At 41.4% G+C, this 121,896-nt stretch overlaps 5 protein-coding genes and 3 long non-coding RNA genes across 24 annotated transcripts in view; 3 read left to right on the top strand and 5 right to left on the bottom strand.

Annotated features, from left to right (window-relative positions):
* Positions 1-232: 232 nt before the first annotated feature.
* Positions 233-34,740, bottom strand: LOC148401704 (R3H domain-containing protein 1-like). Of its 9 annotated transcripts, none has more exons than XM_088357973.1 (28): positions 34,607-34,740; positions 28,159-28,312; positions 26,077-26,268; positions 22,367-22,384; positions 21,895-21,984; positions 18,057-18,180; positions 17,445-17,523; positions 17,283-17,342; positions 16,864-17,004; positions 16,611-16,719; positions 16,349-16,444; positions 16,054-16,079; positions 15,753-15,806; positions 15,287-15,519; positions 13,839-14,108; positions 12,278-12,432; positions 11,037-11,141; positions 10,215-10,550; positions 10,019-10,148; positions 8,222-8,376; positions 7,636-7,766; positions 6,486-6,574; positions 3,983-4,164; positions 2,703-2,838; positions 2,127-2,209; positions 1,922-2,006; positions 1,679-1,706; positions 1,005-1,228 (listed from the first exon to the last, which is right to left on the bottom strand). In XM_088357973.1, the coding sequence occupies exons 3-28, from the start codon at positions 26,227-26,229 to the stop codon at positions 1,153-1,155; spliced, it is 3,144 nt and encodes a 1,047-aa protein (XP_088214099.1). In that variant the 5' UTR covers positions 26,230-26,268; positions 28,159-28,312; positions 34,607-34,740; the 3' UTR covers positions 1,005-1,152. The 9 variants fall into 9 exon arrangements, 8 of the variants coding, with proteins under 8 accessions (XP_088214083.1, XP_088214092.1, XP_088214099.1 ...); XM_088357982.1 differs by having other exon boundaries at positions 1,005-1,225; XM_088358000.1 differs by having other exon boundaries at positions 1,078-1,225; positions 1,679-1,701.
* On the top strand, positions 34,231-90,296 carry zranb3 (zinc finger, RAN-binding domain containing 3). Of its 9 annotated transcripts, none has more exons than XR_015853403.1 (23): positions 34,231-34,335; positions 35,642-35,814; positions 42,307-42,325; positions 42,562-42,740; positions 44,220-44,451; positions 46,584-46,669; positions 48,119-48,290; positions 50,712-50,846; positions 55,476-55,595; positions 57,577-57,696; positions 57,786-57,965; positions 60,645-60,815; positions 60,967-61,417; positions 64,843-65,133; positions 70,376-70,485; positions 73,570-73,674; positions 75,581-75,723; positions 80,599-80,739; positions 84,469-84,609; positions 84,851-85,043; positions 87,551-87,682; positions 88,409-88,828; positions 88,972-90,295. XR_015853403.1 is itself a non-coding variant. In XM_088357923.1 (22 exons), the coding sequence occupies exons 1-22, from the start codon at positions 35,081-35,083 to the stop codon at positions 88,505-88,507; spliced, it is 3,411 nt and encodes a 1,136-aa protein (XP_088214049.1). In that variant the 5' UTR covers positions 35,066-35,080; the 3' UTR covers positions 88,508-88,938. The 9 variants fall into 9 exon arrangements, 1 of the variants encoding a protein (XP_088214049.1); XR_015853402.1 differs by lacking the exon at positions 34,231-34,335 and adding an exon at positions 34,482-34,781 and having other exon boundaries at positions 88,972-90,296; XR_015853401.1 differs by lacking the exon at positions 34,231-34,335 and adding an exon at positions 34,482-34,674.
* Positions 46,692-47,968, top strand: LOC148401703 (uncharacterized). Its single transcript, XR_015853413.1, has 3 exons — positions 46,692-47,238; positions 47,540-47,635; positions 47,711-47,968. It is a non-coding gene; the product is annotated as an uncharacterized LOC148401703 (long non-coding RNA).
* A 127-nt stretch (positions 90,297-90,423) lies between the features above and the next one.
* Positions 90,424-91,384, bottom strand: LOC148401701 (uncharacterized). Its single transcript, XR_015853414.1, has 2 exons — positions 91,221-91,384; positions 90,424-91,138 (listed from the first exon to the last, which is right to left on the bottom strand). It is a non-coding gene; the product is annotated as an uncharacterized LOC148401701 (long non-coding RNA).
* Positions 91,385-101,902: 10,518 nt separating this feature from the next.
* On the bottom strand, positions 101,903-109,375 carry LOC148401700 (cyclin-T2-like). The gene is made up of 9 exons (XM_088369349.1): positions 109,147-109,375; positions 108,606-108,687; positions 108,396-108,524; positions 107,437-107,497; positions 106,714-106,776; positions 105,902-105,947; positions 103,925-104,088; positions 103,781-103,851; positions 101,903-103,710 (listed from the first exon to the last, which is right to left on the bottom strand). The coding sequence occupies exons 1-9, from the start codon at positions 109,302-109,304 to the stop codon at positions 102,706-102,708; spliced, it is 1,779 nt and encodes a 592-aa protein (XP_088225475.1). The 5' UTR covers positions 109,305-109,375; the 3' UTR covers positions 101,903-102,705.
* A 774-nt stretch (positions 109,376-110,149) lies between these two features.
* LOC148401698 (transmembrane protein 163a) lies at positions 110,150-117,950 on the top strand. The gene is made up of 8 exons (XM_088364648.1): positions 110,150-110,738; positions 111,965-112,084; positions 115,157-115,200; positions 115,275-115,366; positions 115,522-115,618; positions 116,657-116,768; positions 116,850-116,991; positions 117,066-117,950. The coding sequence occupies exons 1-8, from the start codon at positions 110,546-110,548 to the stop codon at positions 117,124-117,126; spliced, it is 861 nt and encodes a 286-aa protein (XP_088220774.1). The 5' UTR covers positions 110,150-110,545; the 3' UTR covers positions 117,127-117,950.
* On the bottom strand, positions 112,315-114,482 carry LOC148401699 (uncharacterized). The gene is made up of 2 exons (XR_015854863.1): positions 114,055-114,482; positions 112,315-113,735 (listed from the first exon to the last, which is right to left on the bottom strand). It is a non-coding gene; the product is annotated as an uncharacterized LOC148401699 (long non-coding RNA).
* A 1,313-nt stretch (positions 117,951-119,263) lies between the features above and the next one.
* mgat5 (alpha-1,6-mannosylglycoprotein 6-beta-N-acetylglucosaminyltransferase) overlaps positions 119,264-121,896 on the bottom strand; it is a 30,260-nt gene continuing 27,627 nt past the window's right edge. Inside the window, exons 13-17 of the mRNA XM_088364625.1 lie at positions 121,725-121,871; positions 121,516-121,632; positions 120,899-120,973; positions 120,638-120,795; positions 119,264-120,537 (exon numbers count right to left, since the gene is read on the bottom strand). Of these exons, the coding sequence (XP_088220751.1) occupies positions 120,339-120,537; positions 120,638-120,795; positions 120,899-120,973; positions 121,516-121,632; positions 121,725-121,871 (696 nt within the window). The 3' untranslated portion in view covers positions 119,264-120,338. The remainder of the gene's footprint in view (positions 120,538-120,637; positions 120,796-120,898; positions 120,974-121,515; positions 121,633-121,724; positions 121,872-121,896) is intronic.

Here is a 121,896-nt window from a genome sequence, read left to right as displayed (position 1 = left end):
ACAGTATAAAAGGGAACTGTTTGGAAAACAGATGGAATTTTTTTCCACAGAGGACTTTAATGGATGCAAAAGTATTTGCTTTGAAAGGCATCTGAGCATTATCTTTCAAATGGGTAACAGTTATTTAAAATGTTCATACAAAACGTTTCTGTAAACATTAGCAAGTGCAGTCATTCTTCATTACCATTAAAGCTTCCATGCGTTCGTCAAATATTAAAAATAGAGTCTCAACTTGTGGAGTGAAAACGTTTATTATTTTAAACAACCACAAAAAACACAACAGTGAGTGAACTAAACAAGAATTCCCCTCACTCTTCCAAAAAAGCCACGTACCTTAACGCTTGCATTTTTCGTGTGCATATAATAATTTGAATTTAAAACAATCAAACTGTGCTGGTTGAGTGCAATAAAGGTCATCCTTAAAATATAAATCTAGGTTACAGGCATTCAACACCAATCAGATCTTCAGTGCAAATGCAACACTGACTTGAAGTAGACATACACTCGGGTGTTGAATGTTTGGGCTCAAATGGATAATTGCTCCAATCACGAGTGTTAAAGCTTACTTTTTACAAGTTGCTTAATTTGGCTTGACCTGCTCATTTAAAAAAAGCACTGCAAACTTTCAAAATGGTGGATAAAGCTCTACATTCTTCACAAAAATGTACAATTGTGAACAGCAACAGTGAATACCTGATGATTTACCTTGTGAATAAGGTTGTGAATTGAGATAGTGTCAAAATGTGATTTACAAAGAACACACTGTAACCTGCACAGACCTGTTGGCTGGATTGTGGGGGGGTGGGTTGGGGGGGGTGAAGTAACACAAGAAAACATTCACTGTTCAAACCATTATACTGATGTAGGTTTGGGAGATGTTGAAACAGTCCAAAGTGAGGCAGCAGAGGCTGGAGGTTCAACAACATGGTGGCTCTAATGATGCACCAAAAACTAAGCAGCTCCGAGCTGTTTTGATCACACAGCTCCCCCTGAAGTCTGGGTGAGTAACTTCTGGGTTAAAAATGGGCCCGCGGGCTGCTGTGGTAACGCAAAGTGTCAGGTTGTGCCACGGCACAGGTAGAGAAGAGCGAGGCTGGCTTTAGGCCGGGGGCGTCTCTGCCACAGCACAGCCAGGGCTGACGCTGCGTCAATTCACCCTTTTTGCAGACTTGTGCCAGGAGATTTTGAAAGTCTGTCTCTCTGGTTTCCTCCTGAGGACCGCTCACTGCTGACAAACACACAACAGAATCAGCAACACGGCTAGAAAAGAAAACAACTGTCATGGATAGAGAGAAGCAGTCGACATGCACCAGGGGAGGCTTCAATAAACTGCCGCTGTCAGCTTCAAATGCGTGCAGAATGAGCAATCGCAGCAGTACTTGATTACGTATTCAAAAAGTGCACAAATGAAAATCTGAAAAAAAGCATCTGCACCGCTCTAAGCATGAACGTGCAGCCCACTGGGCCACAAGCAGGCAGCCTCCTTGATTGCATTAGCAAAAGTTTTGACAAGCACACCTGAAAAGAGTACAAAATATATTGGGGAGTGAAAAAAAAAAAAAATTACATGCCATTTGAAATGATCAGCACAACTTCATTTGGTGCAAATATGTAAGGGGCTGCTGGTTACATTGCAATTTTGTTCAGGTTGTCTATTTGACTGCTTACGTGCACATACCTTTTCAACAAGTATACAGGGAGCTGCTCTGGACACAATTTTGAAGAAGAAAAAAAAATGAGGGGGAGCATTTCAATACTGTCTGTTTATTTGCTAATGACTATTTTGATGTCCTTGACATTATGTTTCATTCTTATTTAACAAACTAACAAACGTTTCAGTGAGGTAAGATGAGGTCAACTATCTGCAAGGAATAATTGCAGTGTTAAATCAATTGAAGCCTCCCTCTGGATTTCAGATTACCTGCTTCACCTACACTGTGATCTGAAGGTAAAGATTTTCTGCCCGCCTTCCTTCCATGCCCACTGCGCCAAACTCCCATTGGACCCTGGCGAGAAAGGGGTTATTGTTATCAGATATTAGCGGGAGGCAAGTGTTGGACTACACGAAAACATCTGTCTGACGATCAGTACGGCTCAGACAGTTAAACAAGAGTCAATTAGTATACCTGATGTTTGGCCATCATATGTGCGGTGTGGATGAGCGGCTTGTACTGCAGAGGCTGGCCCAAGAGAGAGTAGTGGGCTTCACCTAGACGTGCCCACAACAATTAGACATCTACAATATTCTTCATTTGGGCCCTCTTTTCAATTGCCGTGTACAATAGACCATTGTTATTTATTTAACTGCAGGGCTGAACTGTTTATTACATGTAGGGCTTTATTTGTACACATGTATTTTAGAGTAATCATTTTATACATTTGTTAAATGGTTACAGAATTGCAAAATAGTTTGTAGGGTGGGCACAGTGGTGCTTGTGGCCAGCAAGTTTACGTTTCAGTCGGTCTAGGCTTGAGTATTTAACTTCAACTCAAAATCACTCCCTTTCCACTCTATCAAGCCCTATTTGATAGATTGAGGTCACCATTCCGTAGTGCTTATGTGATTATCTATGCATAATAAATGTGATCATGTTTATTGAAGTACAAATTCATTTGTTGCTTCTGTTATAAAAAAAAAAAAATGTTGAAAAATATAATCTCAATATTAAATGGCAATTTATTATCTTGGTGAATTTACCGACCTGGTCCACTGTGATAGAAGTCTGTAGGGAGCTGCAGTTGTTGCTGGTGAGCCATGACGGGGATGGACGAGATGCCTTTCATGTTGGGCGATGGTCCCGATGAGGACGCGAGCATCGGGGATGAGGGCAGGCTGCTCTACACGCAATAGACCAGTGGTGCAGTCAGGAACAATAGGGAAAAACACAAACACTTTTATTCAAAAACAAACAAATGCCTTTCTGCATCCGCCGCTCTACACCACTAATGTACCATTACTCTTTAATGCTTTTATTATGTCTTATTATCTTATTATGTCTCCCGGCTGGCCTGGCAATGCGCCTTGGGATTGCTCGAGCTGAAAGAAGTGGCTGGGGAGAGGGAAGTATGGGGTTTTCTGCTAAAGCTAAAGACCCGAATCCGGATAAGCCGTCGAGAATTAATGGCTGGATGGAATATTATTTGCCGGATGCCATCAGAAACCAAGTGCTTGCATCAACCAAGCATGCACGCACACACGCCGTTTCTTTTTTTTTTTTTAAACCAGATTTTATATTCACCTGCCTTCATGAATCCTCAGAGTGGAACAACATTTTTCCGTCCTCTCATTGGTTCAGCTTTGTTTATCCCCTGACTGGTCCAGCTTAAAATGCACACCAAAAATTGATTTTACAGGGGACGACAGTGTTGGATATGATTAAAAATTCATTTTCAAGGCGGACGTTTCAAGGAAAGAAAAAAGGTTTTATCAGGCTAGATTAACCAACATTGTTGCTGGCTGATTATTTCAACACAAATGGACTTTTGGGCCACTTTCAGAGCAGTATGTATGAGGGAACAGTTAGCTTACATTGACAGGCAGGTGCAAAGAAAAGTGGTCTGCTGCATCTAAATATTTTTATATTAATATTTATTATAAACTTCCATGATGGAGTGCATAGGTTTTGGAGTTGATATAGTTTCGCTTTTTTATTAATGGTATTTATCTACAAATACACAAAATGCTTCTTTCTCTTTAATGCCACGCATTGTTAATTTGTATATTTTTTTGTGATAGTAATGTGATAGTGTTAAGATGTGGATTAGGTCACTTAAGTCTTCATGTTCACTGTTAGCACTGCAAAATATTTTGCAAATACTACCTTAAAACATAATTATTATCCGGAGTAGTTTACAAACACAAGGTAAAGTCTGGGTCATTAAGCAAAATTCAATTTGGATCATGCCATTTTTTTACGAATATGTATTTTTCTACAAGGATGTGTATTTTCCTGCTACTGATGCACTCACACAGCATCTGTACCTGCATGTTGTCAGACGGCAGCGGGTGATCAGTCGCTCGGCGGCTACGGTGGTGCTCGGGGCCCAGGTGTTTGTGACTGGGTTGCTTTTGTTGGCAGGGGGAGGACGCCTGGGGCTGCTGGCAGGGGGGAGCTGCCATTTGCAGCATCATCATACTGCTGCCGGGGGCCGGAGGCATCAACCCTGCACACGATTAAAAGCAACGCAAAAAAACAGGCGGTTGGTACAAATTTGTGCTGGGAAGAAAAATGCAAATCAGCTCATACAGTCATGATACAATTTAATTCGGTGTGGCTGGTAAGCAGATTGTCAGCACGTTTACCATTTTTTATTAACGCGGCTCATCACACAACCTCATTAATGCATTTAGACTTAGTGTATTTGTTTGTGCAAATGCGTGTTTGCTCAAAAGCTCTTTTCCAGCAGTTTGGTTCACCTACACACCCCATCCGTGAAAACAACACTATTAGCTGCTTGGCAATTAGATTTTAAGTGCCTCGATTATAAAGGCACATCCATAGGGGCTATAATTGAGTCGTTCTCTTCCTGCTAAATCTTCTGTGATGATCCGGAAGATCCAATTACCTAATTAGTTTGAGCTGCGTGAATGTGACTGATGGGAATGGAGGGGGGGGGGGGGGCAATTAAAATAAGGGGAGGCTCCTTCTGCTGCGCCGACATCAAAAACACTTCATCCTTCAATTCAGTACTTTAAAAATTATGTTGACACATGGTTTAACAACAGGTAAAAATCCAATTTCAGAAGCCAATGTTTATATCAATTAATCAAATCAACAAAAAAGGGACAAGAGAGATTACAGACGTAAAGCAGTCAACCCAAGATGTTTACGCTTCCTGTTAAATTGAAAATCTGCATATTTACTTAATAGTGTTTTTTAAACTTTAGTCGACCATGTATTTATTATAGAAAAAATAAAAAACATGGCATTTACTCATCATTGTAGATCGACTCAACAAATAAGAAAGCTGTTAAAACTATGTTCCCATTTCAATGTTTCTTAATTTCTATTTTTAATTTTTTAAAATCTTTTATTAATAATGTTTGTCTTATTTGGGTGTGTATCTTCTTTTTTCTATCTGCAATTTCAAACATGTAAGCTGTGTCTTTATGATATTATAATGTAATTGGAAATCATATTAGTAAAATAAAAAGAAAAACTTTCATTAATTCTCTGTAACGCCCGTGTACTACAGTACTCAGTGTGTGAGTTGAGAGCAAGTATGCCTTTCTCCCATTTATTTCCAAGTACCCTATCTTATTGTGAACACACAAGTTAGGGTGTTTGAGTGCGCACACACCGGCTCTCCATTTTTGCTGCATTCTGAATTTCCCAAATTTGAGTAACTCATAGAATTTCCAAACGGCCGTGCTCCGAGCATATTTTCTGACCGCACCATTAATTTGGTCATGTAAAAACAGAACGGTCATTTTTAATATGGCGCTGTCCTTAGATTGATAAATTATTATGTTGAACTCTTTTCCTGAAAATGTAATGTTAAGCAGAATACCAGGTTTTTACTCTTGCTATAGTGTATTCTTTTTAAAAAAAATCCTTTGAGTTGACATCCGCTTTAAAATTCAGATTATTCCCATGCCTGAAGGAGCCAATTAAGAGTTTTTACTAGAGATGCTTGAGGTGAGGCTGCCACATGACCTTCATCTGACCCCATTCCTGTTGGATTGAAATAATAGCTCCCACCACTCAACATTCACACATGAATAATAAAGGGCATTTGAGAGGAAACAAACACTTCTTTCAATGAGCTTCATCATGTCTTCATAATAATATTAAAAGATTCTTTTGTTCAGACGACAACAAAAACAAAATAATCTGTTTATAGGAAACAAACATACCTGAGCCTCTGCGGGCCACATGGATAAACCTTTATATTAATCTTATTTGTCTGACTTACAATATGCACATTTATCATGAAATCATTGTTTTTCTTGTCTGCAATGTAGTATTTTATTACAAACATAATACAGAGTATGTAAGAAATACATTTGTTGTTGAATTTATGGTGTCAATGTAACAGATTTACTGGGGGCTTCTTTACTTTTTGTTACAGCATCATTGTCATTAACGCAAAAAACAACACTCCATTTTTCATGTGTAATATGTGGTGTTAAATTGAGTCTTGTGTCAGGTACGCATCCATTATACAAACTCGTTTGAGATAATTTTATTATTGGCGTCTAGATTATGGCTGTGAAGAAAAACTGCGGTTGATCAGAGAAAATTGAGCGCAGTGGGAGGGGGGGCTCTGCACAGAGGCAGATATAAACAGTAAATAGAACTTATTTTCCTGCCTATTGGTAAGACATTTCTTCCTTTGTGATACATCAATGCGATGAAATGTATGTAATGTGCACTATTCACAACTCATGCCAAAGAGATCATAACACATACACTCATATTCAGACTTGACTTTGTCATTTGGCGTAATGCAACTAACGACTGCTTTTAGATAGAAGTACTGACCTGTGTTCTGCTGGGCAACACAGGAAGATGAGTTCTGAGGGAAATTGAGCTGCTCCATCATTGGGGAGGGCAGAAAACTCACAGTGGAACTGCAAAGAAAGGTACTTTCAGGCAAATATCTTCAGCACCATCATTTAAAACTGAACTGAAATCTATGTTGAGGACATGTCATATTTGTGCGGAAGGGGGCGATATTTACATGAAATATATGCCCCTTCATCAATTCAAAAATGTCTTACAGAGTTGATCTCAACACGTAAATATGTTGAAGCAACCTGGCACCCATAAGGAGGAGTTGTGGGAGCTCAACATTACAGCTGGTGTATTAAATTTGAAAGTGAACGTAAATCTCTCAGCAAAGCAGGCGCTCGGCTCTGTAAGTAGCCTGCCTGTGGGGACTTGTGTACAGCTGGCGAAACACAGACTGCAGGTGGACAGGCAGCCCTTGTGGGAGAAGCGGCGAAGCGCTTCCGATGCTACCGCATAAATCATTCCAGCACGGTCTGTCCAGCGAAAAAACTGTCTAATTTCACACCTGAAACAATGACAATGTGACCTATCCGAGAACGCCGGGGCTTTCTTTGCTTCGGTCCCTCGCTGTCTTTGGTTTGCCACAGATACTGTACAGCCTCGTGTAATGGTCCCAGAGGCACTACAATCACCAATTTCCAGACTGATTGGATCCGTAGAGGCAGAAACTAATTACGTGGTTTGCGTTCTGTGAACTAGTTCTATCAATCTGTTATAACGAGAGCCTGGCGCACCGCACCGCACCGCACGACTCCACGAAAGCGCAGCCAAGACGAAAAATGGCCAAAAAGCAATTAATTGCAAAAGGTCTCTCAGTCGACAATTATCAGTTGCACAAAGGCGCAGCACACAGAGTATTGCGGTAATACCATCTTGAAGACCTGTGCTCACATGGTGCTTTGGGGATTCATCAAATAAGAAGACCTTCAAAAACAAGGCGCAGCAAAAAACTTTTGAAATCATGACAAATCAAAGCACAAAAATTGACCTATTAAAAGATCAACTCGAACATGCATTAATTATTTCTAAATTAGTATTTTGGATTGAACTGGATTTACATTGTACATTAGGGCAATTGCTTCAAAAAGAAAGTGCATGTGCATGAGTACTTAGATGCTACCTCATGGTAGTATGCTGGTTCGGAGCAGGGAGAAGGCTGTAGCAAGGCTGGACACCAGCGACTGCTACCGCACTTTGTCCTGGCGGGCATGACGAAACCAACATTGGCCCCGTATGCTGTGGCAAGGACACCTGCGATGGACCAATGAAATAGCAGCTAAGGCTATACAATATATTGAAAAAATATAAATATCACCATCTTGGCCCATGCAATATGCATATTGCACATTGAAAGAAAAATAATTCTTTTATTAGATTAATACAAATTTAATTTCTTTAGGTACATCACAAAATTGATACAGCTAAATTCAACAATCATATTTTTAGCTCCTCACTTTCTGTGCATTTACCAGTAAATCCATTTTAATTTAATTCATTTTCATTTTTTAGTTTAGCTCCAAACAATGCATCTACACAGACAGGCCACAATATTATATTGGCAGAGAGTCAAAATATTCGATTAAAAGACTCCGACAGTATGAATCAACTGAACATCAGTATCTTTGTAGAGGCAGAATTTTTTTGTTTACCCCTTGCATTTTATGTCATTTTCTAAGCAGCCATATAATGTGGCTGACCATGCATACCTGATAAGACTGCATTGGAGAGTACTGGACCATCATGCCTTGCATCTGACTGCTAATGCTGCTTTGCTGGACACCAGTGAGAGCAATGTTGAGTGTTGGCTGCATGCCCACTATCGTCTGGTAAGATGCTGGGCTTGACATCACAGGCTGGTGCACTGACAAAAGAAAAGCAAAGCACTCAGGCCACACCACAACAAGTGGACAGAGCAGTGGAGTCAAATTGGGGATTGAAATGGTTGGCCACAAAGACCGGACTCCGGTTAATAGGGTCTTTTTGGGATATACAACCACCAACAAGAAACATGCAGTGCATCAGCAGGGAGAAAAAAAAACAGACGGGCACTTGAGCTGTGCGGTGAGTTGAGCTGTTACAGCAGAGCAAGGTGGAGGCACTTGGGGTAAATGAGAAAGTCGATATATCTGATTTAGCCCGCAGGGGCCTGAAACAGCAACATGAGTGACCAAATGAATGTTGCGAGGAAAAAACCCCAAACAAACATCAATTTCTTATTAATGCCAAAAACACCGAGGCGATCAGACTAGCAGGGCCATATTCCCAAACGGCATGAAATGGTGGCGCTGGCTCCTGGCTGGAGGGGCACACTGTCAAGGTGACAAGGCAAGACATTTGAAAATCCAGTCCCTAGTGACACACGTGAGGTGCTGCGAGCGACAAAAGAGAGGGCATGCTTTTGTGAAGGTGTCTGCAGTAGGCCTCCTGGGAGAAAGACACAATGAAACAATGAAAGCACCCCATGGAGCTAGCTATTTTTGTCCATCCACCTCTCCCACTTTCCCTCACAAACCGAGCATGAAATGACCGCAATCTTAAATGCACCAGATTTATTCCATTTCAGCAGGCAGCAGATGATTGTGATTCCTCAGACGCAGATAATGACTGACTTTCTCCTCACTGTTTTTGATTGACGCCAGTTTGTCGGGATTAAATCCTACCAACTAATCTGAGCATAAAATTGATTTTGCCCTTCCATTGTCTATTTATGACAAACCATCAACGGCTTTGGCCTGCAGGTGAAAACTGAGGGGCTGAAAAAGAGACCGGTTCACTGTGAGATTCATAGAGGCCTCTCAGACAGCGTCCCGGCCCCGCATCCCGCCTCTCATCAGTATTCCTCTTTGATCTGATAATGAGGCTGAGAAAGGAAGTAAAGAGTAGATTTTAAACAAATGCTAAGATATTCAAGGAGATTCTACTCTCGCAGTTACGTGTTCTGTGCCTGCTTCAGCACCTACAATTTGCAGTGCACGCTTTTCCTTTAAGTAATTAGGGACAGTGGGGGACACACGTTATTATTCACTTAGAAATAATTTATGTCCTTTGCTGTGGTATGGCATCTAAATTTGTCCAACTGCTGAACCCGACTAGGGAAACACTGCAGGAGACATATACAGACTGCAAGAGTGCACATTTGGTTTTATGTTTGAGGTAGCGGCAGTGAGGTGACAAGAGAAGAAGCAAACAAGTAAGACCCTGCTGAGTAATTTGGACTCAAAAATACACAGAGGGTGGGAGGATGGAGCAACCCTGTGCCCTTTCCCAAGGTGAACTGTGGCATGTGGATGATCTTGCTTTTGTATGAAAAACATTGAAAAAGCTAGAAGAGACTCTTCAACAGCATGCCTTTGCTTTTCGCAGCATGACACCAAAGCAATCAAGGTAAGCGCTGTTGCTTCACATCAAAACCTGCAGACTTGCTTCATTTTGTGTTCATGTGTATCAAAGCAAGCTCAACAAGAATGTCAAGGGCAATAAACCATTAATTGTGAGAGTTGTACCTTGCTGCTGGGCCAAGGTTTGACTGTGAGGGTTATTATGCGGCGAATGGTTTACAGGCGGACGGTAATGCTGCTGCTGCTGGCTGGAGCAGTGAGGATGCTGGGTGGATGAGCAGTAGCATGTGGATATCTGCAGAAGCACAAAACAAATTCAAACATCAAAAGGAAAGAACAAGTGGAATTGAGCGATGCACACCTGCTGAGCTACCTGCTGGACTGGTTGATGAATGAAGGTCTGCTGCTGGTTCAGAGTGGACCCAGGACAAGCTGCATAACCAGTCATGCTGCTGGGGTAGCTGTGGTGGGGTCCTGGAAACGGTACGGGCTGGCCTTGGAGCATCCCTGGGTGCCCCCCAGTGGGTCCTGCGACCATGTAGTTTGAAACTTGCTGGTGTGCTCCATGCAACACTACAGGGGCGGGATGGTGGTACACTGCTGTATAATGGCGGGGGTCTGCGGCCGGCGCTCCACCGTTGCTGGGGGACTGCTGTGCCAGAGTCATGTGACTGAATTGGGTGTTGAGCATTTCAGGCTGGAGAAGAGATTTCATATAGCTTACTTTGATGTGGTCAATACAGCTTTACCAATTAAGACTTTAATTTAAGCTAACCGCTAAAGCCAGAAGGGTAAAATAGTTTTGGATGTAGTTTAAATATAACCTCCTGTCCGCAGACAAAAGGAGCCAAAAAGTCAATTTCATCAATCCATACCAATACCACAACTTAAAGTCTTTTCCGACATGTTGTTGTAAAAGTAATGTTTTCCGTCATGTATTATTCAACACTAACATCTGGTGATGAATTAAATATTAATGGAGATTTCGACAGGCATAATTAGTTGCGGAAGCCACAGAGTTAACTAAAACCAGGTCACAAATCAGGCCATCAGTTTTCCCAATTTACTTTCCACTTACAGTGATCTTCAAAAATGTTCAGTGACTTACAATATTAAATAGGTTGTATAGCCAAAAATGACTGATTTGTAATCAGCAGAGAAAAGAATGAATGACGTTATGTACCACAGTGTATTGTTGGTTAGCTGGTGGGAACTGAGGAGGAAGATGGTAAGAGACTGTTGGGTTGTGAACAGGCTCTGAAGACGGCTGGAATGGATGACACATCGGCTGAGGAGACAAGGAAAGAAGAAAACAATTGAGATGAGGAGAAAGGATGTCTAATGTCTTGAGCACTTAGCTAAGCCCTGCCGACCATCAAGCACTCCATTGTAAAATGACAAATGGAGTTCACGACCATAGTAGCAGACTATGACACAACTCATGCATTTTTTAAATAAAGTGAAACATTTCCCAGGTGTCAAAATACCAAGGATGAAGAATTGCAGGACATGACGTCATGACATCACTTTAACGAGTATGTTTTGAGGGGGCTGTCCTATCTCATGAAAATGTGCCTCTACTATTACTGCTTGCAGCTTAATTTATAAAATTCAGAAAAGCTTGGTTATTTAATTTCAAATTTGAAGTGTGGACAGTCTATTTAGAGACACAACTACTTGTATAAAGGGAATTAAAGCGGAAGTCTTTACAATGGTATAAACTATTGGGACAGCATAGAACAAAGAGTATGACTCCCTGTGCAATTGTGATGTTATTTTCAATAGACAGCAAGAGTGACAAAATAACCACCCCGAGAGATGGATAAAAATGGGTGGATTTTGGATTAAGCAGTCTCCTTATCTTGGTGGAGGGGCTTGTGTGTTTCTGTGATCCTCAGAGCAAAGTTGTTGGGGACTTAATGCAGGGTCATGCAGGGAAATAGGTACTAGGCGAGGTACCAGACAGGGCGTGGCTGAAATGACTTCTTATGACAGAAAAAAATCACTGCTGCTCATTTTCACCACGTTCAGACGTAGGTCACCAAAACCTTTTGGAACCAGGCTTGAAGGTGTTTTTTTTTGGGCAAGTTCCTGGTGGGGTGGCCTGGACCAGTCAGGCACAACCCAAAAAGCTAAAGTGGATTGTGAGCTGGACAGCAGGAATAGCTATACTTATTGCTCCCAGTCCGACGCCTATGAATCCACTTATTCTGGCCATGTCCTGGTGTGATGACTGTTAGATGGGCTTATGCACCAAACAGCAGCTCAGCAACTGAGATTATACACATGTTGGAATTGCTTGGAAGGTGTGCTTTGTTACAGCGACAACTGTTGTGAAAGGATTTCATAAATACTGTATGTAGTGTATTGTATTGATACATTGAACAAAAAAACAAACAATAACATTGATATATTTTTGCTGACCTGGGAGTGGAGGACATTGATGTGCTGTTGCTGACTTGCAGCAGAGGTTGGCTGCTGTAGCATCTTCCCTTGGTGGGGGCCCCTGCCGGCAGGAGCTGCGACACTGGCCGGACTATAAGCTACAGCAGTGCTATTAGAATGAACGATTGGTTTTCCTGCCGTGAGAAATTCAAAAGAGAAAACAAATGGGTGAAAGAACCCACATGAGCCTGTATGATGCAAAGTAAACAAAAAAACATTGCGCCTGTGACAGTCAAAGAGCACACACCATTAGTGTACCAGCAAATCAAGCGGAGTGAACAAAAAATAGTTCTAACATTTAATCATGCCTGGCAAGTCAGACCAATGCTCTGCATGTGATTGGTTTGGTGGGCATTTCTGAGGGGAGGAAAACCTAAGAAGATAGTCTGAATAACCAATCAACGAAGAGAAGACGTGACGTCAAGGGAAAAAAAACACGTTTTATTTTTAAGAAAATGCTTCCACTGCCATTGGTTGCTGGGGTTTTAATGACTATGTATGTGTGTCTAGTTATTTAAAATTGAATTTAATGAATTTAAAACTCCAGACTCTTGGGCAACATTTTGTGACAGTGCGCATAAAGGATACGTCAGAGCGAGTAAGTCCATTTGATTTATTGATTCCTTTTGAGCCTTTTGGGTCTGGCTTGCAAGGACTACATTTATATCAGCGAGCTCTTCATGAACAAACTTGAGTTGCAAAAATCAACCAATAAAAATCCATAATTAAAGATGTTGTCAACTAATTTTATTATTGATTCGCTGTGTTGCACAATTACAACCCCAGTCAGCCTGTGGTGTCCCCGTTCCTTGGCCTCTTAAGGGTAGTGTGTTGTATGCATGCAGATTAGTTGCCATTTAATTGCTTTAATAGCAGTTAAATAACTTTTTCACAGAATAGGGACGGAGACGTAGGGTTGTAATTTCACAAAACAGTTCTGAACAAAAATGATGTCGCGCCTAGAATTTGACATAATTGGACATAATAACATGTTGAACCAACGTGTGCCCTCTAATTAGCATCACGTTTTTTTTCTTCCAACCTGTAATGAGTCAGTTGGTCTGTTTCAATGCTAGTTATTTGCACTTATCGCAACCCTTGAATGCCAGCGATTTTAGAGAATTTTGATGGATTTTTCAAGACCCACACAATATTGTGGTTTGTTTATTTTTATATCACTCCACATTTGTTTCTACCCTTTTCCACTCCCTCGTAATCCGCAGGAGAATATAGATTAATTGGGCAATGTATTTAAAAAATCATAATGAATAGCGGGGGTCAACTAAATACATATATTGTTTAAAAAAAAAATAGCTTCCTTTCTTGTTCCCAGCATGCATTGCATGGAGAAAACATTTAATTAATTAGGTTATAATGACATTTCATACGTGTGCTTATCTTACCAATAATAGTTGAACATAATTTATATTTTTGAAAACAGATGTAAAACAGATGTAAAGGTAAACAGAATCGAATTGCATCATTGAACAAATTTCAATGTTTAACCACTATATGCAATACAATAAATGAGCATAGATACCTGTGTGCGGATTCACCAGAATGCTGCCAGGTGGTATCCCCGAAGCCTCCAGTGACATCACGTAATAATTTGTTGCATCAGCAGAAGGCGTAGGTTGTAACGGGACACTCTTGATCATGTCAGGGAGTGCTGAGCCTTTGGTGTCTGCAGCTTGGTGGATTAAAGGCGTGCCAGAGATTTTGGGCCGTAACGAGACTGACACGGTGAAAGGACGGTGTGGATGGGAGATCGAACTGGATGAAGAACCAATGCTACTGCATGATTCTGAACCTGGAATGACCAAACAAAGAGTGATACACAATCTTAAAATTAGATTTCATCTTTATTATCCAAGCAGCATCATGACTTGAGAATTAATTATCAATGGGGGTGATAAAGAATAGATGGTGATAATTAAGCAGTGGAGCTTATTCACAGCTTAATAACAGCAGCGGTTGGATGGACTCTTGAGGGACGCGTTGAAGAAGGAATTGGTAGTTCTGCACCATCTGTGCTTGATTTGTCCCTGTGTAATTACAAAATGCTGAGCAAAATAGAAACCAGGCAGCTTCAGATCGGCCATTGGCATTCTGTGAGGTTGAACATGGTCTAGCTTGCACTGGATTTGTATCTAATTTTGTATCCTCCAACTGGGTATTGAAACAGTAGACAGTAACATTTAGATTTGACTTAAAATATACAAGAAAAAAAAAAGAAGTTGTGTTTTTTATACATTGAATTTGCCTCACTGTTCCAACAATTTTGAAGATGAGCGCAAGTGTCTTTCAAACGATTACTGTATGTGAAGATATAAGGATGAGGATATTATTTACGAGGCAGGAAATTGTTTCCTTGACTAAAAATAAGGACAAGGTTCATAAACGCCACTTTATAGAATTTCACCTTCATGTTTTTATGGGTACCTATTTTATGTGGAGATTGCATGCGTATTTTTGCATGGGACAGTAGTTTGAGGGCAGAAAGAGAAAATGAGATGTCTTCTTGACTGACTGCGTTAAATCCTCATACATCTTTCTCCCCTATATGGAACAAAATAAGAAAACACTACATAGTGCAGGAAAATGTAACAGTACCTAGATCAGTTAGTTTCCTAATAACCTCAATGAAGGAAGCAGGAACAGTTTCCAAACTGCTCACCAACTGCTTTTGTCAGGGAGCCCCTTTAATCCGAGAGTTTGAGATGTTTTCTAAATTTGACAACTTCCCAACAATATGGGAGGCCCACAGACTTCAATAGAGGTTGGACAACTGTCGCAATGTGGGGTAGAATTTCTTTCTCCAAAGTATAAGATGCTGCTAAAAAAGGATTTCCCATTTATCTCTGTTTAGTGAAATATATTTTTGTCTTTCTATTCAATGAAGCAATATCGATTCATTTGTTATGATTTGCTTTTCTTAAGAGGTTGAAGCTATTTGAAGAACAATGGCTTGTGCGTCTTCTTTCTTGCCTGTTTTGGAAAGCCTCCCGGTGCTCTTACTGCTGGCGGTGCTATCTCCTCGTGCCAGGCCGGGGGAGATGCTGCTGAAGCTGCTGGCCTTGGTGATGGCAGGCCGTGGGACGAGGCGGTTAGAGCTGTCCGAGCTGTCAGTGCTGCTCCAGGGTCGGGGTTCGCCGTTTCGTAGCAGCGTCTCTGTCTCAGAGCTGCTCTGCCAGCTGGCGCCTGACGGTCCGGCCCATGACCTGGTCAGAGTTAGTCATTCTTTCAGTCAGAATTAAGAATCATGAACACACATTTAATCATGTAGACTTTCAAATCTCCTTGGCTCGTCAAGAATAATGTTAGTACCAAGATTTTACCATGGTGTTGGAATCAAATGGATGACTCCCTTCTTTAGTTACTTTTCTATTTCATTGCAATGGCGTCTTGTGAAGTGTGTGTGTTTCGGGGGGGGGGGGGGGGGGGTTGACCTTACCTAAAAATTTGCCGCCTATGCTGGGTACGTGTACATGTGTCTTCATCCTGAGCACTAAGAGGGAGGGGTAGGAGGAATTAGTAGCAGAACGCTGACAAATGATCTGCACCGATCAAGACCAACGGCTGCTCTGACAATAAAAGCACAATTCGGCACACTTCAAAATAGAAATGGGCTCCATCCTCATTATAGATGAGTTGTATTTACATATTAAAGGATGCACTGACTGTGAAAATTATTCTCGTGAGACTCGACAAGCAAAGACATTGATAATGATCATGATGTATATTATGCATCTTACCTTTGATCCAGTATGAAGTGATCGCCCTATGAGTGAAAATTAAATTAGAACATTGATAAACATATTGCAATTTACTCAGTAGTATTAATTAGCTTGTTCATGTTTACATGTGGTGTCATTGGTTGCAGGTCTTTTCAAAATATCAAATCAATTCCATTCTTGGAAAATTCTAAACACTTAATCCAACACTGTAATTGCTGGTTAAAAATGAGCTGAATTTGCACACGAATAGATTTGTGTTAGATTTGTGCAGCATGGCCCCTTCCCCCATCCCGCCCACACAAGGAGAGCTCACATCATGTGCAAATATCCTTTCTCTGGCTCGCTGGTACTCCTCCTCTCGCTCCTCCATCGATTTGCTTTTCTTGTCTGCTTTCAAACGCATCCGAATCTGGCAAGGACACAGCAAACGCACGTACGCACCCCCACACACACCCACACCCACACACACGGCTTTTTAGCAGCTTTACCAGGGATGCCAGATTGTCCCACTCGTAGCGACATATCAGAAATAAAAAGTGACAGCTTGGTGGTGGCAGCAGGGTTGGGACACCTACCGTGCTGTCGTCGCGATCAAAGCTGGAGTTGTCTCGTTTAAGAATGTAGCGTTTCTGGAAATCGTCTGCCCTGTCATCTTTGATGTGCTCGGAGAATTTCTGATCGGGGCTGTCAGTGGGGAATTTTTAACGGTTAAGGAGGCGAGCTTCATTTCAGGCAGATGTTGACAGCAACATATGTTAATCAACTGGAGGGCGAAAAAAAGGCCCGCATGTTGGCGACATGTGTAACAATTTGCAGAAAGATGCTCACATTCTTGTGTTGGTCGTTTTGTTGATCACAACTGACTTTCCAGTGAGGTCCACATTGTGTTCCATGCCAAAGTAGGCAGCCACACGGTGTAACAACATCCTGTGGTAGGACGTCATGGGCGGGAACGTTCTCTTTTGACTTCTAAAAGGAGACAGAGAGGAGTGGGTCAAAAGTAAAGCTCATCTTTTACATCAATTTACTAGATAAAACAGAAATCCGAGCACAAATGTACAAGTTAGGAGCGGAACTGAACTCAAAATGCTACAAAAACAATTTTATTAATTATCATCAAAATTAAGCACCATCAAGGATCAGAAAGTGAAAATATTCTTCTGTGTTGTAGTTCTCAAATGCTAAACCTATTACTAAATTGGACTTGAAGAGGGATGAAATTCAATGAAACCAGAAACAGGACTCACTCATTATTGTCGATGAAATCCAAGATGTCTTGCTCAAGCTTCAGCAGCATAATTCGGTCCCTAAGAAAATAATACAAAGACTTTCCATATAACGCGCTTTCGGGGTTAACGCGATTCCCAAATTCAGAACCCCAAAGTCCGCGTAAAATTGAGTGTACTAACCTGGGGTTGCTCTTTAACGTGTTCACTAAAAACTGATGAAGATCTATTCCTGTTGAATCAGTGTAGTCTTGACTGGAATCTAAAAAAAAAAAAAAAAAAAAAAAAAAAATCACAAGTCCTGTGAGAACTTCTTCGTAAAAGCCAATAAAAAGGGAGGTGGGCGGAAAAATTGATATTGTTTCCCAATTTCCATATTAATTTTTTAAATTGAATTATAATTGTGCAACTGTATCAGCAAGGGTTCAAAAGTGAAAACCCACTCAGCAAACAATAGTATGGTGGTGACCGAGAAAGCGTCTGGGACCTATAATTGGGGCCTTGCCTCATCAGTGGTATTCCCTCCACCAAAGGGTGGCAACTTCAGCCTTGTGGGAATCCGTGTAATTGCTTTACACTTTTCAGCCCACCGCAATTAACTGAATCACACTCATTATCTGCCCATCACAAGATATAATTGAAAATAGAGAAGCACTTTTGGACAAACGGGAGGATAACTTGGGCCTATCCACACAGGCACAAAACAAGAAAATATGAAATGCGTTGGTTGTGAAATGGTTGTGAGCAATCTGCACCAAGCAAAGCCCTCACTGGAGGCTGTTTGCGTTTTCTCACCTCTGCACAGCATTTTCCTCTGCGTTCTGTCAGCTTTGTTCACCTTGTCGCAGACGACTTCTTTCTGAGCCTGGTTTTGTGCGGCTCCATCATCCTTTTCCAACATCCGAAGGAGGTTTTCATCCTTAAGTGGGCAAAAACAAAGACGGAACTGTTGTCATTCTATATTAACGAGGTGTTGATTTAGTCACTGAATCTTCAAGCGGAGCACACAAAAAGCTTGATTGCTTGCTATTGACATTTTTGTGGAGGAGGGTCAATATCAAACAAGCGTAATAATCATTTTAGAAGGTAAATTAAGCTTTCAATTTTCCTTTCATCTTACCAGAAGTTCAAGGTTAATTCAAGTGCATCATGCACAATGAAGGCAAATGTTGAAAACACTTCAAAAAGCCTCATGGTTCATCATCCAAACATTTTTCCTTGATGGTAACGATGCATCTGCATCCATGAATTTCAATGACGATAGCAATTAATCATCAAGATTAGCTTGTTTTTATTAAACCATCTGAATAATACATGAATTCCGTCCCTAAGTTAAACAACACAGCACATTTCATTACTTAAAATTCAGGAGTGGGAAGAGTTAGAGAAGTTCTAACGCCAACTGCTGCAATCTGACTGCAAGCCTTAGGAGGGTGTTTTTTTTGTTTTGTTTGCTTCCTTTGTGGAAATGAATAAAAGGCAGCCTTGGTTAACCCAAGCAGATCTTTTTTTCCACAGACCTGTAGAGTAATGGTAGAATCTGATTTGCTTTTCAAGCAGTTCCGCATGTCTTCATTGACTTACAAGTGCCAACAATTCATGCGACATTTGGTTTTAAAATGCGAGTGGTCATAAAAAAAAAGTTAGCTGATCTCTCAAACTGAAGATAATAGAATGCTTCAATTTCAGGTGGTGTAAAATCTGTAAAATGTAATGAGCTAATGAGAGCTGCTACAAGCAAATTCCCAAGTGGGATTTTGAAACGACGTCAACATGTCAGGTTTGAGTGCCGCTTGAGCGACAGCACGTTCCTGTCAAAGTAACAATAATGAGAAAAATTCTGGCAAGAAGCAGTGGCGGTTGTTGCCTAATGCCACCTTCTGTATCGCATGGAACCCGCCCGGTTGATGTGCAGCTCTTGTGAATTGCCTCATTTGTTTACTGACACCCATTTATTTCACAAAAAAAGGGAAAACAGCAGGAAAATGATGGCCCCCTGAATGTGTAATGAACATGCTGTCAATCTAAAACAAAAAGTACAGCGTGCATTCAAAGGCCCTTGACTATAAGGCATTTGATTTGAATTGACAGCCAGTCATAAACAACGTCAGGGCAGATTTTTTTTTTTCTTCCAGATTTGGACAGCCTATGGATTTATACAGCCTTTTGTTAACGTGTGCAATTTGACAGTGAGGGAGTGACAGTGATGTCTAATAGGAACAATGGTCAACTTTATCATCATGAGCTACAGTTTCACATGTTCGGATGAAAAATTTTGCTTCAAGTGTGCTTCTTATATATCATGGGACTCCAAAGTTGAATTAATATGTCGATTTAAAGCTAAGATTGATCTTATTCGGGTATTGAAAGACTCGCACAGTTGAGCTCAAACATGCACCAATTCAAATTTGGCTCAGCAAAAAGTCATATACAGTACGGACTTCATATTTCAGATGACCTCATTTTGTATGTCTGGGAATTTTGTCATCAAGACATGCGCCAAGCTTTATTAGATTCGTCCTCGGCTCATCTCTCCACAGGCAGTGGAAACCAGCTGAGCAGTTTTTCAACGTAATTCTGCCAACCCACAAACTGCAATAACACCATAGCCTAATTTGGTGGATGAATTAAAAATTATTCAAGTACTAGTTTAATAGTGTACGTGTACAAATCCTTCATAATGCATGCGAGTTTACAATGGAGTGCACAACAGAAAGGTTTATTCCAAACCAATGTTCATTTTCTGATTATGAATTAAATATGTAAATAGTGTTTTGTCCAGAATGACAATTTCTGCTTTTAGAAATATGCATTGCCACACACTTAAAAAATAAATAAAAATTCACCCCTCTGGTAATGAAAGAGTAACCCAAGTGTAATTGTAATCAGTGATAAATAAAAATGTAATGAATACTCCAATGAAAATCAGACATTACTTTTGAATTGTGTTTCAACCGTATTATTTTAAAAAGCAAAGCAACCAAAGAAATAGAACAAGTCTTTTGTTGTACAATGTTTTGATGCAACATTTGCACCTATCAGTAGACATTTTGGCCCACTCCGTATGAGCAAACTGCTACAGTAGTCTCAGGCAGTAGGGTGCTTTCTACAAATGGCACTTTTCATCTCCAAGCGCAGATGTTCAATAGGATTTAGCTTTAGCTCTGAGCTATCCCTGAGGCTTTTTTTTTTTTTTTTTTTTATCTGTGTTTTGGGTCATTGTCCTGCTGCAAGAGCTATGACCTGCAACTGAGATCAAGCTTTCTGACACAGTATATTTCACCCTAGAATATCATGATCGCCTCAAGATCTTATTTTACCTTTCACAGATCAAAGACACCCTATGCCAGATACAGAAATATAGCACCAGAATATAAAAGAGCCTTCATGTTTCACAGTAAGGAGAATGTTTGTGCTGTTCTCAACAGTGGTATACACCTTAGTTGTCTCCCATGAGGTCCACTTTACCTCAAACAATAAAAGATGTTGCAATCTGATAGTGATGTACATTGACCTTGGAGTTAACCTTTAATTTCTTTGAGGGATGTTCTGGAGTCTTTTGTTACCATTCCCATTAACCCTCTCTTCAATTTGTCATCAATTTTCTTCTTGGGATCGCACCAAAATGTCTGAATAATGTGTGTAGTTCCTGGAATATCAGCATTTTGGAAATGGTCTTTACTTTTGACATGCTTGTGTTTCGTCTGTTTTCTAATCTCCTGAGACGGCTTTCATTTTTCTAGTCCATGTTTAGTGTGCTACACACTACGTTATTAAACAGCACACTTGTCACCCTTTAAACAGGCTCAAGTTTTTTTTTTTTTTAATAATTCTGTTTAACCACAATTCCACTGGCTCACTGTCATGAAATTACAACGGTATGGCTCCGCCTAACTAATGTTTTGCTTCATTCCCTATTGTACTAGCCCTCCCCTCCAGGGTAGCTTGCCAAAAACAGTCCCGCTCAGAGGCATCTCTACCAATAACTGCGGCGGGGGAAATATCAGGAGTATTCAATTAGGGCACTACAGAGCAGTCGGTAGGTGATGTGCGGAAATTGCAATTTCCTCAACATGATTGATGGCGGTAATACAAGACGTCGTGGGAGTGCAGGCAATGAGAGAGCGCGGTGGGAATAACATTGCCCTCTGGTTATGGGGCACGGTGCTGACTGGCTAAATCGTAGGACGAATTCACCTGTGTGTGTGTGTGTGTGTGTGTGTGTGTGTGTGTGTGTGTGTGTGCAGCCGCATAAATATATCATTAGCAGAGCAGAGTGGCATTTAATGGAGTTTAAGTTTGATCTGGCGGTGTGGGCGGGGCTGAGGGGGGGCTGGGGACTCTTTGTCTGGATGCTGTAAAATAGTTGAATTAACAAATTATAGTTCTGCTTGCTGTTTGTGTTTTGATGATGTGATGCTTTCGCCAGGCTGCAATGGTCAGGTATTCCATCACAGCTGTCAGAGGAAGGCCGCTAATAGTTCGCTAGAGGTCCTCCATCTCAATTTTAATGAGCCGAATGGAAGAACTCATCCACGGTCAGCACTTCTAATAGAGTTACCGTATGTGTGTCCAGCTGATGGGATGACGAATGGATTCAAAGAGGTATTAGATACGCTCAGGGAGTTTTTACCTGAGGTGAAGCTGAAGGCTCAAGAATTGGACAAGGGAAGGACTCCTCACATATTGCCAGGCTCCGAACAAGCTTTAGCCTGGTCTTAGGCTGTCGAGGAGGGGTGTAGGAGGAGACAGTTAAAACCATACATACAGATAAAAAGCAGCCAAAGACACCCACAAGTAGAAAAAACAGGTTGCAAGCAAATTTTGTCTGTCTAGTGACTGAGGTTTTTTTTTTTTTTCATCCCATGATGCTTCCGTTATCTGTCCCTGGAGGGGCATGACAGCAAAGCAGCAAACAAACCACCACAGCCTCCAATGTGTGCATAGGCAAACTGACGCTTCACAACACAAATTGCAAATAAGTCATCTACACAGATGAGATTTGACAATATTCCTGACAGTAAACACAGGTGCAGCTTCAAATGTATTCCAAGGAAACAATTCACATGCTTCATTTCAAAACATGCGAGTCAAGTGATCCATACCTTCAAGTACTTCACAGGCTGCACCATGTAAGCAGGTGTTTAGTTGGAGGGAAGTTATGCGGAGGAAGAATACAGGAAGTTAAGATCGTCAAAAAAACCACTGAACTTTGGAAATTAAGACTGTTGCCTAAAAGATCTTAAATTAAACATGGATGGCCAACAATTTGGACTTCTGTCAAGATATCTGCAGAAAAAGGATGATATAACCCTGCATATCCAAAACACCATAAAAGAGATAAACAATTTTTAAGGTAAAGATTCAGAATTTATTTGGAACCTTTTTTGCAGAGCGTATACATTTGTCACTGTCCAACAACAACCATGTCGAGTTCATTTTCTGACAATAATGTCTTTAAATGAACTTGCCAGCGCTCACTCTAGTCATTCAGACAAGTCATTAGAAAAATGAACATGTTATGAAGGTTGTGAAAAGACAGTGCAAATTATTTCCAAGGCATAAGTCTTACATAATGTGCTCTTCTGTGACAATCACTTGAGTTGAATTCCTTTTGGCCATCATGTGAATCAGACTCGGGAGCGGGAGGGAGATGGGGCGTATGACAGTAAAAGCTAAGGTTCAGTGCTTCTCCTTTTGAAGCACTAGAGCACGACACTAATACATGTTAGAAAGTTTCATCGTAGAACGCGTTGAGGACACAAGGTGGCGAAGGTAGCAGGTGACCTAGCAGGAGTCGTTCCAGTATAAATTGTACCCGTGCCCTGTACTGTGCCTGCTAATCCCAGCATGAATATCCGTCCTTCTTGTCTGTCCTCTAAAAAAATCAAGAGGACAACCACCAAGCAACCCTTTTCTCTCACTGAGCTTGAGGGCCTTAAGTTGCATACAAATTGAAATGGGACGCTGCCTGTGACCTACAGCACCCCTTTCTATATCAGGTAATACGGAAAGGGAGGGGTGGTGGGTAAGGTGGGAGAGGGCTGCGACTGCGTGTGCACCGCTACACCAGCTAATTGAGCAGCATGGGGCCAGTGGGGAATGAACAATACCAGCAGGAGATAAAGGAATGGAAATGGGAAAGAGGGAAAGGGCTGAAGTCAGCAAAAGTAGGGCGGCCACCAACAGAGGATGGAGCTGCAGAGCTGGAGGCAGATGGTGGCAAAGTCACACAGTACTGCCTTTCACTGAGAGTACACACACTAGCAGATATGCACGCGTGCACGCACACATGTATACGCGCGCTCTTGCACACGCAATCCCAGTCTACCGTAATTTTTGCCTCCATCACAATCTGTCTCCACCATTTGAAACTCCAAATTTTAGGGGACAGAATTAACTATCACATTGACATCACAGAATAGGTTTTTTTTCTAATAATCATTTTTTTCTAATTTGAATAATTTATGAATTTACCATACATTTGATGCTAATTTCAGGATGAGTATATAATGAAAGCTGGCTGGTAAGTAGGAACAAGAAAGGACAGAGCAAAAATGTCAATCATATAATCAAATGTTCGATCATACAGCATATTTAGCATTTTGTTCAGGAAGAAGGCATCTAAGTAGGTGAACAATGTGTTATGGATCTAAAATGGAGGGCAGGGGGGTTTGCGCTTCAAATGTAGAAAATATGTTGGTTAGAGTAAAAATCTGAATAACACGAATGTAATGTCGTCATCTGTCCCTTGCACCCACCACCTGCTATTCAGCGATCACTTGCCTACGGCTGTAGAGCAATTTTTTTTCTCTTTTCTCTAATTGTGAGGTGATGCTAATAAGTTGCCGTGAGGGAAAAAAAAAAAAGCAACAAGAAAGCCATGCCTGCTTTCTCATTTGGGATTGAGACATTAGTTAGATTTATTTATATATTTATTAATATAAGTATCTATGTATTTATCTAATTATTTATTCATTTGTGTGTGTGTGTGTATATGTATATTCAATATTTATTTTCATTTTTATGTTTTTTGTCTTAAATTCAAAGTTACATTAAAGGCAACATTTATTCTTGTTTAATTTGAGTTGAAATATGCTCGAGCATTAAATGTTCAAAAGAGACAAAATAGAAGGATTATCATTTAATGAATCAGTTGTGTTACATAGTACTGGAAAATCATCCAGACGCACGAGTGAAGGGGTATTTGTGGTACGAAAAAAAGGTTTGGAGGCACGCAAGAGAAAAAAGGTTGGGAATCACTGCATTCCTCTAACATAAACCATCTGCCTCACTCTCACAAATATATAAAATGTGGAGAATAAAATCTCATACAGTATGTCATACAAGTCACTCACTTTTGTCTTGGTACACAACTCCCTTTTGCAGCTACCGAAGTCAGTCAACTAAATCATGTGATTCAAAAATCTAAACTTGCTCAAGTGGGAAATATAAATTAGCAAGTTTGTTCTGTCTGTGGCTCGAAGGAACGTGGCAACCTCCCATGCGATAATGATTTCCTTTGTTTAGCTATAAGGCGATTCAAAAAACAATTTCTCATTTACAATGCAATGTCAGAAGGGACGTCAGCGCGCTGCAACATGCAGACAGCATAAAACTGAATAGATCACGTCGTTATGAATGACAGTGATGTGTGAAAAAAGGATAAGAACCAATTTCATTTTGTAATGAGATACATTCTAATTCATACATGCTTCATTTTTGAAAGTAAAAGAAAATCTATCAGTAATTTATTTAGATCAGACATTCTGAATACTGTTTCAATGATTTTTAAGTACTCATTAGATGTTACAGCGTTACTAACGCCGTTATAGATTTCCACTAATGAATAAGATACTCGATTACTATGTTAATTGTTATAACGCTACTAACAGTGAAATGTGGCGGCTTGGGACGCGTCGACGCGAAAGGCAAAAACGCTTTCGCCTCTCTGCGGACTAACTTTTGACTCGCTACGCATCACTCGCGTCAGCCAATCAGCTTCGGGAATGTGTCATTTGACAAAAACAGAACAATGATCATGGTCGCCGTCCGTGCTCATCTCGAGCTGTACAATACTTCTATCTTATGTAACTGTATTGACACATGCTCAAAATATCTGAATTATTTTACATCATTAAATTATCTGCAAAGGTGATGCAGTAATTACTTTCCCTAGTAACTAATTACATTTATGAAGGAGTAATTCAATTCCTTTTTTAGAAAGGTAACTAGTAACTATATACATTTTGGATTTTTGGATAATTTGCCCAACACTGCTCATACTGGCAGAAAAGAAGAAATGGAGAGAAATTGAAGCAGCAGTGATTCTCTTTAATTGAATTAAATTGAAGCCCTGTGAGTCACAATGGGGGAAGTTGCGAGATTGCCTCCGCAATTCACAACCGACAATACTTCCTTCATTGATTTAGATATTCACTGTGGTCAGCAGAAAAAAAGAGCCAAGCCCCGTCCAGTCAGGAATAATGACATTTTTCAGAATATATTGTTTTGTGACCTGAAACACCAACTTGGGAATCACCCAAATGTCGCAGGTAGCAGTACGTGTAAATCCCCTTAGGCAGTTTGTGTGTTGGACGTTGACTGTTACAGAGTCACATGCGGAGAAAAGTGGGGGAAAATATTCCCTATGAAATGCATTCAACCCACTCAGTTTGCTGGGCTGCCGTCCAAAGCTCACTTTTCCACTTATAGCTTTTCAGATGTGTCTTAAGCACACCTCCTATCATGCTGTGTTATTAAGACAATCCAGAAGAAGCACTATGTCAGTGGAAAGCAACTACTCCTCATTTACCTTGGCTTCCATTGTGGTGATGTTGCCAGCATTTTCTTTGCTGCCTTCATCAGAAACTTCCGAATGGGTGGCGTCATCTTTTGAAAACGCCTCAGCGTTGGCAGTTTCAGACACCTTCGTTGTTTCAAAGTCTACTTTATCAGACATTCTCATGGCAAAGTCTTACTGGCAATGTTGGCAAAGTGTGAGGACCTGAAAGAAATGTTCGAAGAAAAAAATGCAAACTGTGAGGCGCAGCCGCTTTCTTCTTTTGGGGGAAAAAAGCAAAGCATTTGCAGGTGGTTTAGCTGTTCTCAACACATTATTCATGAAAATCAAAATGTATTTAAATTAAAAAACAACAAAACGCAAACATTGCTAGGGAGGCTAAACAAATCATCAAATTCAAATCAATTTATGGAGTCGAACACAATTTTCAAATACCAAACACAAATTTTTTTAAAGTAATGCTTCATGCGGGTCATTTAATTTATTTATTTTTCTCCAGATCTATATTTTAGTTACTTATATGATGTCTGAATACATTTTGCGCTTCAGAAATAGGGCTGCACAAAATCTCGAAAAAAATGCAATATGCATATCGCGTAGACTTGCAATGCAAGTTTCTACTTAGATTAGGTCATAAAAATGACATTTCTGGAGGTGCAGTGGAGCTTTCAAGGTGGGGCTTTGAGGAAGGTCAACCAATGTGATGAGGAGTGATCACTGCCATTTTTTATCTGATGGCGGTGCAGCTATGCATGTAACTGACTGTTTATGCTAAAAGCACTAAAAAAGTGACAGTCAATTCGTCCACGTCAAAGTCATTGACTTGTAGCTCGCTCCCACAGTGTTTTTCCAGAGAGCAAACGCTGTGCTGGGCCGAGAGGCACGCAAAAACACAGCTGGCATCTGCAGAGTTTGTTGCGGAATTTCAATGACCTGTCAGTTGTTTGACAAAAGCATCGCTTGCTGCTGCTTTACATTATTTTTACATTCTGAGGGAAAACAGCTTAATACTCTAGAGTGTTGCACATTCCTTTGAATATTTAGTATCTTTTACTGACATTTTGATGGGTGAAATCTCTCGAGTTGCCCTGTTCAAAGATTTGCATTACTGGACAGATATTTTCGAGAGCCAGTAAATCAGTATTCTGTCCCTCTCAGCATCATTCATTCCACTCGACACATTTTGCCTTGGGACAGGAATGTCAGAATTTTTGGGGTTTCTGACTTTAATATATTTTCATGTTGATGCGTTATTTCCTAGAATGACTTCAGTATGCCAGTTTTGTTTTATGGATCATCACATGATGCTTAGTTTTCCATTAAGGAAATATTCTTGAATTTGATTGGCGTAAAATCTGTGGAAACTCATGTAGGCGATAGCAAAAGAAAAAAAATGCTATTACCGTAATTTCCGGACTATAAGCCGCGACTTTTTTCCAAAATTTTGAACCCTGCGGCTTATAGTCAGGTGCGGCTTATATAAGATTTTTTTCCTGATTTTTGTGATGACTTGATCACTTTTATACGCTCGTAAAAAGGCTGTGGACCACTGTTGTGCGGTATCTTGAAGAAAAAAACAACAAAAATACTATTTTGAAACACTACTATGGCTGCTGCTTATTCTGGCTGTGTTGCTTGTGACTATTATGAGCTTTAGCAGGAATGCACGCTAGGTGACCTGCGTCAAAGGGCTCTAAACCCTTTCTCTTACTCTGCCGTGTGACTCAGAGATTACACAAAGCAGTGGCGCTGTTTGGACCATCTGCATTGTATTAAAACCCAATCAATCAGCATTTGAATTCAATTCTTCTGACATTTTCCTCACCAAAAACAAGTTGTAATGAATGTGAACTTTTAATGCATTTTATTCAGAAGGTTACTTTGAACCCTGAGGCTTAAATGGCGGCGCGGCGTATTTATGGATTTTTACGGCTTTCTTTGTAAAAAACTCATGTGCACGTGCGGCTTATAGTCCGGTGCGGCTTATGTAAGAAAAAAACTAAAATATCCCTGAATTTTAGCTGGTGCGGCTTATAGTCCGGTGCGGCTTATAGTCCGGAAATTACGGTAATTCACATCAAACAAAAGACATACTTGCGTAGCCAGCGGTGAAGGTCACGGCAAAGGATGAGCTGTTGGGGGAAGTCAACAAGGCCTACCGATCCTGCCGGAGACTTCTTGTCCATGCCTGCTTCAGTCGCTCTGCATGGCAACCGGGGGCCCCGACACCCTCATGACCCCTGCTGACCTGGCACAAAGACAGGCACTTGAGTTAGCGCTGTGGTGTGTTACAGGTCAGGGGTTACGATTGGCAGCAGTGACAGTAGATTCAGCAGGTTTTAGTGAGCAGCATGGTGGTGAGTGTGTATTTTGGGTCCCATTCGTGCCGGTGCGCCATAAATAATGAATGAATGTGGAGATGGGAATGCAGCTAAGGCAACAGCAACATTAGCTATTCAGAAAGAAGCAAGGAAAGAGCATTTCTGTGCTGAGAAAGCCTTTGCCATTTGGTGGCACACGCTTATCAAAACGCCTGCCGTGTGCTACACGCTGAGAAAGGATGATGTCTAAAAGAACGCAGACCAAATCAATGACTGACAATACCACAGGAAAAAAAAGTTACTCGTGCTGTAAAATGCTTTAATATCAAATTTGTATTTTTCTTTCTCACGCAACACATTTCCATTTGACTAATGTCCCAGAATGCTCATGTTAAATGGCTGTTCAGTTCTCAAATGAGGCAGATAAACGTCAAACGCAAGACATTTCTCATTGCCTCCCAAAATATCTTTTACTTTCTCTAATCTCTATCGCATTGAATGGGTGTGGCGCGGTGCCGAGGCTGGCGTCCAACAGTGCCAAGGGCTGGCTGCTGCTTATAATACGGTCTTTTGTTTCCCCCTCCCCCTTCTAGAGCCCCAAAAGGTCAAGTGGCATCCCTGCTAACTCTATAATCTTCCTTCACATGATGCCATCGGCATCAGCAGCGTGAAGCGATAATGGGTGGCAACTGAGAATCAAACGGTTTACGCTTTACCAGTCAAGTGGTAAAATTGCTATTATTTTTCTTTCAATTTTGAATTTCATTACCGTTTAGTTTCTCTGAGGAGTAATTCAGGTCTTGGGTTGTCCCAAAAAGTGTGCACCACTACGGCGAACAATCAAAAATGATGCAAATAATCGGACGAAAAGATGAAAACGGCAAAGAAGACGGCTACGACACAATGCAAATGGTAGGGTGGGAGGCAACATGGCAAAAAACGGCCCCGCAAAATGTTTTCATGAGCAGAAGTTTTTATATGACTGGAAATTTTTTTTCAAGATACTTAATGTGTATAGAGAGAATGAAAGTAAAGACACTGCAGGGGGACATTGAGGACAGCCTTTAAAATCTTTTAAAGTAATTTTTTGTTCCTGCCATTTCTAATTTCTAATGTGATTATGGGCAGTCACTGCAGTGTGTTAGTAAATTGAAACACACACACACACACACACGTATTATGCACATTAATCTGTCGTAGTTTTGGTTGACATTTCAATATATTCCAAAGCGTTATAATCCTGCCATGAATTTAGACATTATAATGTGATGGAAAATAGCATGTCATCTATAGTGGCAGCAACATGCTACAAGGCCCTTTGATACAGTCATTTACACAAAACACAGCTTTTGTTATTCAAGAGAATGTGTTCTGAGAAACTACAGCTGTTGCTGAAAATTAGACATGACATGTACGACAAACGCTGCTATAACATCAATGCAGCTCAGCCAGGCTGTGGGCGCTCCAGGAGGGCGGACACATTACAGCCGCAGCGGAAGATACCGTTACCGCCTCAAACTGAGACATTCAAACATGAACAAATGGTGCCCGTTTTGATTGGTATCCCACAGCTTACATGCCGCATTGAAATTGCATTTCATTTTTTGAAATTCATCCATTCGTGCATCCTCGGGGCAACGTGCCGTCACTGACAGGGAGTGGTTCGCTGATATTAAAAATCACAATAGAGCACAACAATCCTAAAGTGGGTCCCTCCGGCGTCGTTCAGAGTCACCTCGCCAATTCACGACACATAAAATGGCCATCATAGCAACCTCACACAAAGCAGAAGACAAATTATAAGAGTTCATAGCTCATTTCAGGTTCATAGCAATCAAATCTAAATAATAAATAATTAAAGACATACGGATCATATCTTTTTTTGGACTGAACTCATTATGCAGCCATGTCATTTTTTTCTCCCTATAAAGAAATTGTTAAAAGAGGTTACCAGAACAATTTCATAAGGGTGGCTGAGTTAATCACACTCCTCTTAGCGGACAACACTCACAGACAATTATGGAGATGGCAGGCTAATGAAAAATTTCTGAGGAACATAAGAGGCGACAAGTGATGACACGCGCGGGAGCTTGGTGGTGCAGGTGTAGATGAATGTCGTGACATCGAGACAGTTATTTCCCTTCCGCTTCACATGAGCACACACCTAAATCTCTGACAAATTCAGACTTTTCCCTTCAACACCTCCACTCGGTTCCGCGTGGGTCGGACCAATTGCCTGGGCCAAAAGCAGCTCGAGTGGAGCAGAAGAACCCTCAATTCCATTCTCCAGGTTCAACTCTGCCTTCAGCTCAAATGTGGGGAGAGGGTGACGACGAGTCAAATACCGAGCAAACAAAAAAAAGATGAATTCTCCCGGTGAGGGTGGGGGGAAAAAAATTACATTTGTTAATGATGAATTTATTTCAACAAGGGTGGAGGAACATAAGCAGAGAGCTGTGGCTGTCCACAAAAGAAACAAAAGCACCAACACAAAGAGGACTATGCACTGTGGGTGAAAACTTGACATCAGCTTTCTATTTTTTTTTTTTTAAAACCGGCAAAAAGATACCACAAAGGAGACATTTTCTTTCTAAGAAAGAAATCCAACACAACTAATTAGCCACATATTGTGGCGCTACAATTAAACGATTTGCACACGGCATGCCAAAAAGCCACTTTCTATTTGGCACAGCACACACAACCCGACTAATGAAATAAAACACCCAATAAACAGCTAATTAGATACTAATGCGGCTATACACTCACGGCACGGCAACAAAATAGATTTTTGTGTTTCGCTCAGCTGAGTAACTAATCTACCATTTCCTAGCTATTTCTCCTAATTGCAAAGCCAGGAAAGCATTGACAGGGGAGCTGGAAAGCCATTAGTGTAAAGCCAATGAGATGATGGCACTTTCATCCCCTGCTTCCCTTAATTTCAGGGCAAGGAAGCCCGTGTCATCTGAAGGAACTGCCAGCAAACGGACGGTTAAATTAACTGCAAAAGCATGAACGAGCCCCTAATTGCGTGCCGTGCGCTGCCTCTGGGTCGCATATGGTGATGCGAGCTCAGGACGCTGCGGTAGAGGCGCAGGCAGCCAGCATTAATAAATTACATTTGCAGCAGAGCATGTAGATAATCCATTACCGGTCCCAGAGGTGAACTTCTTGGGAATATCAATCTGGGCAATTAAAGGAGACACAATAAAAGTGAGAAAACCCACATGCAAGTCTTGCAATGCTGCCTGGTGAGAACCCAAGTTCAAAAGTCTACCTCAGCCATTAAAAGTCGATTTACTCAAAGGACGAGTCAAACCTCTTACTGGCTCATCTCAGGTAATAACGCCGCCGTGAAAACCCGAGCCCGGGCAACTCTTGAGGAGATTGGCGGCACTAACTGAGCAATACGGTCTTGATGTAACGTAGCAAATCTCACACGAACAAGCCCAAGGGAAAGATTGCACACTTTCTCGGCGATCTACAGCACAGCCATCATGAAACCACAAAAAATATATACATCTTTTTCTGAGTTTGATTTGCATCTGAATTAATTAACCGAGTTTAAAGTCATTAAGGACAAACTCTTCAATCAAATCAACACATCTAATTAATTGCATTAAATGACAGAGGAAAACAGACATGGAAAAAAAGAAGCACGTTGGCAAAAAGGATCAATTGAAGAAGCGCAAGACAATATTGAGAGACGGGAAGCTTGCAGGACCTACCTGCCCTCCATCCCCAAAGCAACTCAGCTCTTTAGCTTCCATTGTGTACAGGAGGCAATAATTTTTGCTGGCTGAAGAGACTGGAGTCGCCTCCCAGCTCGCACCTCCAGCAGCTGCCGGCCGGCTGCCTCCTGCACACTCACGCAAAAGAGTGAGCGTGCGAGATGGGGAGAAGGGGCTCTAAAAGAAGAGGGTGAAGGCGAGTGGGTGTCACAAAGAGGGAGGGGAGGATGCTGCGCAAGCACAAGTCTACCTGCCACAACCCATCAAGCCAGCCAGCCTTGGAGACAGCGCCAAATCAACAGCTGGCTCCCGTGTGATGTCAGAGCCCAAACAGCCAGTCGCAGCAGCCGAGGCCGGCCGACCGGCGCTACGGAGGGCTGTATGAACCAAAGTCGGCGCCTAAATGGGTCTCTTCATTAGCTACTCTGCTCTTCGGATGGAGGCGGGGGGAGGCGGAGAAGGAGGAAAGGGCATGCAGGGACATGGAACAGAATGAGATGGAAGGAGGGAGGAAGGAAGGCGGCATAGACAGAGAGTGAGAGCGCAAAAGGGGAAGAGGGAGGAGGAGGAGGGGGAAGCAGGGATGCAAACCTACATCGAAGGGGAGAAGGAAGTTGGCAAGCACAGACGAGAAGAGGAGAGCGGACGGTAACGAAACGACTGCGGCCTGCTAGGTGCTCAAACACCAGGTGGAGAGTCGATGGGGAGGCGCTGGCCGCTGAGAGGCCGAGCTGTTCACTGGGCGAGTGTCCCAATAAAGCTGGCACCCCGCTTCTCACACAAGTCCACGAGGCTACAGCTAATCCTACTTGACTCAGAGAACCTGAAATACCGCCCAGAGCACAGACTGAAAGAAGCCCTGTACGAAAGCAATCTACTTGAAGCAAATTACAAGCTTAATGGATCTGCTGGAAACAATTTTCTGCCTGTACATAATGAGAGCAGAGCACTGACCACTTCCATTTCATCTAAATGTGCCTTTAATCACTTTGGAGTATTTGATTGGGAAAATAATTAGAGATCATGACATGCCTAGAAGTGTTAATTTCATTAAAATATCTAATATTGTGAGAAGATGGGGAGGTCAAGGTTTAAGCCATCCTCACTCACTAAGATGTGCACTGCGCAGTGTCTAGACTGCCATTTTGTGATAGTTTCTGAACGTTTCTCAGACATTCAATAGAAAACACAGTGGGCGGTGAAGTTCCCACTGTCACTTAGCAACTAGCATCAGGCTGTGACAACCATTCCTTCTTTCGAGACTTCAGCAACAAATGTATTATTGTGCTTCTTTTATCCTATGAAAAGGTCACTGATTAAACAGAAACAATTTATGGATTGACAGTTGAATTATTTAAGAGCCTGCTGGACCAAATAACACAGGAAAGGAAGATTTCCCCTTGGAAGGTGATTAATTATTTAGCCACCGAGCCACATCTTTTTTGAGCGAAAGACACAATATCCTCAACCTCAATATTGGACATCAGCTTCAAATCAACCCTTGATCTGTGCAGGTAACAGTGAATTAGGGCATAACCACTCAATGATTGATAATACATATTTTACCATTTCCTACCCGGGATGATGGACGAAACACAATAAAATGTCGTAGGAGGGAATACTTAATGCCCATGTTTATTTTTTTTTTTTACTGTGGAATAAGAAAAAGTATCTGCCAATCTATCTGCACCAAGCTATAGTGCTTGCTTCATGAAAATGACGCCACTGTATTGGTATGCTCAGTCATCCATGCAGTAACTTTAATCTCTGTACATTTTGATCATGAGGCAATAATTGCCTATGTTGATACATCAAAATGACCGGGCCACTGATTAGACAAGCCCGATGAATTATTCGCAATTTCACGTGACAAGCAAATCAAAATGAATGTTTTGCCACATTACACATGTCTTGCTGACGACAATAAATGGTAAACTTCTCTAATTGCATTAATATTCCCCACGCCAAACGTGCAATATGGGGAAAACAGATTTGAGGAACTGCAATTTCAGCAGGAATATTTACGATGCTATTTTGCTTGGATGTTTTTGCTCAAGCAAACACGACGCACATGCAACTTTAAAACCACTTCCTAAACATCAAAACAAACGGGAAATGAAAATGGCTAGCAATTAACATGTGTTGGCAATGCATGCAAACCTTGCAACACAAACAGGCCGAAAAGTTACTTAAGATCAGCGTGGTGACTCTTGCAGGAACAGGTACATACCAGCAGCTAATGTGATTGCTTTGCTTGCGTATTTAAGTTTCCTTTCGGGCCATACTCTTTACAGTAAATAAAAAGACGCAATATCAGAATTGACGGCGATTCGGGGCTAAGCTGTCAGTGTTGAGAGCTAACACCGGCCGGGCCAGCTGGGAGCTGTCACACACTCGCGAGACTGCTGTTTACAGCTGCTAGCTACAAAGTGCGACACGCCTCGCTTCCATAAGGCAACATAACTTCTGTGAGGGGATCAAGTGTTCCCTTACCGATCGGCTTCACAAATTCTGCAAATTGTATAGGAACAGCCTCGAGTTGTTGTGAGTGACGACGTGAGGTAACGGACACAAGCAAGCCGATCGAAAGCGGTGGCTCCTCGGCTACTTACGCTCGACGTGAGGGCGTTGGAAAATATGTCACGGCTTGCCGGCGTCCGGTGTTAGTGTGTGTATTCATACAGTCATTTTCGCTCTAAACTTCCTCGATAACATACGTTTAAATGATTGCTGGTGTTATTGTTTGATCCATGAGTGTATTTTGTGCGTGTGGCTGCTGTGAATTACTTGTAATAGAAAGTTGATCGACTTGTTAACGTGATGCTGAGGGTCGCAAGGGACGTAAACCGAGTGCACCTCCATATTTTGCCGGGATCTTCGCTTCCCATGATACAGTTCAAGCTGCTCTTTCCAAAACAAGTTTGTTTTTTTACGTTCTACTTTCATAGATGGTAGGTGGAAACGCATATGCTTACGCAAATCAAGGTGACGACAGCGATCTTACCTAGTTATACTGACCAAACTATGACGTATGCCATGCGATCAGTCGCACATCGTGCAATGATTAAAAGCTATGGTGCATTTTGCCTGTCATACTTTTGTCGGGGCTGAGATTAACTGTACATTATTTAATGCATACTGCACAATTGTGCTGGCCTGTTGTCATTTGATTGAATTTGAGTGTGAGTGTGAATGTACACACATACACGCGCGCGCGCACACACGCACGCACATCATAATTCCATATTTATATTTTGGCCAATTTAAATCCAATGATAATGGTTGAACAAATGTGACAAATTTGAGGTCTCATGGTAAATGATGAAATATGAGGATTCTGCCTGATGCCAGTAATATGTCTTATAAGCCTAATACATTGATAAGTAATTGTTATGCACCCGTTTATAAACAAGTCAAAAGAATTTGCCTGCTTGTGCCTTCTTTCTGGGCGCAGCATTGTCTTTATTGTAATTTTGAGTGATTTCAAGTGTTTACAGGTCAATGTTTTTGTTTCCATCTTAAATTCAGATCCAAGCCACTGGTGAGGACATAATGCCCGTGGATGATAGTGGCCCGCCGCAGCCCTCTCACTGTGACACAAGATGGTCACAGCAGATGTCAGGCCTCCCTCACAAGCTCCTGCAGCGCTTGATGCCTTTCCAACGGGAAGGAGTGCATTTTGCCCTATCTAAGAATGGAAGGTAAGCAACACCCTCAGTGAGATCATCCCAGTTCTGTTATTTGTTGAAAATATACTGTAAGTCAGGGCAATCTTTTATCTCATTTGACCACTATCACATGCACAGTTATGCACACATGATGTGCTAAATACTGGTGCCAGCAAACAACCACAAAAGAGGCTATGACAATGTTTTTAGCCTCACAGTGCCATTGTAATGTATTGTATTTACAGTGTAGTGAAACAAAACGTGTCTAAGTGTGTGCTCGATGCGTTATCATTATTCACTTGAATTTATTCATGAATGTGACTGTCTCGCGGGTGTTTTATTTTCAATTTAAGTGTATCAACAATGGGGTCTTCTGCAAACAAGCATTTATGACACACTTTGAGCCAGGAGCACGGTTGTAAACAACATTGCATATTATAATGGCTTATAAAGTACTATATTTTATTAGTTTTACTACCAGATACTTTGAACAGTATATTTCCTCTGAATAATCCTTTACTTTATCTTAAATAACATTTCAAAAAGGACTAAAGACCCACCTTTTAACTCTGGCCTAAATATTTGTTTTATTGCTTTTATATTTTTACTAGTCTCTTGTTTTAAAGTGTTACTTGCACTGTAGCACTTTGAGATTTGGTGCCAAATACAAAGTGCATTATGAATTAAATTTATTATTATTATTGTTATTATTATTATTATTATTATTATTATTATTATATATTGGTTTTTTTCTTATCTTAAATTGGTACAAATAATTCATATATTGACTGATATGAAACATTGATATTGTGATACACTTTTCAGTCATATCCTCCAGCTCTGTTTGGAAGGTAATTTAGTCAAGGTGGATCTTTTTTAACTGTCTCCCAAAGGAAGTTTCTTAGCAAGTATTGGAATTCGGCAGCATAAGTATACCAGGATCTGACTGTAGTCTAACTTATCCAGTTGATGCATGCTCGAGTTCTCAGGGAGGTCAGCACTGGGGCAGCCAATCTGAGTAGCTTCGCTGTGATGCGGTGGCCCTATTGATTCAGGAACACGAAAAGGCGCTGCTTATGTGCACGGGCAGCTCAGAAGTCAATTGACTTTTGTTGCATTACATGAACAGCGCTGTCAAATGGCATCAGTGTAACAGGGAGAACTGTTTGGTTTTTGTGTCGTCTGAAAGACAAGCAGAAGTGATTTTGGCGCGTCTGTGGCACAACGTTGGTCATCCAGTACCCGAAAGGTCCGCTGTTAGATTCCCGCTCTGCCCGAGTCATGTTTTTGTGTGCTTTGGCAAGACATTTCACCCACCTTTCCTCCGATGTCCCTCCTACTGGTGTATGACTGGGTGTGAATGTTTGGTGTTAGGAGGTGCACACTCAGGGAAGCTGTGGCCACAGAATGTAGTTTGCCACCACCAGAGTGAGAATATGTGAATACATGAATAATAGTATCCACCGTGAAGCGTCTGAGTGTCCAAAACAATCTACTAGGGCTGCTCAATTAATCGAATTTTAATCATGATTACGATTTTGGCTTCAGACGAGAAAAAATGATTATTTGGTGTTTCCGTTCTAAGACATGCATGCGCAACTCAACCCCGCGTATGTGGAGAGTTCAGCTTGAGGCCATATTTAACAGGCAGTGTTCTACCTGAATGCGTTCAATGAACGAAAGTTCATGAACTCGTTCATATTTTAGATGAACGTGAACTGAATTTTTGCTTCGTGAACGTTTTTGTGAACGCGCTCATTTTGGGACCAACGAATGGTTTTGAATGGCAGTTTACTTTCGTTCAAGGATGCCCCAGGTTTTTAACCTTTCACTTCTTAGACACCAAGTCAAGTTTATTTATATAGCCCTAAATCACAGGCAACGGACTTCATAATAGAACCCTGCTAAACACAATGCAGGGGTAAAGGGATTTGGCAACCCCGGCCACCAACAGTCGCACGGCGCGTGCCTTATTAAAATGCGACGAAAACACGATGACAGATGCTCCATTCGATGAAAACACGTCATGCGACGAGCATCCCCACTCGCCCTTCCTTGTCAGACAGCAATGATAAGATCTCATCCTGTGAGAACATTCATGAATTTTAGGAGAAGGTTTAGTGCTCTCAATGGCGTTGAACCACAATTTACTCATAATGAGATTGTTTCTCTTGTTGTAGTAATTTATTTGGGCTTTGCACCTTTACCTTTGTAATTTTATGTCCCAAATTTTTCTGTCTAGCCCAAAGCAAACCCATGACCCCAATGGCTACAGAGAAAACGGATAAATTAAATAAACCTAACATGGATAATTTTTGGAATGTGGGAGGAAGTCTGATTATGCAGGAAAAAAAACACTCATTGAATGAGTTTGACGATGATATAAGCTTGTCAAATCTGCCTATCCATGCTACATTTTCATTGGTTTGATGAGATACTGTAGCTACTGACTTTCATTGTGAGAGATTGTAGAATTTTGAGAATGGAATCATTTGAAGAATCCAGCAAACAACAGATTCTGGTGTAACCTCCTTGTTGGAGGACAGTTTTCAAATCTTAAGTTGTTCTATCAAAAGCTCCAGAAATGAAATTCATTGGTCGGATATTCTATGTCATCTTAGAAGTATTTTTTTTCCTACAAATTTGAACGCATTTGCTGACTTGTTGGATTTCTCAGAATCCCAACAATTCCATCTCAGAAATTTAGGGTTTCACTGTCAGTGTAAGTAAAATAGATGAGAAGAATGTTAAGGTGTAAAAATAAAAAAGGAAGAAATAGCAGCCCTTTATTACCTCTGAGAAGACGCTGAACATCATTGATGTCAGCGTGTGGGAGGATTCGTATGCAGATTTTCATTTGAAATCTCACGTCTTTTCACATTCCAAGCATCAGGAATACCAAACGAAAACACCAAATCTTGCTGTAATTCATATGCTGATGCAGCATACGGAGGAGGACGAGAGGAATTTTATGGGTTTAGATGACAGATATTGTGGGGAAGTTATGGCACAGTACAACAATAAAATGCCATCGAATGTGGTTAGATGTGTTGTTTGCAAAGCGGGCCTGCAATCAGTTATGCTGAAACACATTTTGCCCAGAATGCACTTGGTCAGCACTTGAGTGTGGCTACTTCAATATAGGAGGGAAAACATGTCAATTTGAAGTAAAACTGCATCCATGAAGAACTCTTTGTCACTTCCATTAAGATTCTGACAGTGATGTTGCATGTGCTAGCCTTTCCCGGTGTGAGCTGTCCAAAATATTACTTGAACTGACAGCCTGAGCTTTTATTGAATGAGGTCTGCTGCACTCATGCAAGAGGGGATCAATAAACAGACTTTATTGTTCCTTCATAACTCTGTGCTGGTTACATTATATTACTTAGTTTGCTGTGTACGTGTTTCCATCTTAAAAGTCTTCATTCAATAATTTTTACGACTTTTTTTCCCCATACAGATACCAGTATGAGTATTTAACTCTATAGTTCTCACCAATACTGATACCAAGTAGCCGATACCACTATTAACGTCTGATACAAAAAATCATATTATTCCTATGACAGCTCATATTAAAGAGGGACTTTTATGCATTTCAAAGATAAAAACGCCCTGTTAGCCTTGTAGAAGTTTAGTCAACCAAGAAATATATTTTGGTAACAGCACACAAACCACGCAATATAAGCATTCATATAAGCAATCTAAACATACATATACTTCTAGATATCACATCCTATTCGGATTATAAGAGGATGGATGGAATTGGAAAGACAATAGCAGCCAGTGGAAATGAAGTTAAAAAATAAACACACATTTTAGTAAAATCACCCGAGTAATGCATTTTAAGCACAACTATAAATTGAATGTTACGTGGCATATGAAAGGATTGACGTGGATAGTAGGAGCACTGGAAAAATATTATGTTCAATGTTTGTACCTGAATTTTAATTGATTAATTTAATATTTAAATTCAGCAGTTTTTTTTTTTACCATTTTACTGAGAAATACTAATGTTTTAAATTGACATTTTACTGTGCGAGTTTTGGCACAGCATGAACCCATTAATAACTACAAATGTAAATCAGCACATTTCAGATGCTGTGCATGTTTGTTGTTATTGACAAGAGAATTCGTAGATGATTTAAATTGTTTGCCTGACTAAGAGCCAATCCCAATCCCAAAGGTGCGTCTGTTCAGTTCCCACTCAAAGACTGTCAATGTGAGAATGTACTGTTGTCTACTTTATATGTATGCTCTGCCACTGCTACTGACTGGGGACCAGTCCAGGATTTGTCTCCTTTGGCACACGAGGTTAATGTGGAGAAAAAAAGGCACTGAACATCCTTGTGGCTATTGTTCCTTGTTAGAGTTATGCAGGGTCTGCCAATTAACCCTTTTGCGTTGGTGGCCCTGTTATTAGAACAATACTGGCCCCATATGTTTTTTTTTTTTTAAATATAGTTTAAGTGATTATTTATTTACCAGCTTTATACCATTCCTTTGCACTTATGGCTGACTTCAAAGAATGAATAAAAAACTCTTAACATATTTGCAGTATACTGACATTCCAACCATCCACAAGCACAATGTAATTTTTCTTTTACTTAATAGCAGCAGCCCCCAAACAATACTATAGACATTGCAACGGCATTGAAACAATTTCAAAATATCACTCACCACTTCAATGTTGTATGCCGTATTCTGAGTGAAGTGTTTACGAAGGTGATGACACAGTTCCGTATAGTTTCTTGATGTGCTTTTCAAGCATGGCTGAAAAATAATGTCTTACTCTTTGACCAGAACTCAAAATTCCCCTGACTATTGTATCTTCATAATTACAATTCTTCAGTAGCTATTCTCTACAAATGAAAAGAAACAAAACCTTTTAGACATACTCGAATGTCAAATTCAACACATGGTTACTCTCTTCAATACATTTTGCTCTTCTCACCTCCACTGTGAAATACAATATATCCTTAAATGAGCTTAGACGTGCTTTATTAAATGGGGATTTTGTCTTGTTGTCCACTCTGTATTGAAACGCTTGAGGTAAATGTCTTGCTGTCAGTCTTTGCCGGATACAGTATTTTTTTTTACTTTGTTTTGATATCCACTTATAGCTCAGTTTGCAGTAATTTTACACTTTGAACCATGTGGGAGCCCACGATGTCAATCTTTAGCATCCTACGAGTCGGCCATTTGCGCAGTGTCCAGCCGCCGATCAGCTTTTCACTTAACGAAATGCGGCGCACATTCAGAACCTTAACACTGCTGAAAGATTGGGGTTAGCCACAAGGCCATGTGACACATCACTGTGCTGAGGTCAAAGCCATCAAATGGTTGCAAACGCCCTGGAAGGCAAGGCGGGCCATTTCCTGACACTTTGGGGCTTGTGGGTTCCTGAGATAACATTATAAAGATGCAGCGACGGGGATCGTGCTGTCGTCAGGCAACAGCGGTGCAGCATCCTCGTGGTCTCAAACCGTCAAGACGACACTCGGGTTATTTAAAGGAGGATGATTAATGCGTTGAGAAATGGCAAACACCTGCCCCAGCCACGCGCCTTCCCCACTGAGTGTGTGTGTGTGTGTGTGTGTGGTATGTGCACGAGCACACAAAATATGTTCATTTAAATCTTTTCACACTTTTGTGCACACCTCCTGTTCCTGATCGCATGCGTGTGCGAATGTGTGTTTGCACGTGTGGACAATGCGCTGACTGAGCCGGTGTGCTGGCAATTAGAAAAACCACCAGTGGCAAGGTGCACATTAATCATGTTCCGCAGCTGAAAGAGAGAAATGGGGCGGAGATAGCGAGAAGGGGGAGAAGTGAAGGGGAGGGAAGAAGAATAATGAGAGAGCATGTCTGAGGAACTCAGCTGTTCTGTTGCTCTGTTTGGGCTGACAGAAAATTGGGAGGCATTCATGAATACGGCGGGTTATTACAATAGAACCAAACCGCTTGGGCATAGTCGATCTGCTCGCACTATAGAATGTGCTGAAATGTTCATTGTTTCATTGAGGTGCTTTTTTTCTATATGTTATTTAAAGTTTGCTTCTAGCACAACAAAGCCATGTCATGGATGGGGCATGTTTTGCTTTACTCTGCAACGGTTACATTTAACGTGACGCTGACCAAAGTGTCACCTCCCTGAAAAAAATATGGAGGTGGCTGCCACTTTGCATTTTAGACAATTTTCACTTCAAAAGCAGATTCGTGAGGTGAGAAGTCACAGATGGGGGGATGAGAGAGCCATGCACACAATCTCTATTCTTATTCATATCAGTGATGTTTGATGAGGGTCTTAAAATGTTCTACTTGAAACTCGCCCTGTGAAAGTTTCCCATTCGGGACCAAATCCATGCATTCATTATTTGTTGAATTGTTTCAGTTAATGCCGGTCCAAGAGCCAGGTGTCCCCTTTTTTTTATATCTATATAGCGTACATATTTGTTATTCCAGATGTTTAAGCAAAAGAGCAGAATTTCAGCTTCTTAACAAGTTCTGTTTTGTTTTGTTTCACAGATGTATGATTGCCGATGAGGTAAGCACACTCAAACCTGGCTAAGGAAATCTATTTTTCTGACCTTCCAAATGAATTTGTCATCTTAGTGCTGCATTGCTACTTGCCTAATCATATTTGACAGAGAACTCATTCTTGGACCTTATTAGACTTGGGCTTCATATCAGCTCAGCCGTCATGTTCAATTTGCCGAATTGCTGGTGCACAGTTGACTTGTTTTTCTCCCCTTTCACCGGGTGCTGATTTGGCTGGCCCAGATGGGTCTTGGCAAAACGGTGCAGGCCATTGCAGTGGCATACGCTTTCAGGGAGGAGTGGCCTCTCCTTGTGGTGGTGCCGTCATCCCTCAAGTACCCCTGGATTGAGGAGCTGGAGCGCTGGATCCCCGAGCTGCAGCCTGGTGACATCAACCTGGTGGAGAACAAGAGCGATACCATGTAGGTCATCGTAACCCCCCCCCCCACACACACAAAATAGCATGTGGTTTATAGTTGGAATCACTGTGTAATTTTGGGCCATCTGGCAGCATCAGGCAAAGCCATAAACCGATCAATGAAAATACCGCGGCACAAAGGATGTAATTGCCATAATGTGGATAATATTCTGTTATCTGTCTTTGAATTTGACAAGTTAATGACTGACCTGGCAGGAATGGAGCGACACACAAATCTGTGTTTAGTGTAACAAAGTGTGAAATTATTTTGACCCTTTTTAATTCAGCATATAGAGTAAATTATCACTCAAATATTTTTCTAGTATGAAATTATTCTGACCCTCTTTAATTCAGCATATAGAGTAAATTATCACTCAAATATTTTTCTTCTCGAAAACCCAGTGTTCCCCAGTGGCCAAACCAAAGCGGAATAAAATGTTTTAGTAAAATATAAACTGAAAATATTTGTTTAGGTGCTTAGCACTTGCTGTTCCTTTTGTCGTGATCACCATTGAGATGCATTTATTACAGCACTGTTTAATTTGAGTCAACTCCAATTATATTGAAATCTACAGACATTATTTAAAATTGCCTTTGTTTGGCCTTGCAGCTGACAAAGAATATCGGCAAAAATTCAGCAATGAGTTCAAATAAAATGCCATAGGAGTTAAAATATTGTGTCAAAGCACAAGGATACAACTTTTCAGGAAAAAAATTCGGATGTACTTTAAATGGAAGAGGTTTATAGAGCTGTACTCTCTGGCCAAACTGAGCAATCGGACAAGAGTGATCAAGGTGACCAAGAACTTGATTATATCTTTGGCTGAGCTCTATGAATGCAGTTTTGAGAGAGGTGAAACATCCAGAAGCCAAGGTGTTGTGAAGGTGATGAATGTCCGGGTTTCCTCAACATACTAATGGCTTTTGGAATTGTGGACAAGAGCCCCAAGACCCCAAAAAAAACCTGGTGTAGGTGTTTAGGGTTCATATCTCTCGCAAAAAGCTCTTTTCTGATTGCTCACACTGCTCACTGTAGGAAGAGGTCATCACAAACTTCCGCCAGAAAGACCCTTTAGCTATGAAACCATTAACTGTAGCTGAATGTTTTTCTAGCCTTGCAGTTTCGTTGACCTTATGGCTTGTTTATGCCGTGATATGCTTTTTCACTTGTGAGGCCTTGTAGGCAGTGGACAGGTTTTTAGGTGTTTGCCCCTTTTGACAGTTTTTTTTTCTTGCTTATTCTCATTGAAAATTAATTTCATAAACCACAATGTGTATTTACCTCACCTACACGATCCTCATCAAGTCCACACTAGCTTAAGAGTTCTGATGACATACCTCAAGCACACAAACGCTGGGTAAATGTTTCCGCTTTGTGATGAATGATGATTTGTTGACTTTTCTTCTTTTGTTTTTGTATTAAAACATGTCAGTCAGACATTGGCATTGCCTACGTCATGCTTATTTTTCCGTGTCCTTGCAGGGGGATTAACAACAGTAAGGTGACCGTGTTGGGGTACGGCCTCCTCACTACAGATGCTCGCTCTCTGATGGAGGCGTTAACCAGGCGGAGCTTCTCAGTGGTTGTGGTGGATGAATCACACTACCTCAAATCCAGGAATGCTGCTCGAACCAAGCTTCTGGTGCCTCTCATTCAGAGCGCTAAGCGAGCCATCCTCCTTACTGGGACACCTGCGCTGGGCCGCCCGGAAGAGGTGACGCGGATAGTTTCTAATTGATTTTTAATGATGTCCACTGGGGCCCATTTTGGTGAAATTCTAAAAAACAATTTAGAGATGAATTTTGCAAGTTTCTCATGCAAAACTCCTTGTTCGGATGAAGGTAACTCCAACAGATTAGGATGTTGGACATTCAGATTTTAGCAGGCCACAAAATAAATTCTACTGTTGCCCCCTGGAACTTGCCCAAGTGCCCCAAAATACTAATTAATTCATTCCAGCATCTCGCGATCGTGTATATTCCAATAACCTTTGTAACAAAAACATCATTTGCAAAGTTCAATATAGAGAGATGAATGCAGTGCAATAAATGAGACAAGTAATAACAAAGCACACAGGGACAGAAACTATTGAATTTAGAGGCAATAAGAAGGGCTCTTCACAGGCCAATGTTGTTTGCTGAGCCACACAGTCATAGTCCTATTTCATAATGATTTATGATATTTTCATGTGTTATATTGAGATACAAGCCTAGATTGTAGACATATTCTATTGCGTCAGCTTCCAAATATTTCCAGTAAGTCTCATTATGGCACAATGGATTTTGCTAAAAACTAGTCAGCTCATTGTAGGCTAATCATGACACATTTTCATCTCTTTTGGCTTTTACACATTTGCATGGTTTTTATTGTCATTTGAATTATTTTGTCAATGTAATTCAACCTGGCCATTACATTTCTAAGCATTTTTTTGAAAGGAAGACTTTCTTGTTATTGTTTGTTTTGAAATTACCATTTGCACATTTCCCAAATCAGAACAACTTGATTTCAGAATTATTCATCTCCTGAAATGCTTCACTTATGTTGCAGTTCACAATTCAAAGAAATTGCTCAATGATATATTTTTTTATATACATATATATTTTTTTTCTTTCTGAATAATATTTACTTGTTTTCTGCAAGTGATCTGAAAAATTGTCAGCAAATGAAATGAAAAAAGCAGAAGCAGCAATTGTTCTCCTCATTAGATCAGAGATGAAGCGGGCCTGTCATTGAGCTCTCACATTTTGACTGCTGTGGTGAGGTTAGATTTAAGATAAGATCTCTCTCTCTCTCTCTCTCTCTCTCTCTCTCTCTCTCTCTCTCTCTCTCTCTCTCTCTCTCTCTCTCTCTCTCTCTCTCTCCTGCTAGAATCTGAAACGGCATATAACATTTTATCATCCGTAGTATAAATCTGATAAGCTCGGTCCCTTTCCTCTCTGCCAGTCTTCATTGCCCTGCCATCATTACTCACTGTGGCTGACATGAGGTTAGTGCACAGCTCAGGGCATGCTGCACCGTTTGTGATGTGCCCCCATTCCACCCACCTATTATATCAACAGCGTGAAGAAGGATTGGGAGGTGGAAGGATGTCTGTAAAGCCTATGATGAACAAGTGCTGAATTCTGAATAGAGCTCTCGCAGTGCTGCTGATTACCTACCATTAGCTCAGATGCAAATACAAAGAAATTGACGTAGAGTGTGTGTGTGTGTGTGTGTGCGTGTGTGTGTGTGTGTGTGTGTGTGTGTGTGTGTGTGTGTGTGTGTGTGTGTGTGTGTGCGTGTGCGTGTGTGTGTGTGTGTGTGCGTGTGTGTGCGTGTGCGTGTCTGCATGCATGCATGTGTGTATTCACACACTTAAGTATTCATCTTCAACTTAATAAGCATGATTGGTGGGAATTTATTTTAAAGCATCTTAAAATATTTGAGACAACAATATTAAATAAGAAATATTTAAATTTTAATCATGATATTACATATATAAGCAGCTTGATCCATCATTTGAAATTGCCTGTCCTTATTTGAGCCACACAACTCTAAAATGTTTGACTGTTTGTGACATGTGTATTTGTCACCCGGAGTGTAGAAATGGAGTGCGATTCAATGCTTACTTTTTAACGTTACTTTTTTCAGTAATGAATCCAAATAAAGTCCAACTTCAAAATGAAATGTGTTCACTCCATTACTAAAAAAAAAAAAGAAAAAAAAAAAAAAGGAACGCATCAAGGAATACTGTTGATGCCACAGTGCTGAATTTGCCACATTGTGACTGATTGAACATTATATTACGGCATCAAGCTGTCAGCAGATTTGCAAATTGTTGATGTTTGTTTCTTGTGTGTTTTACAGCTTTTCATGCAAATTGATGCACTTTACCCCAAAATGTTTGGAACCTGGACTGATTACGCCAAGAAATACTGCAATGCCCATTATAGGTGAGAGTGAGTCAGACACAAATTAACATAAAAACATTTACGGCGGAGCCCTGCATAGTGGCATTTTGGCACCCCCTGATACACATATTCTCAATTTTTTAATTTTTTTCAACATTGTTCAAATTTGCACAACATAGGAATAATTTAATATGCAATATGATTGTCAATTTTATTGTGATAAATTTGGTATTTCTATTTTTCATTATTTTTATTATCTAATGAACAAATTGAATGTTTTTTCACGTGGCAAAATAGGCACGCTCACTGTATTCTTAGCTAATTAATTGTAATTACCTAAAATAATGTTCACCTCTTGGATAGCGATGCCAAGAGTTTATTGTTAAACTGAACAAGTAATTTTGCACATTGCACAAGATACACTACCACTCAATTTGTAAGCACAGCTAAAACAATGGAGTTTGGACTTCTTCAATGTTAATTGTTTTGCAAAAGGGTGGGAAAATTGTGTCAATCCAATGAGAATGTGTTAACACATTTGCATGAGGTGTCTTCTGCTCTGCTGAAATGGTGATGGTGAAGACTAAGAGGTTCCTAGTTTCTTCAAACAGGTTAAAGCAATCAATAAAAACTAAGTCCCTGAATACGTATTTTACGTATTTCCCCCTTCGTGTTTGTGTTCTTAAGACCCCCTTCATATATATTTATTTTTTTGATTGTTTCATGACCAGGGACATGTTTTGTTTTATTCATTGATTTATTTTAATTTTGGTCAAAATGAAAATAACTTTTAGATTGCACTCATGCCCTTTGGAATTAAAATGACTCTTTGAATTTTACATAATATAATCTGACCAACTTCTTTGAATAGACGTTTGTACTGAGTGAAAAATGTATTTTTGCCCATTTAAGATTTGACTTACCCTGAACTAGAAAACCAATTGTAGGTGAGGTCTTCATGTCAATGATCTCATATTCATAAAGTGAAGAGGAATGAAATAACTACGGGTAAACGTATGTAAAAGTGCCAATAAACTTTATAAAAATAAATAATAATAAATAAAATATCTTCCCTTTCCTCAGCAATATAAAGTCCAAAAACACTCAAGAGTAAAGCTGCAGATTTTGGCACCCCATTGTTCATTTTGTCCAGCCAACATGGATGGCAGATAACCAGCCTTTGTCTACAAGGCCACTTTTATTCTAAAACCCCATTTGGCTGATGAGTTGTGAAAGTTTGCCATGGCCTCGAGACAAATTTCTTTGCTGCTCTGCAAATTGCCCTGACGCAAAAATGCGGATCCCCAACTGTGTGAGTCGAGCTTTTTTCGCTGTTCACAATGCAAGACTGTTCCAGTGCCAGGCAGCTCCCAGGTGGGAATTTTTAAAAGTGTTTAACTACTCCTCCAGGGCACTTCTGTAAATAAGTATATTTAAGGAAGTTTGCTTCAGCTTGTAATGGGGTTTTAACTCTTAATTCCTCTCCTGCAGGTTCTTTGGAACCCGCAGGCAGTGGGATTGTAGAGGGGCATCCAACCTAGAGGAGCTGCACCAGCGGCTGAGCCAGATCATGATCCGTCGCCTTAAAGCTGAGGTGCTTAGTCAGCTTCCCCCCAAAATCCGCCAGCGCATCCCGTTCGACCTTCCAAAGGAGGCTGCAAAGGTAAATTTACATTTGATATTCCAGCGCTGCTTTGCCTCAAGGGATGTTCATCTGTACATTTTTTCAGATGTCCAGCGCCCGCCACTAATATTTCAATATTAGGGATTAAGAATAGCTTGGAAGAATCACAATCATTTTAAAATGAAATGAACTTCCATTGTGTGTGCGTATGGGGGGGTGATTTTTCAATGTTGATTGATTTTAGAAATCCACAATCAATTTCAATAATATGCAAATATTATCAGATCTTTTTTTTTTCCATATAATCGAAGGTCTAGTCGATTGTCAACTGGTTAGCACGTCCACCTCATAGTTCAGAGATTACTGGTTTGATTGTGGTCCAGCATTTCTGTGTGGAGTTTTCATATTCTCCTTTGTGTCCTTTGTGATGATAATTTGTTTGCACCTCTGCTGAAGTAATTGGTATTAGAAATTGTGTTCACTCTGACACCGTAGTCTTATTATTTTTTTTTTTTTATAATAATAATAATAGTCTACTTGCTTCAAAATGCACGCGCTTTGACTTTTTAATATATTCTAAGATGACAAAATATTTTCATTATGAACTAAGGGATAAATCACAAACCCTGACTGAATACAATATAATAATTTGAGCCATATCAATTTTGAATATTTTTATTGTAGACCAGAGATCGGCTTCTAGTGACCAGCGCCAGCGTATTTTATTTTTTCACATCAGCAGCTGCAGGAGTTTACAGAGACACAAAATGAGTGCTTTCGATGCTAATTATGCCCTCAACCCCATTTCTTGGAGTGACACAACAATAAGCAAGACCCCCATGAAAGTGACTACGCTGCAATTTTATCCCTGAATTTCCCTGAATGCTTTATTTTCCAGCTAAATGTGGTCAATGCTTCTCCATAGAGGTGCCAATTAGATACAGACTGAACCGTTGGAAAACCTATTGTGTTTTGTAGCTTTCCTTGAGCAGCTCCCTTATCTAAAGTTGGCTGATGCAGATAATTCGTCTCAGGTGGATGCAGTGGCTACAGCCCCCCAGCCCCCACCCCCCCACCCCCTTAGTTATTAGATGAGAGTGTTTTTCAATACTTAAATGATTATGGAGTATCTTGCAGCTAATGATGGGAAAGGCGGACATACTGTGTGCATAATAAGCCCAGCATAATAAAAAAAAGAAATATCCACCCAACATCCCCAAAACCCCTTAAAATGTGTACTCCAGGACCACTCACTAGCTAGGCCCTGGCCCTTCTATCTCATTTTACTCCCTAATGATGGCTTTTATCTTCCACTGCCAGACACATTTTATGCCCCGCCTGCCCTTTACATTTTTAGTCCTGCCCTTTTTGTCTGTGGTGGTCAAGTGACTATCATCATGGGCGTAGTGTTTAGCCACTCATTTTTTTTCAACAGCAGGTTGTTACGCTTGAATGTAGCATTCATAATTAGAATCAAAACTCATTTCCAGTCTGTCAAACCCTTGTTTATGCAGGTGCTGCTGAGTGGAACATCTGAGCAACAAAACATAAATGGAACAGAGCTTTGTTCTCCTGCAACATGATCTCATTTATTCATTCAGACGTCCTTGACTTTGACGAAATTCTACTGAAATGCTAATCTTTTCGCTAAATGGAAACGCTTTCATGTTCCAAACCAAAACTTGTTTATTATCTTGAACGCAAAGTGGCACCAATGAAACTCACAGGATGTGCACATTAATACGTTTCTGGTGCGTCCCCCCCCTTCATTTCTTCTTCCCCCTCGAGGAGCTCGCCATATGGTTCTGATGCGACACTTTAGGACGGCATTCAAAGTTTTGCATGATCTTTGCGATTCAAGTGAGACTTGCAAACAAAAGCCCCAGCATATACCACGCTGCATAGAAATGTAATCAAATTGCAGTGATTCACTACAGCATGCACATTTTTTGTCAGGCTTTTACATCATGTGGCGCATTATAACCCAAAATAGTGTAACAATGTAGGACACCCTGCTGTTAACCAAGCACGTATTGCCCTGTTTTTTATGATAAACAGTGCCTGTTTATGAATAGCAGGTCACATATGCTGCTGGCAGCAGCTCCCACTGCAACGCTCTTCACGCTTGCTTTAAATACTCCTCGCCAATCACCTTGAGAGCACACGAGGCATCTTTGATTTATTGTAGCGGCCTGGCTGCTTCTCCATCTTCGACCCCGGCTTGTCACAAGGCGGCTATAATTGGGAGATGCTCCTGACCCACCTAACACAGAAGCCCAGTCGGAGGGGGTGGCATCCTTGGGAATTCTCTCCCTCTTTTCCCCCTCCGTTTTTCTCTTGCCTTCCAGGAAAACTAGGACATCCAGCAGCACCATTAATTGTTTTGCCCTTTATCTCGCCAAAAGTGTTGAGATAGAAAGAGAAAGATGTTGAAGAACTCGCCCTCTCCTTGCTTTGCAGGAGGCCACAGACAGCTTCGCCGAGTGGGAGAGATTGATGAAGGGATGTGGGTCAGAGGTTGCCGCGACCAGCAACTCCTTCACTGAGGTCATGAGCCTGATCACGCAGATGTACAAGCAAACAGCAATTGCCAAGGTAACAGGGGACCAGTTTTTTTTTTTTTTCATGTCTATGAACTCGACTCTTTTTTCCCCCTGAACACTTTGTTCCTGTTTTTCATATATTGTATTTGCACTCAAATCAGGCTAAACTGTAGAAAAGTATAACTTGTGGCTTCAAATGCAGGAACATAATGTGAAATTTGCACCATTAGTGCCATCTGATACCAGTCACAACACTTTTTGAACTAGATCAAGCTAAATGTGCCTTCTAACATTGTTCACCTATACGACACATCTGAAAGCCAAGACATTGCAAAGAATAGCACTTTAAACGAGTGGAATAATATCGTCTTAAAGAAAAAGGGTGACTTGATGTTCCGTCTCGGTGAGATCTCATGGCAGAGCATTGCCATGGAAACAGAACTTAATGATTGCGGGTGAAAAGCACTTAGACAAAGCCAGGGATCTAACTATAGTATTATTTAGTCACATCCAACCTGGCATGATTACACCCTGCACCAACACCATCACACCTCTGTAATTGTGTTGCTATGGAAACAATGGCTTTCAGTTTGAAGTGAGAAGGAAATAAAGCAATGAAAGAGGGCGGCAGCATACGTGCAGCGTTCCATTCCTGTACTCTGGGTTTGGAGTGCAGCTTGATCCTCTTGCTATGGCAGCCTGTCTGCATCCCATATTGCCAAGTAAACATTGCACCAAGTATAGCCATCTGCCATATGCGAGAGTGGTGTTTCTCTTAATTAGCTCGTTGACCCGAGCCGCGAGCAGCGCTGCCCCAAGTTTTGCAAACTCCGGAGATAACCGCCGAATGCAATCACCGTCGCTACTTGACAAGCCCTGAGTTTGTATCTTGTTTTGGACTCCATGTTGTTTGCTGATTGGATTCTGCTCAATTTAGCTCAGTGCTGGCACTCTATTACATGACAACAGCCATCTTCTCTGTTTCAAGGCAGATGTTTGTTTGTCAGTGGACAGGATGACTTAAAACTGAAAATTTCCATAAGGGTAAAGGCCAGAATTTTTGGGGGGGAATTCCTTTATTTAGCTGTGAATTGATGCCTGTGCAGAAGGTGGGTGTCTATGAAAGTGTACTGTTTGATTCCGAGCCACATCCGGATTGTTAGCTTTGGCAGCGGCCTGTGCTTGACCGGGTGCCATCCTGGTGTCCTCTATTGCTTTTAGTGGGTGACACACTTTCTATACTTTGGGGAATTTTTTTGATCGGTGAGAGTGAAAAATTGCATTTATGTCACTTTGACGAGCAACAAGACTGCCTGCCCGCCTGCCCGCCTGCCTGCCTGCCCGCCAGTCGGCCCAGCGATGATGGTGCCAAAAAAGTCTTTGGGGGTATTTTTATTGCTTTACCCGCCAAGCATCTGCTCCCAATTACCCAGAGAGGACAGCTCTGATGCCGGACTTAAAAGCTAGCTAACGGCCCGCTTCAGACAGTTGAGAAGTTTGTGCACTAATTAAACTCAGCGGAAAGGAGCCAGCAGAAGCAAGCTGTCAGTAATGAGAACCCCCCCGATCAGAAAAGGGTCAGCAGACCTGGTGAAGTGAGTTATGATTTGGAGCACCGACTAATTATATCAGCAAGTCAAAGCATAGGTGCTCCTGCCAGAGCAGGTGTCATGGCTGCTGAGGTTGTCAGGTGGTATCTAGATTACAGAGGTGAGATTTCACACCACCAAAAATATTCTCTGAATTGTCCAGCATTGGTTTTGTTTGACTCAAATATAAACCTTAATATTCCTTGGCACTATCCTTAGTTGCCTCCTTCCCTGCAACGGTGAAATGAGCTGAGCCCAGATGCCGGACGATACACATGCACTGCACTTCCATATTCCAGCCACAGCCTCAGTCATCAGCGGGGGTGATGGCTGGGCAGCAATACACGGTGAAATGATACGAGATACCTGCAGGCTACAGTTAACTCAGCATTACATGTTTTCTTAGCACTATAAGCTTCAAGCTGTCAGTCAAGGTCACAGGTTGAGCAGTGGCAAGCAGGATGCTGTGTTTAAGTTGTTGTTTGGACTGTCATCATTTGTACTGCGTGTACTTTGTTTTTTCATCGGAACCTAATTCACTTCTGGTTTGCGTTTTGTGTTGTTTTTTCTCGTTATTATCTTTGTTTTACAGTCTTGACTCTCATCCTTCATCTGCCTTGCAAGTAATGTCTTCAACCAATCCGAGTTCTTTCTATGTGGGCCTTGTTATGTCGGTAGTCTGTGTTCCTGGATGTGTTTTGTCTAATCTGGTTGTTGTCATTTGTGTCCCTGTGTCCGTTTTGCTGGTGTTTTTCGATTTGGGGAATTTGCACGCTGGCGCTCAGGTGCTTCTGTATTGTAAATACTAAACTATGTTTGTGTTTCATGCACGGCTTAGGGCCTTGTTCTCCCATGTGCTCAAACACTTTTCTAGCTGTGCACTTTCTCTTGTCAACTTGTCTGTCATTTATGCACCTTCATGATGCATCCACTTTGGGAAATTTTCGGCTTATGCGCTCCAGGGACTTTATAAAGTCCAGTTTTGGTAAACTATCATCTGGAAATTAGAATTGTATTATAACATACACCACCACACGTTAGGAGGGATTTCTAGAAAGAGATCAAATGAATGTGAAGAAACTGAAAAAGTCCGATTTTATCACGGAGATCAAAGAGGCACTGCGAGTCAGTTAGTACTGTGTTTTAGTCGTGATATTAATTGGCGCTAGCTGACTTTATTTCACCTACAACTGCGAGGAGAGACTCTTGTTAAAACATGGGGTCTGTTTTGCATTCAAAGACAAGCCATGGGAGTTTTGGGAAATTGCAGGTCTCCCTCTAGCTCCCACTGTTACAAAAACTTCAGTGATGGCACCATAGTTAGTTACATATTCAGTCATTGTTTTTGATTTGCTTTTATGCCAAAATATGTCCGACTCTCTCGGTCCATGGTGCAAGGAAGGTTGAGCATTGCCAATCAGTGATGCCAGTAACTCATTACTCAGTAGTGAGTTACTTTAACTCGTTACATTTTCCACACAAGCCGTCAGACTATACAATTACTTTTGTAACAGCTAACATTTTCTTAAACACAGGCATTTTTAGATAAAAAACAATGAGCAATGTATTATTTAAAATCCTGATTCTTTTTTTAACTTAAGTCAAAAAGGTTGTTTTATTTTATTTTTATGAAAACTACCTTTATTCTTTCATGTCTGTAGTAGCTGATGTAATATTAATTAATATTATATATTATAACTCACTTTATTTTAAAGCAAGTAATCAGTTACTTACATTAGTTAAGTTAGTTACTTTTTCAAGGCAACTGTGGAAACATAACTGCTGATCTACTTTTTTTTTAATGGACCTCCAAACATGCAAAAAAAATCATAACAAGCACAATATTATCATCACATTAGTTTTAGTGGATTTATGTGAGAAGCCGTTTTAAAAAACATGTTCTTCTTCAAAGTGTTAATATAAGCAGTCCCCGCGTCCTGACTGCCCGACGACACGCTCTGCAAGGTATATTCATATTCAAAGGGTGCTACATTTTTCTCTGGGATTTCAATATTTACAAGTTACAGGAAAACTCCCTTGCTCATTGACTTATAGCCAGCTTCAGAATTCAATGAATATCCTTTTTGGTGTTTGCGCACACATTCTCATCTTGTGTGTGTCGGAACTCTGGATGGGGGAATTTGCGTAGATAAAAAATGACTAAGGCCGAATGGAAAAATATAACCCTTACTGCAAATACCGTGCCATGCACACGTACCCTCCTCCAGTTCTTATTTTATTGCAAAGTTTCCCCACATTCATGGTAAAGATGATCAAATAAATATTAATACCAGACAGATATGCAGTAACCCAACTAAACATAAAATGCCCTTTTAATGCAATTTGAAGGAGATAGAAGGCCATCAATTTTCCAAACCGCATATCCTCACGAGGGTCACGGGTGTGCTGGAGCCTAGAGTCTGAAGATTTAGTAAATAAAGATTAATAAAATTCAATAAGGTATGTTATGTCATATGAAATCTAAATTGCTGGATTAGTTCATAATACCCGTCTAACATTTCATCACCGCATGCACATAGCCAAGTTACATGACATTTGACGGCATGTTTTCCCATTTAAAAAGATGCAAGTTTATGTGGATTCCAAATTTTAATTGGAACGGAAACTCTTCTTGAGTTCATGACTGCATTTCAAATGTAAACTTTTTGTAATGTGTTCAATCCAAGACTCACGCAAGTCAAGAAGCCCTGAAGTTTAATTTTCTCTTCCGTAATCTCAGTGTAAAGCACCAATCATATCTCTGAGTTGGAAGGTATTGATTTGGAGTTGCTTTGTGTTCTCACTCTCTTTTTAAGTCCAGATCTGTTGGCGTTCAATGAAGAATTGATCACACCGAGAGAAGGCCGCTGTGATTAATTGACTTCCTGACTGATCGAGCCAATTCCTTCCTGTGCGGTCCACAGGTGGATTGATAGATTCAGTGGCTTCCTTTAATCTGTGTCTATTTTTGTGCGTGTGTGTGTGTGTGTGTGTGTGTGTGTGTGTGTGTGTGTGTGTGTGTGTGTGTGTGTGTGTGTGTGTGTGTGTGTGTGTGGGTGTGTGTGTGTGTGTGTGTGTGTGTGCGATGCTAGGCTGGAGCAGTGAAAGACTACATCAAAATGATGCTCGAGGCAGAACAACTCAAGTTTCTTGTTTTTGCCCACCACCTCACAATGCTGCAGGCTTGCACCGAGGCCGTGGTTGAGGCCAAGGTAAGGGCAACATCACCCATCTATTCACCATTATCCGTCTTCCCGTCACTTTTCAATTGCTTTGAATCGTAAAAAGAATCAGCGAAGAAGTACTTTTCCTCACTCAGAAAGTAAACTTTTACTTCTGCGGCTTCTCACCGACGACGTAATTCACAAGTTGTCACAAGCAAACGGCATCTCTTTGCTCAGCGTGGGAAACTAGCAGGAGGGTTCAAGAGTGTGTGTGTACGGCTTAGGTCGAGGAGGTGTTGGATGTATGTAATGCTTCACGACAATGTGCAATAACACCTTCGGATGTGAGACGCTCATTCCGCCGCGTTCGCACTTTCCAATTAATTCAGTGGGTCTAAAAAAAGGACTAATCTGTGAAGGATTGTGATGAGCAGCAGAGGCGGCTGTTTCTTGTGTCTAATAACACAGCACAAATAGCACCTTGCTGCTGCAGGCCTTTTCCCTGTGGCACAACAGTTGAGGTTGTGTTTGAACTTTCTAAGTTCTTTTTTGTTGAGAACCCAAATGCCAGAGAAAAGCTCAGCTGTTAGAACAGCGGGCTATTTTCTCTGTGTCTCATGGCCTTGAGATGATGCTAAAAACAGACGGATCCTTGTTTGTGACGTTTAGAACTCAAACTGGCCTTGTATTTGTATTTTCCTAGTGAGCCACCTCTAAATATTTGTGATGCTGTACTTCAATTGATGTGCATGTTGGAGCTGCACAGTGTGAACATGGAGCAGCTCTGCATGACCCAAGGATCCAAACAAAAGAAGAGCCATCACCATGATGCATTAACAACTCAGCCAAGTTGTGCTTGAGTGGACCTTCAGCTGCTGCTCTCTTTGTTTGGCAGAACAAAATACTTTTTACTGCCGTTAATTCATCCCAGCCCTTCCACTCAGCTTTGTTCATTTGCACGTCTGTCACAGAAATGTCCCTAATACGAAGTACATGTTAATAATAAACTGCCCTTTGTTTGCAGTGTCCAGCACGAACCACTTTTCCTTTGCAATTGTAAAAGCTTTTTTTCAAATCAAGTACCATATGGGTGAACACAATTCGCACACCTGACCTCTTTCCAATTGTGTGAGCGTATTTTTCCCTGAGATAGACATGCATTAGTGGAGAAGAGCCACACTATTACTTGTGCACTGCATGCTCGTGTTTTAAATGACATAAACACCATAACAAATGAAAGAAGTGGTGTTTGAATAAATATAAATTCTTTTAAAATTAACATTTCTCTGGCATACTGGATGATGGATGGATGGATGGATGGATGGATGGATGGATGGATGGATGGATGGATGGATGGATGGATGGATGGATGGATGGATGGATGGATGGATGGATGGATGGATGGATGGATGGATGGATGGATGGATGGATGGATGGATGGATGGATGGATGGATGGATGGATGGATGGATGGATGGATGGATGGATGGATGGATGGGGTTGGGTGGATGGATGGGTGGATGGATGGGTGGATGAGTGCATACTTTATTGATCCAAAGAAAATGTATGCATCTAGCAGCAGCATGCAAATATATCTTGAATATACATTCGAATTAACTGTAACACAGTAACCATACATTGCAACTTGCCTGAGATAAATGTGAATTAAAATGTGTTCAGAAATTAAGAACATTGAATTTGTAGCAAACTTAAACATCTGCAGAGATTGAAATTTGTATCCTATAAAATGCTTTTATAAATAACTGGGCCAAATAACATTTGTCAATGTACTCACACATTTAATGTTGCGATTTTACAAAACTTTGTCCACAACAATCAAAGTATAGTATCACGAATCTTGATCTTCAACAGAGCGTAATCATCATTATAAACGTATGAAAATTGAGAAGCGGATAAAATCTCATTTGGGTGAACTAATTTGTTAAGCTATGTATAAACGACTCGATAAATGGAGATCTACAGCTGCTTTGGGAAACAAGCAGTGAACATTGTTTGCTTTTGTTACACAGGCAGGTTATATTCGTATCGATGGCAGCGTCCCGTCCTCTGAGAGAATCCAGTTAGTTCACAAGTTTCAGAATGACCCAGACACAAGAGTGGCCATCCTCAGCATCCAGGCAGCTGGTCAGGTACTGTACGCAAGCATGCACGCGCACTGCACACAACATTTGGCACACACACCACTCACGTCAGTGAGCAATTTTTGGCTCCTCATCAGGGTTTGACCTTCACCGCTGCCAGCCACGTGGTGTTTGCTGAGCTCTACTGGAACCCGGGACAGATTAAGCAGGCTGAGGATCGCGCTCATCGTATCGGGCAAACGTCATCTGTCAACGTACACTATCTCATCGCCAAGGGTACCTTCGACAGCGCCATGTGGTCCATGCTCAACAAGAAGGTATTTTATTATCTTAAGAAACTCCCGATTCAAATTCAGTTCTTCAAGTTACAATTCAATTTGACTCCTCAGGTTAAAAATACACCAATAGGAGTACATTTAGACAATTTAGAACTGTTATGTAAACAAGTGGCATGTCACCTCCATTTTTTTGCAATAAAACATTTGAAAATAAAAAAAAAACCACAACTTATTTGTGCAAATGAAGTATAAAAGTAAACATGAAAATTGTGTATAACACAAAAAGCAAAGTGCACACAATTTTAAACATTTATTCCTTTTTGGAGATTGTAATAAAAAAAATGCACAGTAATAAATTAGTAAAAATACGCAATCCTAGGTGGCGGCGCAGTGGCGCACTTTCCACTCAATGAAATAAAAAGTGCTAACTACGTAGTTATCACTTTTACGTACTTTTACGTACTTTTACGTACTTTTACGTACTTTTACGTACTTTTAGGTTTTACGACCTTTTAGTATTATTGCACCCAAGAAAGGCACTAACATTGAAGGAACAGTTAGGCGTGAACAAAAGTGACATTGGAATAAAAATAATCATAACACACATGACAGCAATTGCCCGTGATTTTGGAAACAAGGGCACAGCGCTAACACTCACGAATCCCGGCTATCTGCTCATGCTAAACAAAAACCAAGATGATGATGATGAGTAGGACACAAACTGATGCAGTGCATACAAAAGAAGAGGTTTGGGGACTGACTGTGCACATTAATTCCCAGCCAGTCACCTTGTAAAGGCAACAGAATCTTTTTTTAAGCAACGGTGGCAATCAGGACGGCTGGTGGCACTCCTGGAATCCATTTGCTTATCAGGCCTCTCTCCCTGGAACCGATTGGTGAGCTGAGTCAAGGACAAGGGCCACCAATCAGGGATGGAGCAGTTGGAGACCGCTGTTAAAACATCAGCACACAATGTTGAACATACACAACACAATGACAAGAGTTTGATGGTCATAAAATATTGTGTGCTGTATGACTAGGGGTCATTCGCTCTGGAAGTCAAACTGTTGCATGCACTTTCTCTGTCGACGTCAACAACTCCAAAGCCGCTATCTTCAGTATTATGTCGAATTGTGAATGAGTGTTTGTATCACAATCTTAAATGTCTCTTTTCATGACACTGTCCTGGCATGTGAACGCAGCAGGAGACTCAGATATCTTGGCGGCCGTTTGCAGGCAACTTTGTAGAGAATCCAAATCGACCCTAAAGTTCATATTTAAAAAATAGAAGGGACAGAAGTTCCTTTCAACATAAGCGTTCACACAGTCTCAAATACTCACGCGCCGACTCACCCACATCATATGCAGAATTTTCCAGAAATGTTATTCTTGCAATTTTACCCATTTTGGAAATAAGTTTTGTTTTTACTTGGGTTGTCTTTTTTAGATGTTAAAATTGCCTTGTGGATGCAAAGCAATTAATTGTGAGGATGGACGGATGGATAGATGGTGGAGCCTTTGGTGCGTACTTTGCCGAGGCTTTAATGGCAGCAGTCATTACAGGCTCAAGTTTCCTTTTTTTTTTTTTTTTTTAATTTGTCATAACCTTGGCACACCTACCTTTGGGCAATTTCATCCATTGCCCTTGACAGCCCCTCTCGAGCTCTATCAGGTTGAATGGGAAGCATCTGTGTTCAGATTTTCAGATATCTTCAGAGTTATTCAAAGTGATTCAAGTTTAGGATCTGGCTGGGCCACTCAAGGACATTCACCAGAGTTGTCCTGAAGTTGTCTTTTGATAGCTTGGCTATGTGGCACCTGCTGAAATGTAAACCGTTTCCACAACCTGATGACAAAAAAGGAGTAGATTTTTGTGCAGGATGCCTGCAATTTGCTGCATTCATCTTTCCCCCAATGTTGATAAGTCTCTCAGTTCCTGCTTGCTGAAAACATTATTAAACATTTTTTATTATAATGGGATGAACACCTTGAGATGCAACTCATCTCATTTGCGAGGAGTCCCAAAACATTGCCACAACATTATGCTGCCGCCACAATACTTCACTGTAAAAATGTTTTTGGCAAGGTGTTGAGCAGTGCCTGGTTTCCTTCAAACATGATATCTGGCAGTCAAGCAATAGATCTCTATCTTTGCACCATCAGACCAGAGAATTTTGTCTCTCATGCTCTGACAGTCCTTCAGATGCCTTTGACTACAGGCTAGCTGCCATGTGCCTATTGATAACATGAAAGAGTAGCTTCCGTCTGTTCACTCTACTTTACAGACTATGAAGAAGGTTCTCTGTTAATAGAGGAACCATGGCGCTCTGACAGACAATGATCACGTTTTTGGTCATCTCCTGCCTAAGACTTTTCTCTGCTAATTGCTCAGCTCTATGAAAAGTCCTGATGTTTCAAAATCTTCTATTTACTGTTTATGGAGGCGACTGTGCTCATTTCTTTCGATTCAGATCTGTGCCTCAAGACAACCCTGTCACCTAAGGCAATTCATTTGACTGAATGCTTGGTTTATTCTCTGACATGCACTCTTTTATATTTTGTTAAGATGCTACTCATTTATAAATATCTGTAAAGAGAGTTTTTTTTATGCATTTATGAAACTTCCTGTTGTTTTATGATAAAGTATTTAGGATTCTAAATGTACTCAATTTACATCAGTAGAGTTTTGCAAAGCTCAGGAAAATTTGTCTTTGAAAGGAAACCGTGACAGGCAGCACTCTTAACGGAAGGAAGGAGTACCTGAAGGCTGAGGAGGGGGACAAAGACAAGTGGGACTTCCTCAACTTTGCCAATGCGTGGACACCTAGCGAGCTTCCTTTGGAGAAGAATACTGGACTTGACGCAGATGGGGAGGTGTTCTTCACTCATGTGAGATGGTGAAATTGTTTCTTTTAAGCAGATAATGAAAAATGGGAGCAAAAACCAGTCTTGTGTTTTCATCGTCTTGATTAGGATATTAACAAATAAGAGGAAATTTCATGAGCCAAATGGATTGATGTGTTTTTTTTCCCCCCCATAGTTTGAAAAGGAGAATCAACATGATATTCGTAACTTCTTCTCTCCGGATAGCAGCAAGAAGAAGAAGAGGAAACGACTGCAAGATGAAGATGAGTCTTCTTCCGCCTCCCCAGAACCCAACAATTCTGCAGCTTGCGGGGGAAGACATTCTGAAATTAAGACAAAAAAGAAAGAAGAGACCTGCTCTCAAATGTCCATCGCAGACGACAGTGACTTTTCCCCACAGACGAAGAGGATCCGAGAGGTGAAGTCCAGCCCAAGCCAAAGGTCCACATCCCGGGGCAAGCGAAGGTTGACGCAGGAGGCGAGCACGTCGGCCCAACATGAGTCTTTGGAGTCAAACTCTTCCAGTAAAGCATGGGCCTGCGGAGCGTGTACTTACTCAAATAGCAATTTGTTGCCTTACTGCGAGATGTGTGAATGGCCACGCTCTTCTTCAGCTTTACCATCAGGTAAGAATGGCCAACACTTTTCTGTCTTCACTTTTCTCACCGTCATGTCAGGCTGTTGCCACCAGGGTTATAACAGTTTTGGAATTTTGATTAGAGTTAGTTTTTGTATTGTGTTTGTTTTTTAAATTTAGTTAGTTCCAATTAATTGTCAGGGTAGCTTTATTAGTTTTTATAAGTTTTAGTTATTTTTAGTATTAGTATTATTCTTTTAATGGATTTTGTTTGTTGGCAAGATTAAAATAAACCTGGTAAGGATTGTGTAATTAAAAATTCAACAGAAAACCTTACTTTAAAACATTTGGATCAAGCAGGGTTAAGTTTTAAACTAATTGCAAAGATGAAAACAAATGACTTTTGAGCACCATTGCAGACTAAGATGTGCGACTGGAGGCAGGATTGCCAGATTTTGAAATAGCTCGGCTGCAAGAATATTGGGTGACTCCTTTTCCCTCTCTCTGCTGATGACAAGTTTTCAGCATAATTCTCACCTGTCAAGTCGAGAGCTCGAGAGAAGGCTGCAAACGTTTGGCGCAAAAGTTGGGAAAAAAAATGTGCTGGCTCTTGCCGATATCTGTCAGCCTGTGACTGAGTAACATCTGTGCACACCTCAGAAAAAGTTCTGGTCTGTCTCATCAGCTGTAACATCTGAGCTGCACAATGCCTCATGTATTTCATTGCAGTCTTGTTATTACTAGTAAGACACACACACACACATACAGGCAGAGTATTAATTTATGAATTTGTTCAAGCTATCTACTTATCCTCTGAATGCCACCTGTAAAGTGTAACAAAGCTCAATTTTGCAGCTGACTGGAGAAATGTACGTGATTCCAGATGGCAACAACAGCAGCTTTCATTAATTGAACACAAATTGAACACTGTTATGCGATATTGTTGCTAATGGAGTTTTGCTTTTAATTAAACTGTCATGCATTACTGACCACTTTGGGTGCCAGAACGTGATGTCTCATGCAGGTAGGTGAGAACAAGACATGCAATTGATGTACCACCAATAAATCTGGTTGAGGAAGATTAGGACAGCTTTGATATATACTACAATGATATCATGTTTAATCAGAGTAGAGCTCATCTTCTGTCCTTTAACAGGTAATATATCTCTCAGCAGCTGCTGCCAAAATAGTCCACAGGAAGAAGTTTCCTCCTGGTTCTTGTGCTGCCTCTGTCCTGTTTTTAACTCATTTCTAGCATTTAATGACACCGCCCCGGTCGCAATGTATCTTTGAATGTTTGATATTATGCATCATGTGGGCTTCCCGAACTGTTATCATTTTTTCATCCCACAGTTGTTTTGGCTCCCTGCAGACAGGAGACCAAAAGATTTTCATCTTTATTTCACACGCATCCTAATAGCACACATGTTTTTGTCCAGTGTTTTTTTTGTTTTGTTTGGATGATTTGTGACTCAAATATGAAACCTTATCAAGGCTCTAATGGGGGTCGTCATTTGCCGACTGAGTAAAGAATTTGATAAGGAAAGTCATGTTAAAGCCATGCAAGATTTCATTGTTAACATCTTCCTCGGTGGGGACAGCGCAACACAAATTGAGCCTTCTCGCTTGGCGGTCTCGCTCAGCTTGTTAGCAAAGGCGGACAGTGGCGAGGCCAGGTGCCCAGAGAATTGTGTGACATTTGAGCAACTCGTTTGTGGGCTGGCCTTTTGAAGAAACAAGTCACAGAGAGGAAGGATCACTAATTAACCCTCCTCTGCATTTCTGAATTTCATAACTTCTTAGATTTCACACCTCAACTTTACATATTACGTAAGACGATGTGATTTCAATTGAACATGTGATGGAAGAATAAAAATTGTGCACATTAGTACATATATTCCACCTGTGAGATGAACTAAAACACGGATTGTTGAAGTCCCAATGATTGTCACACACACAACTGGGTGCGGTGAAATTTGTCTCTGCATTTAACCCATCCCCGAAGGGAGCAGTGGGCAGTGAGCTATGGGTGACCTCTGACCTCTCACAAAGTCCCCTGGATCCTTTGAAAAGAAGTGGAGCGTTTTCTAAAGATGAAGCCGTTACAAAAGAGGCTTGTAATTTTCCATTTTCACTATACATTAATAACAAATTTGTAAGAAAACAATAAGTTTTCTGAGATTTGCCTAAACATTTACAGTTTTCTATAATGTTGCCTAAATGAATTCCTCGCATGAAAGTTCTGCAAAGATTTCCGATTGAAAATAAGTAAATTCACAAACATTAAAACTTTGAAAACATTGGGGCGTCAAATCATTTTTTACAGATTCAAGCCCCCAAAACGCCGCCACAGTCTAAACCAAAGGCACGTCCAAATATTTTGCCCTCATAACCCCACAAGCGTACTTGTATAAACGGGCCCTTAGAAATGGATATCAAAGTATTCGTCAAAGGGTGTGTACTCATTTAAGATGAGCAGTGGATCGGCTGACATGCTTTTGTGAATGTATTTGTATACCTTTGAATAGCTATAGCATAATCCTTGCATTCATTAACATTTCTAGAGTCTTAAAATCCCACCCACTCTTATTTCCGTCTGTGACGAGTGAAATTACACCGCAGTACAACTTTGGTATTTCAAGGGAGGTTGAAATGAGCTCCCCGAGCTTGCCGTGATCACCTGGGTAGAGAGTTGCACAGATGCAGCAATTACTGGGATTGTTATGTTAATGCTGATTGCACACACAGCAATGCAGGAGAGCAATTAGGAGAACAATGTGGGATAATGATCATTCACCCTCTTTGAAAATAGCACCCAACACTTGTTGTAGAAACGAGCGAGAAACTGTCAAAGGCATGGCAGTTCGAGAAGATTGGAGCTGACCACCATGCTATTTCACAGATCTGCACCTCAATTAACCCAACATGTTCCCTCTTGTTTACCGCTGATCAGATGAACATTCTGATTGTCTGATTACTTTATTAGTGTTTCTTTGGAAGGAGGGTCAGGGTTAGCACATTTGCGGCGCAGTTCGTAGTTCAAATTGCGGCTCGAGCATTCTTTTGAGGAGTATGTTGGTGCTCAGGTGTAACACCTTCTGTTTCAATTACCGTAGCAGCTCACCTGTTTGGGGAATACCCCGTCTCTTGCCCCATGTTAGCTTGGCGAGCCCACAGCTCCCACAAGAACCTAATAACGACAAGTGCTTTGAAATTTTGGATGGATAGATGTAAATGTACTCAACTAATTTGTCTTCATCCATGCATATCTTTAACACATCTGTTAAAACTGATCTGCGGTCACACAATAATTAATATGCCATATTGAGATGACTTACATCCAGACTCTTGGCCACACTTTGGTAATTCTTGAATGATGGATCCAAGGACTGAAGCTCTGTAATGTGTAATTAAACTCTACAACTCAGCCTGAAAAGATGATCTTAATCATTCTCCTTATGTCTCTGCTCTCAGAGCCCACCAGGCCTCAGCTACTTCCTTCAGCCGAGAAGGAACGGGTGTGTCATATCCCGTCCAGCTCTGACCAAGAACCCAAGCCCAGTTGGCAGGAATCCCATGCTGCCAATACGTGCAAAAGCAAACAGAGTGAGGAGGAGGAGGACGTGCCTACAAAAGACAAACAGCAAGCCGGAGATGCAGAGGAAGGGGACACGCAGCAGCTCAAAGGCAAACAATCAGCGGGAAAGCGAGGTGGCGGCGGCGGCACCTGTGGTGGCAGCTGCGTCCTCCCTGACCACACTCACGGTAATCCCACCTGCAATCTCCTTTTCATATCTTGGAAAATTGGCCTGCGCTACCCAAATAATGCTCTTTAATTTCATCGCTGCAAACCAATAAGGGACTATATCTCTTTCCATATGGGGCCGGGTGTTATTCTTCATATTATTATGCATATCCTCTTTGGGATATTGCCTAGTTCTGCTCAGTGGAAGCGAATGGGAGATATTGAATAAAGTCCCACTAATCTCTTGAGTAAATCTTGTCAAAGCACACAATCTGCTCCTCGTGAAAAGTGCATGCAAAGTTTGAGGAGCAGTCAGTGACCATCAGTGAACCAGTAAAAAAAAAAAAAAAGCAGTGCTACTACTACTACTAGTAACGCTAGTTCACAGCTCACAGTGAATTTTTTAAATGGTAAAACCTGAGCTGTCTTGCATTCACACTGCATATAAGTGAATGATGACAGATGTTAGATACATAAGTAGTGTGATATCAAAGCAAGGTCACACATATTGCCCCTGAATTTAACAAATGTAGGAATGTGACAGTACGGCGTAGTATGATGGTGTTAGGCATTCTAGACGAATGGAAACAACAAAGATGGCTGATTGTGATAAATTGTGTTTTGTGTGCTCCTCAAAACACGCTTTGACCTCTGTGTCTACTTAACGTCGAATATGGCTGTCACTATTGAATATTTTTAGATTCGATGATTCTATCGATTACTTCATTGAAGCTGCAGTGGCATGTCAACTCTTTTTAATCATAAGCAAACGCGTTACTCAGCATCTCCTAAATCCTCTCACGTTTAAATTTTTAACAGTTTACATCTGTTCCGCTCAATCCAAAGTCTTTTCCAGTGAGCTGGCATCAAACATGGATGTAAATAACATTGTACGGAGTATTCTGCAAGATGGTTAATCATTTCAAGCACCACCCACTAGAGTGCACGAAGAAGATTCTTCGATCAACACACCGATTTCAGTTGTGGTGCAAGTTTAACAAAACATTTTTTTTCCTCATGTCTAATGTGTAATCCGGTGCCTGTGTTGACGAGAGCATTATAAGACATTGCACCAATGGAACCACTAAAATTTCTTACTTGCACACGCTAAAAACATGCATATGCAATCAAATCAAGCCCTGAACGGCACCAGCTCCTTTAAAGGGGAACAGGAAGAGCACTTGCAGAGCCCTACTAATTGGCCTTCAGCAGGCCACTCGTGTACATTTCTGTCGGGGTGGCATACAGGCCAGAAGTCAACAAGTGGGCCCATGTTCACGCCATGTCGCCATTCAGCCTGATTTGCCAGAGAACAGCATAATTGTCAGAGTTGCCATTGGCATCCTGTTTTCTTCATAAATGATCAAATGTTCGCACTGAGCACATTTGACAGACGCTGTGGAGAATGTTCTTCTGCCTACAGCATTGTTGTTGAATGACTGGCCTAGCTGTTCCCTGGACTTGAATCCAATCGGGCACCTCTGACACATCATCACAGCATTTTTGCATCTACCACCACAAAGCCTCAAAAAATCTTTGGGAGTTGGATCATGTACTGATCCATATGTGGGCATCTTCCCAAACTCATGGGTAGGGCATCCAGGCTATAGGCACTTCCCAGCCACCTTTGCTGAAATTTGGAAATTGCAGCCCTTTATTAAAGAAAACAAATCACAATCCCCAGAGTGTTAATAGTTTGAGTTTATATTGAATTATTTTGTTCCCAATGAATGAATCAAAGATTGTCATACTGGGTTCAGTCTGTTCATACATCAAGTCCTGGGATGTATAGTGATTTTTGTTAAGGTGTTAGCATGTTAGCATTGCTGGTATTTGTACTGCAGCCTTTGTTGCTCTCTACATCTCAGCTTCATAACGCAGGATTTTTATGTTGAAGAATATTTTGATCTGTTGTCATCTGTTTTGAGCACCATCATTTCTGAGAAGGAATGCCTACTTTACTTAGTGTCCTTCACAGGTGCATTTTGCACAGCCTGGTTGTCAAAGACGCTGCCCAATTATGTAAAAGACTTCTTTCATTGCGGTACCATCAAGTGTGATTATTTTTTTGGATGTTTTTTTATTTTTCTCCACGGGCAGTAAAGCCTTGAGATATAATTCCGTCACCAGAAAACTAATGTTAAATGTGAGCAAAGAGCACCATTTAAGACATCTGGCGAAGTAAAAAACATCCATTTTTAAAATGGTAGAGGCACTCTTGCAACATTGCCTTGGACATTTCCTCCTCACAACTGCTAATCATCCATCTATCATGCATTGAGTTTGTTTGTTACATGCTGCTGTAAGTCTGTTTCTGGCAGCACAAGTTTAATATGGAACACAGAGGTTGTCCAATAAAGGTGACCTTTGGGGTCAGGCGCGTCGGCTAATGATTTCTCTCTACCTGCCCGGGGTTTTCGGAAGCGAGCCACAGAGCTGTCAGATGCTCCTGCCTCTTGATTGCTCCGAGATTACTTTCCTCATGGCACGCACAAGCAATCACTCCTCCCCCATCTCACCGCCTCACACGCTCTGCTGCCTGTCGCCCGGGCGATCTGCATGAGTCCAGCGTTTATCCGCGGATTCATGTTTTCCGGATGTTAGTTCAAACGTTGCAGCAAGCTCAGCTCCACCGAAGTTCTGCATTCTTGAAGTTATAGTTGATTTTTTTTCTCTCATCTTTTGTTTCAGTCCTGCAGAAGATGAGATGACTCAGTCCAATTAGGCGTTGTTTTCTTTCCCTTGCAGTAAAATAACAGATAAATCCCAAGGCGTGTGATTTGAAGGCACTGTTCATACTGTGCAAGTGACAGTCTAATAAGACGGCTTTGTAAGATGAATTGCCCCCATCAAATAAATGGCCCACTTAATGCAGCTTGCCTGTTCAGCCACTGCAAAGAGCCAATTCGGGAGGAAAAAAAATGCTTACAACAAAAATCAGGTGCACATAGTGGAGCTGTTAGGTTTCATTATGGATATTGAAAGACAGTGGGAGTTTTATTTTGAAAGGCCAAATATGTTCACAATGCTTTTATTTTCAACATTGGGGTGACCTACTAACAAAGGTGATAGGAAACACCAGCATCTACGAGGGAAGCGGCAACACAAAAATAAAACTAAATGATCAATAAAACAATGAGCGCCTGAAGTAGAATAGACAAGATACTAAACATCAACTAATTCACAACTTGCCTCGACATACAGCAAACGCCTTTTTAAACCTAATTAAGCAAAGCCCATGTCTTATAAAAGTATTTTAGCTGAAGCAACCAAGTTGGCTGATCATAGAGGTATTAGCGACATCAGCCAGTGTGCAAGTCAATTGAACACTTAGTACACACACACACACACACACACACACACACACACACACACACACACACACAAGGCAGACAAAGGGCCACATGAAGTGATTTAAAGCAAGTATTATCAGCGTCTTATAGGTCATTGTCTAAATGAAGCGTGGTGGAGCAGCGGCAGTCTCATTTCCACCACCTGACCTTTTCTTGTTCGATGCTGGCAGGATGAGCAAGTTACATTGCTGACAGTAATGACCTGCTCTCTGTCCTCCCTCTCCCTCCTCACTGCTCTTCCACTCATTTTATCACTCACACTCACTCTCCCTTTCTGTGTTGTTGGTTGTGTGAACTTGTCAAACATAAATTGGAAGCGCTCTTTCCAACTAATGGGCCTTCTGTGACTGCATAGGATTACACAACTGATGAACAATGAAAATGAAATTCCAGGTAAAGTGTTGTTTTTTTCCGGGACTCGAAATGGGACTTCATTTTCAAGTTCATCAGAGATGTCTTTAGTTTATCGCTGCCTTCCAAGAAAGCTAAGAAACGGGCTCAACACAACTAAAACACTTGATTCAGAAATACAACACAGTACAATACAATGCAACTTTATTTACATAGCGCATTTTATAACCGCTGCAGCTGCGAAGGGGTGAAAACAGATCTTAAAATGCAGTCTAAAATATATAGTGAGCCAGTGGAACGAGGCCGGAATTGGGGTCTGTGCTCCCTTTTACGAGCTCCAGTTAGGAGGCAAGCGGCAGCCTTCTGGACTAACTGATTACGCTTGAGGGAGGACTGGCTGATTCCAATATAAATTATATTACAGTAGTCTAGCCGAGATGTAACAAAAGCATGGATTTGTGTTGTTGAGAAAGGAAGGCCTTTACCTTAGAAGAATCTGGATTTAACAACAGCACTGATTTGGCTTTAGACTGTCAGGGAGTGAGACAGGGCGACCAAATGCAGCACGATCCTTTATTGAAAAGGGATAAAAGGAAGTGGGACGCTGGACTCGCGATCTGGTGGTCGGGGCGAGCAAGTAGTCGGGGCAGGCGGCGATCGGAGCGGGGTCAAGGACGGGCCCGGCGGCGATCGAGGCGTGGTTGGTCAGTTTACCGAAACGATTGGCAACAGAGAAAAGGCACAGGCTGATAGGCTTAACGCACAGGGAGCAACGGGTAGCATACAGGAACGAACTGGCAAGGGAGTGACTGGATGACAGGGTTTAAATAGAAAGCCTGACAGGTATGGGTGAGCCAGCCGATTGGGGCGTGGCCGAGCGGCAGGTGACGCCGGACCGTGACATAGACAAGATGCCAAGTGGGCCCCAGTCAACAGTGTAGGATGTATAGGGACCACTGGGACCGAAATCCATAACATCCGTTTTCTTCTCATTGAAATTTATAAAATTCAGTTACATCCAGACTTTGATATCCTCTAGGCAGGACATGAGTGGACTTAATGGGAAGGCATCGTCTTTGCTCAGCATGACGTACGTAGTAGATCTGACTGTCATTTACATAGTAGTGGAAAGAAAAGCCACGTGTTTGTAGTATGGAACCTAAGGGCAGCAAAAACAATGAAAACAGCAAGGGCCCCAAGAAAGATCCCTGTGGAACACCATACGACAGAAGGGCAGATCGGGACTCTAAGCGACCAGAGAAGTCAGCTCGGGTTAGCGAGCGTAACCAAAATCCATATTCGAGCTGCAAAAAAATGTCAAAGCTCCATTTGACCTTTTTAGTAACATTTTTATTTTAGCAAGGCTTATTCCTTGCTTTAATTGGTTCGACCCTAAGAGATGTATATCACCGCAGCCAAGAACTGGGGCAATTTGTCTGGTTTCAATTCAAATTCGTTTCCATAGACAATAAACGATGGGATTCATCACAGAATGCCCTGTGTTCTGAGCATGTCTGAAATGTTCATACGTCATATGAACGTATTCTTCTTTCTCCAGACCTGGAAGCTACGAAAGCTAATGACTGTGAGGAAGGTGATCATCCAGCATATCAGGGCCTGCAGTTCTGTGCCAGCCAATTCACAGACCGAATATATATCTACGATAAGGTACATATGTGCTTCTTTGGTCTATTAAACATTTGGGCAATCGATAAACTTATTCTGTATTTATCTTTCTTGGTACAGGTGTACATATCTACTCAGGCGCTTGGGTTGAGTATTAAAGTTCTGGGCTCTGCTAGTCACTGAAAATGTATAGTACGGGTCGCAGGTGTGCTACCAAGCACAAGCTTTATGCACACATTAATATACTAAAAATAATAAGTTACAATTACTCAGTATTATGATGATGATGATGATGATGATGATGACAGAACTTTATTTATCCCACAGTGGGGAAATTTACTTGTCTCAGCAGCGTACAAGAGTGCAAGAATACACGAGAATGATTGTGTTGTTTTCATTAGCTTCTGTGAGTTAATAAAAACTTTTTAATGTGCCCCATGTTTTCCATTTTAAGGCAAAATAGCAGACAGCTGAGCAATCATAATGATTGGCAGTGAATGGGGCTTATTGTGAAACCACACACATATACAAAAGTCATACCTCTTTTTTTTCCCTCGCTTTTGTGCCAAATGTGATGGGTTCATTTTCCGTTCATGTGCCATCCCTCCAGTTTCACAGAAATCGCAAATATTATGTAGTTTTATTAATCCTGCTAACAAATAAATCACACTATTTCCGCAGCGTGCGCCCGAAATGCGCTTATGGCCTAGCGAGGAAATCTTTGACTGGACAAAAGAAGTGTCAGTTGAATCTTATGGGCTGTATTCACTAACGGTGTGTACACACCAATTTGTGCCTAACTGGTAATTTTTTGCAGGCAATTGAAACTTGAAGCAACTTAGAATATTTTATTATTGTTATTATTTTTATTATTATTATTATTATCATCATCATCATCATTATTAATATTGTTGTTATTTTATTATTATTATGTTTATGATGATGATTATTATTATTATTATTATTATTTAAACCCCTAAAAACTTAGATAAGATAAAACAGAGACCTTTCCTGTCAAAATGTCCTTCCACAATTCATTGTGTTCAACTTTAACCGGATGCACCTCAACTTTCTGTAAATTACACTGTTAGCAGAACTTCATGACTCCTTTTGAAGACAAACTATTGTTTAACCCGAGTGTGACTCTGATTACACTCCAGTGCATTCCTAATACACATCGTGAGTGTCACCAACCAACAGAGCCAACTATTGATCGCTTTGTGATTACTCAACCCTTTTGTTTCATTCATGAGGGATCAAACTCTAACATGGATGAGAGACACGAGGATTTTACCTAAAGGGGACCAATGTGTGTTGAACTGAATCCACAATGCTATATTAGTATGACAGCAATAGAGAAGTGTCATGTATGCATGGCTGAAACGATAAGCCACAGAGATAAATGTCCCTCGCTGTCATTTAAATGATAAACTGGAGGAGTTCTGCCTGGAAAGCTGTCACATTGGGATAATCCTGAAGCAGGAGTAGAATTCACATGGGGGGGCAGCTCAGTTCACAATCAGAGGACAATTTACTGCCAGATTTAAACTGAGAAATACTGTATTAAGAATATGAGGAAATTGATGTGGAGGTTCGAGACGTCATTGTTATTTTAGCCACTGCTCCTGTTATCAGGTGACTGGTGTGTCAGATGGCAGCGACTTGCCACCTACGAATAGATAATAAGACTTGGTTTTCAGCTTATTCACAGTGGATGCATAAAATGGAGCGAAAGTAACAATATGTAGTAAGGGTTGAGTTTTGGCTTGTATTTATGAGCGTAATGTTACATACCACACACGATCACTCTCATAGAATTACAACTTTATTACTTTCATTTAGTCTTTGTATTCAAGTCTTTTGTAACATCCATAGTGCTTTCCCTGTTCTTGACTTTGAGAGTCCCAGTCATTTTAAATCAAATCATATTTCATAATTTGACCTTCTGTAACCCACAATGCATTTTTTCATATTATGTATATTTTCTTTTGATACTTTGTTGAGGATGTTGTTACTTTAGGAATTAATGATCCAAAAAATGCAAAAAGATTCAGGTTTGGAATTGGACCACTTCAGTTGTGTTGAACTTTAAAGGTTCCACTGCATAGTAAATGATTGTCTTTATTTCACCTCCCCCAAATCGTGATGCCCCACCTCTGCTGATGAGACGAGCTGTAATGTTGTTGACATTGTAGCAGCTTTCTCTAGCAAGAATATTGTAATGCTAAGTGTGGGAATTGGGAGGATAGTGTGCATTTTCTATCCACTAAAAGTCTAATCCTTTGCCATGCTGCTGCAGCACAATCCGTTCCCTGCCTCTCTGCCATTTATGTGACCATAATCTAAATAAACACACAAGCCACTGCACATTGGTGATACTAAGGAAAACATCCCAGTGCTGATTTGGACCCGAGTTCCATACAGTGTGTTATTAACCTTTTCACTTTATCTCTTCTCCTGCCTGTCGCTCTCCTTGCTCCACCATCTTCACGTCGGAACTGAAGTGTCTCTTGCCCCTTAACTCCACTTTGCATTCTCTGTTTTGTAAAATGCTCATGATGCTTGACAGTAGTCCTCCTTCCTGAACCCGCTCTCAAGCTCGGTTCACAATGAGGGTGCACTGAATCTTCGCCTAGCAAGCGTGAGCACTCCAAAAGTGGGAATTAAGTGTGAAATGAATGAAAAAACAATAGTAATTCAGGGGTTGTTGATGGTGTTACTTTTTACATCGTCGCGCAGTTACTAGCAGATCATTATCACGGTGAGTATGCGGCTATGCACCAACCTTCTCGAGTCATTAGTTTTAATGCGTGCGCACTGTCACAAGAGAAGTATTTTCTTCAAAGCAGTCTACATCTATGTATTTGAATTAAAGAAGTGAGGAAACTGATGAGAATTACTGTGGCAACCAGCAAAGAGTGGCAACTCTTCACTCATATGGGGTGCTTATTCGTCATTGTTAATAAAACAAGTAAGATTGTGTTAAGGTGTCAACAAGCACGCACCACATATAGCAGTGACTTTGTCTTTAGTAATAAGAATAGCGAGAGATAGAGTATTAATACTTATTGGAACAAATCCTCTCGCTTGAGGCTAACTCTTGGTCTCCATCGTCTCATCTGTTAGGACGGCGCTCCGTTGAACTTGAGCTTCATGCCCCTGGACATCAAACTAACCAACTGGGACGACCTGCCTGAGGATTTCAGCCGGCACAGAGAAAATCAAATACAGGTCTACCCTTTGTGTGTGCCCGTGTGTGTGCGTGTGTGTGTGCATGCGCAAGAATGTCCATGCATGTGTGTGCTTGCTGTAATTTATATACCTTGCTATTCTGTAACAGAACCTTTAAAGAGGAGTTTGTAGTGTTACATATGTTAGCAATAACAACATGACAAGATTTCCCAAAAATGACCATCTGTCAAAATGCTGAATCAGGTCGGGACGTCTACTTCAACTAGATTCGAAGACATCTGTGGGTCAAAATTATGTAGTTTAAGACACAGACCCTTGTCGTAAAACCTCATTTTAACTCCAGTACCAAGAAATGGAAGATTGTTCAGGAGAGCAGTGTCTGCAGTAGAATAATTCATGTACTTCAGCAGTCAATTCTAGGATTTTCAAATTATTGTATTCTGTTTTTCCCCAATCCCCTAACTTCATTGTAATTGGGGTTTGTAGAATAATTATAGTTTATTTTGCAGATGGAAATTTCAACCACTTACTGAGATACTCGGAAATTCACAATTCTGACCACAACGTTATTGTTTAGTTTTGTTTTTTTTCCTCTTTGTTTTTTTACATTTATGTATCATAATTTTTCTTGCTGGCTAGAGTAAATTTCGTGTTTTTGCTGCCTTGTCTTCAGGCTTGTGGCATCCATTTAAACTTTGAAGCTACAGGCTGACCTTTATTTTGCAGTATGATAAGATGTAATCGTTAACCAGGCCTTAGTAAAGACGAGGCACAGCGTTATCAAATCTAACTTATACCTGACACCACCGCCGGCAATCATGAGCAAATAGCACAACATTATGGCTCAGTATGGACACCAGTTTCCATCCCTGCGGGGTCTAGAGGGAGAAAAGCTGGAGGAATTGCCAGGAAGGGGGTTGAAGATGGAAAGAAAGCGAGGGAGGATGAGCCAGTGTCAAGAGACAGGCAAGGGAGCGAATGCAGTTTTATGAGGATCATTACAGGCAGACGGATCATCGCCTCAAACGACCCCGCGTGCACCAAACAGCTCGTACGGAATCCAGCAACCTGCCTTTGCCGCTGACACAGTCCCCATCAGTCACGTTTATGTCCATTCTTAAAGGCAAGGCGTGAGCTGCAACCATTATTTACATCCTGCTTTGCTCCACTTATCCACTTTTTTTTTTTTTTACATAGGATCAGATAGGTTTGGATATTTTTCTGCTTTATTAAAATCACGTCAAAACTACATTATGTATTTGATTTGGTAGTCTTTGTAAGATGTCAAATTGACTTGATGGTCCAAAACGTTCAAGAGGGATAAATATGCAAAAGAAATCACAAATTAAGAAGGGGACAAATCCTTTTTAACAGCACTGGCTGTGTTACAAAAACATGATATAGCACATTCAGGGTTATTTCAATGATTTATATTGTTAAAATAGTATACTGTACCTCTGACAATGTTCATCAAATGTGATCATTTTCTTTAGATTTTAATTATCAATAAGTCAAAGTGACTCTGTCTATTGATTCAATGTATTCTGGCTACTATGCATAGATTTTACCATCAGACAGCCAGCACCCAGTGTTTTGATAGATTTGAATGATGCAAGCTTCTCAATACTATCTTTTTTGCAAACAGTAAATACCCATCCAAAGTGTAATATTATTATCCATTAAATTTTATGTGGGCTACCTGTTATTTTTCTTTTGGATTTTCTTTGAAAGCCTCACCTGTTCTAAAGCATATCTATAACTGTGTCTCAGTTTGATTGGTTTTATTTGACTGGCTGGAAAGTCATCTTCATGTGTATGCCTTTTGCTGATTGTTTTTGAATAGCTCATCCGTGCTTTAGATATAAAAAAAAAAACCTATACATTCTTTTCTTGTCACCTTTCACCCCCAACTTCAATACGAAAGATTTCAACGTCTGCCTTGCAGGTGCTGCGCTTCGTTCAGGGATGGAGCAGCCTGGCAGCCATGAAGCAGAAGCTGCTCCGACGTAGCCGTCTCCTCTACCACAGCCCCGCGCTTGGCTTGCAGCAGCTGGCCAACACCCAGCGACCTCACACCAGCACCAAGAGGTCAGGCTCCTGTTGAAAATGTAATATGGAAAGAGAAACTCAGCTATGACTCTAACTTTGACAACCTTTAATAAAAGATTCTTCATGATGGCAAGGTTGGAGTTACAATTGACTAAACTTTTGGTCAGAATTCAATTCCGTTCATCCATCCATTATTATCAATGTAGTGATAAAAATAGCTCTCTTTTGTTCACAATAAAATGGTTAATTTTGTTAATGGTTGAACAAAATGCCTTTTTATGGTCTTCTGAAAAGTGAGTCATGGACCAGCAGAAAAATATGCAATTATTTCTTGGCCCATGCCGTCACAATTACTTTTTTGTGGAAAAGGTTGAGACCGTTTTTGTGTAATCCTGACACAAAGAGGGTGAGAGAAGTGCAACTTCTGTTCCACCAATTATGCTAACGACAGTATGAAGTCAAAATTTGTGCACTCATCTGTTTCAATGAGTAGCCTCCAGCTTTTCACCTTATCATGCACATTAATAGCATATTGTAACATTGGCAGTGGTGGAAACACAAACACCACTAAGTCACAATCCAGTAGGCGACGTGAGATATCACAAGAAAACAATCTCATCAATACATGACTAAAGGCAGAAAATAAGTTTTGCGTGTGGGCGTTTCAAAGGGAGTCAACTGAGGCAAGAGAGAGGACAGGATTACTGTTGTGCATGCGAATTCATATTTTTATGGACAAGGGACACGCAATTGTAGGTGTTGTGGACATGATATGTATGTGCAAGGACTTTTCAAGTGGAGAAACATGTCTGGGTGCATGAACCTAATCAAGTTGTAAGTAGGAGGCAATTGGCCCAGCTTGATTTGATAGTTGTTTGATGTATTCACTAATCAGAACCAATCAGCCTCCGGCTCAGACGCAGCGGGGCGATCGCATCTCACCTTTTGCACCACTGAGACGTTCCACTTTCAACAACTAAAAATCTAATGCATTTTGCCTAGGTTGCCAACAATGATCATACTTTCATCACATGCAACTCATGAAGAGTCATTGGGATTTTGAGAGGAGTGAAGAGGATTTAAATTGAGTTTATATTCAGTTGGAGTACACCACATGCTGAAATTACTGCAAATGTTGTCCCGAGATGGTTCATTACCACTGGATCATTTTCTGATTACTTTGTATACAGTACATATTTGGAATCTCAAACACAATGTATTTTGGGAAGCTGATCAACTTCAAAGTTGTTTGATCTTACCGAAAGTTTTTCTCATTTCAAAGTAAAAAAAAAAAAAATCTGCAGCCCTGCTTGTTGTTTAACTTCGCCTATTTTGACTTCTGTCCAAAACTGCAGATAAATGTGCGAATGGTTGTTTGTCTGTGTACCCTGAGTGGTGTTAGGATGTTAGAATGAATTTCTAAACGCACCTTCTGTTCATAGCAGCAAGCTAGTTTTGGATGTTTTCAAAGCTTGTGCTTTTAACAATGGAAAAGTTTTTCTTTCCAAATTAAAGTGGCTTTCCTAGAATCCCACGACACATTATTGCCAAAGGTAGAATCCTAGTTATTGCACCTTTTGGTGCTGTAAATCCTTGTTGTGTCGTAAGGAAGCTGCATGTTAAACTAGCAATAGGTCACACATCCGTTGGCATGACTACTACTTCATCTTTCATTTTGCGGTTGGCAAATATTTTTGTTCTCTCACTGAAGCAGATGTGAATCATGACCTTTAAACCAGGATACATACAGAGCTGTGATTTTCAGCATACCATCCCATCCTTAGCTATCTTACTATATATTTATGTGGTTTCACTTTTGGAACTGTGCATGAGGTGTACAACAAAAACAATGTAAAATTAATTTACCTTCAGGGATCATAATGAGTTTAAAACATAAAAAAAAAACAATATTCAGTTGTACTTTGTTTCTTCTATATGGCAGAAGTTACTCAAGATCATGAAGGAAATACTAATGGGGTCACTTCTACTATATTTTCTTCAAATGTGCTTCTCAGGCTTTAAGTTGGAAGGTATTATGGCTTTAAAGTCACCATCAGTCTGCAGGAGGATGGTTCCTTCTGGAACCTTGAGACCTCTCTGTATTCGCCACTGGTCATCTGATGCCTGATACTTTAATTTTCCTCGAAAACAGCTTGAGCTTCATGACAGCTGACCTCGGGTGGTGTGAAGCTGTGGCAGCCCCACGCCAGAGAGCAGCAAAGTCGTGTTAAACAGGTGACGGACTGGTGAAGCAGCTCATTAGCTAGCTTTGACACACTTGAGTCAGTGCTGACTAGAATGAATAGGGGTGGGGGGGATACCCCCACTAAAATAATTTTGTCAGTTGTAATTATAACAGCTTCTACTCTTTTGGAAATGGAGACCAAGGAAACTTTGTCTTCTCTTCGTTTAATCAGCATTTGAATCCAAAAGGATCACCTGACTGTGTTGTCTTTGCACATAGCGATATGAAAGGAAACAGAACCTCCTGAAGCACACACCCCCGACCTCTCTTCGCAGAAGTCACCTGGGCCTATTTTGCTTGTGCGGGCTTCATGCGGTTTGCTTCGACTGTTTGAAGCAAAAAAAGATCATCTGTTTGATGACGATACACCATCAGCCCTTACTTTTTCATAGAAACCTCTCCCCTTGGATGTTTCCTTCCTCTATGTTCTGCCCCCAATGTCCATTTTGATCAATATTTTTCATATCTTCAACATTCTTCCTTTTGCTGCTCTCATATTGACCCAGTCATAGATCAGGTGGAAACACGTAGAGATCACAAATACAGTCTTAGCATGTGTTCTTTTAAGATTCCTTCCAATCTGCATGTACTCGTCGTCACTGGACGTAAGCGTTTTAGCTCTTCTGGGATTTATTTCCCGAGGTGTCAGTCCAAGCAATAATATTGATCAAACATGGCTGTCAAAACAAATGTTTGTAGAGTACAACATCAATTATTGATTCATGCCACTGCTTCATCCCTGGTGAAATAAGTACACAACCCTACGGATAATCCTTTTTATTTTCTTATTTTTGTTGTCTGTGCACCACAGATATCTTGTAAGCACTAGGCACAACGTATTTGAATCACACACTTATTTCTTTAAATTAAATCTCCAATATCTTTTCAAATTGTTTGACATTATACCTCAAAAGGGTCAGGGTCATTTAATAGCTATTTAATTTTTTGTTGTAGGTGGCAGGAATCTGCACCCTGTGAGAAAGCTCAGAGCAGGATTTCTTGAACACCAAATGACAGCAACTGAAATGTATGGACAGATGGCTTTATTTCATAAATATCACTTGCAATAGATCATATTGGAAAATGACAGGAACCCATACCATAGAACCGTTGACGCTCCGCTCTGGTAGCTGGAGTTTTCTCATTCAAGTGAATGGGACTGTTGGGACCCAGTGTGTAAAGGCAGCCACTTCTTCCCAACTCTGGTGTAAAAATTAAAGTGTTTGGCTTCTTTGGGAAGGACCCCGTCGTTTTCTTAGATTGCGAGGGCCTGTTGCTTGGAGATGAGAAATTAGCAGGAATGCTCCAAATGGGTGAATAAAAGAAATCACTATTTTGGGGGTGTTTTTGATGAGGAATTAGTATTTAATTATGGCTAAAAGCTCAAAAATTTGATTTAGCATGTACCCTTTAACTAAGGAGCACCTTCCCTTGTAACTGTAGGTCGGTTTTGAAAATGTCAAATGATTGCTTCAGTTCTACCGTCAGTGGTTTTAAAAACTGATGACATCAAGTTTTTCTTTCACGATATTGTTTGGCACCTTTTTCATTCACTTTAGCAGCCTCTCTGCTGTACGTATATTCTGTCAACTCCGGCATGACGAGGTCATTTTAATTCTTGTCCAGATTGACATAAAGCGTTGAGTGCAGTTTTCAACTTGCACACCTTTGCACTAGGATAACAAATTTGGCTGTGGAAAGCAACTGCGAGTGAGATGGAGTAGATTACATGATTGACGGTCCCTGTGGGGAAATAAGCTTGCTGCACTGACAAAATGGGCACAATTCAGGAGAGGAGAGAGCAGAAATAGAGTAGGCACAAATGGAGCAATGAAAATCATCGTTTTGAGGAGCGATGTTGTACAGTAGTTTCTTCAATTACTGAAGTGAGCATTCGTTGTTGACCTGTCAGTGGACTGTAATGTGTGTCCAGTTCCACCCTAGCCGGTGCCGCAGTCCACATATCAACTATATAATTTTTTACTTTTTTTTTTTTTTTTACATTATTTTAGTACATTATTTGAAATATGAATGCCCCAAGTGAATGGAATTAAACAGGCTTCATGTTCAAATTCAAATTCCGTCAACACATTCAAACTAACAGTTTTTCAAATGTTCAAGAAGTGTAACTCTCAGTGTTGTGATGTTTTTGCATTCCTCAATTTTTGTACCATATGCCTTAAGGTCTACTTGACTATCGCATACCAAACAGAATCTGTTGTTTTGTGGACAAGATATTTAAAGAATGCACCCCACCGGGCCTGATTAACTGAAAGTTCAAATTGTGGGTGCTGAATAGAATGTATTCTGTTATTTTTTGTTTCCAGCATTTCAAAAATGTTTACATACACTTAACAATGCTGTTTTCACCTACCATTGCAAAACCAGTGATGGCAATTTCTCTTTTTGCAAATTCTATTGCGCTTGCTAAATTCACCTATTTGCGCAAAAAAATAGAATGTGCATTTAGAATGTGCATGCGCAATAATTTTGGCAAACACTATCCTGGTGCGGCAAGTTTGTAGCTCAGGTTCCACACCTATTCGCGTGACCAATCAAGTTTGCACCCATTTTGCATTCATTAATCAGGCCCTAATTGAGCCCCCGCCACAAAACCACACTAGTTATGTAATTATTGCTCATTGATCGCAATGTTCTAATTACTGTAGGTACCTCAGTCGGGATGAAGTGGCTGAGGCCTCACTGAGCAAGGCTCAACAGGAAGGAGGCAGCGTGCGGCTGGTCACCAAAGAGAACTTCTTCAGCAAGAGAAGATCGACCTCATCACTAAATTCACCCACCTCAGACAGGTATGATTAATACCTGTATATAATAATGTATAAAAACAAAAATGCTGGCGCTATTAATTGACAATGTGTCTTGAACCTAGAAGCACATCTCTGTTGCTTCTGCTGCCATCGACACAAACTTTATGTACCCGAGGCCTTGTCGCCATCATGTACTCTAATCTTCTGTATTAAGACTACTCGTGATCCATTCACTGTCTAGTAGCACATTCGTTTAGTGTATATACTTGATACTTTGGTAAATGATCAGAGGTGGCAATAGTGATGATCTTACTATATCCAGCGTTGGGACTGCTCGTGGCTGGGCTTTGCCGCTAAATTGAGCTTAGCGTAGCTTGCTTCCTGCAAACAAATTGACATGTTTGTTATCAACGCACTGCAGGAATTTAGTGTGAGTGATGTGATTAAAGTGGGAAAATATTATGAGAAATAAATAGGCCAGCGGGCCGGGGGCTTACTCGCAGCCACCTGAGATGCGTCCTTTGTGGGCAGGCACCGCTCATTTGCTTTTCCAAAGGTTTTTGTACCAATTAAATTACTTGAAAATATTTACCATAACGTGACCTTAAGTAACAACGTTTTGCAATGATGTATGTTGCTGACTGGCCTGCAACAAACTAATGAATGTATATTTTTTTGTTTTTTCTTTTTGTTTTGTTCTTGGGTGGCAGGTTTAACCCAGTGCCAGCAAGCACAATTTTCACCCAATTTTAAATCTTTCAAGGAATATTGTTCAATAAGCCCTTAAAAATGAGTGTTCATCATCTTCCCATTAAGGTGATATGTGCTCCTTCCTCTTAGCAAATCAATTCGTTTCCCCATCCCTTTGCTGTCTCCATGGAGACGTGCATCCGCCTTCTGTGCAAGGCACAAAGGCCCGCTGTGCATGTTCGTTCAGTAAATTTAGACCATAATGCAATATATTGGCAGAGACTCAACACCCGACCCAGAAGCGAGCCACCGCGGGTAAACGAGCAAACACACAAACTACACGCACTCATCAATGTTTGTGCAAGATGTTTCCCTGTGAGGTTGCCACTCAGTATTTGTGCTTAGTTTTACTGCTGGAGGAAGCACAATGCCAGACAGCTCTGGATTGTGTGATTATGGCTGCAAGGCGTGACCGTGCAAAGAGTCCACCGGTCAATTGCAACAGAAAAATATTTACAGTGCAGACTTGACTTATGAGGCGTATTCAGTCGGTAACTCAAATCACTCGTATTTTTTGTGATAAATAGTCCTTGCGGCAAACGCTGGATGCTTTCATGCTACTTCTTGGGAGCTAGTTGTCATTTCACAACCCGGGCTGTAATGCAGGCTCTATGTTAGTTTTAGGTTGGAGTAAATTTATTTAATCTCCATGATTCCTCGCCATACACCGGCCAACAGCAGATCCCAGGGTGGTCATAACCATTGATCCATTTCCTAAACTGGTTCTTGTTTTGGTCCAATTTCAAATCCATCCGCTCTTGTCGTTCTATTTGCCAGTTAGTACAAAGCTAACTGGAGATTGTGTCCCTGGCCGACTCCAGCGGCAACAAGTCATCAAATTCCCTTTGACGTTACTGCGTGAAAGGCTCATCCTCCTCCTTGCTGCGTTAATTGCCATTTCCCTCACAAGCTGGTCTGTAACTGTCAGGGGACTAACAACAAAACGGCATTTCCCATGATGCCACACTATATCATTCAAGTTGGCAAATTTATAAATCAATCATTGATATGCCACGCCCAATTAAACAAATTCATGCTAATGCATTATATTCTGAAACATATGTATGTGGCATGTCAATTATCAATTTATGATTTTATGGACTCGGATGAGATGTTGTGATGTCACTGGAACTGCCATTTTCGGAGCCTGCCTGCAGTACTTGTTAATTTTACGGTGCTTTAATCCTCCTATCTGCATATCATTTGGTCATGATTTCACAGTAAAAGCGGAAAATATAATATTAAGACAGACAGTCATTCATTTCATTTAATTAATTCTGGCATACTGTCCATTTTCAACGAAAAGAAAACAGTGTCTCGTTGGACTCCTCCGTAATAATCCCAATTGTGGAATTGTTTTGCAGAAAAAAATTGTTTTGTGCAAAAAAATGCAATGTTGGGTGAAATTGACCCAACTTCCTGGGTTGATCCAATTTTGAACCCACATCGGGTTGTTTTTCAACCCAGCATTTTTAAGGGTGTTGTCTCCAGTCTTCAAATATGATGTTTACCCGAGTGCTTGGCCTGCGTCCAGCACTGGCAAGTTTCAATCTTTTTTTCCTCACTTATTATGGTTTTCCTTTTTTTAGTCTTTCTCTAAGAAACTTTGGTTGTCGGGGGCGTACTGCAGTCGATAGCGGTCTCTTCTGAGAAGCGGTACGGCAAAATAATGGCCTCTGGACACTATGACAACGCGCTTGACGTCACATCCGCCGAAAGAGCACAGGCAATTCGAACCTGAAATTTGCTTTTCAGAGGCTTTCAAGAATACCCATTGTGGACAGCTTAAGTGCTAATCTGCCATTTATAAGATGTGTGAGTCATAAATGGTCAAATGAAAAGGCTATTGTTAAGATATTTGGGGGCAAAATACCCCGGAATGCATCTTTAAAGGCTTCCCGCCTTCCGCCCAAATAAACACTTATCTCTGTCCTGACCATTACTATTTTAAGCACACCATTAGAAGCTTATTTCTGTCTCACTTTCATCCGCATTTTTGGCAAAACACGGTTCTCTTGGTACCAGTTTTTGGTATCCATCTCTAATTGCTTTTTTATTTAATGATATTTTTAATTCTTTTGAGGGTTTTCTTCTCAATATCAGTGAGGGCATATCTGTCTGTAGTGTTGCTCAGATTCTTTGTTGCTGCCCAGGCCTGTATGAAATACAAAACACAAAGCCGTGGGGAAACAATGAAGTCCATCTGTCCTTCTCTTGTGTGGCTCCTGCACCCTGCTGGGATGATATGGCAAATGCCCAAACTAGTTGTCCTATTTTTTCTTTTAACACTCACGCAGATACATGCTGGTCATTTGCATTGATCATCATAAAATATATTGAATGTTTGGCACAAAGTTAGAATATTAATCATAAATAAGTACCAGTGAAATCTATAAATGTAGCTGAATATTTGTGTTTTTAGAATAAACAGGTGTTTTCGTGTGTGTATTTTTTAAAACTGGCATTTCATAGTTTTGATGCACGCTCCAATAATATTGAGTGTCTTCTTCAATTTAAAATAAATAAATTAATTAATAATCGTCTGTCCCAGGGACACATTGATACATGACAGGTTGGGAATCGAACAGTGGACTCTCAGGTTACTCGACGACTGCTCTACCTCTGAGTCCCCTTTTCTTTTACATTTGTCTTTCCAAATTATTACTATGTTTCTACTTTAAGCTTGTTAGATAATATGAGATTTCCGTTTTGGAGGACTTGATTCTAGATTGATGGTTGAACAGAATCGTTGTGTGTTGATATTGGGAATAATCTATTCTAAAAAATAAGTTACTGCCCACAGTTCTAATCCTCACAGTCGCTTTCAGTCTTTCCAAGCTAGATTTATTGGGAAAGCTTCAGTATTAATGAGGGTAGCTACGTATCTATTTTATCCTTGTAAGACGTCAATAAAAATGTGACACCTGAAATCTGATGATTTAATGTTTCAAGCTTAATAGAGCCTTGTGACATCATTCATCATCAATACCAATCAATTATGTAACAACTACATCTTTACAGCTCAAGCAAAGATGTTGGCGAGCAACCATCACCAGGTTTCCTGCAGGCGGTGGACGGCCAGGGTGTCCCTCTATGTCTGTCCTGCCAGAAGGCCTGCTTGACCACCGGTGGGGCCTGGGACACCCGATTTTGCAGCAGCAAGTACGTTAAAAAAGGCAGCGGGAGAGAAGCAGCTGAAACTGCTCCATGAGATTTGACCTGTGTTGCAAAATGTTGTGACTTTGGAAAAGTCCCTCCATTTTTACGTTCTGTAGCTGGAGCCAGGCGTCCCAATGATTTTGATATTTTTTATTGACTTGCAGCTCCATGGTGTTTATGGTAAATATTCTGTCAGTCCACATGTCACACAGTACAGATAAGACCATATTCTCCGCCCCCGTAGGTGCCAGGAGGAGTTCCTTTTGCGCTCCAGTCAGACGCACATGCGCTCGCGGGTGCTGGAGGCAGAGCGGGGCGTTTGCCAGCACTGCGGCCTCCACGCCCACGACTTATTTGTGAAAGTCCGCGATGCACCGCCGTCCCAGCGCAAAGAGATGCTTGAAAACACTTGGCTCGCCCAGCTGTCACTCAAACAGGTTGGACCCAAGCACAAAACTATAAATACCTGATGCACGCACACACACACAAATTGATCTTCACTAGCTCGGGCTAGCTCCCAGTAAATGGATTGCAGGGCCCATTGATTTTCCTTCCAGTGCCAGACCCTGACCAGTAAGCCTGTTTGATTTGGTTGGCGGTTATCCTGCGGTCCCTGCAACCTCCTCATTGCCTGCTTCTTTTGACACACATACACACACACATGGATATATACCCCCCCCCCCCCCCCCCGTTCCACTTCCACACAGTGCCGCCGGCAACAGCATCAGCGCCGATCGATGTGGCGAGCTTGAGAGGAAACAACCTCAGCCACATGATAAGATGGCGTGGTGGTGCAAAAGCCTTAAGATTAGTGCCTCATTCTTCGGTTCATACTGGGGGTTCTTTTGTGTATGAGTGTGTTTCGTGCTCCACATTTCTATGCTTCGCCATGTGAGCGTTTCAGTCTATTTTTGTTCAGGCATGTGTGCGTGTGTGAACTCTGGCCCTGCGCTTTATATCTTTTGGGATCAATTCTAGCTCACTCCCTTAATGTCAGCAAAGTAGCACTCAAATTGGGCAAATTGATTTTTGGTGCCCAACTCTTTGTCAGGCTGCTCTTCAATCATCTTTAGTTCTTAATTGATTTCTTCTCTTTGTCTCTCCAGATGTGATCAATATTGTTGGTCTTTTGGGTTTTCACACTGCTTCAAAGTGAATCTGACTCTCGAGTCCTTCTATCTTGGGAGTCAAGTGTGCTGGAATTCTCCTCCAGTGAGGCAAATTACATTACTTTCTGCCCTCTAGTGCTTCTTCTTAGAACTTCTTTCTGTTTTTGTGTTCTTATTATGTCTTCCAAGCAGAAATTGTGTTCGTTCGTTCATTCATTCATTCATTCATTCATCTTCCAAACAGCTCATCAGGTTTAAAACCATTCGCAAAGGAGCCGGAGAAGAAGCTACGAAACAAAGTTATAAAGTTCCTATGAATAAGTTTTCATTCATTTTTCACTTTTGGGCACCCACACTTGCCTGGAGTGGAACAGCGTGACCTCCTGACCTTTAGGTAATCAAGGCTGCGCCTGCCCACACTTAACCGGTCTCCATTTTTATAAACTTATTTACAGTAAGCCTTTAAAGATAGACTACTGTAAATTGTAACTTTGGAGGTGTCGCTATGGTCACTCATTGTGATCACCACTACTGTCTAAAGTAAAATCGATCGTATCTAAGGAAGAACAAAGTCTTCAAAGTGGTTTCGTTTGTGAATATAGAATTTATGTGAGTTCAAATGGAAAAAAATCTGACGTCCCTGTACAGTGAGCATTAGTTTTACATAACATCAAAGAGTGTTGTCAACAACCTTATCAATTTTTTTATCATTCACTGCCATTGACTGCTCTAGAGTTCAAATATCCACTTTAACTTGACTGGCAGTGAATGAGTTAAAAAATCTGCAAGTATCTACCTGAAATGAGGTTGGAACGTGATGAAACAGCAGTTCTCACCACTCTCAAAAATCGTGGGCAAGTCAGCTGAATATGCGAAAACCCTACCCTGTCAATCAAACACTACTAAAATTTAGGGAAAAAATGGATGCTACTCAATCTTGCGACTCTTCTGCCTCCTCATAACTACATACATGTTTGAGACATGAAAATACATCCACTTAATGTGTTGCATTATCTTTTCTATTCTGTTCCTATTCTAAATAATCTCGTACTGGCTCTGGCCATGCACAGAAATCGAGAGGAACCGAGGAATGGCTGAATCTTATGTGAGAAGTGCAAGCAAGAATTTTAATTTCCTTGATTGGGATTCAAAGCGCTAGCTTGAGCGGAGGAGGTCACAAAGCAGCAAATTACATCTTACTTGCTTTGACAGAAAAACAACAGTTTGACTGCTTTCATCGCTTGAGTTCAAACTTTAAAACAAATTCAGGATGACCTACAATTATGACATTTTAGTGAGCCTTTTTCAAACTAATATCATACCATGTACCTGTCATCATCACAGAATTGCTCAAGTTATTAGTTCTAAAAGCAATCATTACATGCAGACGTCTCAAGATACACAGAACGTCACATTATCTGTTTTTTATTTTTTTTATTTTAATTATTTCTTCCTCCGTGCTGTCATGAGTGCTCTCTATTTGTTTTTGTTTCCGGTAATGATGAGCCACATCTGCATTGTGCCTCTAAGGTGCATATATCTGTTCAATTTGAGTGTTTGGCCTCATGTGTGTAAGTGTGTGTGTGTGTTGCAAAATAAGACTTGAGGCGAGTGTAGCGCTCAGCGAGAGCTAAACACATCACTGCTGTAGGGAAAAATCAACTTGAGCATAGATGGATGGTTTGGGAGGGTAGTGCAATCACAGCTTGTTTTTAGCAATTTGCGGCTGTATGAGAGAACATGAGTGTGTTGCTCCGCTTTTTTTTTCATTCTGTGTGTGTGTGTGTGTGTGTGTGTGTGTGTGTGTATGTGTGTGTGTGTGTGTGTTTGTGCAGCTAAACGAGATGATCCGTGCTCCAGTGGAAGGCGATTTCTGGCAAGTGGACCACATCCGTCCAGTCTACAGTGGAGGAGGACAGTGCTCGCTGGACAACCTGCAGACACTCTGCAGCGTCTGCCACAGAGCTGTATGTGCATCATTCAACACTAAGCCCGAAATACATTTGTCCAGCTTGATTTTGCCGGTGCACCTTGGCCAGAGCTCTCTTTTATCCTGCTTAAAAGAAAGTTGCATCCCTCATGTTGAGGATCATCCGAGGTGGCAGTAATGTGATACATGGCCAGCCTTCTCTTGCCAGTAATAACATCCCAGCAGGCGGCTATGTCGTGGTGATGTATAGCATTGGCTGCAAAAGGCCGTGCGTGTGTATCTAGTAATCACACGCGATTCCTCAAAAGAGACATTAGAGAGCAAGGATGTCGAAATAAAAGTCTCTTCTGAAATGTGCTCTAATGTCACACCAGCGACTCTTTTGCTTTCGTCAGGGTCTGAATACCATGTCTGCGGAAATACCCTGAGGATGCACAAATTGCAGCAGACTTTCCGTCCTATTTGGAGCCCCCTCGAAGGCAGTCCGCCTGCTCTACTGCGGGGTCTGCCGCTGTATTAAAGCCTTTCCATAAATCACTTTCCTAAATTAAAAAAAAAAAAAAGTTCATCTGTAAAAACGACATTGTGTACAGCTTTAATGACAAGTGATAGTGATGTCAAGGGAAATTACTGCTGTTTTTGTATTTCAACTAAGCTCATACTTGGCTTAGCAGCCTGGACAGAGGAGAAAAGCAGATTCATACTGTATGAATGCCACACTTAAACTGACAAATCATCTTTGGGTTATTTTGCCCTTCCACAGAGGACGGCTCAGCAGGCCAAGGAGAGGAGCCGGTTGAGGAAGAACGCCGCAGCCAACAAGGTTGCGTCAGACATCAGCAGATTCTTTATGAAGAAATGATGCTCCTCGCTCACTCAGGTGCATTGTTGAGTCCCAACTGGCACTCACAAGATGCATTGTGATTTTTCTCTCTTATTGGAAACAAAAGGCCAAACTACTTTGTTATCTGCCTTTTTCTTTTTTTTTTTAAGATAGCAAACAGGGACAACAACCGCATCCCCCCCTCTTGTCCCCGAACCATCACAAGTGTGTGTGCGTGGGGGGGGGGGGGGGTCGGGTGATTTATTGCAACCCCCTTTAAGCTTGAGGCATAAATGGAGCAGGTTGCTTCAGAGACGCTCAGCTATTTTCAGATTTTGCAAAGTTAGTGCAACGTTGCAGGTGAGCAGGGTGATAAATTAAAAATGGACCGTTCTACAAGCAAAGTCTTGTTTGTGTTGCTTTTTGGAAGATAGATGACTATTTTGTGGAATAAAACCCCATTTCTTTCCACCTCCTGTGTCTTTCCTATTCCGTTCTTCTAGCGCTTTCTCCACAGTTTGAAGCGTCAACACACCAGGACATAACGGGCCAGCTAGCAAATGGTGTCATCGCCTCAAGTCTGAAACATTATTGTCCATACACCCGCTCCTCTTCTGCTGTGCTTGATGTTCTGAGCAGAGCTGCAGTCAAGAGGGCTATGTTTAGAGGCACCGAGAAATGAGTTACTATGGAAACAAGGCTCCAGGTTCAGCAGTGTCGAGAGCATTGAATGTGTTCTTGTGCAAGTTATACAATGAGCCAGACAGACATCAGCGGCTCCGATCAATATCAGCGGATCCTGTCCAAGTGAGGCACAATTCCACCCCGCACCCCCACCTACCTTTTTCCTTTTCCGCGTCTAACTCAGAATTCAGTCAAATTTGCCGTCACCAAAAAGTTTGGAATTTTGGCTGTCAGCTACTTCATGGTGTGAAACTTTACGGGAACCCCTGCAAGTGTGTGTCCATGTGTGTGTGTGTGTCCCCCTAAGGCTGCTCTAGGTCTCTACTTAATAAGGCCGCTCTTCCTCCGCTGTCTAAAACGACAAGCTTGGTGAGTAATGAACAACGTTGCAAGCAGCCTTCCAACAACAACAGGTTTCAGTGTCAAGCCCCTGTCAGCAGCCCATGACTCTGATCGCATCTTTTATTGCACCCAAAAGATGCATGTGTGTGTGTGTGTGTGAGAGAGAAAGAAAGCGCACAAATGAGGGATGGAGGGTGATGCACTTGGTTGACATGGTGTGCAAGGTAGCTGAGAGATGTGTGGTGGTCACATGGTGCCATAATGAGCCAGTGTCCCAATAAAGATGTATCTTCTCCCCCACAGGGCATGCTGGGTTAAGAGCAGCGCTGCAACCTACCTGTATTTGACAAGCTGTCAGTGCAGGCAGGTGAGACACGATGACAGTAGTCAAGATGGACTCACATCAAACGAGCGACCACCAGGGTATTTGCCTCCTGCCGCTACCTCTCACTTCCAAGGAAGCAAAAAAATTTTTTTTACCCCCACTATGTACAATCAGCATAATTGCAGTGCAGATTTACATAGCAGCCCAGTGCACTGAGAACATCACTTGGCCAAATTTGGCTTGAAGCAATCATGTCGTTAGGAGATAATTTATACTTCCAGGTGTAGTATGTATGGAGTGTAATTGACTATAAATCTACTGTGATGCAATGCTGCACGCTGGACACCCATTTTTTGGCCCTCAAAAAGGGGAGAGACATTTGGTCGAACGGCTGGTGACTCTTGCGGTCTCTTCTCATTCATGGTGTGAAGGTCATTTTAACAAGTCAGTGTCAACCACAAAGCATCAAATAAATCCGCAATTTATTGTAAAATGGTTGTATTTTTAAATTTCAAGTGGACCTGGATCTACTGATCTTACTTATTGCTATCGCAGCACCCTTGAGCAGGAAACCAAACATTGTATAAGCACTACACATTCACAGTGTTGCTCGCACTCACAAGAAACAGTATGGCTGACCTGGTGTCTCCATAGCAACCACAGAGACACTAATTGCTTTATTACAAGCAATCATTTTAAAATAGGATAGAGGAAAAAAAAATTCTCTGCTGACGCTTTAGATATACTGAAATACCTCTGGGAAATGTTCCCTCTTCCTTCTTTTGACATCAGAAGACCTAGTGAATCAGATTTCACTAATTGCATCTGCTTCTCAGAATCAGCCCACAAGATCAATGCAAAGCTTACTAAACATGTTAAAATCTTGAATCTGCTGGGGGTTTTTAAGAACAGAAATATACAACTGGAGTGTTTGTTCTATACAGCCATTAGGGCTGAATCTTAAAATGATTTTAAGAATTGATTATTCTCAATCACTTTGGCGATTAATCGTGAGGAGTGTCATAGATCGGAATGGAGCAGGGCGACCAAATGCAGCTTGGACCAGGGTTTATTGAAGGGAAACGGTTGCACAGGCGATGGCGGCCGCGGAGCCGGTTTCGCCGGAGCGAAGTCCGACAGTGGCCGCGGAGCCGATGGCGGTGGAACAAGCTCCGACGACAGACGTGGATCGGGAGCTGGTGGTGGAGCTTAGTCCAGGCGCTGGTCGCTGAAGTGGTCGGATCGTTCTGTCATGGATCGGAATGGAGCAGGGCAACCAAATGCAGCTTGGACCAGGGTTTACTGGAGGGAAAAGGTAGCTGGAAGAGAGGATAAGGGGAACAAATTAACAGAACCAGCAAACAGACATAATTTAACGGACGGACCGACCGACAGGCTAACCGAAACAGAACTGACAAAGACACGAACCAAAAGAAACAAGAACAACATCAAACGTTAAGACATCAACGATCCGAAGCGAAGTGACACGCAGGCAGGACTTAAATACAAGACAGGTAACAAGAGGCAGGTGACTGTGATGACATTGATGGAGGTAACACAGCAGGGGAGGGGCGACGCGAACAGAAACCATGGCAACATAGACATAATAATGCACCCGGGGACGAGTCGTGACAATGAGACAAATAATAACAATAATAAAGATTCATTTACTGGTTATAAATAAGCAAAATGTCATTATTTTCCCAAAGTAGAAAAAGCTGTTTGCAAATGATTCAAGGCAAAGACAACATTGGTCAACAAACGTTTACAATTTTTTTTTTTTTTTTATCAGAGATGCAAATTAATTTTTCTTGTTGATTTTTCTTTTTGTGGTGATTCCGAATCTGCCAAATTTTCTCTGTAGCACATCATGTTATTAGCATTAGTAGGAGGAGGAGGATGAGTAGGCTTAAATAATAATACATAATGCGTATTGGAAATTTTCATAGTTAAAAAATATGGAAATACCACAAAAACCTGATTTGCTAGAAGAAAGTAAAGAAATGTTTATGAATCAGCATCCAAATTATGCCTCAGGACACATAAAAACATGGCTGATTTAATTTTCGATTGACCAATTTAATCGGTCTGCTTTCATGCAGAAATACAGAATTCTGAGAATAGGATCCCAGGATTTTTGCAATTTGGCTTTATTTTCAAAAATAATTTTGGATTAATTTCCTAATCAATTAGCTGTCAATTATTTAATGAATCATACCTCTGATTTTCATGTACCTACGTCAATAGACATGCTAAATTGAGAAGCGCGAAAGAGGAAGTCTATTAAGGTACTAATTAACACCACCACAACCACCAAGTGTGCAATTTGATTGACAATTTTCTTCTTAAATAGAGGCTGAAGTGCCTACAAATCTGCTTTAGACCAATTGTTCTTGATGCCCAACTGGAGGAATGGATCGGTAGGAAATCCAATCCATTTAGGAATGTCTCCATATTATGATGATTCCATGATGGAAAAGAGGGATTTGGATGTCGTTCCGTTTGAGCTCCGCTGCTCTATTCGGGCAGGCAGCGTAAACTATACAAATAATTCATAATTCCATTATAATTTGCATTCACATTCCACCAGGCCGTCGGTTATCCCATTCCGACCTCGTCTGCCTCTAATCCACTTTGGTTCTCTCAGCAAAGAAAAGCGCTCCTCCAAACCCAATCTTGTGTGACAGGTGTGATGGAGAGTGGCCAATAAAAGCCGTTGCTGTCACCGCATCTGAGCGTTGTTTGATTCCCGGCCGCCGTGCTCACCATTGTCATCCCTGTGGGTCCGCAGCCCCTGCTCACGCGTCTGGGCTGGGCTGCAGGGGGGAAAAAAAAAAAAAAAAAACAGACGTAGAGGTCGGGGGCAAGGGGTGATGGGTTTTCTAACTGGAGAATGCCATTACAGTAAAGGAACGGCGCTCCAGTCTGCGTGGTTGTGTTGTTGGCTTTTAAAGCACCACGGCTGATGACAGGCTTTGTCTTTATTGTCACATCATGTGGTGGGACGCCGAGGGGATGGATGATGGATGGTTCCCTGCCGCAGCCTGGCACTAGCTGAATGCTGGCACGGCTCTGCGGGGTGCAACAAAATGATTTTACGGCTGGAGTAATTGGTGGCAGACCATTGCTCATAAGCGGTCTCATTAATCTCATTAAAATACAGTTTCTGGTTTGCTGCCGCTTGGTCTTAAGGGCCACTGCGACGAAAAGAGATTGCTGCTAAAATGGAATTTGTCATCCCGATAACTTGCGTGGTTGATGATATTTCACAAGGAAAATGTTCAGCCAGTAAAAGGAAATCAATTGAACTGGATGTAAACCGCGCTTGGCTATTCTTTGACTGTCACCCTGCGTGGTGGGGGAGATCCAGCTGTAAAAGGATGCTTTCTCATTGCTCAGCTGGAGGTGGCTTTTGTCAAGTCCAAATTCTATTTATTCAAGATGGCTCCCCACTTGCTTCCCAAGACGCACGGCGTGGCGTGGATTAACAGCAAAATCGCAATCAATTCACCCAGCAAGAGATGAGACCAAATAACAGATAAGGTTCTTAGCATAATTCATACAGGCTCCAATCTGGCGTGGATTTATGTACGCTCGGTGGCGGCGTGGGGCTTAGTGGCAGCGTGTGATGCCTTTCGTTCAGGCTTTGGTTGGAGAAGCGGTCAGGACTTGACCGTCAATTAGCCGCTCCACTTGCTGGTGGTGCGTATTGTCACACTGGAAAAAATTATTTCATTTTTTCAGATAAAAAAAAAAATCTATATATGAAGAGTCTATCTGTGTATCTGAATCCAGATGATTTTATTTTGTGCAACCACTTGGCTAAGCAGTTGCTGCATCATTTGAATCCTTGAGGATACCTGTAGGCTCAAAAAGACAAAAATAAGCAAGCTACTTGCGAAATAAATATAGGAGACCCCAGTACTCCTCCATGGTTGTTTAGGCTTTCAGTGCAATTTGTTTTTGGCAGTGTGCAAAGATGCTAATTTAATTTAATTTCAACCTTGATTTATCCAGCCGGTCTGGCATTTGCAATGCTGACCTGGCTCCGGGGACCAGAGAGAAAAAAAGCAAAGAAATAGAAACTAGTCATCTGTCCATGGAAGACACCACATCAGGGCTATTCAATTAAGAATTCAGTTGGACTAAATGTTTGAAGTCAAGAAATGTACATACATAAACGGACATGCCTCACCTCTCTGTATCTTGCAACTATTCCTGTTTTTAGCACCGCCAGCCGCGCTTCAAAATAACACTGTTAGCAATGCTAGGCTTTCACAGCATCAAGCACTGTCGGAATTTTTGAAATCTTACGAACCGGGACACCCTCTGCTTCTCTTGAATGCGATTCAATTTAGGCAGGCTGGACCACAGACTGGGCTATTCGTTAATTGAATAGCCCTGCCTGCACTAGGTCATTGCGAGGTCAATGTGTCAGCTGAGAAGCATTTAAACCTGCCTTTGGATTTGAAAGGAATAAAAGGCTGGAATCACAAAGACCTTATCTCTGCCCCCGTGTCTGAAAAATAGTGATGTTATGACTTCCCGGCAGCCTGTTTGACTAACAAATGAACACAAACCTTTGCATTGAACCAAAGCAATTAATGTTAAAACCATAATGTGAGTCATCGAAAGAGAAAGCCACACTGAGCTACAGCTTTATCGTCTCGCCCTTTCATGTATTCTGCGGTCCAATGATTGAGGTTAAAAATGAGAAGCTGAACAAAACGCCCTGCCAGCTCCTTTTCACAAGACATCTTTTCATCTCTCTTCTCTGTACCGAGGCCATTGATCAGACATCTTTCACTCACCGACTGCTTTCAGACAGGAATTCCGTCGTGGTAACACTGCTCAGCATGTCTCTCTTTCACTGGCCTGAATCACAAGGTCGACTTTTTACACTTACTTTAAAACTCACATCGCAGCCCTTTGTTAATTTGCAATGCACCATCCATTTTCAGGACCTATTATTTGCATAGCGAGTTTGCCATCGATGCTAAAACTTCCTTGCACTTGCTTCATCTTCTCGAATATTATTGTGTTTCTTTGAGCCAGCAAAAAGGTCATGTCAGCATTGTGATGCGAGCGATGCTAGCAGGGCATCATTACGGAGGCGCTCTGCCTAATCACCTTTGGTCACCTCATGAGAGGCCGTTCCCATCGCAATGCTTTCGGCCCTAATGAGGACAGTCAGCCTTACGTCTAATGAGAGGAAGGGCATTTGCAACAGTCTCGCCAAAAAAGCATCTCGGATTGCCAAGAATACAAGAAGCGAGAATTGTCAGGCCTCAGTCATCATCAGCCCTTGCGGCAAGCTGAGAAGGCTGTCAAGTATTTTTTTCTCCCTTTCCAGCAACATCCTTGTGCTACTTAATTACAAGGAGAAGTGTGTGATTAAGCCCTCTTCAATAAACGTAAATAGAAGAGATGCCGCTTAATGCGTCTATCAGGCGTTGGATTCAAGTCATCTATATGCTTAATTCCCACTTTGTGGGATCATGAAGGACTTTTTCTTTTGCCGTCACAGGATGGTTCATTCCTTGAGGTGTAGCTTGATTGAGTTTAGTGTGGAGGAATTTAGACATCAAAAATACCTCAGAACAAAATCAGGCCCGCCTATTCAGCATCAGATATAAATCACTGATAAATCAGAAAGACAAAAAAAAACATTGATCCCTGATTGGCAAAAAAAATAATGAATATAAATGACTTACAGACATTGCTTTAATTAACTACCTAAAAAAAACTTTAAAAGAATCCTATATAAGCCGCACCGGACTATAATCCGCAGGGTTCAAAATTTGAGAAAAAAGTAGTGGTTTATAGTCCAAAATTTACGGTAACTAATAATAAACTGGCCTGTACAAAAATGATGGTGGGTCCCCACAACAGTCTATTGTTGTGTTCTTCACCATTCCTTGGTGTTTTTATCTGCCTGTTTTGGGACATTATCGTGATCTGCAGCTTTTTTTAAAACTGCCCAGAACATTCCACTCCGGGATGCCCTGACTTGAGACTTTCTTGTACCTGGCACATATTCGAGATATTATGGGACAGTTAACCTTGACAGAGGTCTGCAATCAACTAGGCAACAATGTAGTTATCTTTTGTGATAGAATTGTCGAAACAACAAATCTAATAATAATGTTTGCACATTGATTTTGGCAGGCTTATTATCGACCCATCCATTTATGTTGGCCTAATGCATCCATATTAAGTGTGAGTATGAAGGTGGATGTGGTGGGTGTGTTTTTGTTCCTCACCTGACTCAAAAAAGCCAACTGTTGTGTGAAATCTTAATGTCGGCCAAGAATCTTGAGGTTTCATTTCTCAACAGCAACAGTTTACTTAGGATCTGGGCCTTATGCCACCAAATAATTATCACCTTGTAGTTAGAAAAGAAATGAAAAGAACACACAAGTTTGTGTTCAAAATTTTGCAGTGTAAAGTTGTCAAAGCAAGTGATAAAACCTGAGGGCATTTCGGAACCCATTTAAAGCATTTTGAATTCATTAAGCACAACACCAGACAAGTTTTTTTAAGCTGGTAAGATAGTTCATGAAGATTGTTCTTGACACGAGGTGATAAAAAGAGCAGAATATAAATAAATGACACCCATAAGAAAAGCCAACTGAAATGCAACACACATCTTTCATCAATCTTTCATCATGTTAATCAGATTCACAGTGACGCTCAAATGTCCACTGAAAGCTTTTGATAAGGACTTCCACAATTGGGTTTGAGTGGGTAGAATCTGGCCACTCAACTGTGGACATCTTCACACCCACTCCCTCTTCTTCTTTTTCTATATTCAGTTTTGCCAGGTTCTCAATTACTGCGCGAGTGGGCCGGTGTGAAAAGACAGGAGGGAGGGTGAGTTGGATATAGCAACATTCCCTGTCAGCCCACACAGAATTATTCATTGTGATGATATAAATCTTATTAAACGCGGTGATAACGGGTCGGTTGGGCGGCGGGATGAAAGCGGTGAGGTGTCCAATGCGTACCTGGAGGAGTTTGGGGGGGCCGCACGATTGAACACACTGCAGACGCTTGTGTGTAAAAATAGTCACACGGGCACTTATATAAGTCCAGAACATTGGCTAAGCCAACGCTTTTGGAACGCTTTTGGAACTTGTCATTATGTCATGTTGACGTCATGTTACGTCAAGAAGCAGAGGTGTCTCATGCATGGGACTTGCCATGAACCCGTGGGCGAATGAGATGGCTCATTCGTCCATTCAAATCCCGAACCTCAGAACTGTGAATCAGATGTTCTAACCACGAGGCAATTGTGCTACCCAATTTTTTAAACCCTGTTGTGACCTTTAATAAATATAGTATCAACATGTAGATGAAAATATAGAAAATGGTATAATAACCAATAAATATAAATCCTACATGTCTGGATTTGTTGTGCCGCTTTTAGATTGCCAACATGCAGTTGCTCCCTGGGCCATGAAAGAGGATTGACCCAACGAAATCCACCTCTTAACAATCACATAATTAACTAGTATGGAAACCATCAATACGACACAAAAACGTAATTGGTTGGGACTCAAGACCAAGCAATGGCAGCACACACAACATATTATTGTAAATACATTTTGGGCGTTAGAGTTTCGCTTTAAATAAAATACATTACAGAACAAAAGTACAACTCAAATTCAATTGGTTTTATGAAATCCGTTTCAGATGGCTCTTACAAAACAGCAGAAGGGCACAATGCAAGTTCTTTCATTCGAAGCCAAAAGTGTCAGTGCATGCAAAGTGATGAGCATAATGTATCAAAATCTTCATTATTATTATTACACATGATGAGCATTTGTGATTAAATAATAGCTCCTGTGAGTTTCATTTGTTTGTGCACCATGAGGCAAATGTTCCCCAGCCCCAATATATCAGTAAAATGAGCACTAGTGTTTTTACAAAGCCGGTGAGCTCAAATAGTGACACATGAGCACACCTCTGACCTTCAACGGTGCAGATACTTAAGCTACTTTTCATTTTCATACATAAGAAATAGGTAATGGTGTAACACCTGTGCTCTTTGCCACTGAGAAAAAAAATAATTGGTGACATTTTGTCCCCTAAAAAAAACTGCCAGCACTTTCTTGAACAGTTGGGGGGGGGGTTGTCTCCCAAAAAATACTGCAGCAGAACATTTCTCTATATTATGCAACGCCATGATTTTGGCTCCACAGTAGATTATCTTCTTTTCAGATGATATTTTGATAACGGCTTTTGGCAATTTTGTATGCTAAAAGTACAGAAAAAGAATGAATCTTTGTACACTTGACAAATCTTTTCCTCGTCCTTTGTCAGTCCCTCACATTGTAAAATCTGTTACGATGTTAAAAAAATATACGAGTGCACACCCCTTTGCCGTGCTTTGCTGTTAAAAGTGCTTCTGCTCATCTAGAACTATCAGAAGTGGCTATTTGCATGTTCCCCTTAAAATACCAATGAAGCCTTGGCACTGCTTCACCCCGCCGCTCGGAGCGCAGAACAACACATTTCCACGCTCTGTCGACACAAATCCAGCTTTGGAAAGACTTGACTCCCACCTTTCCCATTCGACGTTCCCCATAAGCAACTCATCCTCCTCCTCACACTCCCACTCGGCCTAGTAATCCATACTGTTTTGTTTCGCCGCCACGCTGATCATGTCTCTCCCACTGAACGCTGACGAGCCAAAGAATTACTTCCGCCGTGTTGAGTACATAATGACCTAGAACTTCCCAATATGCTTCAAAGACATAACTCAAGTAATAAATTTGATTTATATACAAATGTACTGTATTTTCTTTCCCTAAATGCAGTGACTTACTTTCCATTCTAAATCTTTTTGTCAGAGTTTCATTGGAATAGGTTCCTAAAGCTCAAGTAAATAATACTACTCAGTGATGAATTACTCCAGGCAACACTTAGCAACTTGAGAAAGCTGAATAAAAACAAATGAAGAACATAAATTTTTTCAAAGCAGTAAATGAAAAACTTCAGTTATCTATCACTGAATTATTGTTGAATGAGTATGCGATTATACTACACTCCGAATGCACAATCTTGTCGGATCTCTGAACAGCAACCTGGCTCTATCCCAAGCCCAGATAAATATGAAGCATAGCGCTAGGCAGTAAATTGTGATTTTCCAGTTAATTGTGATAATCAACTTCTTTGATTAACAAGCATGTCTTCTCAAGACACATGCCTGTGGGAATTAGTTGCTTGGTGTGCAGCCACTCTAAATGCTATTCACAGCACCTTTATCTTCCTGGACTGTCCTCTAATTTGCACTTAAATTCTTTACATGGATGATTGGCACCGCATAGCTACCGACAACACAATACCTGGCTCCTCGCTTCTGTCTTGCACAGTCCCGTTCTGTCCTACTCACGACACATCGCATCTCTTCCATATGCTGCTGATCATCCACTCCAGTCTTATGTTACTGTTGTCATATACTAGGTATTTTGTTTTTGATTGTTGTTTGCTCAAGATTGTTGGGAGCTTAAGATCAGGGGATGCTTTGAGAATAATTGTCAATTTGTTTTGTATATGTGAAGCCCTTTGAGACTGCTTGTGATTTAAGGCTATATAAATAAACTCGACTTGACTTGACTTGACTTGACTTGCTTGTCTCTTTTTCCCAAACAAACTTCAACATGTTTAACTTCAGTACATTTCCGATATATATCCATCTCAATACAAATGACAACCGAGAGAGTATATCACCCTAATTTCTGGCATAATACTTCATACAGTATGTGTTGTGTTGTGTCGTGTCGTGTTGTGTTGTGTTGTGTTGTGTTGTGATGGTGTCACTTTTGAAATAAACCAGTAAAGAGACTTGGTCTGAATTTGTTTTTGTCAGGTAGTGAGAGAAGAACAGTGAATACATTTGAACAGCAGCAGCATAATTAAAAGTAGAGCGGAGCGGCCGAAGAGGTCACACAACAAGCCACATGGGCGCTGTGTGTTTGTGAGAGCTACTGTAGCACATCATGTTTATGCATGTGTGTATTTGACTGGAACAGGCACCAGCGTCAATTCCATGTGCTGCTTTCAGTGACTGGGACCTAGTTTAAATGGGTCATACTAATGCACCCAAATTAGCTCAAACATTCAAGATTGGTTAATTATTGATGACCGAAGACGGAACATTTGGTCAACTGGGCCCAATCAGTCTGTGGTTATTTATGTGTCCATCTTTTCTGTCAGTTTCCTTTTAAATGACAGCTGCTCTGGGCTTCCCACGATAAACCCGGCCACAAGATTTTTTTTTTTTTTCCCCAATCAGGTTGTCACCGAAATCTGATTATATTTAAGCCATTTATACTAATGAAAGGGAAACATGAAAATAGAGAAGAAAATGTTAATCTTTCATGTCCTTACTTTATTGACAGACCGTTCATGCTGCATAGTGCCAAGAGATCCGAATTTAAATAAACTTTCAATGTTTTTTAATTGTTCCTAGTTTTCATACATCATTTGCATTAAGTTTGGTGGTGTACGCTCATGAAACGACGCTTCTCAGAATGTGTTAATTAGATGGATCACATCCAAATGTTTCAAGTCGCGAGCGAGGCACCTTGGATTCATGGTATCAAAAACAACCAGCGTGCCTTTCAAGGTTATTCAACACAAGGTTTTTTTCCCTCTCAATTTTCCCAAAATAAATTGATCTAAAAGTGAGAAAGGAGTTTTGCTGGGCACAAGCCTCCGGTGTGCTGGCTGGAAATCAGAGCCAAAAACAACACTGCTCTCTAGTGGATACAGCGCGACATAGCCAGTGCTTTGACAATTGAACGCTGCATTACATTACTTTGCGTTTACCAGCGTTTGCAAAGGATGACATTTCAATGTTATGATCATCATGCGTGAAAATAGAATATCACACACGCACAGTCACCACACAAAAGAGAATAGTTGCAAAAAAAACCCCCCAAAACGTTAATCACATTAAACATTACATATCTTGTGTCTGTTCGATTGAATATAGGTATTTGCAAATAATGTATTCTTTGTCTGTACATTTTACTCAACAACCCACCCACAAGTGCTTTGTAATTATGACTGCGTGCGTGCGTACGTGCGCGCCTGCGTGCGCGTTGCCGCGTGCGTGTTTTTGTGATTAATGTCATGTTCCTAATTGTATTCATTTGAGAAGTACTTTATTTCCCGTGCGTTTAATTAAACTATTCGATCAAGTTGTTTACAGGTGGCCATCCTCTTCCCTCTGTGCGTATGTTTTTCAGGATGTGGGCGTCAAATTCGCTTCTTGGTTGTGCGCTGAAAATAAACCATCAGCCACCCACCAGTGTGACACAAGTCCAGATGGATTTCTTTGCACTTAATGTCCCTCAATATCTCTCTAGTCGGCCTTAAAATTAGACACAAGTGTACATAGAGCTGGTGGTGATTTTTTTTAGGTTGTATTTGTATTTAAATGTTCCTCCCACAAATGAGCTGAGCATGCTGCACTGGACCAGTTTTAATTTAAACGCAAATGTTGTATATCCTTAGTTTGTCACATTCCTAAAATAATGGCCAGGACCTCTTTTTTTAATACACTGAACCGCTTATCCTCAAAGTTGCGCGTCTCTAGGTGAGTAGAATACACCCTGAACTGGTCGCCTGCCAATCGCAGTGCACAAATGGCACCATTAGTCAGTTAACTTGTCAATCAATCAGTTTTCCGGGTTTTATTTCCTTGTTGATATCCATCGTCGCTCATGTGGAGGCGTTTCTTAAAAGCGACAGAGATGTCTGGGGAGGACGGACCTACGTATGCGCAGTATTCAAAAACGGACTTAAATTTTCATTATGTTTCCTGATATTTAAGTTTCATCAAGCAGTGGCGAGAAAAAAAGGTGTTTTATTTTTCACGAGCAAACAATAAGGCCTTAAATTTAATGGGGACTAAATCCAATATTATGATTGCATAATTTGGAGTTTGCTCTCACATCCACTTGCTTAAAATATGAAGTGAGGCATGTGAAGTAATTCAAGTAAACCATGTTTCGTCCAAGCACATGACCTCACTTCATTTTAAGTATAACTGGCACAGTGAATGACAGAAGTCACTGTAACATCTTTATTTGGGTTCCCAATACACAAATTGAAGAGGAGTCTGCTTTATATTCCAGGAGACAGCAAAGGCATTGACCAACAACTTTAAATGTTAACTGCAGTCCTATTTACACCATCTTGTAACAGACACTGTATTTTCAGACAATTCCATGTATCACAAACCATGGAGGGTGGTGTGATTCGCAGTACAATCAAAAGGCCTCTTGCAATTTCAGTCGATGGAGCAGAAATGCACTTTTCACAGACTTCAATCAACTTCAATTGTGGATCTAAACTGGGCCTGCCCGTGGAGCTCAGGTGCTGCTGTTGGGCGATTTAAACAAACAAAAAATAATAACTACAACAGAAATAGAGCAGACTGTGCCCCAGGGAGGTACCAAGGTTCTATATATTGAATGAGGCGGTGAGTCTCCAACACAAGCAGGTACTGAAACCCAAAGATTTGATCTTATATTAAAAAAGTTCATGACCTGAGATTTTTAGTGGAACATTGGATAAAAAAACAACAAATTAACTGTGTAAACTGATATGATGGCTGCAAGCACTAGCTATGCGGCTTCCCTTTGTTTTAAAACTTCAAACATGCACATTAAATTCATAAAATGAAAATTTGTCTGCCACACAAAGCTTGATGCATATGCTGTTACATTCGACAGCTTCACAAGAACCATCAGCAGTGTGGGCGACGAGAAATCTATATAACTTAAGACAAATAAAATCCTTTTTTCATTTCATTTTCTTTTTTAAAAGTCTATTCAATGTGGTAATACAGTCGTGTGGACAACACTGGAGGTTATAAGTTCATTCCTTGGGCACTTAGTAAAGAGTCCAGCATGTCAAAAGTGTCTTTGTAGTCGGTGTGTTGGCCGTTAGCCGTTAACAGGCCATTGGTACCATCGTGGCCGTGATGCTCAATCATCCTCTGGCTGCTATCCGAGTAGTGGGCAGAGCTGATGGCCGCCTTTGAGCTTCTGCTGCTCTTGGACGAGTGATGGCGGTGGTGGTGGTGGCCCCCATCAGGGTGAGGCCTTTTTCGAGAAGAGCCAGAACCACAGTCACCGGCGTGGCTGCTCGGAGGTCGCTGGGATGCCGAGGCGACGTCCGCCCGGCAATTGGCGCTGAGGGAATACGGGTGGGAGTGAGCGTGTTTGGAGTGGCGGTGGCTCGTGTGCTCCTTGTGCTTGTCCTTGCTCTGATCAGAGCCACCGTGACGCTCTGATGAAACTTTGATCCTCATCTTTAGCTCCTCGCTAGTGGCCGAGCCGTTTTCCGCGAAAGAACTGGGCGCTCGAGTCTTTTTGGAGCTCAATTTCTCTCGTCTAGCATCGCCCGACTGGCCACCCGGCAGTGTCTGACAGCGCTTCTTGTGATGATGCGAGGCAGCGGAAGGAGGTGGCGTGTACATGTCTGTTCCAGCCTCCTCCTTGATGCCATTCTGCAGAGCCAGCTCCGCCGCATGTTTCTCTCTGTACTTTTCTAGAGTTAATACTTTCTGCGGCCGCAAAAATGGTGCCGCATTTGCCGTCAGCTGCTGGGGTTTACTAGCAGAGCCACTGGCCGTTTTGTGTTCGTGTTTCAACAAACTGAAGTCCGAATGGGGGGGCTGCGAGAATGAGTCACTGAGTGGCTGGTAGGAGGCATAGGAGCCTGTCATGGCAGCGAGGGACATTTCTGCAGAGTCTGAGGTGGAGGGGAAGAAGGAGCCGGAGACACCAGGAAGGCTGTCTAATGATCCCCCCTGGAATACACCGTCCACAGCAGGACCTTCCGTCTTTGGCTTCTTAGCAGCTTGAATGGCCTGGAAGCAAACAAATCAATATGACGCAAAAGAAACCTGGAGCTAAAGATGTTTGGTAAACGTCACATACCCTCCAGTTGCGTATTCTCTTCAGCCTGCTGGGCGTCTTCTCCAGGATCTGAAGAAACTCGTGCGTGAGCTCTGCAAACACAAACAGTGGGATCAGGACCCGGCTCCCGGACAAACCATTATGAGAACGGAGCGGCGCCTTCACCGTCCAGCAGCTGCAGCGTCACCGTGCGGTCCACATACTCCCACCAGTGCTTGCCGTCGGTCGACACGGGGATCTCCCAGTTGGACCACTTACACGCCAGGTGGATACAGACGCAGGCAACCACAGTGGGACGATGCTGCAGGCAGAACGTGGTGAGGTGCAAACTGTAGGGAAAGACGACAACAGCAAGGAGAAGAGACAAAGGTCAGCACACACAGTGCTTTTAAAAGACCACATAATCAATCAGAGCAATACAGCTTTCCACCAAACAGAACACTTCAGTTTGCCATACTCAGTAGGGGCTTGTGTCCATTTCACAGGGTGTAGTGTGCCAATCAATAACTAGCTTCGTGGTACACAACCATATCTACAGATTGTCAATATTTACAAATTTTAAAAATGAAATGGTGAAAGTGTACTGAAGTAAACCAAACTGTGCTGTTTTGAGTGAAAAATTCTACATCACATACACAGGCCCTCACCTCAAACTATAAAATACGTTGCTCAGTGCAAGTACCTTTGTGGCCTTAGATTTTGACTTAAAAAAGGGGGTAAAGCTCAATGTTAAAAAAAATGTTTTTCAAGCAGTTCCTCCATTAAACAAATCCACGGACATTTGTTGGCCCGGAACTAAATATGTGGAATGTGAGGCTGTGAAACAAAAGCCTTCTCTTCCTATACCCACAATCCCAAACTCCACTGCAAACATCCTGTCAGCAAATCAGTGAGAAAGCCTCCATTGGAAAGTGGACCAAGGCACTAACACTTGCTGCTCCTCCATATAGAGGTCTCTTGAGCATCTGATGAGGATGCCTCTTTGGAGAGGTTACAGACATGTTCCACTGGGAGGAGCCCCCGGGGAAACCCCAGGACAGACTGGAGAGACTATGGCTGTGTCCGAATGTCCACAGTTATCCGCTCATCTGCTATATTGTCCCACATCACTAAAACTATTTTTCTCCTCATTCCATTATCAGATGACCACCTTATGGGTCATGACCAACCGACGCAATAAGATCTATGACAATTTATTGTGAATTAAAGAAAAATATTTAATGCTCCCTATACATTCAAACACCCCAACAAAATGGCGTGAACCCTTAACAGCGCACTATACGGGACATAACATGCACATTCGGACACAGCCTACGTCTCCCGGGTGGCTTCGGCACCTCCCTGAAGAGTTGGATGAAGTTGTTGGAAATGCGATAGTATGGGGATAGCTGCTTAAGCTGCTGCCCTGTAACCCGACCCCGAATAAGCAGAAGTAAACGAATAGAGGGAAGGAAATAATTAGGACATTCAGCCAAGTCAAGAGCAAATTCCCAGTCAATTATAAGCATTACATTTTTTTTCCCATCAACAAATGTCAATATGCTGTTTTTTTTTGTCAATACTCGCTTAGCGACGACAATCTTACAATACAGGACAAGAAGGACATTATATCCAATATGTCCTAAAATCAAGACTAAAGATGGCCATTAACTCGTACTATGAGGGCCGATTTCCCACAGCATTCATTTTGTGCGTGTGCTATAAAATCAGTTTCACGTCACCTTGGAACAAAACTGAAGACCAAATGGTCTTACAAGACATTCATGCTCCTACAGAAGCCACATTCAGTTTGCAGTATAGTTTGGTGGGTATATGTTATTCAATTTGGGATTAAGAAAGAAAGTGTCCCAACAACGGTGGTGCCTATACTCCTAAAAAGATACTCAGGCTACCATCTGAGTGTTTTTGACCTATGCACTGTGTACCAAACAATGAGAGGTAAAGGACATCACTACATTCCACGCTATGCATTCAACCCCCCTGTGCCAAAGCCCTTGTACAATACACCGCATACGGCAGCCTGGCTGGTTCTGGATTCCCAGGGTCCAGGTGCACACAGGGTGATGGACACAGGAAGGGGTCCTGCAGGACATGAAGCTATAGTGTGCCATTAAAGTGCAATAATGGGAACAGGATAATAACCTGTTGGTAGCCATGAAATAGGAAGTCTGTGCCAAATCCTTGCTTGCTGTAAAAGGAAGGAGAAAGTTGGTTTTAGAAGCCAGTTAATGGGTTGCTTGCTACAAAACAGTCATGGTCTTTGGGGGTGTCACGGTTTCACTTTCACGGACTCGTGTCCACTTAAAGAAATGAACCTTCACACAGGTCATGTAGAATTCAGTTCAAACAAGCTCCGGTGGGCTGGATCTGCTCGTGCGGTTCATTTAGTTAAATGCGAAAATTATCACCCAAATGCTGGCGCGCGCCAAACAAGTGGGTCATAAATGGCGGTCTTTGTCCACATGCCAGCAAACTCTAGTATGGGTTGGTTAATTTGAGGTCAAAAGCGCAGAGACTAGCCTTAAAATGACATCACAGCAACAAAATGTGAGCCCCACACCCACAATTTCATCTTAGCTTGTAAAATAAAAACAGTACACTGAATTGTTTGGTATTTATTAATTGTGAATTTATGCGTAACCTTATGAGGAAAAATAGTAGTTTGACCATCAGGTGAACCAGACCAAACAAATACTGTTAATAAGCCTGAAAGTCTTTATCCAATGCAGATGAATCAAACGCCTGAAACTCTTTATCCAATGCAGTTGTGAGAGTAAGTAACAGCATTAATAACACCAGAAACTGTGACACCCCTCATAACGTTTAAGTCACAAGTCATGCAATTGCGGAAGACAAACTCCGTTCCCAAATTTTACCTGCACTAAGAAAAACATCACCTTCACAGAACTCAACCAGAAGCTAAAAAAAAAACAATAACAATAAAAGCACTTTACCTCGTACTAGCTGGGAGCACCTCACAACATCTGTGTGTGGATGATCTACAGTTATTTCAAAACCTGTAAACATGACGGCGAAAGGAGAGACATTAAAAAATGGAGGTTTACATTTGTTGCAGAGGAAACACATATTGCGCATATCTCTTACTAAGGTTGGTCGATATGTATTGAGCCCTGTGATTGGCTGGCAACCTTTTCAGGGAGTCCCCTGCCTACTGCCCGATGACTGCTGGGATAAGCTCCAGCACGCCCGCGACCCCCATCAGGACAAGCAGAACAGATAATGGATAGCTATCCAGCTATGTGAACTTTCCACGCCAGAGCTGCATGAGGCTCAGGCCAACCAACCACATACCTCCTTTAAAGTTTGTTGCTAAAGCCAGCATTTGACAATCTCACAGAGAGGGAGAAGCACGCAGGCTGTGCGATGTGATATAGGTTCAACACATTGCTGTATTTTAAATGAAATTATTAATCGCAAACGTTTATGCTGACAATTATCCATGTTTTAATTAAAATAGTCTCATCCCACATCCTTTAGGGTTTGTATTTTACTTTGTCTGTAAAAAGATTTTATAGTTTTCACTGAGCCCATTGTAATATTCTTGTTGTACTGTTATTATCAAGATATCTGACATGGGCATGGAGGTATAAAATGTATTCATATCGCCCAGAGCTAGTCTGAATGTGTGAGAAACAGCGATGGCGCTTTGAGCTCACCCAGGGTTTGCAGGACGATGGTTTCCAGTATTCCAAGCTCTTGTGACTGCTGATGGAATGCCTGGAAAATGCCAAACTGTCAGACTACACAGGTCTGCTGCATGTATCATCTTCATGCTCTGTTCTAGGTTACGCATCAGATATTTCCCTCAATGCAACAACTATCTGTTGTGAGAAAATTGATTCTCTGATGGGAACAGCTGCGATTCCCAATTATCACGAGGCACACTGATGGTAGATGGAAAATCCTCAATGAAGAGAAAATATATTTAAAACATGTTTTAAAACAGCTTAAACTCTGCCTCATGCTTTCATCAATTTTAACCCATTAAAACATTTTATAATTATCAGCAGCTGTACCATCTGCCTCAAAAATGAAATAATATTTAAAACCACGTTTGCAGCACCCAGAACCAATGTTTGGCCACTTCTGTGTATCCACATGGATCGTTGTAGCTGTGGACACAATATTCCTGTATGGAATGTCCATAGACATGAAGATGCCCAGAGTGTGTCTCTGCCTGCACACTCACTTGCCCTCGCTTCTGCATGCTCTCGCAACACTTGTGTGCACATCACACCAGTCGTAGATCCCATACGACCCGATATTCTGTTAATACTTTGTGTCACTGCCATTATTCCTCACTGCTGACATGAACAGTGGCAATTGGGTTAGTCCCAAGACTTGAGCTGTTGGTTAATGTTCGACTCGTCCACTAGCTTTACTGCTCATGATTGAGGAATGTCGCATTACGTCACCGGTACCACAAGCTTTTATTAGCAGCAATATTCAGCGGTCAATGATTTCCGTAAGAAAATACGGACAATACGTAACAGTTGGCAGCTCTGTAAACATGAGATGATGGTCTAAATCATCTGAGAAGTTCAATTCCATTTAGAGAAGACAAAATCATCCAAGCGTGGCAAAACACAGCACACAAACCAGATGTCATACTCACACTGCTTTTAGTGTCGAGGGCAGGCTCTTGGGGGTTTATGCAGGCATGAGCTATTTTAATGACGTGCTCCAGCTTCCGGGGCTGCTCCTCAACTTTAGCTGCTAGGAACAATGTGGTTTGGGAGATAATCTACGATAACAAATGTCAGTCCGTTAATGTGTTTTTCCACACTGCGGGATCTGTTATCAAAGGGCTGAGGGCAGTACTCACGTTTCGGTGGAACTTGGTGAAAGAGTGAATCATATAAAATCTGTGCATGTATACTATTGCGGTGTTTATGATCAGTTGAGAGCTGGGGGTACTGTTAAGGGGGGATTTAATGACGACACCAAAAGGGTTACAACGAACACGTTCGTGCTAAACATTGAGTAGTGGGTGGCACTTGTACATATTAAAACACACTTCAATTACCATCCTGAGAAACAGAAAAGGGTTTCACTTCACTCCAAGGGTGAATTTAACTACACGCGGTCCAATTCTACAGCAGTTTGTTTCAGTTAACAAAGAAAGGTAGAAAACAAAAGCTAAGCTAGCGTGAAGGCCCAGACGCTACCAATAAAATGGGACTAACAGGTTTGCTGAGAGACCATCTTGTGTATTTATCGAGCAGATATTTGCCAAAGGCCAAGTAAAAATGTAGAATAATTCATTTTTATATATGTCGCAAGTAAGAGTGAGCAGCAAACCAAATGCTAAAGCTAACCGAAACCCGTCGGTTCTCAGGAGCGCTTCAAAGAGGTTGAAAGGATACACGTTGAGCCTCTGGCCGATATCTTGGATTAGGTTGGCGGCTTGTTGTCGGTAAGAAAGCTCCCTGTCAGCCTCGATACCGCAGCGTCGAGACGGCGTGTTTTCAAGTTGCTCCCGGGTGAAGAGCCATTTCGTTGAGGGTCCCCGGTGCACCGCCATTACGCACCAACAACCAAGCCCGACCGGGAGGGAGCTAGGTTGACTGGAGCACCGGAAAGACGTCAACAAAGGCCGGAGCAGCTTACAAACCGGTACGCCGCAAAATTCACAGCGCCCACTAGCGACTATTTTTGCAAACTGACATTTCAAACTACTTCAGCTTGTTCGTGGCTATTTTTTCCCCTGCAGTTTTCGTTTTTCTTTTGCCGTTTGCAACTGATAGTCCCTAAATGTTTAACCAATATCAGTTCTTTTCACTTGTTTATTTTTCGGGTTATTCGATTTTTTTGCGCAAGATCATGTATTACATAGCTCAGTACTAGTACCAGGTTTTGCAGGTATGTTGTCTTTTTGCAGCCAGCAGAGGGAGCTACCACTTCCTAAATTGAAATGTAATTCTTAACCATGGGTCCACTTGGGTCCATGAATGCAGAAAATAGACCTCATAACCGAAATACACCCTTGTCCATAAATAGATTAATTGCGTAATCTGGTAGTAACCACAAAGGAAATCTTGTAAGTGTTGGATGTAAAATTAAAACAGTTAGACACAAATTATCATTCCATCCAATAAATTATAATGGGATTTAAAATTTTGCATGGTTTTCACTTGGCTAAACGTGTCCACGATAAAACTGTATTTTGATATGCTGTATTTAAAGAAACTAAGTTTCAACTTTAAAGAACTGAAGAAATAAAATCAGACAAAAATCTGTTGTTAGATTTGAAATGGATGGAAAATGTTCTGCAGCGGTTAGAAGGAGTCGTGCTGTATTTTGGTTTTAAAATTTTGGGCGTGTTATGACAAGTGGCGACGTGACGTGAAGTATCACGCCCCACGAGGACGGATCACTATGGCAACTGGTGCCCACCCGCTGGGGTGGGTCACGAGGACTTGGTCAGTCTGTGTCATTAGTGGCCATGTGATGTTTTATCACCACGGCGCCACTTGTGCACCCGGGAAGCGCAGTCGCTTTGCTGCATGGGACAAAGCACTTTCATGCCGTTTGGGTTGTTACAAATGTTAGTGTTGTCTTGTGATATGTTTTCCCGTTTTTGTCAGTGTACAAATCAATTAAACCGCGGATTGACCTTTAATTGAAACCGTCTGTAAGGGTCACAAATAAGCATTGAAAGTGAGGTCCTCCCGTCTCTCCTCACGGTCCGCCTCCGTCCACCTTTCTCACGCGGGTGTGACATTTTCTGAGCGCCACATAGAAGTCGCATAGCAGCGCGGCGACATGACGGACCCCAAACTGCCGGACTCGTCCGCCGCCCCGGACTCGGTAGCAGCAAAAGAGCCCACGGGGAGAAACGATCAGTACCAACAGACGGACTCCCCCAACCAGCGCCACCAGGCCAGCAACGGCAGTCAGGGAGAGCTGATCAAGATGGACCAGGAGATGAGGATTACCGAGAGCATAGAAGACGGAGGTAAAGTTGACACGTCACTGTGCGTAAAGGTTAGAAACTTGTGCCAAGTGGAACGCTCCACTTTGTGCATGTACGGAATAATTTGTCAACTATATGGATTCACAGAATATTTCATTTCACATTACACTATTATAAAATGCTCAGAAAATGTCTGTGCCTTAAAATCTATAGTGTAGTGAGGCCAAGTGGTTTTCCAAAACAAATAAGTTTTATTCCTAAAGACTATATTCAATGCCAGTTTTTGCATAGATTGAATATCAACACGTGCACATTTGGGGGGGGGGGGGAGGCTAAATTTATATGGTTTCAGTGAAATGTATATAACAAAAAAATAAAACAAACAATTCTAAAAGGTTAAATACAATTGGATTGCATATAACAGCCATCCATCTCCGCTTCTCCTCACAAGGGTACACCCTGAACTGGTTGCCAGCCAATCGCAGGGCACGCAGAGACAAACATTCACACTCACACCTGTGGGCAATTTGGTGTGCACAATAGGCCTACCATGCATGTTTTTTGGAATGTGCAAGGAGTACCCTGAGGAAACCCATGCAGGCACAGGGGAGAACATGCAAACTCCACTCCTAACCCTGCACCTCTGAACTGTGAGACAGATGTGCAAACCAGTGCTCTTGTATCTAACAGTCAAATACAACTAAACTGTATATTAAAAAAAATAACTGTACTCTAATTATACACAGTGATTCTTTCACTTACCATTAAAGGGAGCCTGCTTAAATGAAAAAATAATCATCGTCTTTAAATTGACATATTTAATAATCCGTCCAGAAATCGGTTATTGTGCAATTTATCGCAGTATTCAAAGCACAAGACACGGCAGTGTTTACAGAAGTAAATATGGTCCAACGTGTAGAGGCTCATCTTTTTATCATCTAATATCTTTAGAGGAGTGATGCAGGGTAAGGTAGAAATATTTGGGGGAAAATGACAAAACACTTTTCTTTGTCTTCATTGTCATCGTGGAAACATCTACTAAAGATGATGTCATGTTATTGCTGGGCTTAATTGTAAAATTGCATGATAGTGACAAAGGAAATGTGTGACAATGTCAATCAATGTACAGTCAATGTACAATATAATCAAGGTTGCAAAAAGCCTCGCAGGGTGCCATCAGCGTCACAAACAATTGTGAAATAATGAACTGTAAGATAAAAAAAAGTGACCGGCAGCTTGATCATTGTGCCCCGTGATTCTGCTTGCAGGTCTTCTGGAGAGCAGCATGCGCCTGAAACCACATGAAGCACAAAGCTACCGCAAGAAGGCATTGTGGGTGTCCTGGGCGTCCATTGGGGCGACCATCATCCTAGCCATCGCTGCCTTCAGTGAGTGGCCGGTTTCTGAAATCTCTCAAAAGAACTACAAATACGAGGGATCCCATAGGAGAGCTGCACCATATTTTCAAAGCACCATATTTTCAAAGAAAATAATGTTCGGTGTTGATTGACACTATAAGAAATGTATATTTAAAATTTATGTAGTTTGCAGTAGTGTAGCACAACACTGCATCATACTGACAGGTGTTTCTAAAATGTCTATTCTCTCATGTACTGTGAAACGAAAAAAAAATAGAAACACAATTTGACATAATGTAGTGCAGCTCAAATTAAATGGCAATGAATGTTGAGTTTACACTGAAGGACTAGTCAGTCAAATCATGTTCCTATTTTCTGTATGATAATTAATTAATTTCCCAATCCCATTAAATATACCCAGGCCAACACATCCTAAAGACCAGACAGCCCATTCCAAGAAAAACAATTTGGTGTATGCTGCAATACTGTGAGAAGTTCACTGATGTGTGTTTATTAGGGACATGCAGCCACCAAGGAGGCGCATGCTAATATACAGACGGGCCAACTCTTTAGCTCAAAAGTAGTCCATTTCACAAGGTGATGATACTACAGTAGGTACTCAATTGAGTTTAAGACTGTTTAAGAGTGACTTGAGGTGACTTGAGTCCTCTTCCCTGGTATTTCGTGTCAATATCAGTGGTGAGCCAAATTTCACCAGTCCGTCCTCCTTCCTACGTCCTCTACCTGGGTATCTTTCCGTCCTCATAATATAAATTATATTACGAGAAAATGAAGCTTCAAATTTGCTTCATGAACCAGCTGTGTTTTTTGACTCCTCTACATGACACTGTTTTAAATAAAGTTGTTTAAGGAATTTCAAGTCGGCGAGCCCAATGTTGAACAGATAGTGCCATCTAGAGGAGTCAAAAAATAGAATCCCCCATTTTTGTCAATGTTATCACTCGTAAATAAAATTTAAGAAAAATCACTTCATTTGAGTCTCCTTTTGATACCTCCTGCATGAAGAAACAAATGACTGCCGCCATTTCTTGTAGTGTACTGCAGGTTGAAAGTAAGTCCACTTCCTGTCTTGGTATGGTTGCTAGAGTGGAAGGTCGGCCGCTCTAACATTTGGCCTCGCGGTCATGTGAAAGTTAAACTGCTGTGTGTGGCATGCTAGACTCCGACCGACATTACGTTATCCCATTGCTGTTTTAAAGGGGATCTCTCGTCTTCCTTGCTGGCCTATTTCTTGTGTGAATTTAGTCTTGTAAAACAGTGTCTATAAACCCAGTTTGGATGTGAGCCAATCACACCATCTGCTACCATTCCTTGACAGATATTTCTCTGTCAAACATTGCACCGTTCACTCATGTGAAACTTGTCATGTGCAGCGGAGCCGTGTTTACTTAATCACACTGGTCTCTTGTACCTCTTGGCATGTTCACAGGACACCTATAATTTTACCGCCAGCTCGTGCAATGTCTTGTTGCCCTCCTTGACAGAATTTAAGCGAGCTAAAATTTTAGTGTGTCTATGCTAAAAAGCCTTTGCAACACTGGAGTTTCAGCAATATGGGAGCCAGTACGCTTGTCAGATGTGACATGCATGTAGTAGGAGCCAATTAACTAGTGACAGGTTCAGCTTGTAGACTTCTTGATGCCATTCTTCCTCTCAGCTCCTAATGAAGGAAACAGGAACCATGAACTGTGGAGGAAGAGATCGACATGACTGAATCCAATCCGCAGCTAATAACATTTCAGGCACATGCATAAGGCCTTAGCCTCGGGGTGGGCAAAGTCTTGTGCCACACATTAGATTTTTTAAAAATCAGACAGATAGGCCAGGTTATTCAAGAAATTAAACTTTTTAAAATGTAACAAAAATGTCAAATGCATATTGTTGAAACAATCATTAATTTTTTAAAAATGTTATTTACAATAAATCAACAACAACAAATTCTTTGATGTGATTAATCAATTCAAGCTCCATGCACGTACCAATAGGAAAACCTCTGCTGACTCCAAGAGCGCCAGATACAAGTCCTGCATCGGAAAAAGATAATTCTCATTTTCAAATTTTGACTTGACTCATTTTTAATTTAAAGTGTGGCTATAGTTTGCACATTCCACAGTAGTGCAGAACAAAACAGTGATGCAGTATGGTTGACTTGATGACAATTCTTTTCCTTAAGACTTTGATCACTAATTGGTAAGCAGGTTGTTGATACTGCCCTGGGTGTGGCAGAAACATTCCTCTATGATGGTAATGCTCAATATATCATGAAACACAGGCAGAAACAACGTGTAGTGAGATTATGAAAGTGAAGGAGAAAATGGAGGGGGAAAATAAGCTCTTATCGTGCGTAGCTGAGGAGGGGTTGTCAGCCCCCCTTGTGTCTCTTACTAAAAATAAACCAGGGAGGAGAGGTTCCCTCCCCACTTCGCATTTGCATCTTCCGTCCTCCTTTGTCTCCTCTTTCAGTCCATTGCAGGTGTGTCAGATGAAACAAAGCAGTGTTTACCATTCACATGTGATTCCTGAAAATCACTGTGCAGAACATTCTGTTTTTTTGCAAACAGGTTTACAGAAGGATCTAACAATAAAATAAAAAAATAAAATAAAAACAAGAATTCATTGAAATGCATGTTAACACTTGTAAACCATCCTCCATCACAACACTCGAGCATTTGCCCATCATCCACAATTCAGTTGATGCAGAAATTAATACCATATCTGTCTGTCCCCATTTTACACAGTATTACTGATGCACTGCCTGACAGCGGATCACAATTTCCCAAACCCTAATGATCCTAGGAGCCAAGTTGTCTGGGGCTTTAAACCTCTGGCAGGTCACCCATGGCAAAAAGGCCAGACAAAGCACAGCTCATAGATCCCTTATGATGAGAAAAAAATAAAACATGTTGGGAACAACATCCTCCCAATTCCTGCGTGTAACAAAAAATAAAAACTAGCAAGATCAGATTAGACAGACACTGTCACAATCGGATTGATTTGTCTAGCGTAATTTTATCTCACTTATTTGTGACTCCAAAGAAAACAATAGTGTGTATTTCATACCATTCTTCTGGTGTTTTTCAGCTGTCTCTATCATGCGACACAGCGCTTCTGCTTTTGGATTTGCTGTAAGTGGCATTTACATGGTTAAAATATCTGAAACGTACACAAACGTTCCTAAATCTTATTTCTTTGTCTCCAGTTTGACGCTATGCTGGATGTCCTGTCCTCAGTTATTGTGCTGTGGCGTTACAGCAATGCTGCAGCCGTCCACTCAGCTCATCGGGAATACATGTGAGTCGCGTAATAAATGTGTAAAGTAAACATACCCCATCACGCGTTTAGGGTTTACAATCTTGCTATTTTGCAGATTTATTTTTAAGAGGTTCCACTATATTTTTTTGAAGTTGAGATTCTGCAATTGATAATGTGCATTTTCTCTACCACAGAGCCTGCATAATCCTGGGTGTGATTTTCATCTTGTCATCCTTGTGCATAATGGGAAAGGCCATCCATGACCTGGCCACCAAGCTGCTGCCTGAAGTGGTAAGAATTGCAACACAAGCAGCAGATGAAGCAGCACTTTATATTTTAGCAGCAGATTGTGAGCTTAATCCTATCTGAAGATGGAGATCTTCTGCTATAAAACACATGTTATTTATTTAATGGGGGGAAAACACACTGCTGGTTTTCTATTTCAAACCCATCTGCTTAATATTTCACCACTTGAGTCACACTGGAGCGGAGGCCGGTCATTTCTTGCATCCAGCACGGAAGCGTTACTTCTTGGTAATAAGTACTGCGCATCTTTGTTCGACATTTCTAGAGGAGGTCCTAAGATGAACACATTTGTTAAATAACGGGACATGCATCTGTGTTATAACAAACACATTTTCACCAGATGATCGTGTTCTTAGCCTGTGCACGTCCTCAAACAGCTTTTCTACCCAGTGACAACTAAAAAAGACAAACTCAGAAATCTGCATGAAATAATAGGATTTCACTCTGAGCAGAACCAAACCATGAGATATTTGTGGAATAGCAGGATTTATACAACCGCAGGGCACAGAAATCTCTAGCTAAAGATTATCCTCACTTGCTGATGCTCCTTCGATTTAGCTTTTTCAATTCCACAGAGGATTTTTTTTTGCTGTCCAAAGTAAATGTCAAAGCATAATTCGCATTCTGTGCAGAGCTTCTATGTCACACAGTCTGTTCTTTTTTCTTTTGGGTAGTATTCTTCTCCCTCCCGTGGGCCCAAATGCCAACGCAAGCTTGGTGTGTGTCAATGTGTTGAATTCCAATGTGTTAAAGGTCACTTTTGGGGCTTGGTTTGAGTTCACGTACAGACTAAGAGCAGCTTAGTGGAAGCTCTTATAGTGGAATACAATCAAAGAATACGCACAACAATCCTTTTACTACTGTTTGAATTGCAGCTGTAATGATTTGCACAACTGCCTTACGGGTGAGAGGTCAAGCGTTAGAATTTTGGCTCAGGGGCAATCAAATCTCAATAAAATAGTACTTAGTTCAGAACCCTGAGGAATGCCGCAATTGCACTGTCAAACTTTCCTTTCCCGCTAGGATGACTTCCTCTTCAGTGTCTCCATTGTCAGCGGAGTGGTCTGCATCTTACTGGCCGTGATCAAGTTCATGCTTGGAAAGGTGCTCACGAGTCGGGCCCTCATCACGGACGGTACGCCAGTTACACTCGGGCAGAGCAGACAGTGGTTATCAAACAGCAAAAGCAAATAAGCTGCTTTGTTTCTTTTTGAAGGCTTTAACTCTCTGGTGGGGGGCGTCATGGGCTTCTCCATCCTTATCAGTGCAGAAGTGTTTAAGCACGAGCCCATGGTGTGGTACCTAGACGGGACAATAGGTGTCCTCATTGGCCTGATCATCTTTGCTTATGGAGTCAAGTGCGTGTCTTTCACACGGTTCCTGCATGGCTTTAAAAATGTCTTCACCTTGTTGACCTTCTTTCTATCTGCAGGTTACTGCTGGACATGATCCCACGAGTGAGACGAACCAGAAATTACGAGCGCTTTGAGTAACGTCACACTGTCTGGCTCATAGTGGAGATGTTGACAAGGAGGGAGGGACTGACAAGAGGAAGGGGCCAGTCAACACAGCACCCCCTCTCTGCAGAATTTGTGTGGCTGATACCGCTCCATTCAATTCTTTAAACTGCATTGAGAATGTTGACTGTTTTAGAATGCAATCTACTCTACACGATATCAACTATCGTTATGAGGTTGATCAAGACGGCTCCATATTTGAATAAGATAAGGGGACTTTCCCTAAGTTGCCGACACAAACCGCCACATGTTGTTTTTCCCCACAGTCATCCAAGAAGCCTGCCTTCCTCTATGTGGCAGTAGTCAGTCATGATGGAATTGGGCCACAGCAGGAGTGAAAATGCAACAGGAATGTCAAGAACTGTGCTGGTCTGGTCTTTTCAAAGAATTACATTTCCATGATGGCATCCATGAATATAACTGACTGCATGCACTCTGCTGTTAATCTTTAAGATCATTTGGGAGCTTTTGATGAAAAGGCAGTCGAATCCAAATAGTTTATGCCTACATAAGTATTTTGTATACTAAGTCTAAGGGTACAAAATGTATTTAATTGGAACTACATGACAATAATTTGTATATTATCTATTATTCTGTGCCCGTGTTCCAAATGCAGACATAAGAGATACTTTTGTATGATAACCAACCTGCCGGGCGAACCGCAGTTGAGTTTCAGTGAGTCATCTGTCCTGCTGTAATGTCAAATGATCAACCAGTCTGAGCCCTTTTTTCCACAGAAAAAGAAAAGGTTTATTTAAAAATAAAATCACATCCCTCTTATTGAGAATTGTTAACACAAAGACGCAATTGTGTCCTCCTTTTTGCCAGTGGGAAACATTGCTGCTCTGGATGATACGTGACAGCACCAAAGAATATCAAAACATTGAAGGTCATTTGGACAAAGGACAGATTTGTACATTTGAAATAAAGGTCTGGTATCTGGGCCAATATCCAACGCTTCATTAACCGCGTGCTGCACTCAAATTCTCATCAGTTGCTTCCTCAAATAAAAGGACAATCCAGTGATTTATTCTCTAAGGATGGAAAGGCCAATACAAATCCCTAATGGATGTTACGTACATTTATTTGATGGACCTAATAAAAACAGTGATAAATAACTTAGCTGCAGATGTGAAACGCAGATCTACATTTAAGCCACGGTGGTCAATGTAAATGGAGAGACATGCATTTTTTTGGAGCAGGCATGGTCAAAAGTATAAGGCAAACAGTAACTCTACACTGGGTGATGACATTACAGCTCACTTGGAGCAAAGCGTTGCAAGCTAACAGTTTAATCCATTGACAGTCACTTCCAGCACCCAGGACAGTTACCTAATAAACTGCTTACATTACAAATGTAAAATGAAATGTATTTAAAACAATATTAAAAGCGATTCGGTTCAATTCACTCGAGGAAAGCAGAACACCAGATTCTGGTGATGAAATCAGAACAAATTCAAGTTGACAGTGGCAGACGAGTTAGGAACTCAACGTTTGTTTCTATTTTTGGCAGGTGATTGAAGCTTGTGATTAGATGGACGTGGGATTGTAAAGGCACATCATGCTCTGTGAAACAGAAACTTATCTGTCGAAAAGGAAGAGGATACAATGATTGAATAAAAAAAAAAAAAACAGTCTGTGTCAGAGGCGTCGTCTCTGGACTCACGTGCAAACCTTGAAAAATCGGCTATGAGCGCCTGCACACTGTCACAGTATAATGAGGCACATTTGCTGCCGCTGCTGTCCTTTTTAAAGGACAGAAATGAGAAGAATGAAAGTAAATGATAAATTGCCAAACTGTCTTTGAGTGATATCAATCAAAAATGGAGCATGTATTATTGATCTAACCCAAACACTGCGCCTTTTATTACTGCTCAAACCAACAGAAGTATACAATGCTACCCTCTGGTGGTCATAAACGAAAAATTTTCTCTTTATAAATAAGACACGCCTCATATAAATAAAGGTCAAAAGCAAAAACAAAGATGAACATCAGTATACAAAATAAATAGAAATTTTACAAACCCATATAAACAGTGTACACTGCTAATAATATTTTGTTAACTTAGGCAAATACAAATGTAGTGCACGTTCATCCACAATGTTTTGGAGGTTGTTTTTTTTTACCTGTTCTTTGAATGCACTGATATCTGCAAGAAAATTGAAATCATTCTGTTGCCATCAAAAGATTTGGGGCTGTTTTGTTTTCAAGGATTAGTGTACAAAACAACATTTCTCCAAGGTTTCCCTGTCTAGGAGGAACATTATTTAATATTTCCATCTCTTGCTATCCTCAGCAGCGCGGTATCACTGATACAGACCACAGTAATCTATTATGTGACATAGTAATAAAAAAATCTATCCATGATTAACCGTGTTCTAAATCCACCAAGATAAAGTCCAGCTTTCATGTGACCCTGAACAGGATGAAAAATATGAATGAATGAATCATAAAATGACAATAATCATAGTCCTGCCGCAGGGCAGTTTTACCTTCAGAAACTGGGGTCTCTGTTTCTGAATTAACGTCGTGAAACCATTTCCTACAACCTACTGGCCTCTATATTCAGCATACGCTGTCGGTCCACATTTTTACATAATAGATAGTTAAATTAAGTGTGCAATTTGCGTGAAGAAAAAAACACTTTCATGGCAAAATATCTGCAACTAGACATTTCAGAAAATGATCATACTTCCAGGATACAAATCTAGATCTCTATACAATAGTTAACTTTCATGACTTTTTGACAGAGGTTTATTACAGTGTAAAACTAGCTGTCTGTTTAGTATGCTTGTTGGTGTTCCAGTGTAAATCTACCTAAAGAAAGAACAGTTTCTAATTAAGCGGGGAACACGAGTAGAGGATGTAAGGAACACTATAGGGGGGGACAGTTAGCTTGCGTTTCTGCCGAAACTGGAGACAAACGGGACGCCACTCACTGATATGTGCTGCATTTTTTTTTTTTTTTAAAGTCCAAGATGACTCCCTTTGTTGATTCAAGTAATTTTATATTGCCGCTGCTCTATTTCCGTAGAGGTGTTTTTCTTTGAGCAGTCGACAAACGAATAAATATATTGAAAACTCACAGTCCTGTGTTTGTCCAAAATGCTTCCCTCAGAGGAGTCCGGTTGGGTTTCATCAAACGCGGCGGCCCTTCTTCCTCTTCTAAGGGTGCGCGCTGCCGCTGCTATAGGCAGGTTTTGCACAGCGCCACCTGGCCCTTCATGTAGTCACGGCAGGGGCAGATGCGCTTTAGAGATTGGTGGGCGCCAGCGCAGCTGAAGAGTAACAGGTCAGACTGAAAGGTGCAGTGGCGACGGCTCTCGCTGTAGGCCGGGACCACTGTGTCAGCGCTCGACTCCACCGTATGGCAGTCCACGCCGAATCTGTCGGGTGAAAATAAAAACTGAGCCTTCTGGTGCTTACGAGTCAACATCACAGAAATGTCACAGAAGTCTAATTTGCAGTTTTGCGCTTATACACCACCTGGCCAAGTCCTTGTCCTTGTTGAGGTGTTGAAAGAAGGACGGCTCGCAGATGAGCTGTTGCTCTTGACACACCTGCTTACAGGAACGCCCTGGTTCGGCCATTTTCATTTGCAACGCACTGAGTGGAGGCCACATCACCTGACCGTGACAGAAGTCCTGACACGACATATGACAATGCGCCCAATCAATCCATGTGAATTGAAGTTTCTGATTTGCTCAGTAAGATTTCTCACACGCGGGCAGGGATTGAGGAATGTACCTGGTTTTCAATGAAGGCATTGACTCTCTGTAGCATCCCTTCACAGGTGAACTCAAATGGCAAATAAGGCTCAATCTGCTCACACAAACACACAAATACAATATTGGCAATATTCCAAGTGTGACAGTGCGGACGCAAAAGGCAGAATGAATGTGGCTCAACATTCTAGTGGGATCTGTTGTATTTTCTGTAACGGGTGTGTGTCTATCGTTCACAATGAATTGACACACAATATGTTCTGTTGCTTCATTGTATTAAGATTCTATAGCGGGTTGAAATCAACTGAACTGTACTGCGATTGGGGCTTTTGAACAGGGCAGATGAATAAGCGAGGCTTTTGTTATCGCACCAAATCTTCCACAACTCATACAGTGTCCTTGAGTAGGGCGGTGGACGGGAACAGGGACGGTCAATGACAAGGAGGGATGTATGCCAAGGCAAGCTGGAGCCTGGTAGGCTCTGGGATCGCAAAGCATACGGGGGGGCTCTGTCCAGTGAACAAAGCAGTTGTTCGTAATGTGACAAAGCACAATGAAGGAGTAGCAGTAGCTGGATGTATTTGCATCTTGGCTTGGTCAGTTAAACGTCATTCAAATTAAAAACTGTGATGTGCTTACCTTCTGGCTGAGGATGGAGCGGATTGCTCTTTCTACTTCAGCAGCATTATCAATATCAACAGTCCACACATGAGGTTGACCAATATAAACCTCAGCGTAGGGATGCTGAGAGGTCAGCTGTACACATTGAGGCACAAAACAGGTTCAAATACATTGGGAAGGACTTTGCCATTTCAAATGGTTCATTTTGAGTCTATAAAACGTGTCACCTCTCTCAGGGTGGGCTTTCCTTTGAAGAAGTCGGTGTTCTTGCTGCTTTTTGGTGGTTTGAATTTAGGATTGAGGAATGCACACCCATTGGCGATGGCCTCCAGGGGAGCAGGTCCCTCGTAGGGAAAAGAGAGACCCACAAACAACTGCAACAGAGGTAAAATAGCGACA

This window comes from Syngnathus floridae, chromosome 2, assembly GCF_059516105.1.
Source record: "Syngnathus floridae isolate MCC-2025c chromosome 2, RoL_Sflo_1.0, whole genome shotgun sequence".
Classification (NCBI taxonomy): Eukaryota; Metazoa; Chordata; class Actinopteri; order Syngnathiformes; family Syngnathidae; genus Syngnathus; species Syngnathus floridae.
Note: the sequence above shows the minus strand (reverse complement) of the source record. Positions and strands in the feature narration are given on the sequence as shown.

What these genes read in the sequence shown, in the direction of transcription:
- zranb3 (XM_088357923.1), top strand. An exon ending in GCATCCAGGCAGCTGGTCAG is followed by an intron (nt 57,697 to 57,785) that starts GTACTGTACGCA and finishes GCTCCTCATCAG; the next exon opens with GGTTTGACCTTCACCGCTGC. An exon ending in GGGAGGTGTTCTTCACTCAT is followed by an intron (nt 60,816 to 60,966) that starts GTGAGATGGTGA and finishes TCCCCCCCATAG; the next exon opens with TTTGAAAAGGAGAATCAACA.
- LOC148401700 (XM_088369349.1), bottom strand. Translation starts at nt 109,304, where the DNA reads ATGGCGGTGCACCGGGGACCCTCAACGAAATGGCTCTTCACCCGGGAG. An exon ending in TATTTCATGGCTACCAACAG is followed by an intron (nt 104,089 to 105,901) that starts GTTATTATCCTG and finishes CTTTCCCTACAG; the next exon opens with TTTGCACCTCACCACGTTCT. An exon ending in GACGCTGCAGCTGCTGGACG is followed by an intron (nt 103,852 to 103,924) that starts GTGAAGGCGCCG and finishes TTGTGTTTGCAG; the next exon opens with AGCTCACGCACGAGTTTCTT.
- LOC148401698 (XM_088364648.1), top strand. Translation starts at nt 110,546, where the DNA reads ATGACGGACCCCAAACTGCCGGACTCGTCCGCCGCCCCGGACTCGGTA. An exon ending in TCGGGCCCTCATCACGGACG is followed by an intron (nt 116,769 to 116,849) that starts GTACGCCAGTTA and finishes TTCTTTTTGAAG; the next exon opens with GCTTTAACTCTCTGGTGGGG. An exon ending in ATCTTTGCTTATGGAGTCAA is followed by an intron (nt 116,992 to 117,065) that starts GTGCGTGTCTTT and finishes TTCTATCTGCAG; the next exon opens with GTTACTGCTGGACATGATCC.
- LOC148401704 (XM_088357957.1), bottom strand. Translation starts at nt 26,229, where the DNA reads ATGAGAATGTCTGATAAAGTAGACTTTGAAACAACGAAGGTGTCTGAA. An exon ending in AAAGGATATTTGCACATGAT is followed by an intron (nt 16,080 to 16,348) that starts GTGAGCTCTCCT and finishes TTTCACTCATAG; the next exon opens with GGCGATCACTTCATACTGGA. An exon ending in TGCCGTCTGACAACATGCAG is followed by an intron (nt 2,839 to 3,982) that starts GTACAGATGCTG and finishes TATTGCGTGTAG; the next exon opens with AGCAGCCTGCCCTCATCCCC.